General features: G+C 45.3%; 1 protein-coding gene and 1 long non-coding RNA gene across 2 annotated transcripts; one reads left to right on the forward strand and one right to left on the reverse strand.

The window, feature by feature from the left end:
• Positions 1-3,529: 3,529 nt before the first annotated feature.
• Positions 3,530-42,064, reverse strand: LOC144264331 (uncharacterized). Its single transcript, XR_013346038.1, has 4 exons — positions 41,741-42,064; positions 41,273-41,463; positions 31,823-31,939; positions 3,530-4,119 (listed from the first exon to the last, which is right to left on the reverse strand). It is a non-coding gene; the product is annotated as an uncharacterized LOC144264331 (long non-coding RNA).
• A 117-nt stretch (positions 42,065-42,181) lies between these two features.
• RNF24 (ring finger protein 24) lies at positions 42,182-117,183 on the forward strand. The gene is made up of 6 exons (XM_077816021.1): positions 42,182-42,272; positions 86,118-86,267; positions 95,694-95,736; positions 99,559-99,600; positions 107,244-107,323; positions 110,416-117,183. The coding sequence occupies exons 2-6, from the start codon at positions 86,125-86,127 to the stop codon at positions 110,552-110,554; spliced, it is 447 nt and encodes a 148-aa protein (XP_077672147.1). The 5' UTR covers positions 42,182-42,272; positions 86,118-86,124; the 3' UTR covers positions 110,555-117,183.
• Positions 117,184-136,878: the final 19,695 nt, after the last annotated feature.

Below are 136,878 nucleotides of genomic sequence, written 5' to 3' on the forward strand. Positions count from 1 at the left end.
TCAATGCTCAGCCCTGCCACAGACTTCCTGGGTGACCTTGGGCAAGTCACTTAATCTACTCTGTGCCTCAGTTCCCCAGTTGTCCAATGGAGACTGTGCTTCCCCCGACTCAGAGCTGTTGTGAAGGTGCTTGAAGACAGTGATGACAAAGGCTCTATAAGTACCTAGATAGATTCATGTTACTGGAGTAACTGATCGGTCTTGCATGGAAGCTTTGCAACCAATTCTATTTATGGAACACAAGAAGGAGTGGAATCCAGTTCACGCTGGGTTACTGGGAGTAAAAGGCAAGAAGAAATTATTTTTCGCACTAAAGTCAGCAGCTCTGACCCTGAACACAGCCAAGTGACAGTTCAAATATTGTTATTACTTAGTCTCTTTTCACAGTAGAGCTTCACTTAAAAAGTAACTTGTAACATATTTTGTATTCAGCATTTTAAAAACTGAGGGGAGGAAAGTCAGTGATTAGGCTGGATATAGAACCCAGGAGTCCTGGCCCATCCCAGGCCCCTGCTTAGCCATTTTACAGAACAGGCCGGCAAATTGCAATGAAAATGTTACAGGCGTTTTGGAAGTTAGAGAGGCACCAACTCAAAAAAAAAAAAAAAAATCACAATGGCCTGCACTATATTTACCTGCTACTGTTTCAAACAACACTGAAGATGACAATGGCCCTGAGCCAAAGCACATTTAAGTCAATCGAACCTTCCTGTTAATATTAGTGAGCAGTGGAGCTATTCCTTGTAACTGAAAGGGATTAGAGAGAGACACATTTGTTTTTAGTGTATTTATTGTGTGTGCATGTTGTGCTTGTTAGGGGCTTATTCCTTCACCCGCTCACTTCCCTGGTCCTTCTCGCATGAACAGAGAGCAACAATACACAAAGTCCAAAGGTGCAAACAATTTGATGTTTATTGGGGTGAACTTCCAGCAAGCATGATTCCAGTTTCCTTCCTCAGTGTCCCCCTTCCCAGCTCTGACACCACAGAGCCTTACACCTGTGTCCCTGTTCCCATTCCTGCCCTTGGCCAAACATGATTCCAATTTCCCAACCCCCATTCCCTGTTCCCATTCCCCCCCCTTACTTCCTGATTGACTGCAGACTATATAATAAAACTTGAGTTCTGCTTAGCTATACCTTAACCAATCATTTTCCTGAAATTTAACTAACCAATCCCAACATATTGTAACATGATTATTTAACCAATTATATCCCACCACCTTAATTAGTTTACACCCAGCAAAATTAATTACACAGCAGACAGAAACAATCACAGAACCAGACAGAGACCATGCAAATAAATAATAGCAAAGTGGGAACTATAATGACAAAACAATACAGAAGTGAGGATTTCACAACTACATCTATAAAGACATCCGATGAATGTAGCTCACAAAAGTTTATGCTCAAATAAATTTGTTAGTCTCAAAGGTGCCACAAGTCCTCCTTTTCTTTTTGCGGACACAGACTAACACGGCTGCTACTCTGAAAAAATACATAAGGGTTTCCCAGCTGTGTCTATTGATAAGTGAGTTCTTACCAAACAGAAAACTATCAAACTAAACTTCCTTTTACATCTTCTAGGCACTTCCCTTTCTCTGGAGGCGATAGGCATTATCAGAACAGGACTATATTCCTAACAGCCCAATAGCACCTTATTTCAATGAGACTAGTTTGGAATGTGAGGATGTGACCATTCGCTTTCCAGCTTATGGCTGCCTCTGCTGCTTAGCCAAAGATCTTAGCCTAAGGGTACGTCTACACTACAAAATTACTCCGATTTTATAGAAGTCGATTTTTGGGAACAGATTGTATAAAGTCAAGTGCATGCGTCCACACTAAGCACATTAATTCAGCGATGTGCGTCCACAGTACCGTGGCAAGCGTCGACATTCTGAGTGGTGCACTGCGGGTAGCTATCCCACAGTTCCTGCAGTCCCCGCTGCCCATTGGAATTCTGGGCTGAGTTCCCAATGCCTGATGGGGCCAAAAATTTGTCACGGGTGGTTATGGGTAAATGTCGTCAGTCAACCCTCCCTCCGTGAAAGCAACGGCAGACAATCATTTCGCGCCTTTTTCCCTGGATTGCCCAAGCAGATGCCATAGCATGGCAAGCATGGAGCCCGTTCAGCTCACTGCAGCAGTTATGACCATTGTAAACACCTCGCGCGTTATGGTGCAGTTTTTGCAGAACCCAAACCTGAAAAACCAGGCAAGGAGGCAACGACAGCGCAGTGACGAGAGTGATGAGGACATGGACACAGATTTCTCTAAAACCACGGTCCCTGGCAATTTGGAGATCATGGTGTTAATGGGGCAGGCTCATGCCGTGGAATGCCGATTCTGGGCCTGGGAAACAAGCACAGACTGGTGGGACCGCATACTGTTGTAGGTTTGGGATGATTCCCAGTGTCTCCGAAACTTTTGCATGCATAAGGGCACTTTCATGGAACTTTGTGACTTGCTTTCCCCTGTCCTGAAGCGCAAGAAATACCAGGATGAGAGCAGCCCTCACAGTTGAGAAGCGAATGGCAATAGACCTGTGGAAGCTTGCAATGCCAGACAGCTACTGGTCAGTCAGTAATCAATTTGGAGTGGGCAAGTCTACTGTGGGGGTTGCTGTGATGCAAGTAGCCAATGCAATCATTGAGCTGCTGCTATCAAAAGTAGTGACTCTGGGAAATGCGCAGGTCATACTAGATGGCTTTGCTGCAATGGGATTCCCTAACTGTGGTGCGGCTATAGACAGAATGCATATCCCTATCTTGGGACTGGACCACCAGGGCAGCCAGTAAATAAACTTCAAGGGGTACTTTTCAATGGTGCTGCAAGCACTGGTGGATCATAAGGGACGTTTCACCGGCATCAATGTGGGATGGCCGGGAAAGGTTCATGACGCTCGCGTCTTCAGGAACTCTGGTCTGTTTAAACGGCTGCAGGAAGGGATTTACTTCCCAGACCAGAAAATAACTGTTGGGGATGTTGAAATGCCTATAGTTATCCTTGGGGACCCAGCCTACCCCTTAATGCCCTGGCTCATGAAGCCGTACACAGGCACCCTTGATGGTAGAAAGGAGCCGTTCAACTATAGGCTGAGCAAGTGCAGAATGGTGGTAGAATGTGCATTTGGACGTTTAAAGGGTCGCTGGTGCAGTTTACTGACTCGTTCAGACCGCAGCAAAACCAATATTCCCATTGTTATTGCTGCTTGCTTGTGCTCCACAATCTCTGTGAGAGTAAGGGGGAGACGTTTATGGCGGGGTGGGAGGTTGAGGCAAATCGCCTGGCTGCTGAATACATGCAGCCAGACAGCAGTGCGACTAGAAGAGCACAGCAGGAAGTGCTGCACATTAGAGAAGCTCTGAAAACCAGTTTCATGACTGGCCAGGGTACCATGTGACACTTCTGTTTGTTTCTCCTTGATGAAAACCCACCCCCTTGGTTGACGCTAATTCCCTGTAAGCCACCCATCCTCCCCACTTCGATCACAGCTTGCTTGCGAAGGAAATAAAGTCACTATCATTTAAAAAACATGTATTCTTTATTAATTGATTATAAAAATAGGGAGATAACTCACAAGATAGCCCAGGTGGGATGTGGGAGGAGAGTAGGAAGGAAGGAAAAGGCCATTTCAAAACTTGTTGAATGACAGCCTTCTGTTGCTTGGGTTATCCACTGGGGTGGAGTGGTTGGGTGCCTGGAGCCTCCCCTCTTCCCCCACGTTCTTGGGCGTCTGGGTGAGGAGGCTATGGAACTTGGGGAGGAGAGAGGGCGGTTAAACAGGGGCTGCAGCGGCAGTGTGTGATCCTGCTGCCGTTCCTGAACCTCTACCAGATGCCGGAGCATGTCCGTTTGATCCCGCAGTAGCCTCAGCGTTGCCTCATGCCTCCTCTGATCTTCCTGACGCCAACTCTTATCTCAAACGTCCCTCCTGTCCTCATGTTCATCGGCCGCTTTCCTGTACTGTGCTACTGTGTCCCTCCACACATTCTGCTGAGCTCTGTCAGTGCCGGACGACTGCATGAGCTCAGAGAACATTTCATTGAGCGTGCGTTTTTTTCGCCGGCTTATCTGTGATAGCTTTTGGGACAGAAGAGGGAGGCTTGAAATATTTGCAGCTGTGGGAGGAAAAAAAAGGAGTGAAGTATTTTAAAAGATACATTTTACAGAACAATGGTTATACTCTTTCACAGTGAACAACACTATTCACATTACATAGCACATGTGATTTTGGTACAAGGTCACATTTTGCATCTTATATTGAGTACCTGCGGCTTTGTTGTTACAGATCACACACACAGTGCTGGGCAACAGAATTCGGCTTGCAGGCTGCCATGGTAAGCCATAGTCTTTCAGCTTCGCCAGCAACCTTCATAACAGCAGCGCTCTCCTTTCCCAAACCAAGCAAAGCTCGTTGAGTTGGCCATTAAGTACTGCGGTTTTCGTGTTAACATGCAGCAGCAGAAACCAAACTAACCCCCTCTCCCACATTCAATTCTCTGGGATGATTTGATTTAACGCTACTAAATTCGACATAAACTCATAATGTAGACCAGGCCTAAGAACAGGGCCTCAGACTGTCACTGTAAGAGAAGGCCCGTAAACAGGCAGACTGTGATTTTGATTCTTTCTTTTATACCTCTATAACTAGCTAAGTGATAAGAATACACCTAAATTCTTAAAGTATAGGCCTTCGCAGACAGGCCTGAATATCTATATCCTAACAGTGCTTAGTCACTTTCACCTGTGTAATCAATTTCCCTTGTTTGTGTGGGAGATCTTCCATAGGAAGGAGAGAGAAATATCTTTACAAAAAGGGAAGTGTGATTGTAAAACCACAAAACTGGCCGGGTGCCTTCCGTAGATGTCAACTCATTGGGGCAGGGAGTGTCGTTTTGGTCTGTGTTTGTACAGCCGATAGCAAACAGAGCCCTGGGACATGACTCCTAGGTGCTGCTGTAATACACATCATAAATAAATAACAACAAGCATAGGGGCAGAGGGAGGGGGTGAAACTCTTCAACTCTGCCTTCTTTTTTCTTTTTTTAATTGAGTAGGTTTCAGGTTGCTGGATTCCTTTTAACAATATTTTAAATGGAATTATGAGGGCAGGGTCGCATTTTCAGTGCTGGTGCCGTAAACAGACACAACCCTGCTATAATTAGCCCGAGCTCTGAGAGCACGCAGCTCACATGACCTCCAAACAAGGCTCTGCCCCAAACCCACATGGCCTTCCTGATCTCCAGGCAGAACTGAACAGTTCCTGCTGCTACAGAGTTCCCTTGCCAAGGCAGTAGCCACTTAATAACCTTGTAAGATGCCTGAGAAGGAAACATGATGTCCTAGAAGCATGACTGTCCTGTCAAAACACAAGCTTGGGGCATAAAATGGATGGATAGGCTGCAGCTGGGTTTGGAAGGTAAAAAATCAGGAGCCAAGTGGGACCAAGTAAAGTCAGCTCACTTCTATGTGTAATAAGCCTCCAGCGGCTGTATGAGGCTTTCAGCTGTGTTCTTATCAGCTAAGCAGCAGAAGATCTGGTCAATTCTTGGTTGGGAGCCCTCCAAGGAGAATCCAGCAGGGAGTGGAACTGGTAATTCAGTAGTCACTGGTCTTTCCTCTGAGTCAGTGCTCCAGCTTTGGGAGAGCTCTGATAGTAGAATACCAGGGGTCAGATGTTCCTCTCTGATACACTTGGTGCACCCCTTTTGATATTCATGGGATTGCGTCTGTATAACTCAAAGGACAATAGGGGCTTGCATTGCCAAAGCAAGGTACAAACATTGTCTGACCCTGATACCACTGCTGGGGAGATCAGTATCATCATCTTGGTGTTACAGATGGGGAAACCAAGATAGGTTCAGTGAATTGTCCAAGGCCACACAGCCTATTGGCAGCAGAGGCAGGACTAGGTCCTAGGAACTCCTGGCTCCAACCCCTGTGCTCATTCTGAGTCTTCTTAGACCATACAGGGTGTTGTGTTTTACGGGTGTACTATATAACCAAAGTCCTGACCAACTGTTTGCTCATTAAAAATCAGATGGAATTTTTCATAGCAGGATGTGGGCTTCGGCCCTGGATTCCTGGCCAGAACTGAACCCCTCTACAGTTCTGTTATGTGCAGATCTGGGGTTTTAATTTGGGCCCCATCGCTAGGTGAGTCCTTGCCATTCTGGGATTTGGAATGTCCCCAGTCTGACGAGTGGCGTTCAGCCAGCCTGGCCTATTACAGTTCCTCCATTGATATCAACTGTTCTACTGTCTCTCCAGGTGCGGTGGCCTGATATCCTCCTTTGGCTGATCGCTTCCCAGTGAGCCAGCATAACACTGACAAACCCCGGTCACCAGCGGGCAGAATCGAACCGGGGACCTCTGGAAATTACTGCATGAGCTAAAAGCCAACTGGCTGGTAGGTCAGGCTGTAGAGCAGACTCATTTAATCTCTCTCTCTAATGGTCTCGGTGCCACTAGATGGGAAAGAACACCACATCCAGGAGGTGTGTGGGTTACACCAGCATAGATTGCGCCTGCCCCACTGGAGAGGAGATTCACACTGAGCCCAGGGAAAACTTGCTCCCCCAAATTGCATGTGCTTATAGAAGAGCGAGGTGAGAGGTGATGAGCAGGACAGTGAGTAGAGGGGAATCCAACCCAGCCTGATGTGAGAGGGCTGTTGTGCAGCCACCCAGTTAGTCCAGCCTAGGGACATATTTAGCTAAATGCCTCATTGACACGCTTAGCATCACACTTAAGTCCATGCCTCTTCAGAGATACCCATTCTATACCTCTACCTCGCCCCAGGCTCGCCCTGGGCACAGGCAAGTAAGCCATCAGGTGTCAGGGGGTTGAGACTTTTTTTAGTGCCCAGTGCAGAGGGGTATTTTATCTTACTAGGGCCAGCAAGCAAACTCCATTCACTCTTGGGTTAGACCGCAACAACCTTGCATGCTTGCAAGATCAGAGCAAATTGTGTAGCCTGATACAGAACTGTCCCAAGACAGTGGCTTTGTGGCTTCACCTATTGTGACCTTGCTGTTACATTCCCAGAGATTTTCCCTAAAGTTACGTAACGGTGCAACCGCTTTTGAAAGAGAGAATCATATGATAGAAACTGAAGATGGACAAGAGCTACGAGATCATCTAGTCAACCGCCACAGGGATCAATGCAGAATTTTCTGCTACAATAGTTATGTTCTATTAAACCCTCCATCAGCTATTCTCACTGTGTGTGCTTCAGATGCTCTCTGGAGTTTTACCCAGTCTAGTTTTAAAGAGACACTAGCTGGTTAAATTAGGTCCTAGGATGAAGTTTTATAAAAAGGTTTAAATAAAATAACAATGAGACATTATCTTTCTAGAGCACCTTCCATTTAAGGATCCAATCCCATAGAATTTACATGAACACATTCTGATTTCACAACACTCCTGTAAGGCAGGTAAATATCACCTCTATCTTACAAATTGGTGGGGGAAACAAGCACAGAGCCGCTAAGTGATTTGACCAAAATAAGACACCAAGTCAGTGGTGGAGCTCGATTAAAAACACAGCTGTCTTTGCTCCCTCCCAGGCTAGTGTTTTGACCATAAAAATAATGGAAATTTTGCCCCAAAATTTTTGTTTAAAAAAAATTTCTCTGAAAGCAGAGTTTTGTTTGGATAGAAATATTGCCTTGCTGTGTTTGCAACCCAAGCAGTGGAACATTGTGCAAGGGGCAGAAAATGAAATGGGCTGAACAAAAGTGAAACTGTCTATTCAATTTTATTGTTCTGGTTGATGGAAATGAAAAAGCATCCAAACAAATAGCAGCAATGGTAGAAAGTCAAATAGATTTTTAAAATTATTTCACTGGTCATAAATCTTCGGTGATATTAATATTTTAGAAAGGAAGTTCAAGTCTGGAGTAATAGGATTGAGGCTCTGTGGGAGTTTTGCCTGAGATAGGACTGAAGGATTTAGACCATGATTTTTAGTGTTGTTTTAAATAACCCAAGCGATGGAGCTCGAATGATCTCCTTTGGGAAATGACTGCACAGTCTAATCATTCTTACGGTTAGGCTGAATACCAGGAATTTTTTCTTAAGCTGTACTGCGATTAACTTCACTCCATTACTGCAAGTAATATCCAAATCAACATATTGGCAGCTCCACTAGAGATAAGGCTGAAAGTCACTTACTGTTTAAAAGACGGATTCTGAGTGCTTTAAAAGCCACATGCTGACTCAGGTGGTCTTGAAATTTGCTACGCTCACGGGGGTGCAGGGTAGGGACAGTGGTCCAAATTTGGAGTCCTAATATCAAAGCAGCTTTGTCCTCTGATTCACAAAGGTTTCCATGTGGACTCTGGGCTGGCTTTCTGCTACGCACTCTGGTTTAATGGTTGTCCTGGATAATTCTAGTTACAACTCCTGACCCCTCATGCAGCTGAGTATCTTCCAATCGTATCCAAACCATTCGAACTGCATTTGAACTATAGGCACAGTGAGGCAGTTAGTGTCTATATAGAGAGCAGAATGAGGGACAGTTTGGAAGAACTCCGAATTTACAACATTCCATTCTCTGTAGGGTTGATTATATCCAGATGGTCCATATTGCAACCTATGTTTAGAAGTGAACTAATATCTTAGGGCTAAGAGTGAATTCCTCTAATCCCCAGATGCCTTGCTCAAGCAGTCAGTAGTTTCAGAATGGTTCTTTATACATCTTGAGATTTCTTATTTTTGCATAAGAACAGCCACACTGGGACAGACCAATGGTCTGTCTACCCCACTATCCTGTCTTCTGACAGTGGCCAATGCCAGGTGCTTCAGAGGGAATGAACAGAACAGGGCAATTATCAAGTGAGCCATCCCCTCTCGTTCACTCCCAATTTTTGGCAATCAGGGGTATAGGGACACCCAGAGCATGGGGTTTTATCCCTAACCATCTTAGTTAATAGCCATTGATGGACCTATCCTCCATGAACTTATCTAATTCTTTTTTGAACGCCATTATAGTTTTGGCCTTCGTAACATCCCCTGGCAAGGAGTTCTACAGGTTGACAATGCGTTGTGTGAAGAAACACTTCCTTTCGTTTGTTTTAAACCTGCTGCCTATTAATTTCATTGGGTGACTTCTGGTTCTTGTGTTATGTGAAGGGGTAAATCACACGTCCTTATTCACTTTCTCCACACCCCTCATGATTTTATAGACCTCAAACACATCCCCCCCTTAGTCGTCTCTTTTCCAAGTTGAGCAGTCCCAGTCTTTTTACTCTCTCCTCACATGGAAACGGTTCCAGACGCCTCATCATTGTTGTTTCCGTTCTCTCTACCTTTTCCAATTCCAAGAAAAAACAACTGAGATGGGGTGACCAGAGCTGCACGCAGTGTTCAGGGTGTGGGCGTACCATGGATTTTACCATGGGCGTACCATGGATTTATATAGTGGCCATTATGATATTTATGGCCTTATTACCTATCCCTTTCCTAACAGTTCCTAAAATTCTGTTAGATTTTTGATGGTTGCTGCACATTGAGTGGATGTTTTCAGGGAACTATCCACAGAAACTCCAAGATCTCTTTCTTGAATGCTGGGAGCTAAAGATCACATCATTTTAAATGTATAGTTGGGATTGTTTTCCAATGTGCATTACTTTGTATTTATTGATATTGAATTTCATCTGCCATTTTGTTGCCCGGTCACCCAGTTTTGTGAGATCCCTTTGTAAACCAGGACCGGCTCTAGGCACCAGCAAAGCAAGCACGTGCTCAGGGCGGCACAATTCCAGGGGCAGCATTCCGGCCACCATTTTTTTTTTTTTTTTTTTGCTTGGGCAGTTGCGCTGTCAGAGCTTGGGGCAGCAAAAAACCTACAGCTGGCCCTGTCTGTAACTCTCTGCAGTTTGCTTTGGATTTCACTATCCTGAGTAATTTTGTACCATCTGTAAATTTTGCCACCTCCCTGTTTACCCCTTTTTCCAAATCATTTATGAATATGTTGAACAGCTCAGAGATCCTATTATTGTACCACTGTTATGTAAATATCCTACCATTCCATCCTCTCTTGTGCTTACTTCACTGTTGTTGTTTATATTCTAGTAGCATTTAGGAATTCCAGTTGGAGATTGGGGTCCTGGTGTGCTAGGTGCTGTACAGGCAACGAGACACGCCCCATCTCAGACAGTTGACGATCTAAGTTTCAGACAGAATGCAACAGGCAGAAGAAATGCAGATGGGGCAGGTTGGAAGGACGAGGTTACAATACAATGAATGGAGGTTCGCAGAAACGAGCAGAATTCCTTAGCCTAACTAATGCTAGAAAGAAGTTTTTTGGAGGCATCGCAGCAGGGGCAGAATGATCAGACGATCCAACCGTTTTTACTCTTGTTGTATTACTGACGCGGCACTCCTTGTGCATTAATATTAGGTACATTTTGAAAGCCTGCCAGGAGACAATGGCTGTTTTATTGGGTTGTGTCTTTTTCTTTTAAAATGTTAACGGGAGGAGAGCGCTCCAAAAAGTTGCCAGCCAGGGAGTGAAATCTTCAGAAGTGTAGCATAGACAGCAACAGCTATCCCCTGTTAATGTGCTTCACGTGAGCTCCAGTTACTGAGCACAATACAGGGGTAAGTAGGTTGGATGTAATGTCCTGTGCTATACAGGAAGTCAGAATAAATGACCTAATGGTTCCCTTTGTTCTGAAACTCTGTTAATCTAACCATGGGAAGGGAATGCCTTCTCTATGCTCCTTCAGTCTTCAGCCTCTCTGCTGTGGTTACCATTAAAGGTTGTTCTATGTGCAATGAGTTTGGCAATTCTCAGTGGACAAGTATCTATGCGACAAGAAAACACCTCCCACACTTGGTATGTTTTTTGTCTGTGTCAGCAAAGAGGACAAATGGGCCGCAGAGAATGAATTACCTTTTGCCCCTTACAGCTAGCTAGTTCTCTCCAGGACAGGGCTGGAATATATTGGCAGGGCAGTCTGGTGAAGCCTGGGCTGCTGCTGCCAATTCTGTGTCTGTTCTGGGGGTCAAGAAAAGACTTTGTTCTTCCAGACTGCCACTCTGACACCTTCATGAAGGCCAAAACAGCTTTTAAAGAACCAGGCGCTGGCTTGCACTGCCGCTCCCCACCTGGAACTGTGATGTGGTGTAAGGAAGGCTCTGTATCTGGATTGACTACAGAATCAGACTCCAAAACATTTCATCTTCTGCTACCAGTCTGTGGCTAGAATAACTGAGATAAATCTAATTGCAGCATTCTGTGCACATTAGTCACTGGCCCCTGGAGCCAACTTGCACATTGTCTAGGACAGCGGCCTTCAGATACGGAACTTCCACATCTTCCATCTTGATTTGAGTGCTTTCAAGGATGTTGGTGGGTGGTTGTTTTGTTTTTGTCCCCCCCACCCCCATTTGTTACATACTTTAACAAAACTGTAGCAGCCCCTTGCTTAGATCCCTCAAGCATGGTGTGCAGCTGTTGGGGGGAAGAAGGGGGACTGAGGAATCCACACAACCGCTGGATCATTGTCATAAGTTCTGGGCTCTGTCCCATGTCTTCCTCAGCCTTCCTGTGGGATCTTGGACCAATCACTGAGGCCCCTCAGTCACTGGCCTGATGCTTAGAAGTGCTGAGCTGATTTTGAGGAGAGTTTCCAGAATCTGGACAGTTTGCAGGGTCAGGGACCCCAGCATGTCAGTAACATAAACCCTTCCCACAAACGGTGGGACCAGGGATGACAAGCTCAGCTCTTAATGAACCCAGGCTCCTAGAGGAAAACACCTATAGACCAGCCAATGACACCTTCTCGGGAGGATTCCATGTAGGGAGACCATACAGCCCGTTTTGGCCAGGACAGTCCCCTTTTTAAAGCCCTGTCCTAACTTTTTTGGCAAAACTGAGCATTTGTCCTGTTTGCTTTTGCCAACTTGATCAGCGACACCAGCCCCAGCTGTGTGGTGGAGGCAGGGCTTGGGCCAGCCCTGCAAGGAAGGGGGCCTCAGGCTAGCCCCACGCGGTGTCCCATTTTCCCTTGGGGAAATATGGTCACCCTAATTCCACGGCATAACCAGCCAGGGGGACCTGTGGCATTGCTCAATGCTGTGCCCTCTCGTCCGTAGCGGAACACATTCGGGGGAAGCTTGCATAGCAGAGCTCTTGTAGCTATAGGCAGGAGGCAGGAGGAGACGCAGGGAGAGAAAACTGGCAGAGAAAAGAAAGCATCCTGCTTTCAAGGCTTATTTGTAACACCCGCAGTCCCAGCATGCTTCACTCCCCTAAAAGGAACCAAACCCTGAGCTCCTGGGTGAGATTTCATTCAGACCGTACTCAGATGGAGCTCACTGACTTCACTTCCTGGGGACGGAGCAGGTGAGATCTGTGGATGTGGCACCAGGCGCTTAAGGGAATAATCGTGAGTCACCTTGCAGCAGCTGATATCTGGGCTGTAACTGAATGGACAGCTACAACAACGCTGCAAACTGCCTGTCTGAGTCAGTGGCGGGAGGGAGAGAACAGGTCTCTGAGCCATAACACTGATCAGCTCTGGGACTGTGAGGGGAAACAAATGTAAGTTCAAGTGTTGGTTTGTTGCTATTCCCCACCCACCCGATCATGCCCTTCCTGACAGGCTGTGGCAGTGCTATGAAACTTGCTGCAGCCCGTGGACTACTCTGCATGGTCTAAAGCCATTGATTTACCCGCAGGTGATGTGCCATCTGTACTTCAGTACGCTCATCACTTACGGCAAGTGCTTCATCTAGCCATCACCCTCTGCCTGATCCTTCCCCTGCTCCACACAGGGCACCCCATCCACACCCAGCACAGCACTGATGAAGTGGGCTGTAGCTCACGAAAGCTTATGCTCAAATAAATTGGTTAGTCTCTAAGGTGCCACAAGTCCTCCTGTTCTTTTTGCGGATACAGACTAACACGGCGGCTACTCTGAAACCAGTGTTACTCTGGGAGGTTTCCCTCCATCATATGGAGCCTGTGCACCACCAGAGTCCGATCAGGGCCAAGTGAAAAGAGTACCAGGATGAGGCACAGTAAAGAATCAATTGTCTGCCCTTCCTATGTCCATCTCTTTCTCTCATGTACAGAGCAGCGGAACTGGTGCTCTAACTCTATCCAGGGCTTATATTCTCATACAGTATTTCCCGGAGCCCCCACCCACACCCTGCATTTGGGACGCCAGGCTTCAGCTGCAGGGCACCAGGGCTTGGGGCTTCAGCCCTGCAAGTTTGAAAATATTTACTGGAGCTCCACTCTGGCCAGCTCCAGCTGAATTTAAGCCCTGACTCTATCCTTCCGCCCGAAGAGCAAGCCTTTATCCCTGGAGCTATAACAATCACTCTAGGGAGCTGGGACTAGTATCAGGTCTGTTATCCTCTCGGTGGCCCTCCCCTTAGAAGACAGCCTCATTCACATGAGAGCACATGGCTCCAGCTTGCACCAACTTATTTTGACTCTAGTTAATTTTTGTCCCTACACTCTTCTTTTTCCTAGCGCTCTGTTCTCTGTCCTCTCTTGCGCTCCACTCTGCCCACTCCAGAGGGAGCATGTTCCGGCTGACAGGACTGGATTCCAGAGACTTTCGGTTTTACTTTTTTTTTTTCCCCTGCTGGCTCATGCAGTAGTGCAGCAAAGTAGAAAATAAAGTATGTCATGATAGAAGAGATGCACTGTCCTGCCTGATTCCGCTGTTGGTATCAGAGGGTGGGAAGGGAAAGCTTTAATAACTATCTTTCCGGGGGTGGAAGAGCAATCACTAATATTTGGTGTGCAGAAGTGACAAGCTGATAACTGTTTGATAGTGGGTATGTTCGTAATGGGATTCCATCATTTGGGGACAGTACAAGGAGTATACAATCCAGATGAGACAGCAGTATGTGCTGGACCTAGGCATAGAAAGAGAAATGACAGGAAGGACCAAGGTCCAGTGTTGCCCATCCCTGCTAAATTACAGAAAGTTGATTCTGTGTAATGTGCCTGTTTGATCTGACCAGGCAATCCCTGCTCTGAAAGAAGACAGAAAACACCCAAAAGTTCCTGCCAATAGCACTTAGAGGAAAATTCCTTCCCGTGGCCAGATCTGGCAATCAGGTCCACCCTGCAGGTGAGTGCAGTCCTACAACAAGCAAGTCTCACTGAACTCAGTGGAACCGGGGTTTGCTCAGCGCTTTGCAAGATCAGGTGCCAGGGGAGCAACAACCCCTGTGGCCAAGTGTCTGACTCCACTTATTCGCTGAGTTTTTTTCCCCATTGAATCCTGTTTAAACTCTTCAATTCTCTGTGAGCTTGTACCATGGCTAACAGCACACTGCCTGCAATTGGAAAGGAAGAATTTGCTACATTTTTATTATCCACCCATAAACAATACCTGTTCCACTTGTTAAGCTAGATGTGACACAATACAAAATCACCCTGAAATTCCTTCGCCCTGTATGCAGGGTATGATGCATAGATTCCGCATTTCTGCAACTATTTATAAAATGTTCGCAGTCCACCATGGCTGTAGGTGCGCACACAACATCTGGTTTAAAAAACAGCCCATGTTTTGACTCTTCCAAGGAGCTAGAATAGCTGAGGACTTTCCCCTAAAATAAATAAGCAAATGCTGGAGAATAGGGCTTGGTATGAGGCCCACATCCTAAAAACACACTCAGACAGTTTAGACCAGCAAAGGAGGCAAATTCCACAAGGGAGAGCTGTTCCTTGAGCCAGCAGCTCCCAGATGTTTAATTACAGAGACTGTGACAGATACAGCAATTTACTGCCATATTCTTAAGATACCTTATTGAATTAAGCTTAAGTATCTTTGGTGTCCATTGTATTAAATGACTGGTTTATGTATTATTGCAGGCCAGGAGCGTATGGAACCTCTCCAGGGGGAGATGAGAGACGTAGGGGTTCCCTGGACTATACTGAACAACGTGCCAGACAAGAATGGACTTTTGGAACAAAAAGTCTTAAGTAGTTTTCCTGGGTAAGGTCTAGGGGAAGGTGAATAAAAATTCCCCACCTCCAGTTATGCAAAAACCCAGCCTTTTCAAACAAGGCCCTGAGGAGTGGGCCTTTGTCTGCTGATCCCCTGTTACATGGGCCCAAGATCAAAGGCCCAAGCAGTACAAAGGAAAGTCTAAACTGTTTATGGTGGTTCTGGTTCTGAATCTGAGACAGTTCTGAACTTTTAACCATGGGGAAAACCCAGTTGTGGACTGGTCTGATGACAGTTTGAAGGACTGACACCTACCAGAGCCTGAGGTTGGAGGTGGGGTGCACTCCGGTCAGCTTTTTAGAAAGTGTGGGAGTTCTTTGACTGTTTTTAGTATATTTTCTCTGTACTGCTTTCCCCTTAAGAATAAATGTGCGTGCTTAGAAAAAGCTGTGTGGTAATGGATAACGCTAGGATGGGTAAGGTAGGGTAGCAACTAGGCTGAAGCCAGAGTGGGTAGGTGGCAGTGCGGCAAGGCTCCAAGAAGAGTGCCATTCAGTAATCCAGGCCTGAGGTGACAATGCTATGAATAAGTAGTGTGATACAGTCTGGGTCAAGGAAAAAGTACTCTTGGCCATCCAGGACAACAGGGATTCGGGAATAGTTGGAGACACAGGAGCACAGACACAAATGGAAAACTTCTTGGACAAAGGCTGGGGAACTCAACAACAGGGACGAGGATACCCTCAAGATTCCCACCAACAGCTGCTCCTCCAGCCTCATCAAACCACTAGCAACATCTCTGTTGGGTCTGGACTGAGCCTCAGCCAGCAAACTATCACCTAAATCCTAATCTCAGCCAAGCCCTGGGAAAGCACCAGCTGGGTGTGACGAAAGCACAACCGGGCTGTGTGTCACCTGCACAGTAATAATGCTGCAGCTCTGATCTCACCATGAGCCATTGTCCCACTCCGCCCCCTGAGCCCTATCAAAGAGGGAAGAGTGGAACCATCAAGGGACTCTGCCTACCCCAGCGAGGGACATCAGGAAGGTTAGCAAAGCCGCACAGGAACCGGTATCAGAGGCTACTCTGGACAGTTCTGGAGGATCAAGATCAGAACACTCTCCCCTCCAAATCCAGGCCGCAAAGCCAGCAGAGAAACGTAAGGACTCCAGAGCTGCCTTTAATATCCTTCTAAAAAGGCAAGATTAGGGACAGAGCAAGGACTGGTGAGAGCCAGTGACACGGCTTCCTGAGAGCAAGGATGATGCACGAGCACTTCGTTGGACTTTGGAGACCTAGGTTCAAGCTTCTGCCCTCCCATGGGCTTCCTGTGTGACAGCGGGCAAGTCACTTACTCTCTGTGCCTCAGTTTCCCATCACTTCAGTGGGGATAACCGCACTGCTCGACCTCACAGCAGTGTTGTAAGGTAAATACACTAAAGATTGTGAGGTGCTCAGATAGTCTGGTAATAGGGGCCATGTACGTACCGTAGACAGTAAGGGTCTAATGACTGCTCATTTGAGGGAATAAATTACTATACTTTCTCATATAGAAATGTCCATCTCAGCCTTTCCTGTCACTAGCCACGAGGGGCATACATCCAACTTGCAGGTGGTGAGCACAAAGCGCCCCATCCTCTGTGACTGAAACTAGTTTGAACGCCGCCAGAGATGTTGCAGCTCCCTTCACTACAGCAGTCAGCCCTGTCTGGATCCATCAGACCCATCTGCAGAGACAGCAGAAGATTCCTCATGGCACGTGGGATGGGAGAGGATTCACCAGGATGCTGACAACTCAGGGCAGCTCCACTGGAGAGGACTTTGCAGACACAGTGGTGGAGAAGGAAGATTTTTCCCCCTACACCAGTGCAGCAAGACAGGGTTTTTCAAATTCTGTGCCACAGCTGACCAGAGTCAGTGCATGATTCCCACCAGCCATGTGCTAATCTCCACCCCACATCACTCATTGTACATGCAGTATGTTCTGTAAAGTGTACAGCTGTTGCCTGTTCCCTTTTTAGCCTGGGATCATCCCACTTGTAACTCAGTAATTGGGGGTCACAGCGTGTTAAAGGGTCCCAGAATGACTTTCAAGGATGCCCAACGCTGTCATGTTCGGAATGGTTCCGAATCCAAACCTGGATTAGGATCAGAATTTCACAATTGATCTTATTTTTTTCCCCCAGTATTGCTCACAGTGTCATAAATGCTTCCCACACAAAACAGCTCCATCTTTAAAATGTGTCGGATCTGAACTTTGGAACGTCCAAAACCCAGATCAGAACTGAGGAGCATGGCCCTGTCTCTAGGCACAAGACGGCAAGTTACTGTGAAGTGAACAAGGCATGTGAGGACTGTGTGGCACAATAGTCCATGAAGGAAGTATCCATCAGAGATATCAGTACAATGCGGTTTTTATCTCCCTTCTCACGTTGACATGTTTGCCCACTTCTAAAGTTTGGGAGAGTGTTGGATTATCAGCTTGTGAGCACCAGTCTGTCCGCCCACCCCAGCCTCAGCACGGGTCACAGAAGAGCAGAAAGGGAACTGGAAACAGGCAGGGAGCCTGGTGATGGAACATGAGCAGGGCCACACCAGGCTGTTTGGGGAGGCTCAGCCTCCCCTGGCCTATGATACCCGTCACCCATGGTCTCCTCTAAAAGACCCCTCCCATAGCAGGCTGCATGGAAATAAATTTATCTACCTCAGACACAAAGGGCTCAGTTAACCCTGCCAGGATTTGAACCTGAAGGCGTCTAAGCAACCTAAAACTGACACTTAAACCACTAAGTTAGCCACTTTATCAAGCAAGCACATTCACCCACCGCAAGTATGAAAGTAATTGTCTCCTCTTCTTTTAAATGCCTCCCCACATATCCAATGCGGCCATTCAGTTTTTAAACTGAAGTTTGTTGCTGTGCATTTACAATCCTACTGATCAGGGAGATCCCTAAAAGAAATCGTTAACAGGTTTTTGCAGAGGAAGATTGTTTTGGAGCGGGGGAGTATCTCATGGAGCAGAGAAAGGTGATGGGAATACATACAGTGGAGGCAGACGGGGGAAAGAACAATGAAGGAATTCATATTTTAGAAATCCTAGAAGCTCGTATTACTCATAAGCCTTCCTTGCTGCTCCATTTATCAACCAAGATAAACACAAGCGCCACAAAGCTTCACTGTTGAACCAGAGAGAGGATGTATCTGACAAGCAATTCCCAAACAGCCAGGCACTCCCAAGGATATCACATAACATCCCCCTTACGTCATCCAAGGAGCAGAGCCAGACCAACTGGATTACATTACTTCTCTTGCCTGCTGTACATGGCAACAGCCAGTAGAGATGTGGCAGGGCCCATTTCACCCACTGTCCTTTCAACTGGAGCCCTGCTCAAAACTCCACTCACTTTATAAAGTGCACACGGGACTATCACTGTGTTGAGCTTTTGCAGCACGTATCTCAAAGCGCTTTGCAAGCAGGAATGGGAGCTCACAGAAGTGAGATGGAACAAGCCAGTGAGCTCACCCAGTCTCTCTCCCCGCTAATGAAGAATTGTTCCCTTTCTTGATACTCAGTTTACACTTCCCCATTATTACTGATTTGTAGTAGCACCTAGGAGCCCCAGTCATGACCAGAACCCCATTGTGCTAGGTGCTGCACAAACACACCACACACAAAAAACAGTCCCTGCCTTAAATGCATTATATTAGTCCCAGTAGTCTGTGTCATCCCAGTTCCGCTCCCTCCTTGGAATGACCATCACCATTTTACAGAATAGGGAACTGAGGATCACTGAGTAACCAAAGGTCACAGAAGTCCGTAGCAGAAGTGGGAACAAACCTGTCTCCTCATCCTTTGCCTTAGCACCAAGTCTGACCAGCCCCTTCCTGATTTCTGTATGTATACCCAGTATCTGACACTCAATGGGTTAATTTCTGGCCCCACCCCACTCCCCCGGAACATCATGCAATTCTGCTTGACTTCAGTTGGATGCACATATCTGTGAACAAAACTGGATCTTAACTAAAACAATAATAGTTCTCACATTATCTTGCACTTACAGAGACCTTTTTATTGCAAAAGACTCCTGCGCTCTCTACAAGCTTCACAGATGGGAATCACTGGGCAGGAATGCAGCGTCTGTTTAATATCATGCAACACTTCACTGTAGTGTGCGACAGGCAGTGGGAAGGAAACTGTGTATACAGCTGAACCTGTAAGCAGTATTTCAGGAGCAGTAGGCAAGAAACAATTGCCCACAATAGGCTTTGGCCAGGACATTTTGGTCAATGATACTATTCCCAGGGAATCTTTAGTAACACATAGTCAGGGCCTTGGTCGTCCATCTCATCCAAAATAGAATCCCCAATTTACCAAGCCTCTGCAAAGGTATCGAGGTCACTGGCCGCTCTGAGGGAGAGAGTCAGTATGGTTATTTCCTGCAGCACTCTGAGTCTTCCATCCGATCCAAGTACTGACCAGACAGGAGACTGTTTAGCTCCTGAGGTGCCTTGTCCCTACCTAGGAGAGGCTGTCTCTGTAGGAGCAGCAGAAAGGATTAACCCCCTCGGACCAGCTACATCCTGGATATTTTCCCTGAACCTGCCAGTAATGGTTAGGGGTTGTGTGATGTGGACCCATGTCCCCAGTGGACATCTTGAGATTGCTAGGTCATTTTACAGAAGAGGCCCCCTAAACAGCTCTCAGATGGTAACACCGTCCAGTCACTGCCAAGTGAGTGTAGTTTTAAAGGGACCAGCCAGAACTAACAGGTGCTGGGGTCACCTGATAACAGATCTATGCCCTGCAAACAGACACCACTATCGTATACACCATATAAACTTTCAGGATCTGAAAGCTGAATTCTGGACCTGGGCATTTGTGTACACACATATGCCCCTGAACCAGCTAATCCCCCTACAGATCCTGTTCCATTTGCAGCCCTCTCTTTATGGATTTTGATTTCTATCCATTTTGCTCAAGTTGAGCTATCTACCCAGACCACATCCACTCTAGGCGCAGACTTTTCCATAGGACTTTGGGGCCCCTGAAGTCCTGTAGCTATAACATCCACTTGCAAAACTGCAAGTTGATTATAGCGATGTACTTAAAGGCTCACGCCTGAGAGGTGAAGTCAGCAGTAGCTGAGGATAATCAGAAGCTTGCTGGATTGGTCCCTTCCTCCGACATGATCTGCAAAAGGAGACAGATACAGGATGAATCTATTACAAAGGCAAATATTTTTGCGGGGCGAGGGGCGAAGGAGGATTGCATCAAGCTGTGAACTCCTTGCTGACACCTGGAACAAAGACGTATCTGTTGTGCCCCATGGCCTTGGTCTCAGGGATTTAAAACGCATGTGTTTATGTTTTGGTTTCCTTGAGTTAGGCTGAGTACACAGAGTGGTGGTTTCTTTCCGAGCTGTGACTGGAGCAGAGTTAGCCCTTTGTTAAACATCACCCCATCCTTCCATGCAAGCATCTTAAACACTCATTAAACCCCAACACCCCGACACTATTTACAGAAGGGGAAACGGAGGCACAGAGCAGGTAAGTGACCTGCCACAAGGTAAATCACTGGCAGAGCCAATCATAGAACCCAGGAGTCATGACTCACACTCTTCTGCTCTGGCCACCAGCCAGGGTTCCCTCCTTCATCCCTTTGCGGTTAACCCCTTCCGTCCACAATTGGACAGCTTCTGTGTTGGAGGCAGAAGCAGAACGTTCTGGGGCTGCTCTCCCCACACTCCTGCGTTTGGAGAGACAAGTGTGTATGTGGCTTAAATGAAAACAGACCCAAGGACAGGGAGTCATTTCCTCAGGAGGAGGGTTTAAAAAAAAAACTAAGAGCAGGCACGGGAACCACAGCTGTGGGACTGTCGTCCAGAGCATGCAGTCCTGGAAACAGTTCGGGCTGGACTAATTAGGCCAAGAGTTAAAAACTAGGAAAGGCCAAAGGAGGCTCCTGAGTCCATATTTCAACATGTAAATAAGTGACCTGATTTGCAAAAAGCACTGAGCTCCTAGCAACCCCTGCCACCATGAGCCTTTGCAAGCAATTTCAATACTGGTTAGCAGGAGGAGTGTCTGTCCTCCAGCATTTCACATGCCATCACGTTCTATCACTTCTAAGCACGACGAGGCAATACAACGTGAAAAACGTGGCACATGGTGACCCCGAGCTACCATCTTAGGCATTAGAGAGGGGTGAGAGGGTCCATCTCCCTGCTAGGGATGGCTTCAAACAGGAGACTGAGCCACAAAGCTGCCCTGCTCCCAGCATGAACCATGCCAAGCTCCCCACAAGATGGCAGTGACATGATCAGAAGCCACAATGATGGGCGCAGCACAAGACCCTTGCTAGATGGATAAATAACAAAGGAGCTCGAGAATTGCCAGCAGATGGAGGGAAGTGATTGTTCCCCTCTATTTGGCACTGGTGAGGCCACACCTGGAATACTGGGTCCAGTTTTGGTCCCCTCACTACAGAAAGGATGTGGACAAATTCAAGAGAGTCCAGTGGAGAGCAACGAAAATGATTAGGGGGCTGGGGCACATGACTTACGAGGAGAGGCTGAGGGAACTGGGGTTATTTAGTCTGCAGAAGAGAAGAGTGAGGGGGGATTTGATAGCAGCCTTCAATTACCTGAACGGGGGTTCCAAAGAGGATGGAGCTAGGCTGTTCTCAGTGGTAGCAGATGAAAGAACAAGAAGCAATGGTCTCAAGTTGCAGTGGGGGAGGTTTAGGTTGGATATTAGGAAACACTATTTCACTAGGATGGTGGTGAAGCACTGGAATGGATTACCTAGGGAGGTGAGGGAATCTCCATCCTGAGAGGTTTTTAAGGCCCGGCTTGACAAAGCCCTGGCTGGGATGATTTAGTTGGGGATTGGTCCTGCTTTGAGCAGGGGGTTGGACTAGATGACCTCCTGAGGTCTCTTCCAACCCTAATATTCTATGAATGGGCATGGATTTGAACAGCCCTAGATAAACAGTGGGAGGAGAGGAACAAAATGGAAAATAACTGACTCCTAAACACAAGGCTCCCAAAATACTGGCCAGATTGTTTACACACACACACTATCAGTTTTTTTAAATAATCAATTAGTCAAATGGTCTGGTGGAGACAAGACAGGTGAGGTAATATCTTTTATTGGACCAACTTTAGTTGGTGAGAGAGACAAGCTTTCAAGCTACACAGATCTCTTCTTCAGGTCTGGGAAACTAACAAAGTGTCATTGTTAAATACAAAATTCCTTCTGCACTATTCTTGAATTCTCATGTTTGAGCAAAAAATATAGTTGTTACTCTATGCTACTGTCATTTTAGATGCAGTTGGGATAAAAAATAACTAGCTGAAAGAGGCAGATCTTCCTGTTACAATTTCACCTTTAAAGTGGTACTGACAGGGAATGCAATGAGTAATGCTAAATGAGCTGGGTGGTAATAATAATTAAATAACTACACTGACTTATTTTGTTTAGGAGAATCCATCCTCAGCTGTCACAGGGTCCCCGCAGGCTTTCTCCCTCTTGAGCCTGCACCCTGTGTTTAGGCTGGTGTAATAAAGACTCTTCCACACCTTCTTTTGCTGGATCACCCAAGTGTCTTTATTTACAGTGTTCGTGCAGTTCCCAGATTCCCCAACAGCTAGTGGCCCACAGACCCTCCCCAGGGTCTCCTGGCTTTTGCGGCTTCCTTCTTTGGTAAGGAGACAGCGATACCACCCTCCTATCTCCTCCCAGGCTAGCCTCCCCACTGAAGTTTGCCCAGGGCTTTTATAGCCATCTCATGCCTCAGCCCAGCTGTCCGCACTTAGCTTAGCATGTTCCTCTGAGCCAGCCCTCATTAGGGCTTGCAGCTGGGCTCCCTGCTCCTGGACAGAGAGCAGGATGCAGCCAGCATTTTGGCAGGGCCTTAAAGGGGTTTACTCCTGCCTGCAACATCAACATATAGGATTTGAAGACTATCCACCTTCAAGATCACCATCATTTTTCTATAGTTTCAGAGTTATCTGCCAATGATAGTGTTTCAGTCACATCATGTATATCACATATCCACAGGATATCACCTGTAGCAAAAAACAAAAACAAAAAAAAAAACCACTCCATCACCCAGAAACAACCATAAATAAGTTTGTGATAAGAACCAGCAGATTACAAAAAGAGGTAACTGATGACAAAATTGCCAGATTTGTTTATGCAACAAACTCTCCTTTCCATATGATTGAGAACCCACACTTCATTAACATGGTTCAGTCATTAAGACCAGGATACAGTCCACCCAACAGCAGATGTGACAGGCAAACTGCTGCATAAAGTGTATGAAAGAGAAATTGAGCAGTGTGCAAAAGGTCTAGAGGGTGAAATTGTTAACTTGAGTCTTCATGGGTGGAACAATGTCCACAATGATCCTGTTGTATGTGCTTGTGTGACAACAGAAGAATGTCTTCCTTACAGAAACAATTGATACATCAGGAAATGCACACACAGCAGAATACTTATAGGTAGCAGCAGTAAAAGCTATAACAAACTGAAAAAAAATTCAAATGTCTAGTACACAGTTTGGTCACACACAATGCTGCAAATGTATCCAAGATGAGAAGAAATTATTTAGAAGAGAGTCCCAAGCTAATAACATATGGCTGCAGTGCTCATTTGATGCACCTCCTAGCCAAAGACTTCAGTGTTCCAGAAATAAAGGCTAATACTATTGAAATTGCAAAATACTGTCATAACAACCACTTGGCAGCAGCTGCTCTGAAAAAAGTGGGAGGAACCAAGCTAACTCTCCCACAAGACCTGCGATGGAACTCAGTAGTGGACTGTTTTGAGCATGAAATCAAGAACTGGCCTAATCTGATGACAGTTTTGTGAACAAAATCATGAAAGAATAGATGGTACTGTCACAGCCAAAGTTCTCAGCGTTGGGCTTAAGAGAAATGTTGAACACATGCTGAGTACCCTGAAGCCTATTTCTGTAGCCTTGAACAAAATGCAGGGAAATACCTGTTTTATTGCTGACGCTGTTGAAATTTGGAAGGAACTGAGTGAGATCTTAAAAAGAGAAATATGCAATGACAGAGTTAAATTACAAGCATTAAAAAAACAAATGGGACAAGCACTGTCTCCAGCTCATTTTCTTGCAAATATTCTCAATACTCGGTACCAGGGTCAAACCTTAACTGCTGAAGAAGAGGAGTTGGCTGTGACATGGACATCCAGCAATCATCCCTCCATAATGCCAACTACAATAAACTTCAGAGCTACGGGTGAACCATTCAAGAAATATATGTTTGCTGATAATGTTTTAAAGAAAGTCACACCAGTGAACTGGAGGAAGTCACTAAGCACTTGGATTCAGAGACTGTTGACGTGATAATCTCACTTTTAACAGCAGTAGCTTCTTCTGCCAGTGTAGAGAGAATATTTTCTTTCTTTGGACTAATTCGTTCCAAATTGAGAAATCGTTTGGGACCTGAAAAAGCAGGAAAGCTCATTTTTCTTTTCCAGATTATGAACAAACAGGAAAATGAAGGTGAAGACGACTGAGTTAGCTGCAGAAGCCAAAATTTTAAGTTTCTCATGTTGACCTGGAGGATATAGTTGATTTAATTTTTTTAAAAAAAATATTTCATTTAACTATTTTAGTTAAAAACAATTTTAACAAAAACAAACCTGATTTTAAAAAACTTGAATGTTTAACGAAATTCAAAAATTCATATGCTTGTTTTGTTTAAAATATTATATGTTTGCTGTTGAAGAAAAAAAATCCAGAATACATAACGTTGTTTTAGTTAAATAAAACAATTTAAAAGTCTGTCCAGTGATGTTCTCGTCCTAATACAGCATGGCAAGAAAATCCTCCAAATATTAATGATTAACTTGTTGAATTGGAGATAGTTCACCTCCCAATGACTTCATAAATATCTGCTTCAATTACCTTTGGTAAATGAAATAATCAAACAAGCATTCGTTTTCTGATATAGCTGCAAAACTAATCTGAAAAGTTTTCGAAATAAATCTCTTTAAAAATGTAGAATATGTACCTTCTAAAAATGAAACCTATATCTATCTGAGTTGTGAAGAATATGAATTAAGGTTATAACAACCAACAAGAATGCACTTTTATGTAGAAACCCATGATTAAATCGAGTCTTCCTGACAAGTGATTTAAATCAATTTGATTTAAATCAAATCCACCCTAGGAGCTTGCTTCTGCTGATGAGGTTGGGGGTTGTTTGAAGGCCAGAAGAGGAGGTTCAGGAAAGATTTCTTTCAGGATGGGGTCCCCATCAAGTATGGATTGTAGTTGTTTGATGAGACCCCATATGGGTTCCAGTGTGGGGTGGTAGGTGGTACAGTCAGAAGTAGCTGGTTTGGTAACACTTTGTTGGTTGTTTTACATGTTCTTTTTAAAATCCGCTTGTTATTTTGGTGTCATTGTGTCAAAGTAAAAAACTAAAGGCCTGTTTGTGCAGTCCTTATTATCCAAGCAAATGCATTCACTGCCCCTATGAGGTGTATGGTATGAGGTGCCTACAACAAACATTGGCACCCTAGTGCCTGCCTGCACCTATCTCACCTGGCGCTGTGATCTGGTTAGATCTTCCTTGCTAAGCCAGGACATGCCTACTCCATATCAGGACAGAAGTTCTCCAAGGAGCAGAGAGAAACTGCTGCAGCAAGTGTTGGGGATGCAGTCAGTAGTGCTCTTCCAGAGCAATAACTAAGCATTTTACCACCTGGGGTGAGCAAGCACATTTGCACCTCCTAAAGGTGACATGTGGGGCAGGGGACATGTGGGGTCATGTGCCCCCCCCAGATTTCTGCTTTCCGTTTAGCACAATGGTTTTCAAACTGTAGGGTATGTCTTCCTAGGGGAACGCACCCCACAGTTTGAAAACCACTGCCTCCTACCTGGAGCCGGCAGATCAGAAGCTGATGGGAGATGCTTGGGCCCCTGGGTTTCCACACTTTGGGAATCGGGGCACTGGCTGGCTGCCCGGCAGCCCTCCCTGCCCTGCTTCCCAAGCCAGGCCACTTCTGCACGGCTGAGTGCTCCCCAGGCAGGGGGGGCGACACAGCTCCAAGGTGCGCCCCTGACACACTCTTGGCTCTGTCCCGAAGGAGCCCGGCGCTGGCCAACGCAACCGCTGGAGCCGGCCCCGGCCCACAGAACCCAGCTGTCATGAGCTGCTCCCTATGATGCTCCCTGCAGTACTCATCCCCCTTGGGCCCCTGCCTCTCAGCTGCCCAGTCACACCCTGCTCGCCACCCAGGGACCTCCCATTGCAGCTGAGTCACTCTCCCCACATGCCTTATGTGCAGAGCGGAACTGTCCCTTGCTCCCATTGGCTTCCCTGTCCCCGGCCAGGGCTGCCAGGCTCACGGTCATACAGCCCAAGGTTGGCTGCGGTGCCCAGCCCAGCCACTGGGAGCAGGCGGCTGCTGCTAGAAGGGCGAACTTGCTCCCACCTGCACTGGAACCCGAGGCCATGAGAACGGAGCCACCCCTAGGGTTACCATATTTCAAGTTCCAAATAGAGGACACTGCTGCGAGGAGGGTACAGTTAGGGGGCTGCTGAAGGGGTGTCTCTCTACTGGGAGGGGGTATTGGAGGGCATTGGAGTGGATATTTGGGGGTTGCTGGAAGGGTGGGTGTGTACTGGGAGGGATATTGTGGGGCACTGGAGAAGGTATTGAGGGGTCCTGCAGGGGATATCTGTGGCTGGGATACCCACAGGAGGTGGGGGGCAGCGTGGCTGGCGCAGGCCTGGGACACACTGCCAGCCCATCAATCAGCGCCTCCCTGTGGGCCTCTCCCTCTCCCCAGGGTGGGGAGCTGGTGGCACTCAGTGCCCTGCCCGCCTGCTGCCGCCATCGCAGTCCTACTGGCGCAGGGAGAGCCTGCTCTGGTCAGGATCACCGGGCCCATGATCCTGTGGGGAGGGGGATGCTGAGCACCCTGGGCTCCAGCTGACACTGGTGGGCCTGAATCTGGGTTGTCAATAAAAGGTCACCTTTTGCCAACAGGTACCACAGCAGTAGCTGAGATGCTGCAGTTTCCTCCTTCTACAGTGAACCCTGTGATGGGGTCTATCAGGCTTTCTCTGGAGACACCAGCACCCAGACACTCCCTGCCCAAGGAAAGTCCACTCGGATTGGGCAACCAACGAGACAGTCCTCCAGAGGCCTATATGTGCCAGGAGCAAATATTTACCAATCAGGAACCACCAGGCCCATTAAGAAGGCTTGCCTGTTTTTGCTCAGGGGCAGAGGTGGGTGAGATTGGGATGGGAAGGAGCCCTTGAGTGCTGACCCAGGCCAAGGCCTGGCCTTAAGTGCCCAAACTACGCGCGTGTTTAAAAGTGCAGACAGCTGACTCCAGAGTTGCTATTTTTGTTTAGAGACTGATGCCAAGCTTATGGCGCAGGCTACCCAGCCTCAAGCAGGTGGCCAAAGGCTGCAGACTAAGGGGGCAGGGGAAACCGGACACTGTACTGCTTGTGTCCCTGAAGGGGCACTGCAGAGCAGCCCTGCCTGCTGCATCCCCGTCTCATCACTAGACCTCCCTTGGAAGAACTGAGCCTTGAACTAGTGGTGCATATCAGCTCCAGTCTCCGCACCCCCCACCCCAACTTCAAACAGCAGGGCTGATCAAAGCTCCCAGGGTGAGAGCCTTGCAGCCTTTACCAAGACACCAACAAACAGACCTGTCTTAGGTCCTTACACAGCCTAGCAACGCCATTCACACACAGGGAACAAAATCAAACAAACCACCAACAGAGGGACCAAATGAACCACTCCCCAAATCCTGCTACCTCCATGCACAGAGTCCACAGCAATTCCCTCTGAAGCTCTCCTGTTAGCTGACTCTGTTCAGAGCTCTCCAGTGCACCAAGCAAGTGACTTTTTATACTAAAAAGATCAGTGTGAGGAGGATCACAGCAATAATATGAGCCCTCAGGGTGCACAAAAAAAGTTAGAACCACCAAGTGATTTTGTAAAGATGTGGCTTTTTAGTGGGCTTTATCTCAGGAACCCCTTACTCAAATGACCCCAAATTTGGACCACTATCCTTACTCTACACCTCTAATGGCGCGCAGCAAATTTCAGGGCCCTGTGAATCACCAGGTGGGTTTTAGAGCACTTAGAATAAGCATCTTTTAAACAGTAAGTGACTCTCGACCTGCATTCTAGCAGAGCTGCAGCTCTGCTCTAATGTATTATCCTGATGTTTCCTCCCCTTTGAAAACTTTGCATCACCACTTGTGTCCTCCGAACCAATGGCAGCTTCAGGAATCCATGTGGGCCTGGGATGCCCCTGCTCTCTTGAAGTGGACACACCTCCTTTTTTTCGGCATGGAATTGTAAAAACTGGACTCGGAGAACACTGAAAGGTCAAAGAGTCCTGTGGCACCTTATAGACTTAGTCTATAAGGTGCCACAGGACTCTGTGCCACTCTTACAGATCCAGACGAACACGGCTACCCCTTCGATACCTGAAAGGGCCGGGGCATTTCCTGCGCTCCGCACTTACGGTGCTAAGGAACTTGCCTGGGAGAAACTGGTGAGTCTGGGCTGCCCCATTTGCTTTCTTGGCTCCTGTGCATGAACATTTTAAATGCAGTGCATTGAAGACAATGCGATTCAGTGCAACTTGGTGCTACAGCTGTCTCTACTTACTACCCCAGGATTAACCATTTATTAATAAAGGGTCAAACCTTCGCTTCTGTTAAAATGAATAAAAAAGAAATGCAGGACAAAGGCAGCATGCGCAACCTCTGGCAGCCCCCAAAAGCTGCCACCATTCGGTGATATCACAGCTGGGCTTAACCTAAAGCTGCCTGAGCAACTTACTGGGCCTACAAATATGCCCCAGGTTTGCAGATGTTCCCAGATGTGGGAAAGCTTTGGGTACTGCAAGAGAAGAAGAGCTTTAATTCAAATTCGTGGACAATAGCTAAGTGTGAGCATTCCTACTCCTTGTACCATTCCCACTGATAGGACCTAGCTCCAAGCTTCATCAATGAACATTTAGGATTGGCCAATATGTAAAGCTCAATATAAACAGTTCACAGTGGGCATTTAGCAAAGATTAGGGAGATAATCCACCCAAATCAGTTTTGTCAATGGGTATTAGTGTTACAAGTCATCCTCACAAGTCTTTACACTCTGTTTGTTCAGCGTAAGCACATCTCAGGCGTGTTTTGGCAAGTCCCTCTCTTGTCTGAGCTGGGATTCCCACAGCACTAAAAAGATTTCATTAGATAAAACCACCCAGCATAACTCATGTAGCCTGAGGTTAGAAGCCGCTATCCCCTTCAAACATGCTGGCAGTCTTCTGATTAATCCTATTTCTGCTGTGTCAGCACTATCTTGACATAATCCTTCATTGGTAGGGGAAATTAGATTATTGTAGGGCTGTCGATTAATCACAGTTAACTCTCGCAATTAAAAACATTAATTGCGATTAATCACAGTTTTAATCAAACTGTTCAGCAATAGAATACCAATTGAAATTTATTCAATATTTTGGATGTTATTCTACATTTTCACATATTTTGTATTCTGTGTTGTAACTGAAATCAAAGTGTATATTGTTTTTATTACAAATATTTGCACTGTAAAAACGATAAACAAAAGAAATAGTATTTTTCAATTCACCTCATACAAGCACTGTCGTGCAATCTCTTTGTCGTGAAAGTGCAATTTGCAAATGTACTTTTTTTTGTTACATAACTGCACTCAAATACAAAACAATGTAAAACTTCAGAGCCTACAAATCCACTCAGTCCCACTTCTTGTTCAGTCAATCGCTAAGACAAACAAGTTTGTTTACATTTACAGGAGATAATGCTGCCCTCTTCTTATTTACATCACCAGAAAGTGAGAACAGGCATTTGCATGGCACTTTTGTAGCCAGCATTGCAAGGTATTTAACGTGCCAGATATGCTATACATTCATATGCCCCTTCATACTTGGGCATCATTCCAGAAGACATGCTTCCATGCTGATGACACTCGTTAAAAAAATAATGCGTTAACTATATTTGTGACTGAACTCCTTGGGAGAGAACTGAATGTCTCCTGCTCAGTTTTACCCGCATTCTGCCACATATTTCATGTTATAGCAGTCTCATATGATGACCCAGCACATGTTGTTCATTTTAAGAACACTTTCACTGCAGATTTCACAAAATGCAAAGAAGGTACCAGTGTGAGATTTCTAAAGATAGCTACAACACTCACCCCAAGGTTTAAGAATCTGAACTGCCTTCCAAAATCTGACAGGGATGAGGTGTGGAGCATGCTTTCAGAAGTCTTAAAAGAGCAACACTCCGATGTGGAAACTACAGAACCCAAACGACCAAAAAAGAAAATCAACCTTCTGCTGGTGGCATCTGACTCAGATAATGAAAATGAACATACATCGGTCCGCACTGCTTTGGATTGTTATCGAGCAGAACCCGTCACCAGTATGGACGCATGTCCCCTGGAATGGTGGTTGAAGCATGAAGGGGACATGTGAATCTTTAGCACATCTGGCATGTAAATATCTTGTGACGCTGGCTACAACAGTGCCATGAGAATGCCTGTTCTCACTTTCAAGTGACACTGGAAACAAGAAGTGGGCAGCAGTATCTCTTGCAAATGTAAACAAACTTATTTGTCTGAGCAATTGGCTGAACAAGAAGTAGGACTGAGTGGACTTGCAGGCTCTAAAATTTTACATTGTTTTATTTTTGAATGCTTTTTGTTTTTACATAATTCTACATTTGTAAGTTCAACTTTCATGATAAAGAGATTGCACTACAGTACTTGTATTAGGTGAACTGAAAAATACAATTTGGTGGGGTTTCAGTGCAAATACTTGTAATCAAAAATAAATATAAAGTAAGCACTGTACACTTTATATTCTGTGTTGTAACTGAAATTAATATATTTGAAAATGTAGAAAACATCCAAAATACATAAATAAATGGTATTCTATTATTGTTTAATAGTGCAATTAATCAGCTTGGAAAAGAGGAGACTAACGGGGGATCTGACAGAGGTATATAAAATCATGAGTGGTGTAGAGAAAGTGAATAAGGAAAAGTTATTTACTTGTTCCCATAATATAAGAACTAGGGGCCACTTAATGAAATTAATGGGCAGCAGGTTTAAAACAAATAAAAGGAAGTTCTTCTTCACACAGCGCACAGTCAACCTGTGGAACTCCTTGCCTGAGGAGGTTGTGAAGGCTAGGACTATAATAGGGTTTAAAAGAGAACTGGATAAATTCATGGAGGTTAAGTCTATTAATGGCTATTAGCCAGGACGAGTAAGGAACAGTGTCCCTAGACTCTGTTTGTCAGAGGGTGAGATGGATGGCAGGAGAGAGATCACTTGATCATTACCTGTTCTCTCCCTCTGGGGCACCTGGTATTGGCCACTATCAGTAGACAGGATACTGGGCTGGATGGACCTTTGGTCTGACCCAGTATGGCCATTCTTATGATTAATTTTAACAACCAATTAACAGCCCTAGATTATTGTTTATTTTATCATAGTGCTTAGAGAGTGTGATTTCAGGCTTTGGACACACACAAAGCAACAGCTGCTGCCCCAAAGAGTTTACAAACAAGGTCACTGGAAACAGAACCCAGGACGCCTGGATCCCAGTCTAAGGAGCTACCCACTGACCCATGCTGCTATTTAAAGGATAGGAGAGTAGATGACCAATTATCTCTTTTCTGAGCCTTAGCTATGTTTAAACAAAGGCCCATAGGTCACACTGACCCCTAGACAGCTGACTGCAGTCAAGATGAATTTGGCCCCTTCTTTTTATTTGCTTTTTCCCCCTCCCCAAGCAGCATCAGCAGTCATAACCAACTATATGACGATCTTTACCTATGAACCAGCTGCCAGTGATACCTTAACACATCAGTGTAGCCTGGTCCTTTCACCATCCGCCGACCATCACATGACAGGACAGAAATCCAGATCCCATGAGTTCAACACCAAATGCTATGAAAAACCAACACAAAAGGAGGCGTTACCAGGCATAAAGTTCCCTCGGTGTTCAGCTCCAGGAGTCATTATTTCCAATTGTCGGTCACCTACACTAACAAACAGAGAGAGAGAACACAAGCCTTTGGAAGGAATGGGAACACACAGGCTGGGGCTACACTTAAAAAGTTGTACCAGCATAGCTACATCAGAAAGGAGTGTTATTTTCTAGGATCAAAATTAAATTAATGGCAATTCCTTGTATAAGACTATATGCTACAGGAACTGGGACAGAGCCTTGGGCTTTGTCTATACTACAGAGTTTTGTCGACAAAAGGCAGCTTTCATCAGCAAAACAGTGGAGGTGTACACACTACACTGCTCCTTCCACTGGCAAAACTCTCCTGCTTTGCCAACGAAATAAAACCACCTCAACGAGAGGTGTAGAGCTATTTGCGGCAAAGTTTCGACAAAGTGTCAGTTTAGATATCGCGCTTGGTTAGGTCACCGTAAATGGCCTATCTGTAAATTTCAATGATTATTAATGGAAATATTTGTTTGTCACTTTGTGTGTGTACAGTAAAATTGACAGTTACAGACACTTATCGATAAAATTCTAATTCTTCTAAGCCTATGTAGTGCCAACAAGCATGTATTTGCCTTACCAGCTATTTTTAACAGCTTCCCTATATATAAAGTGTTTTCCTTCTGTACTATGTTTACTCCTGATTTTCCTACATTTGCTGTTCTAATTTACCCAGGGATGTTGTATGTTAAATACAGTGAAGAACCTTCTCTTTTGAATCTTCTTTACCTTGTGACTACTGCTTTCTAGTCATAACAACCAACAACAAGCAAAGATTGATCTGCCCTCCTAAGGAACTACTTTGTTACATGGGGTCTAAATTGGCTGTTACCACTCAAGAAAGAGATCTTGGAGTCATTGTGGATAGTTCTCTGAAAACACTCAATGTGAAGTGGCAGTCAAAAAATCTAACAGAATGTTGGGAATCATTAAGGAAGGGATAGATAAGAAGACAGAAAATAGCATATTGCCTCTACATAAATCCATGGTACGCTCACATCTTGAATACTGCATGCAGTTGTGATCACCCCATCTCAAAAAAGATATATTAGAATTTGAAAAGGTTCAGAAAAGGGCATCAAAAATGATTAGGGGTATGGATCAGCTTCCGTACAAGGAGAGATTAATAACAGGGGTGGCAGGTTTGTAGAAATTTGGGTGGTGTCCAGAACCCGCACCCCCAAACTCTGCCCCCCACCTGCCTAAGGCAGCTCTGGAGCCCTTACATTTCTCTGTTGGCTTTGAGGCCTGATTTGGAAGGGAGAGCGTTCTGATCTTTTTTCAGAGTAGCAGCCGTGTTAGTTTGTATCTGCAAAAAGAAAAGGCATACTTGTGGCACCTTAGAGACCAATACATTTGTTTGTCTCTAAGGTGCTACAAGTACTCCTTTTGAAAAATTGACATGTCCTCAAAGTATAATCAAGCCAATGGGAATCTGTTCTGATGAGGTAATGCTTGTTATCTGATGTTTCACTGATTGAGTGTGTTGTCACTTTATTTACAGTTGGAGACTTGTAGGGGTGGAGTCTGTGGAAGGTCAGAGAACTTTCTCTCCCCTGATGGAGCTCGATGAAGCTCTTGTTAAAATCAGTTTGTTAAAAATCACTCTCATGGGACTTTCAATTATTGTTTCAAACAATTAGGCAGTGAGGGTGGGATCAACGGTTTGTTTTTGAAGACAAAGGGGAAAGTACTGACCGGATCTTTAAGTTGTCAGGTGTGCAATTATGCTCCTAATTTGCAGATGCAATTACCATGGCCGCTTGCCCGAAGTCTTAACAGGATTTCCTGTAGCACCTAACACTGTAGTATTTAAGCAATCAGATGATTTTCAGGTATGCAAATCAGGCATGCAATTGTACATAGGTTTTTGCAATCACCTGGGCTGCAGACCTTTTGAAAACAAGATCTGTTGGTTTTGAAAAAGACGGCAAATAGCTCGTTTTCTGGCTTTGAAAAAGACAATGAATAGCTTGTTTTCACAAGGAGACTAGCTTGCTCTTTGAGGACAGATGACCTCCAACAATTTCTAGGAGGGTGGCAGGAAGAAAATGCTGTGCTGCCATCATCATTAGCAAAGGCAGGGTATTGGGTTCAGGCAAAAGGATACGCGTGGCAGGGAAACCAGCTGAAACAGAGTTTAATATGTTCATTATACTGTTAAAGAGGCTTTTTAAAATTCATCTATAAAAGAACATCTTAGCTAGAAGATATAGGGCCCCATTCATTTCCAGCATGGAATTCAGCCTGCAAACTCCAGGTGACAATGTCTCCTCCCCTCGGAAATGAGATCTCAGCAGCCCTTGCCACCACTTGCAACCTCTCTTTTGCTGGAAGATCCAGAGCTAGCTGGAGCCAGGACATCCAGGAGATGTACAGATTCTTCAGTGCTGATGCTGCTTATGATGAAGCCCTGGTGGATAAAGTTCCTCTTCCCTGGTGAATTTCACCTAAGATTCACCTTCCCTAATTCCTGCATGCAGAAACCAGATTAACCCCTGTGTATCCAAGCTCAACGGTTCTATGATCACTGTGGTGAAGTCGTCTGAAGAGCAAGTTTGAAGGAATTCATCCAGTTACAGTAAAATACATAAGATGCAAAGCAAGCCCAGGACCTGCTAACATTAGTGAGCTGTGGACTGTCTTGACATTCACTCCATGCCTGTCTGCTCTAGTACAACATCCGGCTAAAGCAAGATCTGTGTGACTATTTGTCACCAGGAAAGAACATCTCCATCTCTGGGAAGAAAGAAGTGCTTGGAATGTTGTCATGTCCTGAGCTGGGTTTGGTGAGAAAAGGCTGAGCAATTTATAAATAACAACTCAGTGTTTCCCAAACCTGGGATACCATTTGTTCAGGGAAAGCCCCTGGCGGGCCGGGCCAGTTTGTTTACCTGCTGCGTCCGCATGTTCGGCCGATCGCAGCTCCCACTGGCCATGGTTCGCCGCTCCAGGCCAATGGGGTCTGCAGAAAGTGGCAGCCGATTTGTCCCTCAGCCCACGCCGCTTCCCGCAGCCTCCATTGGCCTACAGTGGCGAACTGCGGACAGTGGGAGCCGCAATCGGCCAAACCTGTGGACGTGGCAGGTAAACAAACTGGCCCAGCTCAGCAGGGGCTTTTCCTGAACAAGTAGCATCCCAAGTTTGGGAAACACTGCAATAACTCATTTGGGGAGCAGTCACTAGCTCTGTATGAGTTCAGTCCTGCCAAGCCTCTTTGAAGGAGAATCTGCGTATTATAACCAAAGTAATGCTGTCGCAACATTCATCCATGTACATCAAAACACTGTAACAACCATCCTTGAATTAAGTTTCACAACATCCCTGGGAGCTAGGGAAGTATCATTACGCTTGATTTACAGATAAAGGAAACTGAGGTACCCAGAGGGAAATGACTTCCCAAGATCACCAAGTCAGTGTGTGGCAAAGCTAGGAACGGATACCAATCTTCTGCTTTAGCCCAAACATTTTTCAGCAGAGCCTGATTTCATTAACCTTTGCACTCTTCCATCTTAGCATCGCTATTTGGGGTTTAACTGGCCTTTCTGGAGAACTTCCCTGAATCAATCACTGTTTGAGCTGGGCAGATCTATTAGAAAACATCCAGCCTGGATTTAAACATTGCTAGTGATTGAAAAGTTGGTTAACGTACTACAGTGGGACTCAGGAGACAGGTTCAAATCCCGGCTCTGCCACAGACTCCCTATGTGTCCTTGGGCACTTTAGTCAATCTCCGTGCCTCACCTCCAGACCTCTTAGATGGGGAGATTCCCCTACTTCACCAGCTGTTTTGTGGATATGTTCATGAGGTATCAGATGTTACAATGAAGAGCCTGCAAAGAGCATGGTGTTTTCCCTTTGCAACTGCTCCAGGCTGCTGGAAGCCATAATTAGTGTGGAGTAGGTGCTCCAGATGAGTGGCTTAATCCTTACAAAGTTGTTCCTTTGTAGTGGGATTGGCTTCTGTGCTACATACAGACTCCGTCACATCTCAGGGAGGGTGCATGCTTACAGCACACAAAGACAACACCTAACTATGGGCATCTTAAATATTCTGAAGGGATGCTCTAATGCCCTTCCTGGAAGAAAATTAATGAGCAGCAGATTCCCACTTAGAAGGCCACGGATTGCACAGATGTCTATGGCTAAAGATCAGCAGAATTAAAATAAAATAAACCTGAATCTCTCTACCAACAGTGCTAGACTGGGAATAGCTGAACATAAAATTTAAACATGCATGTACGGTCAACCTAAGGCCCTCTCCCCACAACTACCTCAAGCAGAATTTTGTAATCAGTTTGTGAAACTCTCCTCTGGGCCAGTAAAAAACACGGTTTAGAGTGGTGTCCACACTGTAACCGCTCTGTCTGTATCTGTGGCTAGACAACATTTGGGTATCTGTCTCCCCATGCTACAACAGTGCATTTTTGGAAAATATGGGCAGTCATCCCATACTGGCTCAGCAGAGCATACACAAAGAGTGGCATTAGAACATGTGGGACAACGTCCTACTGCACAGACAGCAGGGAGGAAGGAGGACTGGCCACACTGGTTACAGTGGCATGACTGGGAGGGCCAGCTGCACTGCATAAAAAACCCAGTGTGCTGAACTGGTTCCAGGGAGACAGCCAGGTATAACGTTGGCTTCTGGGAAGAAACAAGACACTGTTTGCAGCCACAGTTACTGAGGCCCAGATCCTCAAAGGTGTTTAGGCTCCTAAATCAATGGAAGCTAGAAGCCCAAATATCTTTGAGGGTCTGGGCTAAGTGCACAAAAACTATGCTTAGGGCCCGCTAGTTGACCAATCTCGTTAATAGTCTCAAGGGCTCTTCTATCACTGTTTTATATAACTTTGTGATCCTATTGAAATCTGGCTTCAAATGTATCTTTCCATCTAAGCAACTTTTTCCTTTTTCGGGAGGCGGGGGTAGGGGAAGGGTGTAGCACAGAAGTACCTACTATTGGCAAAAATGGAGTCAGCTTCATTCACATCCTGGTACTTTTGGTGCATACACCCTAGCATCGTGACATCATGCTGATGCACTGCTCTGAAAACCTCCTTACACTCCTATTTCCCCACTCCCTCTAAGAACGTTGTGATGCAATAGAACCTTAGTTGTCTTCAAAGACGGGGATGATGATCTGTTACTTAATGTTATTTAAGGAGTGTGTTATTAAAGGCACATAATGCTAAGAGCATGCACATTTCCCTGTTGTTCTTACTATGATGCATAGGGTTACCATCCATACATGTTCCAATGGGTTTATTCCATTTTTTTCAGAGAGGATGGACCCACAAGTACTAGGTGCGGGATGGGTCAGGGTCCCAAAAACCCTGTTGGGTCCCATGTAGTGCTGTTGTAGCCATGTTGGCCCCAGGATATTAGAGAGACAAGGTGAGTGAGATAATATCTTTTATTGGACCAACTTCTGTTTTGAGACAGACAAGCTTTCGAGCTTACACAGAGTTCTTCCTCACATGTGGGAAACATACTCAGAGTGTCACAGCTAAATACAAGGTGGTGCAAATTATTCAGCGTATGTAGTTAACACATATTTCAAGTTTCAGAGTAGCAGCCCTGTTAGTCTGTATCCGCAAAAAGAAAAGGAGGACTTGTGGTACCTCAGAGACTAACAAATTTATTTGAGCGTAAGCTTTCGTGAGCTACAGCTCACTTCATCGGAATGCATCCAATGAAGTGAGCTGTAGCTCAAGAAAGCTTATGCTCAAATAAATTTGTTAGCCTCTAAGGTACCACAAGTCCTCCTTTTCTTTTTACATATTTCAAGGCCATTCAAGGTGAAGTGGCCCACTAACAACCCTCCAGTCATGGGGGGAAGAGGGGAGAGAGGAAGGAAGGAAGGGGGAAAAAGGCTGCTTGGGAAGGGGTTGTTAGTGGGTTATAGATTGTTGTAAGAAGGTGATACAGTATTCTTGTCTTTTTATTGTTTTTCTGTGTGAGTTCATTTGCAAGTGCAGTGACTGTCTGGTTTCACCCACATAGCTGTTAGTGGGGCATTTACTGGGCTGGATGAGGTACACCATTTGTTTTGATAGGCATAGGCTGACCAGATAGCAAGTGTGAAAAACTGGAACACTTTTTTTCCCTCGGGATGGGGTCAGCGTATCGTTGTGCATATAAGACAAAACCCCTAATATCAGGATGTCTGATTACCCTCAGTAGGCATCAAGTATCAGAGGGGTAGCCGTGTTAGTCTGTATCCACAAAAACAACGAGGAGTCCGGCGGCACTTAAATCTGTTAGTCTTTAATTTGGGCATAAGCTTTAGTGGGTAAAAAAACACTTCTTCAGATGCCTAAGTAGGCATGTGTAGGACCCCTTGAAAGGTGGGTTGTGGTAGGTGTTGATCACTCTAGCAGCGGAGAGATATCTGCAGGTTTTGCATCTGCTGTTCTGGCAGGGTCTGTTGCCACTTTGGGTTGGTATGTCTTGGGGCTAGTCTACACTGGCAACGTGCAGCGCTTTAACGTGGCTTGTCTGGTCGCTGCAGAGCCACCTCCACGAGGTCCGCGGCTCCCAGCACTGGGGCACTGTCTACACTGGCACTTTACAGTGCTGAAACTTGCAGTGCTCAGGGGGCTGTTTTTTCACACCCCTGGGCGAGAAAGTTGCAGTGCTGTAAATTGCCAGGGTAGACAAGCCCTATGTCTGTGGAGAGCTCACCTGTGGGTGAACCCTTTTCACAAAATGACCACCCTGTATCTGACCTCTCAGGCCTCATTCTCAAAGGAAAACGGCACAGCACCACAACGTCCTCAAAAGACAAGCCTGGGAGTTTAAAATGGTAACTTTTATAGATATTAAAAATCATGGACTGAATAGAGACACTGGATTTACAGCTTATTACAAAAACTATAACCCACTAACAACCTTCCCATCACCGCCAGCACCTCGACAAGCTGCCTTTTTTTCCCTTCCCTTTCTTTCTGCCCTATGACTGGAGAGGGTATTAATAAGGCACTTCACCTTGAATGGTCCCTTGAAATATGTGAAAAGAAAAGGAGGACTTATGGCACCTTAGAGACTAACCAATTTATTTGAGCATGAGCTTTCGTGAGCTACAGCTCACTTCATCGGATGCATACCGTGGATACGGTATGCATTCGATGACATGAGCTGTAGCTCACGAAAGCTCATGTTCAAATAAATTGGTTAGTCTCTAAGGTGCCACAAGTACTCCTTTTCTTTTTGCGAATACAGACTAACACGGCTGTTACTCTGAAACTTGAAATATGTGTTAACTCATTATGCTAAACGGTCTGTTCCACTGTGACACTCTGGGTACATGTACACTGCAATTAAAAACCCACGGCTGGCCCGTACCAGCTGAGTCAGGCTCAGCAGGACTCAGGCTAAGAGGCTGTTTAATTATGGTGTATACATTGGAGCCCACGCTGGGGCCCAAGCTCTAGGACCCTGCATAGAATCATAGAATATCAGAGTTGGAAGGGACCTCAGGAGGTCATCTAGTCCAACCCCCTGCTCAAAGCAAGACTAATCCCCAACTAAATCATCCCAGCCAGGGCTTTGTCAAGCCTGACCTTAAAAAATTCTAAGGAAGGAGATTCCACCACCTCCCTAGGTAATGCATTCCAGTGTTTCACCACCCTCCTAGTGAAAAAGTTTTTCCTAATATCCAACCTAAACCTCCCCCATTGCAACTTGAGACCATTACTCCTTGTTCTGTCATCTGCTACCACTGAGAACGGTCTAGATCCATCCTCTTTGGAACCCCCTTTCAGGTAGTTGAAAGCACCTATCAAATCCCCACTCATTTTTCTCTTCCGCAGACTAAACAATCCCAGTTCCCTCAGCCTCTCCTCATAAGTCATGTGTTCCAGTCCCCTAATCATTTTTGTTGCCCTCCGCTGGACTCTCTCCAATTTTTCCACATCCTTCTTGTAGTGTGGGGCCCAAAACTGGACACAGTACTCCAGATGAGGCCTCACCAGTGTTGAATAGAGGGGAACGATCACGTCCCTCAATCTGCTGGCAATGCCCCTACTTATACAGCCCAAAATGCCACTGGCGTTCTTAGCAACAAGGGCACACTGTTGACTCATATCCAGCTTCTCGTCCACTGTAACCCCTAGGTCCTTTTCTGCAGAACTGCTGCCTAGCCATTCTGTCCCTAGTCTGTAGCGGTGCATGGGATTCTTCCGTCCTAAGTGCAGGACTCTGCACTTATCCTTGTTGAACCTCATCAGATTGCTTTTGGCCCAATCCTCTAATTCGTCTAGGTCCCTCTGTATCCTATCCCTACTCTCCAGGGTATCTACCTCTCCTCCCAGTTTAGTGTCATCTGGAAACTTGCTGAGGGTGCAGTCCACACCATCCTCCAGATCATTTATGAAGATATTGAACAAAACCGGTCCCAGGACCGACCTTTGGGGCACTCCACTTGATACCGGCTGCCAACTAGACATGGAGCCATTGATCACTACCCCTTGAGCCCGACAATCTAGCCAGCTTTCTGTCCACCGTATAGTCCATTCATCCAGCCCATACGTCTTTAACTTGCTAGCAAGAATACTGTGGGAAACCTTGTCAAAAGCTTTGCTAAAGTCAAGGAACAACACGTCCACCGCTTTCCCTTCATTCACAGAGCCAGTTATCTTGTCATAGAAGGCAATTAGATTAGTCATGCATGACTTGCCCTTGGTGAATCCATGCTGCAAGGTGGGAGAGTCCCAGAGCTTGGGAAGCAGCTTGGCGTCTACTCTGCAATTAAAAAGTCCTTTAGCCTGAGCCCTGGAAGTTCAAGACAACTGGTGCAGGCCAGCCATAGGCCTACCCTCCGAGTACATTTCCCAGACTGGAAGAATAACTCTGTGTAAGTTCAGAAGCTCGTCTCTCTCATTAACAGAAGTTGGTCTAATAAAACATATTACGTCACCCACCTTGTCTCTCTTTTGGGTCTCAGGAAATGCAACCATATTGTCCAGCAGGACATTTTATTTCACTTTATTGAGCATCTGGCTGTGTTCTATGAGCTTTACAATGCCACAAAATAAAAACAGGACCAATTCTACATAACACAGCCCCAGTCCAGCGTAAGTAAAATACAGGTTTCAGAGTGGTAGCCGTGTTAGTCTGTATCAGCAAAAAGAATGAGTACTTGTGGCACCTTAGAGACTAACAAATTTATTTGAGCATAAGCTTTCGTGGGCTAAAACCCACTTCAGTTATCCCATAGCCAAGCCCTGAAGAAAAGCCTTAGAGGATAAATAGATCAGCTTTACCAAAAACTTGGCACCACGGACAATGCACCTGTGTGATACTAGGATGGGATGCCCCACTCTTGGTCATAACCAAGGATCACATGTTAATGGGGATATCATCTAGGAGGCATTACACCATTCAGTCTTCTTTGTCACTTCTCCCCAAGCTCTTGATCACATAACATTCTATGGCAAGTGCAGCAATTGCTTACCTAGAGAAGCAAGATTAGGAAAATATTAATTGTATTTTGTACTTTGCTTTTTTTAATGCAGTTTAGCTGCTGGACATGTGACTAAGGAACCAGCACCACCCGACTCGTTAGCTCTCTACCCGCCATTAGGAAACCTCTATACTGGGACACCCAGAAAAACAGTTCCCCCCCAGTCATGAGGTGGCTTAAAAAACAAATCATGAGTTTGGGGTTCCTTTTATCTGCCTTCTGGCTTTTCTGCACATTTCTCTGAAGCCACAAAGGGCTAGGAACTCACTTTTTGAAGACAAACGAAAAGCCAAGATTCTCACATAATCACAGGACTCCCGGACCTGAGGCTTTCAGAAAAACGCCAACCATCCCGAGCCGCGGCACAAGAGGTCGCAACGCCGGGCAACCCAAGCCAGCGACGCCCGCGGGCTCCGGGGCGCGGGGCGGGGACACGGCAGCCAGGCCCCATGGGCCCAGCCCGGGGCACGCTGCGCGCCTGGGCACCCCCAGCCTGGGAAGGAGGCGTGACCAGGGCCTTGCCGAGCGCGGGCGACGGGCGGGAGGCGGCAAGCCGCAGGGGCCGCCACGAGAGCGGGCGGCAGCCGAGACAGACTCGCCCCCCCTCGGCCCCGCCCCGGCGCCGCTGGGCGCAGGCGCAGAGCGGGAGGCTCCCCGCGCGAGGCAGAAGGGGAGTGGGCGGGGCCCTCCAGATCCGGGTCCCTGGCGCTCCGGCAGAGCCGGGCTGTGTGTCTGTCTGTCAGCGGGAGCGAGGCGGCTGCGGCATCGACGGACTCCCTCCGCCAGGGCGGCATCTCTGGGTGAGTGAGGGGCGGGGCTCCCCCCCGGTGTAAGCTGCAGGGAGGGGGGAGAGCTGCCCCCCAACCGCCCCCCCCCGGGTGCAAGCTGCGGGGAGGGGGGAGAGCTGCCCCCCAACCGCCCCCCCCCGGGTGCAAGCTGCAGGGAGGGGGGAGAGCTGCCCCCCAACCGCCCCCCCCCCCGGTGTAAGCTGCAGGGAGGGGGGAGAGCTGCCCCCCAACCGCCCCCCCCCGGGTGCAAGCTGCAGGGAGGGGGGAGAGCTGCCCCCCAACCGCCCCCCCCCCGGTGTAAGCTGCAGGGAGGGGGGAGAGCTGCCCCCCAACCGCCCCCCCCCCGGGTGCAAGCTGCAGGGAGGGGGGAGAGCTGCCCCCCAACCGCCCCCCCCCCGGGTGCAAGCTGCAGGGAGGGGGGAGAGCTGCCCCCCAACCGCCCCCCCCCCCGGGTGCAAGCTGCAGGGAGGGGGGAGAGCTGCCCCCCAACCGCCCCCCCCCCGGGTGCAAGCTGCAGGGAGGGGGGAGAGCTGCCCCCCAACCGCCCCCCCCCGGGTGCAAGCTGCAGGGAGGGGGGAGAGCTGCCCCCCAACCGCCCCCCCCCGGGTGCAAGCTGCAGGGAGGGGGGAGAGCTGCCCCCCAACCGCCCCCCCCCGGGTGCAAGCTGCAGGGAGGGGGGAGAGCTGCCCCCCAACCGCCCCCCCCCGGGTGCAAGCTGCAGGGAGGGGGGAGAGCTGCCCCCCAACCGCCCCCCCCCGGGTGCAAGCTGCAGGGAGGGGGGAGAGCTGCCCCCCAACCGCCCCCCCCCCCGGGTGCAAGCTGCAGGGAGGGGGGAGAGCTGCCCCCCAACCGCTCCCCCCCGGGTGCAAGCTGCAGGGAGGGGGGAGAGCTGCCCCCCAACCGCCCCCCCCCCGGGTGCAAGCTGCAGGGAGGGGGGAGAGCTGCCCCCCAACCGCCCCCCCCCCGGGTGCAAGCTGCAGGGAGGGGGGAGAGCTGCCCCCCAACCGCCCCCCCCCCCGGGTGCAAGCTGCAGGGAGGGGGGAGAGCTGCCCCCCAACCGCCCCCCCCCCGGGTGCAAGCTGCAGGGAGGGGGGAGAGCTGCCCCCCAACCGCCCCCCCCCCCGGGTGCAAGCTGCAGGGAGGGGGGAGAGCTGCCCCCCAACCGCCCCCCCCCCCGGGTGCAAGCTGCAGGGAGGGGGGAGAGCTGCCCCCCAACCGCCCCCCCCCCCGGGTGCAAGCTGCAGGGAGGGGGGAGAGCTGCCCCCCAACCGCCCCCCCCCCCGGGTGCAAGCTGCAGGGAGGGGGGAGAGCTGCCCCCCAACCGCCCCCCCCCCGGGTGCAAGCTGCAGGGAGGGGGGAGAGCTGCCCCCCAACCGCCCCCCCCCCGGGTGCAAGCTGCAGGGAGGGGGGAGAGCTGCCCCCCAACCGCCCCCCCCCCGGGTGCAAGCTGCAGGGAGGGGGGAGAGCTGCCCCCCAACCGCCCCCCCCCCGGGTGCAAGCTGCAGGGAGGGGGGAGAGCTGCCCCCCAACCGCCCCCCCCCCGGGTGCAAGCTGCAGGGAGGGGGGAGAGCTGCCCCCCAACCGCCCCCCCCCCCGGGTGCAAGCTGCAGGGAGGGGGGAGAGCTGCCCCCCAACCGCCCCCCCCCCCGGGTGCAAGCTGCAGGGAGGGGGGAGAGCTGCCCCCCAACCGCCCCCCCCCCCGGGTGCAAGCTGCAGGGAGGGGGGAGAGCTGCCCCCCAACCGCCCCCCCCCCCGGGTGCAAGCTGCAGGGAGGGGGGAGAGCTGCCCCCCAACCGCCCCCCCCCCCCGGGTGCAAGCTGCAGGGAGGGGGGAGAGCTGCCCCCCAACCGCCCCCCCCCCCCGGGTGCAAGCTGCAGGGAGGGGGGAGAGCTGCCCCCCAACCGCCCCCCCCCCGGGTGCAAGCTGCAGGGAGGGGGGAGAGCTGCCCCCCAACCGCCCCCCCCCCCGGGTGCAAGCTGCAGGGAGGGGGGAGAGCTGCCCCCCAACCGCCCCCCCCCCCGGGTGCAAGCTGCAGGGAGGGGGGAGAGCTGCCCCCCAACCGCCCCCCCCCCGGGTGCAAGCTGCAGGGAGGGGGGAGAGCTGCCCCCCAACCGCCCCCCCCCCGGGTGCAAGCTGCAGGGAGGGGGGAGAGCTGCCCCCCAACCGCCCCCCCCCCGGGTGCAAGCTGCAGGGAGGGGGGAGAGCTGCCCCCCAACCGCCCCCCCCCCCGGGTGCAAGCTGCAGGGAGGGGGGAGAGCTGCCCCCCAACCGCCCCCCCCCCGGGTGCAAGCTGCAGGGAGGGGGGAGAGCTGCCCCCCAACCGCCCCCCCCCCGGGTGCAAGCTGCAGGGAGGGGGGAGAGCTGCCCCCCAACCGCCCCCCCCCCCGGGTGCAAGCTGCAGGGAGGGGGGAGAGCTGCCCCCCAACCGCCCCCCCCCCCGGGTGCAAGCTGCAGGGAGGGGGGAGAGCTGCCCCCCAACCGCCTCCCCCCCGGGTGCAAGCTGCAGGGAGGGGGGAGAGCTGCCCCCCAACCGCCCCCCCCCGGGTGCAAGCTGCAGGGAGGGGGGAGAGCTGCCCCCCAACCGCCCCCCCCCCGGGTGCAAGCTGCAGGGAGGGGGGAGAGCTGCCCCCCAACCGCCCCCCCCCCGGGTGCAAGCTGCAGGGAGGGGGGAGAGCTGCCCCCCAACCGCCCCCCCCCCGGGTGCAAGCTGCAGGGAGGGGGGAGAGCTGCCCCCCAACCGCCCCCCCCCGGGTGCAAGCTGCAGGGAGGGGGGAGAGCTGCCCCCCAACCGCCCCCCCCCCCGGGTGCAAGCTGCAGGGAGGGGGGAGAGCTGCCCCCCAACCGCCCCCCCCCCCGGTGCAAGCTGCAGGGAGGGGGGAGAGCTGCCCCCCAACCGCCCCCCCCCCGGTGCAAGCTGCAGGGAGGGGGGAGAGCTGCCCCCCAACCGCCCCCCCCCCCCGGGTGCAAGCTGCAGGGAGGGGGGAGAGCTGCCCCCCAACCGCCCCCCCCCCCCGGGTGCAAGCTGCAGGGAGGGGGGAGAGCTGCCCCCAACCCCCCCCCCCCGGGTGCAAGCTGCGGGGAGGGGGGAGAGCTGCCCCCCAACCCCCCCCCCGGGTGCAAGCTGCGGGGAGGGGGGAGAGCTGCGCCCAAACTCCCCCTCCCCTCCCGGGGTGTACGCTGCAGGTTGGCGATGGGGAAGAGCTTCTTGTTCCCCCCGCCCCAGGGTCTCACTGAAGGACGGGGGCACTACAGGGAGGAGCTGCCCCCTCTCTTCCTGGGGCTTCTGGCAGCTGGGAGGGGCTCTGACCTGCTCTGGGGGAGGAGACCTGAACTCCTTGGAGGGCAGAGGGAGGTGAGCAGTGGTTACCTCCAGATACCTGCTCAGGGAGGGGAGCCTCAGCCCCTCCACCTGACTGAAGTGGGGCAAGGAGTGGTGCGAGGAGGATAACTTGGCCTGACAGTGAGAGGGGATGGAAGGGGAGCATCTTTCTGTGCAGTGGAGCCCCGGGGGCCATCACGCGCTCCCCATCCTGCAGAGCGGTTGGCATCAGCCATGCCCCGTGGGGAGACATGCAGGCCCCCAAATCCCCGACCCAAGTTCTCAATTTGGTCTGGTCATATCTGGCTGACATCCTGGGCTGTGCCAAGGTTGCCAGCAAGTGCAAAAGAGACACCCCTCTCAGGGTTGTGTCAGAGGTGGGTGCAATCTGCCCAGGATGGCACAATCGAGTGTGTCCTCTCTGTTGCTCTGTGCTGCTGAGCTGTCTGGTGGAGACGTAGGGCAGAGAGGTTGCTGCTAATGTATTGTTGTAGCACATCCTATGGCTTTTTAGGGGCTGAGACATACATTTGTGATTCTGATAAAAGCATCATCTTCATATTTAAATTGTACCATGAGATGGACTTTCCGGCCGTGCAAGCACATACAGAGATAGTCTAAGCATCCGAGAGGCTGCTGTTTTTGGGGTGGTGGGTAGATTACACAGCGGAGAATGCTGAAGAGAAAATGCACCCTCTGCTTCTTGGCTTGCATCATATGTCTTTGTTTTAGGGTTCATGGGCAATGCATGGGTTAGGGAATCTGTGAGTTGATGGGAGGAAGTCTTAAAGCATAAAGACTTGCTATGGAAAAGATGTATTAGGTCGTTTAGTCTGTTCCCCCAGCCAGTGTGGAATTGTTCCCAGAGGTGTATTTGCTGGTGCAATGCTCATGATGCAGGGCTCCGTTAATATCTGTAATGTGTAAGTCAATCCAAGTAGCTCTCCTCGAACCTTCCACGCACACCATGTGCAAATAGCTAGGTGGTGCCAAATCCTCCACATCTGTGTATGTGTGTTGGATTTCCCCCCCACACACACCCCCCTTGACAGGAGGTTTTGATTACATATTGCTCTGGCATGCTCCCCGTCTTTGATGTGGAGTTTTCTGTCATGTATAACGTGTTCAATATCACGTAACCCAGCTCAGTGGCTCCTCTCACAGGGCTGCTAGAAAATAATGAGATGCATTCCTCATTCTCATTTTTACAAAGGAATAATGTCTGGGCTCTTGAGCTGAAATTTTGTTTCACTGGCTTTTCTTTGTTTTTGTTACTGCTCTGCAGGGCTGTTTCAACTAGGAAGGGCTCCTATTCACAGTCTGCAACTGACTTTAAGCCAAATAGAGAGAAGAGCTGTATGATTCTGTTCTTTTATTTAATCATTTCTCTTTTGTACCTATTTTTTGTCTGTGGGGTGCACACTAGCTGGAGTGTTTCCTTTCCTTAGCTGCATAGTTCACATTTCATTTTTGTTATTTATTTGTTTGTGCTGTGTGTGGAGTAGCAATCAGCTAATTTAGATTAGGTATGTTGGAGAACTATGTCATGAGTATATACTATATCAAATAGACATATAGCAGTCTAATGTTAGCTGGTAAACTAAATGGCAACTGAAGCATGGTTCTTATATTAATTGCTGAGAGCCCTCTTCTGTTTTACCATGTTTCTTTATTCAAATACAGAAGTTAGTGATGGAAAAGATCTATTACAACAGATAAAGTCCATCCCTTTCCAAATGCAGGCTATATATACCTCTTGCTACCAGAAGCTCATTAAGGCCCTAATTCATAGGAGCACTTAAGTTCGTGTTTGATTTTAAAGTGGACTACTCACATGCTTAAAGTTAAGCATATCTGCAGAGCACTTATGTTGAGAGGAAGAAGAAAAAAAGGATGTGTGAAAGTGAATAAAATATAGATCCCCTACCCAGAGTCCTCCCTAATTTAAAGGGCAGTTCTAGTATGAAAAAGGATTTGCAGTGCAAACAGGGAACAGATCTATTGACTACACCAAGGTGCCATTTTTACAAGATCACTATCTGCTTTATTGGGGTTGGGGACAGAAATGGAAGAATTTATTCTTATGAGTAGTGGTAGAGCCAAAAGAGCTCTGTGAGAGAGCTGCATTTACTTCTGGATCATGCTTCATCAACAGAATTGTTAAATTGCAGTTACAAGACCAAATTCTACTCTTTGGTACACCTATGCAACACCTTTGAAAATAGCTGGTTGGTACAAGTGTAACTGAAAGCAGAATTTGGCCTGCAGAATTTTATCATCATGATAATGCAGAAATAGGAAAGAACCCAGCGTGACTTGTAGATTGTGGGTTGAGTCTAGTGCCTGCAAACAGGAAAAAACTGTCTTTTTTTTTTTTTTTACTTATAAACTGGACAAATTTGATATGAAATCAACCTCACAATATTAGGCTGCTGAGTCACTTTTCAGAGTGAAGCCATGCTTAAAATCTCATGTCCTGTTTTGTTTTGAGTAATACATACTGTATAGAACCATATCACCAAGGTGGAACCTGTTCCTAGGCACACACATTTGATGTATTAATTTTGGCAGTACCTGTGTGCTTTATCATGTCAAAATTATTGAACTGAAATAATTACTTATCTTAAACAATAGTCCACCCTGTTATTGCTTAGTAAGGGAAATACAATATACCAGAATAATTCCAGGTGTAACTTCTAAGTGTGTGGAGTTACACCATAGATAAGTTTGGCCCATTTAGTTCAAACAGTGAAATGGCTTGTCTCGATAAACTACACTGATGAATAAAACAAAATTTGCCCATATTCTTCCTGTTTGAGTTATGAGACAGCAAAAATGGAATGGAATGTTTCAGACTTTATTCTTGATCCCAACCTGGGTAACCTACAATGTTTATTAATAAACTAAGCAACTACAATCTTCTTGGTATGTGTTTATATCAGATGTAAATAAAACTACCTTAAACTAGTTACATAATAAAATTAACACAGGTGAAACAGATTATTTATTCAGTTACTGTATTCATAAAGCACTTCCTCTGGTTACTATATTTGGAGTGCTAGGCAATCTATAGCAAAACCTTAAAGAAAATCTTGGCCCAGAGCCCAGAAAAACTAGCTAGTTTTTCCCTCAAATAATACAGAAAAAAAGAAAATAGTCTCAAAAGGAAGAACTCCTTGGGGGTGGGCAGAGATGCCAACCCACCCTAATTTTCTGTAATGCTCCTGATTTTTACATGTAATTACTAATTCAGGTTTAAGCCTACAAATTTTGCAAGCATGCGCATACTTGATGAGTCACACACACATGCACGCCTGACAAACACAGCAAATAGTTCCGCAGCTGTAGGGGGTGTTCTTCACCACCCTTATGGCACATGCACAGACTGCAGTGAGCGTCTGATAGGAAACAAGCTATGGAGATTTTGAGTGGGCCAAGATGTTGCTTGTTTCCCTGCCCAAGCCACGGGCTGTGCTCTAACTGTGACCCTGCTGGACTATGTTGATGTGCTCTGGTACCTAGTGTGTGCCAGTAAGGTCCGCTTGGGCAGTTAGTGCACGACATGCAGCTTTGTGGCTTGAATGGTGAATCCAGTGCCCCAAACTCCATTCAGAATCATTGCAGCTTGCCTCCTGTCAGACCCTCACTGTGCAGTCTGCAGGGGAGGAGGGGCAGGGTGGGGCAGCAGGAAGAGAGAGGGAATGGGACAGAGGAAGCTCAACCTGATAAGGAGGCCCAGAACTGACCTAGGTAATTAAGGGCCCTATGCAGAATAGAAGGGCAGTTTTCCTAGGGCTGATCCTCCCCTTCACCCTGTTTAGGGGTGGGGGTTGGGCACAACAAGGGGGGGCATGCCTTCTCCTTGGTCATAGATAGTTGGGAGAGGTCCAGGTTTCTCTGTGGGGGGAGAAGTCCCAGTTATTTTAACATGCATGGAAATGCATCTAAAATGCACCACAAGCGTTCAAAGGCATTCCCCTAAACCCTCCCATCTTTATGTGGCTTTGTACCTTTGGCCCTTGCCGCTGGTCCAAGCAATCTCCATAATTCCTCCCTAGCTCCCCCCCTCCCACCCGCAGAAATACCCCTGAAAGTCTCAGAGCAAAGCCATGGTAGCTCTGGGAGGGGTGGAAAGAATCCAAAATGTATTGGCCAATGTGGGAAAACCTTGTACCAGATGCCAGAGACAGCCAGGAGAGGCAGTGTGGTCTAGTTGTTCAGGCCTGGGACTGGCAGCCAGGGGAACAGGTTTCTAGCCAAGACTCCCACTGGTGCATCTCTCTATGTGTATAGTACATGCATTAGCCAAGGGAGACTCCAGTAGATCTCCTCAAGGCGAGAAGGAGGGGGAAGTTAGACAGGCTGCCGCAGGCTAGATTCAGTTGTGCATTCCAGACTGAAAGCAACTAAAACCCAGGCATCTTTGAGTGGCTGCTGACATCAGCAAGGGCAAATCCATCACCAGAAGATTGTCCGCTAGTACCGCTACATTGATCAGAGCTGCCTCCATGACATGAGACTGTTTGATTCCAGGGCAGATTTGAAGAGGCCCTGGGGGGTTTTCACCTTCCTCTGCAGCATGGGGCCTGGGTCACTTGCTGGAGGATTCTCTGCACCTTGAAGTCTTTAAACCATGATTTGAGGACTTCAATAGCTCAGACAAAGGTGAGAGGTTTATTGCAGGAATGGGGGGTGAGATTCTGTGGCCTGAATTGTGCAGGAGGTCAGACTAGATGATCATAATGGTCCCTTCTGACCTTAATGTTTACGATTCTAGACTGAGCTCTGTATCATCTGATCCAAGTGTTATTGGGGCTTCCCAGCCAACACTTCCTCGATAACCTCTCCTGAAAAGGGTAGATGAGAGACTAGACAAGAGACTGGGATAATAACATAAAGTGAAGGCTTTTTTATGCCTATGGACCACACCTTTGCACATTAAAACACAGGACCCTTTCCATCTTTATGCTTCTCTTTAGTCATCTACAAAGCCAGCACTTCTCCACTGGCCTTAAGCTCAAGCTCACCGTTAGAAACTGAACCAGGGGTGTTTGTTCCCCCCTGCTCGGACATTGTAGCAGCAGTGAGGGCCCATCCTTTGCTGATCTAGCCAATGAAAGTCATAGCAAGCATGATGTCTGTCCTCTTGGCAGATGCACCAAGGATGGAACTGGGAACCTGCAGACTTGAAAGCCTGAGCTGCATCAGTTTGAGCCAAAGCTCTGTACCCGGGGGCTGTAAAAACTTATCCACTGGAACATTGCAGAAGGGGAGCCTGTAACACCCACCCACCCACCAGTATGTTACACAAGCAGCAACTGACTTTGTCATAGGCTACAGGTATATCAGGCTGCTGCCATCCAAGTGTCATTCCAAATGCATAACTCTTCTGCTCTTGCAGTGGTAGAGATCAACAAAGCTATTTTACCGTTCACAGAACATCAGTAGAATCAGTGATTCTAAATAGAACACAAGGTGGTCTTACTGGTCAACCTCTACTGCTGCTCCAGCTTTTCCCCTAGCCGTTCACTCTCTCCTCTGTGCAGTCAGTAAACCAAGGCCAGCCCTAGGGTAATGCAAAGGCAGAGGAAGCTTCTTCCTGGAGATGATAATCACTATGCAAAGCCTTTGATCTCAAGGTCTGAATTTATATGGGAAGCATTCATACCCCAGTGGAATGCAGCAGCTGTTTAAAGGTGACCCATACAGCAAAAAAAAATTGTGACCCATTTTAATTCTTTATGATGTGTACATAAAGTAGGCCTGAACATTTTTGCTTTGGTTTAGTTCTTAAAACTTTCACCCCAAATATTAGGGTTTCCTAACTTTCTGTTATGGCAGAACATCTATGGCTCATAGCTGGATCTTGTAATATGTTCTGAAGCTGGCTAGGCTTTGGCTTAGCTATTGCGGGAGATAGAACTGATATCAAAGTTGAGCATTGTTGACTCAAGACATTTTATCTACAGTTTTGCAACTTTTCTTCTAGGCCTTGTTAGCTGCATTGTCCCAGAAGACACTTGGCTCAGAGGCTTGTAGTTGGAGAGGCTATTTCAGATATACAAAAGCCTTGACCTGCTCACAGCCTTGTAAATGACAGGTTTCAGAACAACAGCCGTGTTAGTCTGTATTCATAAAAAGAAAAGGAGTACTTGTGGCACATTAGAGACTAACCAATTTATTTGAGCATAAGCTTTCGTGAGCTACAGCTCACTTCATCGGATGCATACTGTGGAAATAAGGCTCAGGGTCTTGAATTGGAAATGAACTGTGAGCCAATGGAGTGTATAGAGTACAGGGGTGATGTGATTCCTCTAGCTAGGGAGCTGGACTATCGTGTTTTGCACAAGCTGGAGCCTCTTGGTTGCTTCTACCTTAACCATAATAACCACTCTCCTGGAGGTGACCCATTCTAAAAGGTACATATTTGCTGCAAAACTTAGGAAGTTAAACCTCTGAGCTAGTGGAACTTATTGGCCATTCATCTGGAGGGGACAGATGAACTATCAAACCAGCAATTGACTACGATAGCCTCTTTCACTGGCGCTGATCAGTTAATTGAACTAACTTATTTATTCCTGAAAAGAGAGAACGAGATTTTTTTCCAAGCAGCAAAGATAGTCTGTTCTACAAAATCTGGTGGGCCCAGCAAACTACAAGGGCCTGTTAGTTCTCTTAGTCATCATTTTATAATATTTATAATATGGTGGTGTCTAGAGATCTTGATCAGGATTAGCAGTCTTTTATGCAAACAAATAACAAACACGGTCCCTGCTCTGAACAGTTGACTAGGAAGTGGCATGTAAAGGGAGGGGAACACTATCAAATATACAATTTTTGTGTACACATAGAGTTTTTTTCATCATCATGATGTAAAAGTACCAACCATGCGGAGCAGCTTGTCCTCAAGCTGCTATTAATTGGCTGATTTCTTGTAGGCATCATGGCAGAGGTGCGTCTTGAGGAGAGGTTATTGGCCTTAGAGTACAATTCAGTGTGGGTGCTCAGTGCATAAGGGTCAGTGTGGAAGAAGGCATAAGGTATGTTTGTGTGAGAAGCTGCCCAATGGGTGGAACAGAGGAGGCAGGTTGTAATGTGATAAATCAAGCTCAGATAAATAGGGAAAGCAGAGTTATGAAGTTAGAGAAGCTTGAGCTTGATTTGTTGCTATAGGGAGAGCCAGAGTATGAATACAAAGAGAAGGTGGTGAGGCAAAGGTGGTGATCTTTGTAGCTGCTTTTTTGTATGGCAGTGCTAGGGGACCAGAAGGGGGAGTCAGCAGTCATTAGGACCAACGAGGGCCTGGATGAGAGTATTGACTGTTAGGACAAACAGAAGAGGTTAGATCTTTAAACAGGATGTGAAGAAAGACATGGCATGACTTAAGTTACAGCCTGGATGTATGAGGTAAGGGTGGGAGGAATTCAAGATGGATGACCCACAATGAAGCTCAGCTATGGAGGGTGGTGGTGTGTTGGCAGTGACAGGAAGCGGCATTAGTGAAGAAGGTTTGGGGGGAAATCATGAGCTCAGTTTGGCTATGTTAAGTGTAAGCTGGTGGAGACTTCTCGGAGGAGAACCGTTGGATAGACAGGCTGAGATGAGGAGCGAATTGAGAGAGACGGCTTGAGAGCCCAGAGGATAGGTGTGATTCAGCAATATATAGTACTTGTGGCACCTTAGAGACTAACCAAGTTATTTGAGCATAAGCTTTCGTGAGCTACAGCTCACTTCATCGGATGCATACTGTGGAAGTCCACAGTATGCATCCGATGAAGTGAGCTGTAGCTCACGAAAGCTTATGCTCAAATAAATTGGTTAGTCTCTAAGGTGCCACAAGTACTCCTTTTCTTTTTGCGAATACAGACTAACGCGGCTGTTACTCTGAAACCTAGCAATATATAGGTGACAGTTTAAACCTCTGTGAGCAATGAAGTCACCCGTCTACAGGGATTAAAGAGAGGAGAGGATCAAGACTGGAGCCCTGTGGGACTGTCACACAGAGAGATGGGTGTGTGTTGAAGACTCCCACCCTACTGAAAGATTTTGAAGTGATCCGAGAGGTAGGAAGAGAACCCAGGAAAGATGGTATCTCAAGCCAAGAAAGGACATGATTTTTAGCAGTGTCCTATCAACAGTGCCAGGAGCAGCAGAGAAGTCAAGGCAAATGAAGGACAGGCCCTAGGATCTAGAGAGGAAATGATCATTAGAAACCTTGGGGAGAGCAGTTTGTGTGGACTGGAGAGGGTTAGGAGGGACTGGATGGAATCTAAAATGGAGGAGAGGATCTCAAGGCAATGGCATGTTCACTGAGGTGGAGGTGGGGCAAAGTTAGAGAAGCAGCTGAGTTAAGACCACAGCAGGCTTGTATTTTGAGTGAAATAGGCCAGAAAAGGTTGAAAGGTGAAGGAGGAGAGAAAGGGTATGGCTGAGAGTGGGAACGCAGTAGGTTGATTAGTTAGGAGAGAATGGAGTGGAAGACAGCATTCTGACAGAAGGAGAGGATACATTTTGGCAGGGAAAAGCAGAAGAGAGTGAGAGGGAAGGGAAGGGAGGTCGTGGTGGCAGCTTTTCCTCTAGAGAAGAATAGTCCATGGCCTGAGTTATAGTCCATGGCCTGAGGGAGACCTGAGTTCAATTCCCTGCTCTGCCACAGACTTCCTGTGTAACTTTGAGCAAGTTTGTTTAGCCTCTCTGTGCCTTAGTTCCCTATCTCATAGGAGTGTTGTGAGCAAAAAAGCCGTTAAATATTGTGTGGGGCTCAGATACTTCAGTATATGGGAACTATATAAGATGATCTGACAATTTTTTTCTTTGAAAAACAAGCAAGATTTTGCAAAGAGTGAGTTAAATATAGCAAACCCCTAATAGAGTTTGAGGTATAGGAGTCAATGAGGATGGAGAAATAAAGCTGTTTGATAAGAGTCTACAGCAGTACTGAAGGAGGGAGAGAAGAGAGTTGCAGTGGAGGAAGACTGCATGATCGTGAGACTCTCCAGAGATGTTTTTGGGCATGGGAAGAGGAGGAAGCAGATGTGGGAGTAAACCAGGTTTAGGCGTCCAGTTGTTATAATATATCCCTCTTTAGTAGGTTTTTAAGGGCACTGTCAAGCTATCAGGTGTTTCTAGGTCCAAATTTAGATTTTGTGGGTTTGTTTTACAGAATTCATAAAATTAAAAAAAAATCTTAGTATTGAAACATTTCATCTGGACGGGTTGTGACCTTTAACAGTGTCTTAGTTCATGAGAACCTGTGCATGAAACTGTCTTGTCTACTTTAGTTATCCACCCTGGCCAAAGTGATAAGAAGGTGGAAAGTACAAAGATATTTATATTTTTGTTTGCGTAATCTAGAGTATTAGCCATCCAGGAATCAATTTTCCAATATGGCTTTTAACTCTACAATGATTTGAGGAAAAGCTTTATAGTAAAAAAGAATCTGAAAGTATTGTGTCAGAAGAATACTAGGAATGTTCTGATATTAAATCTGGTATTTAAATTAGAATTTTACCAGAATTTTAAAAATGTCTTTTATCCACCGGCCCCTACTTTCCTGTGTTTAAACACATAGCCTGACCACCTTTTTATTTTTAAAATTAAAAGGCTCTTTTTAAACCATCTTTACGTTTGAGATATGCAAAGAACACATTGAAAGCAAGAACACTGTGGACATACAGATTAATGTACTAGAGAAATATAATCACCAGAAAGGATTACTTTAAACTGTATTATATATTTAGGGATTCAGTATATTAAAATGAATCAAAGAAAAAAATGCATCTCTCTTCAAAGTAGCTAGCTCATTATTGCATTTCTCTTTATACTCAAGAGGAAAAGACCATTATTTTTAAGAACACTGTTGTTATAGAGACAGGTTTCAGAGTAACAGCCGTGTTAGTCTGTATTCGCAAAAAGAAAAGGAGTACTTGTGGCACCTTAGAGACTAACCAATTTATTTGAGCATGAGCTTTCATGAGCTACAGCTCACTTCATCGGATGCATACCGTGGAAACTGCAGCAGACTTTATATACACACAGAGAATATGAAACAATACCTCCTCCCACCCCACTGTCCTGCTGGTAATAGCTTATCTAAAGTGATCATCAAGTTGGGCCATTTCCAGCACAAATCCAGGTTTTCTCACCCTCCACCCCCCCACACACAAATTCACTCTCCTGCTGGTAATAGCACATTGTAGGGAGAGTGGTCACTTTGGATGAGCTATTACCAGCAGGATAGTGAGTTTGTGTGTGTGGTTTTTGGGAGGGGGGTGAGGGGGTGAGAGAACCTGGATTTGTGCAGGAAATGGCCCAACTTGATTATCATGCACATTGTGTAGAGAGTTGTCACTTTGGATGGGCTATTACCAGCAGGAGAGTGAATTTGTGTGTGGGGGGGTGGAGGGTGAGAAAACCTGGATTTGTGCTGGAAATGGCCCAACTTGATGATCACTTTAGATAAGCTATTACCAGCAGGACAGTGGGGTGGGAGGAGGTATTGTTTCATATTCTCTGTGTGTATATGAAGTCTGCTGCAGTTTCCACGGTATGCATCCGATGAAGTGAGCTGTAGCTCACGAAAGCTCATGCTCAAATAAATTGGTTAGTCTCTAAGGTGCCACAAGTACTCCATTTCTTATTGTTATAGAGAATCTGTCATTGGAACAATAACTCTTATCTGATGGGACTAATGCATTCTTGCCCTCTGATCGATCATTAACATTGTTTTTATGAGTGCCTCTCGGTTGATGATTAAAAAACAGTGGTGCTGTTTTAAAAACCCATCTCTCATTTTGTTTGTCGGCTGTGACTGGCATAGCAGATGTGTGTGTCAGTTACAACTCCTGCGCTTCCTCAGGGCTGTCTGAGCTGTATTAATTTAAAACACCACAGCTATCACCCCAGCAGTGCCAGTGAGTCGTGGGGTTAGTGGAGCTCTTTGTTTGACAACTGCTGCTGTATTGTGTGTGTGTGTTTTTGTTTTTAATTTCTTTACAGATGTCCATCTCCGTTCAGATGTCCAGTTTTCTGTAAGTTGTGCTCTGATACTAGTAGTTAAATACAGGTAGCGCCTGCTCTGTAGTGGTTTAAATATCCAGCATTACTATGGTAATAGCAGGAAAGGCTTAGGTATTGGAGGTGCACTGTTTTTTCTGTTCTCTCACATTAGGGTTCATGTACCTGAACTCCTATAAATCGGTGCTTTTAAGATGAACAGACTCCTAGTAAAAAGAAAAGGAGTACTTGTGGCACCTTAGAGACTAACAAATTTATTTGAGCATAAGCTTTCGTGAGCTATGGAAGCTTATGCTCAAATAAATTTGTTAGTCTCTAAGGTGCCACAAGTACTCCTTTTCTTTTTGTGAATACAGACTAACACGGCTGCTCCTCTGAAACCAGACTCCTAGTAGATGATTTAAATGCAAAGTTCTCGCCATTAGAGAAAAGTCATGAGAAAAGGTGATTGGCATGAAATATGTCTGCTCAATATGAGCTAGTCTGGTTTATGAAGGAAACTTTTGTGCTAACATGAAAATTTGAAATATTGGGAGTGGAAGTATTTAAACTGGTGATTTGATAACGATAAGTTAAAATACAAGAAGGGACGGTTGTGACTGCAGACTAATGTACAGTATTGTGATTGCAAATGGACATTTGTAATTTATGTTGCTTCATAGAGAGGGTATATGCATGTGCAGTAGCTGCCATTGCACTGGCAGTCTTAATTCAAAGCAATGTAAAGTCCATGTGGTCAAATGTTGCAGTGCTAATATTTATCAAGTGATGACAGCGCTGATCAAGTGTAAGAGCAGTGAGGTCATTGTTACAAAATGAGCATGGGCTTACATCAAACTATAATGTGAGTTCTGTTTTTAGCTTATTGTTTATACATTTGGCCTCTTTTACATGCTTACACAAAGAATGTTGCATGCTGAGTGTGATATTGTGACGTTGCTGAAAAGCAGAAAGGGAGTGACTGCTTTTTCAGCTGAATGTTTGCATGAATGGAGATTACTCATAGCATTCACTGTAGTAGGAAAAGAGCCTGAGAACAGAGATGTGGCTTCCCTTTTCGTGCTGTTTAATTTCTTTCTCAGTCATTCTTTACGGCTTGTCTACATGCAGAAATTGACTGGCATATCTCTAACCAAATAAATATTCTGCTATAGCTGTGCCAATCAGTTTCCCCACATAGACCAGGATTAGATACAATTCAGAACTTCAGTGGAGGTGTCAGTGGATTTTATTTTTTAAGAGATTTATATTGGCAAAAGCTTACTTTTTACTCTATCTAAATTTTGGGTCAGATTTGACTTGATTCCCTTCAAATAAATTGTCTGTTATATCATCTGTCCATTGTTTAATGCACTTTCTATTTTGATTTCTTTTCATTGTCTGAGAGTGTTTTTTATGACACAGGAACTAAATTCGCAGTAGGATCTTGCTAATGAAGGATTGAATAAATATGACTATTTAAAAATCAAAGGTATTGTATCACACTGTAGTCTGTTTTGAGAAATGTAGTTGGTTTCTAATGACAGATAATACTTCACAGTACTTCCATAGATATCCTATAGTATATTTTTACAAGTAATTAAATCTTAGAAGTGCAAGTCTTGACTACAGAACTCTGCCGTTAAACCTTGGCTGTGAAATGGGGTGAGACTGCCAGGATTTTTGAGAGAATTATCAGGCTTGCTGATAAGAGAGGGAGGTTCTGCTGTAACTGTTTTGAACTTTTCAGTGTCCAGTGACCAGAGCAAAATAAATTTGTTTTTATGGAGCCGATGTATCAATTGTTACTTTCCTCCTCCAACAACTGAGACTGTAAGACAGTGCATAGAGAACATCTCTGTGACACATTTTCTTCCACAAAATGTCATGATGTCATTCATAGCTCTGGTCTAGACTGCACAGTTAGATTGACGTAAGGCAGTTTACATCGACCTGACTCTCTAAGTGTCTACACTAAAATGTAACTCCCACCGATGCAACTCACCCTCTACACCGACTTAATAACTCCACCTCCACGAGAGGTGTAGCGCTTAGGTCGATGTGGTTAGGTTAACGTAGTGTCAGTGTAGACACTGAATTGCTTACGTTGACTGTTGCTGCCTTTTAGAAGCCACCGCACAGTGCCCCACACTGATAGTTAAGCAAGCACTCCTGGTGAGGACGCACACCACGGACACAGGAGCATAGTGTGGACATGCAAATGCGATTTAATTACTGCAGTGGCTGTATGTCAGCATAACTTAGGTCAGCGTAATTGTATAGTGTAGACTTGCCCATAGGTTTCTCATGGTGCTTCATACATGGCAGGAATTCATCTTGGACGTGAACTCAGATGTTTCAACTACCTTGTGTAATAGTCAGACTGACTAAAATAGCAGTTGGGTTGAATTTGTTCTTGCATGCCATATATTATGGGGCAGGGTAGTTCTCAGTCCTGACTCTGCTTACTTACGGGGGAAAGAGTAGTTGTTCTTTAATGGGAAGCCAGATGAGGGTTCCTCATCTGTGACTTTCTGTGTGGTAGCAGTCTCTGCAGGATGTGGATTGTGCTTTGCTTTCCTTTACATCAGGTTCAGAACTCCTTTAATTTGCTAGTAAGAGAATAATTCTAATCCTTTTCAATGAGATCAATGGATTAGCAGCTTATAAAATTGCAGGGATTATCTTTTTTTTTTTTTTTTTTTTTAAGCAGCACACCACCATTTGTGTACCCAAAGTAGTATAGGTTTAAGAAGGAATCTATTTGCTGTTAGTAAGATTTTTTTTTTAATTTAAATATTGAATTTATTTGTAGGGTTTTTTAATAAATCCAAGAACTTGAATTGATACCTGGTTTTTTCCTTTTATTTAAAAGACGAAAAAAGAATGCAGTTGGTGCATACTCAGTGTTGTTCATTTCTCAGGCCTTGTCTACGCTGCCACTTTCTTGCTCAGGGATGTGAAAAAACACCCCCTGAGCGCCGCAAGTTTCAGTGCTGTAAAGTGGCAGTGTAGACAGTGCACCCGTGCTTGGAGCCGCGGGGGTAGCTACCCCCCCCCTTGGGGACGGGTTTTTTACAGTGCTGGGAGAACTCTCTCCCGGCACTGGTGCCGTGACTACACAGCCATGTTAAAGGCTGCCGCAGCCGCGCTTTAACAATGCTAGTGAAGACAATACCATAAGATATTTAGGGTACCTTTCTGCAGCTCCTACACAGGGGGAATTGCAACTGACCCTGGAGTTTTGCCCGAATGAGGTATGCAGGATCATACACAAAGAGGATTTATTTTTGAAGCCACTTGATTATGTAACCTTCATTTGTTTGTTTAGAATGAGTTTTAACTTGTAGGAAAAGGACTTCAGAATCAGTCCCCTTGCCTCCTGTGGGTGACTGGCAGACCCTAGTTGGACCAGAAAGGAAGGGCTGTTTTTCTAGCCCTCCTGTATCTGATGTGAAGGGAAGAAAGATCAAATTAAGTACTTACATTCTAAAAATGTAAAAAAAAAAAAAAAAAACACCCTTAATTCTAATAATAAAAAAAAGACCCTATTGCAAAAATGCTGTTCCTTGGAGTCCAGGAAAAGTAGGTTTTAGTTGGACAGATCTGAAGGTAAGGATTAAGTTACACCCTACTGACCCTCCCTCTCCCCCTTCAAAGTACTGCTTAAAATCTTCCTTTGTGTGTGGCTTGTTTAAAATAATTTTCTCCCCAGCTTGTTTTATTTCTGTATTTGCTTGACCTAGGTAGGCTAGGTGATCCTCATTGTCCAATTGCCGAGCTTCAAGCCGGAAAACCCTGGCTGCCCCCCAGTATGCTTTCAAAGACATGCTTTTTTAATGTATACAAAGGAAGGCTCATGATTTCCACTACACTAATGAGGCCATGGTAGTCTCATTGAAATGTGCCAATAGCTGCCATGGTGGTATTTGAGCAGCCTTGTTCTGTGAATTCAAATGTGATTTAACATGGCAGCCCCCATGGAGCTGAGGAAAACTGGCTTCTCTTACAGAATTTCAATAATGCTGCTCTTCTGCACTTAAAAAAAATTATCATTCCACCAACACAGTTTAGCCTGTGGAGCCCCGGTGTAGGTTTAATTCCAGTCTTTTGTTTTTAAAATTTAAGCTTACGTTTTGCTGAGTTTTTCCTAAAGACAGAGGTGGTACAAAGTGTATAGAAAGTAGGGAGGGTGGAATTGAGGAAAGAAACAGTCTGCTCAATTTCTTTTCTCCTGCTGAGAGGCTTGCATAGTGGTAGCAAGAGGGACTTGGGAATGCTGACAGGTTGAGATTATGGTTTGATAAATGGACCAGTTTAAAGTATCTTTAGCCTGTATTAAAAGCTTGTATTACTACTCAACTGCATCATATGCTCTCTTGACCTTTTAAAGAGATACTTGGCATAGCCTGGATGCTCGTTGCTAAGTTGTGTGGCTGGTGCCTATATCTTTTGCCTTCCAGTAGAAGACTCTAATTACATGAAGTTATAAAGTTCTGGTATAAGACCTCTTGACCACTGCAGTGCTCTCTCTTGTGCTGGTGGCTTAATTTTCCTAGGCACTCCCAATATCTTTGCAGCAATCTTACAATAAATCTCAATAAATAGTGTATCCTAGGCCCAAAAAACCACTGTAAAGTGAAGTTAAGGTTGCAGTAACATAAAGGTAAAAATCCTTGTATTAACGTAGTGGGTGAGTTTTAGAATTGAAAACTGGAAAATTCAGAGTTAAGGTTTAAGCCGATAAAAAACCTAAACAAGGAAACAGAGGAATTGGGAACTCGGGTAGGCAACCCAGCAGGGAGTTATTCCTGTGCACCCCCTACCAACCTGCTATACACGTGCATCTATTGCATAAAAAAATCCAACTTCATTGCAGTTGCCTTTGACTTTCTATTCTCTAGCTAGTATCTGGCTGCAGAAGTGGGGAAGAGGTATCCTCCCCCGCAACAGAACCAAACACCATTTTTTAAACATCTTAATTGCAAACAGCTGGTCTGATTAACTTTGAAATTTTTCCTTTTTTCATCGACATACAGTTGAGTTACACACTTTGAGGTCTGCTTCTGCAAGGAAAAAGGCTAGAAACTTAACTTAAAAAAAAAAAAAAAAATCCTGCAGCCACCGTAGGTCTCTAGCAGTCAGTGTAAGCCTCTCTGATCCAATGTGCCCTTCTGATGTTTGAAATGCTAATAGTTTATTGATTAAAAACTAGAGAAGAGACAAAACTTAGTGAACTGAAATCATCTAGTCAAAAAGTAATATAAATGGCCAAAGAACTTAGATTTGCTGAACTGAGATGAATACTCCTATTTTAAGGGTGTCATAATTTAATAACCTCTTATCCAATTACGTGGATGAAAAATTCTACCTCTAGCCCAGACTTAAACTACTAATTCTGAGGCCACTACAGTTTGGCTTGTGAATTTCTTAAGGGGGCAGACAGTATCAGCCTGGCTTATAATCAAAATTGAATTTTACCCCTAATAATGAGAGCACAACAGTAAATTACTGTAATTTTTTTTTCCTGTTTCAAATTTATCCTGTAAAATGACATGATCAGGTTTTGGGTTTGTTTTGTTTTATTTTATAAACTGTGCAGGCTCGTACCACTGAGTATACAGTAGGGTGGGAGGAACTGTAGGAGGGAAAATCATGTTGTTTTATGGCTGTCACTGTTTACTCAAACAACACTACACCCTGTGCAAGGCCCCAGGAATGCTGCTGCGTTCACTGGCCAAATTTGCAGTGTTGCAGAGGGAGTCACAGTATTCAGTTCTCTTCATTTCCCCTGCTGCAGTTCCCAGCATGGGATAGTGGAATCTCAGTATCCCTGACTCTTTACAATTCCATGGAATTTCTTTAACCACCTCAGAACAGTTGAAAAATTCCGCTTGCCGATAGTAAAGCATACACAGTATTGAAAAATCACAAGATGCGGCCCAAGATATTGCGTGAACTTGCATTAGGACTTTTTTTTTTCTTCCCACCAAACTGCTGAGAATTCTGAAAACCTTTCCTCCTCCTCCACAGAAAATAGCTGTTACTTTAAAATGTGGGGAAAGAGAAACCATCTATTTAGCACATTTTGAGGTTAACATCTTCTGTTGACATCAGGAAGGATGTAAAACAAACAGTAAAAACGCATTGGCACAAATTCCTATCGGAGTAGGGTGAGGAATGCCTTTTTTTTTTTAAGGTTCTTAAATAATGTTTCAGAGTAGCAGCCGTGTTAGTCTGTATCTGCAAAAAGAAAAGGAGTACTTGTGGCACCTTAGAGACTAACAAATTTATTTGAGAATAAGCTTTCGTGAGCTACAGCTTTCTTCATGATGAAGTGAGCTGTAGCTCACGAAAGCTTATGCTCAGATAAATATGTTAGTCTCTAAGGTGCCACAAGTACTCCTTTTTCTTTTTAAATAATGTTGATATCTTAAAATCTTTTAACGAAACACAAAACAAAAACAAAAAATCCCACTGAGCTCCAAAATGTACCCTTGCCTTGCAAGAGTGGAGGGAGCTATTGGCACATCTGTTAAAACAAATAGGAGACTCACCGGCTTTGTTAGTGCTTCTCTACCACAGGACACCAGCTTTTCAGTCATCTGCATGCTGCTCTATTGTGTGTGTGTGTGTGAGAGAGACAAAATTTAGTGCAGGTGAAAGGTGCTACTTTGGGCATCCCTGGAGACTGAAGTCTTGTGTTCACAGAACAAGGAATGAGGGTAACAGCAGTACAAGATTTGCTCCTGGGGCATTCTGCACCAAATAATTAAAAATTCTGTGCCAAAAAATAAAAGTTCTGTGCACAATATTTTAAAATTCTGCAAATTTTATTTATCAAAATAACACTAGATAATCACACCAGTTTCAATTATTTTGGTAATTTATTTCAAAAAACCTGTCAGCAAGTATGTCTGTAACAATACACACGCCCACAGAAAATTCCCCCAGGAGTAGAGAGTTAAAGAAACCCCTATGACAACCCAGTTCCTGTTTCTCTGCTCCCTGCCCAGCCAGGGGGCCAGACACCCAGAACCCCTCCCCCCCAGAGCCCAGCCATGGTGCCCCTGCCAGCCAATACACCCTTCCCTCCCCCAGAGCCCAGGGATCCAGAGGGAGAAACAGCCTGATGCTGGGTCCCAGGCTTGCATGGAGTTTCCTACGCACCGCCGTCTCCTTCCCTCAGGGCATGCTGGGAACTGCAGCTGCCAGGAACCCTCTTGCTCCCTCCCCTGGCAGTGTTTTCTGTGTGTGAGCTGGACCCTGTTGGGTCCAGCATCCCCTAGTGGCGGCCAGCAGCACTGCACCCCATTTCTGTGGGGGAAAGGAAATTCTGAATGCACTGCATTAATTTCTGCAAAATTCTGCAGTGTGCAGTGGTGCAGAATTCCCCCAGGAGTAAAGATTCTTCCCTTCTATTCCCATGCTACTTTGCTGTTCCACAACTAGTCCTTGGAGCCACCTGGTCCCTTTTCAAACTACTCCCTAAAAACTTTTGAGATAATATAGCAACCTTATTTAGTTCCTTCTCTGTATCCCCATACTGAACTCAGCTAGTCTTTATTTCATTTACCTTTTGGTTCTTGGTGACCGACAGCATTCCTGCAACTAACACAAGATGCCTACCTTAAACATATGCTGTGCAGACTATTAATCTCTTGGTATTTTATTTCTGACTATACTCCGTTAGAGAAATGATGAGATGTCTGTGTATTAACATAAAAGATATGAGCTGGCCTGTTCACGTTCTCCTTAGCAGCACTCCTTGTTTTAGTACAGTGGTTCTCAAACTTTTTGTATTGGTGATCCCTTTCACACAGCAAGCCTCTGAGTGTGACTCCTACACCCTGGGGGCTGGGGCTGTCAGTCCCACACCTGGGGGGGCAAAGCAGGGCTGGGGCTGTTAGCCATGTGCGGGGTTGACAGGTCCAGCCCCACAGCTGACCCGGGGGCTGTGACAGCTCATGACTCCCACATAACCACCTTGTGATCCCCAGTTTGAGAACCCCTGTCATAGTATAACAATTCATGAATTGGCAAAGAAAGTAGTTTTCAGGATTTTGGGGGGATCAGAGTTTTGGAGGGACCCTGTACCTAATGACTTCCTTCTCTGAGCCTCTGCCCTTATTCAGTCATCATTGTAAATCCATGGATCACCAGTGCACTTGCCATGTAGCTAAGGCTAAGAATTAGCCACGGGTATTTTTAGTAAAAGTCATGGACAGGTCACAGGCAGTAAACAAAAATTCACAGCCCTGTGACCTGTCAATGACTTTTACTATAAATACCCATGATGACTAAATCTCTGCGCCTGGGGCCCCGCTGCTCTGTGGGGCCCCTGCTCCAGCAGTGAGGGCTGACTGCCCCCAGCAGCCCATTGCTTCAAGGCCCCCGGGGACTACTCTCCCAATGGCCTTTGGGGCTGTCCCTGGGGCTGCTGCTCTGGCTGCCCCTGGGGCCACTGCTGATATTGGCACATCTCCAAGCAGCGGCCAGTGTGGCTGGCCTGGCGACAGCTGCACCAGCCACCGCAGCTGTGGAAGTCATGGAGGTCGCAGAAAGTCATGGAATCCGTGACTTCTGCAACCTCTATGACAGAATCGCAGCCTTACCTATAGCTAACTGTATCTGGCCTCATAGTATCCATGAATTTACTGCTCAGTGGTACAAGGGTTTCCTGTTTGTATTCCACAGTGGACTCTAGTAATCATGTACAGGGAAGACACGGGAGGTCAAGAATGGGCACAGCAAGCTAGAGGCCAGTGGGAAAGAGGAAGAAGTTAACTGAATTGAGCAATAACGGTGGAGTGCTGTTTTTATCTTTATTGTGAAATGCCAGCCTGGAACGTTGACTGCTATGAAGCAGAAAGAGGATGTTATTGTGTTTCTACATCCACATCTCATGGAGCAGCTTCATTCCTGGCTTTCAGTGTCTTTATTTAAAAGGAACATATGGATTTGTGTTGAAAGGAGAGCCATTTGGCGCCACTGTGAAGAATTGCACATGGATCTGGAGTTTTAATTGTGTTTGTGTGTCAAGGATTCTTCCCTTTCAAATTCAGGGGGAAATATTAGTGGAGAGTTGCTTGGAGTGTGATCTAGTACTTAAAGCAGAGGATGAGAGCTTGTAGTCCAGTGTTCTACTCCTGACTCTGTCACCTTGGATAATTCACTTAATCTTTGTGTGTGTCACTTTACACCTCTCCTCCTCCACTTGGCCTGAGGGAGTCAACACAGTAGTGTGTAAACCCAAATCCCCAATATCTGAGTACATACCAGACAGGGATAGTGAGACCTGACAGGGATAGTGAGACCAAGATTAGTCTCATCACATCATTTCTTCTCCAGCTGCACACATCATTTGGCTAGAAGTACTAACATGACAGGATCCTAGTCATTTTCACTCTGCTGCTGTTGCTGGGCAATGGGAAACAGAATAGACATGATCCTCTGTTGCTTGGGGGTGATAGGGAAATAGAGAAACTACCTTGTTAGCTTTCCAACCTCACCTGTACCCTGAGTTCCTACAACAATCTCAGAGGATCTTGCCTGTGTTTATTTCTGCACAGCACAGGTCTCCCATGACCAATAGGACCAGCAGAGAGAAACTGACCTTTGAGCATGTCATTTTAGCACTTTTGCTCCTCCTGTCTGGTCTGTGTGCTGGACAAGTAGCAGCACAGGACATGGGGGACATGCAAATAGGATGCCACCAATTGTGCACCAAATTTGAAATCCTAAAGATTATCAGATAGTCCCCTCTCACGAAGGGAAACTAAGTACATGATAGGTTTCAGAGTAACAGCCGTGTTAGTCTGTATTCGCAAAAAGAAAAGGAGTACTTGTGGCACCTTAGAGACTAACCAATTTATTTGAGCATAAGCTTTCGTGAGCTACAGCTCACTTCATCGGATGCATACTGTGGAAAGTGTAGAAGATCTTTTATACACATAAAGCATGAAAAAATACCTCCTCCCACCCCACTCTCCTGCTGGTAATAGCTTATCCAAAGTGATCACTCTCCTTACAATGTGCATGATAATCAAGTTGGGCCATTTCCAGCACAAATCCAGGTTTTCTCACCCTCCGCCCCCCCACACACAAACTTTTGTGCTGGAAATGGCCCAACTTGATTATCATGCACATTGTAAGGAGAGTGATCACTTTGGATAAGGTATTACCAGCAGGAGAGTGGGGTGGGAGGAGGTATTTTTTCATGGTCTCTGTGTATATAATGTGTTCTGCAGTTTCCACAGTATGCATCCAATGAAGTGAGCTGTAGCTCACGAAAGCTTATGCTCAGATAAATTGGTTAGTCTCTAAGGTGCCACAAGTACTCCTTTTCTTTTTAAGTACATGATAGTATTTTATAAAAAATAAGGAAGTGTGGGTACGAAAGAAGCGACAACATTATGCAAGGTTCCTGTTCGCCTATGCGAGATGGGCGATAGTGACCCTTTAAAACTGGACAATCTAAAACTAGAGTCATTGTTCCACCATCATAGCGTTAATACTAGCCTACGCTGTATATGGATTTGAAAAAACGCTGCATGCTTTCCCACCACCCTGGCGAGAAATGAAAGTCAGTGCTGAGGGACATGACATTTTGATCTCCTATAGAGGTGTTGTGGCAGGAAACAGTGAAACAAAAGGCCAAAGGAAAAAATTCTTCAAGTACTATTTCATAGCTAGGAGGGGAGAAGCAAATACACGGGTAGGACAATTTTGTGGGCACAAGCAGTTAATGGATGTAATTTAGGTTTCTGCGATTCAGTACACTGGATATGGATCTTATGACTATCTCCAAATGTGTGTTGCTGGCTGCTCTGCAAGCTTTCTGTAGTTATGCCACACACGTACTTTTCTGGGTTGGACTTCCATTGAAACCACTGGCAAGAGGATGGACAAAATGACCTAATGAATCACTTCCATTTCTCATTTCTGCTTCAGTCCAATCCGAGCACATCATGAACGAAAACTGTTCTACTTTGTTTTGAACTTCATTTCCTCACTATTTTAGGCTGGTTAGAAGGTTCTTTTGATTTTTCTGTAAAATGTTAAATCAGCCCTGAGCAGACTGTGGCCTGCCTTCCCAACAAGCACTGGATGAAGGAATTTGAACTAATGAAAACTAGAGATGATCTATTTTCTGCATTTATTTCCATGCCACTCTTAGCACAAATTCATTCACATATAAGGGTACATTTAAGCAGTTCCTCAAATTTGATGATTATCTTCTAACTTAAATAACAGGAGTTAACAGCTCTTGCCCTGTATTATAGGCAGAGCTGATAGGGCCACATAGAGTTAAGGTTGCCTGATGCTTTCCATTATAAGACTCTATTTTGAACTGCTTATGACTTTTTGCCAAACTTTAGCCATTCAGTCTGAAATTTTCCATATGATCATGTAATCAAAGACCATATCATGCGTATACACATGGGGACTGAATTAAGGCCACACAGGAACCTTAATTCTGCCATTTCCTATTGAGTGCTTGACTTTGCGACCTTAATTTTCTTTTAACTTATTTTTGGATGTGATATTAGATAGTATTGAAGTAGCTACAAACCACTCTTTCTCTAGTGCTTATAGCTTTCTGCAAAAAAATCACCTATTCCAGTGGTTCTCAACCAGGGGTCCGTGGCCCCCAGGAGGTCTGCGAGCTGGCTTCAGGGGTCTGCGGGGCCTCGAGCCCTGGCAACTCAACAGGGATGAAACTGGGAGGAGAGCCACAGGGCTGAAGCCGGGTGCCCCGAGCTCTGGTGCCCCCTGTGGGGCTGAAGCCAAGAGCAGAGCTGCGGGGCTGAAGCTGAGAGCGGAGCCGTGGGGAGCCCTGAGCCCATCGGTGCCTGGAACCCCAAGCTGCCATCCCTCCCTCCTCTCTCCCCCATCACACACACACACCCAGTGGCTAAAGCCAGGAGCCCTGAGGCCCCACAGCTGGGCCCTGAAGTTTTGTAGTATGTTGTGGGGGGCCTCAGAAAGAAAAAGGCTGCAAGTTTTTTCATTTCAAAGGTAAATTATTTTTTTTTTTAGTTGAGTAAAATTCCACTTGGCCATTAGGAGTTAGCAGGATGTGGAAATTTTTTTCCACTTTGCAAAAGATTTTGGGGGGGAGGGGCTCATTTCCTACTCTTAGGTAACTTACATTGCTGTACTGTAAAATGTTCAGGTTTGTCATAGACTTAGTCTTCACTGAGGACAAACGCCTTTGATGTGTTGGAACAAAGTGTGCTTTCATGTTTACTCTGTTCTTTTAAATAAGTTTGTATTTTTGTAGTGTCTTCTATCCAAATATTTGTGCTTTGAAAACATGAATTAAACTTTGCAACTTTCTTAGGGAGTAGGCAAGGGATATACGACCATTCTAGGGTGGCATGTGGGAAGTCCTTTAGAGCACACAGCAGCCCTGCTTAATGGCTAGGCGAGAAATTGAAGAATGTCATAAGCAATTGAAAGTGGAAGGGGATTTTATGTAGGTTTGGAATTTGACCAGGACACGGGGGATGCTTGTTTCCATTTCACCATTGCAGCTGCTCCATCATGCTTCCTTTCTAACATCCATATTCTTGCCAAAAGATCCATAGGATCTTTAGTGACCACTGGTGGTCATTAGACTTTGGTTTTATGACTCATCTGAAACATGGGACATCCATCAGCATAGCAACCTCATGGCGTAGGCTTTATATACTAGTGACTGAGGGCGGAGTGCTACCTCCTGAATCACCATTTCAACACCAGATCAGCGTCTTAACATCCAGTTGTGTACGCGCTGGGCCAAATGCCAACTTGGCATAAGTAGGTGCAACTTGCATGGAAATTACTCATATCCCTTATCTTAACTTGGTCCTATGCCCTTACCTGTTTCCTTATATTATACTTCCTCTGTGTACTGCAGTGCACTTTGTGTGTGTATAAGACCAGGAGCAGTTCTGAGTCGCCACAATGCCAAGAAATAATAGGGTTACAGATGGAGTTTCAGCTTTTTGTGAGAACAAACACACACTAGTTAAGTAACTTTAATTAATTATACCATGTTTCTCAAACTCATTGAACTTTAGGTTGCTTAGCAAAAATATTAGTAGTAGCTCCATGAGCCTTATAAATTTAATTTTATTAATTAAAATTTCAGATTATATTGCTGACCAAGTTGTGAATGAATTAATATAACTTAGGAAGTTAAAGCTTATCAAGACATAATAAATCACAGTAAAGCAGTACACTTATTCTAATCTCTCCTGTTTCTGGAGAGGTAACTTTGGTACCATTATGGCATGATGACTCTTTATTATAATTCATTTGCATTACAGTAGCACCTAGAAGCCAGGGCATCATTTTGGCAGACACCGTACAAACATATAACGGAGAGTTGCCTGCCCCAAATCTGTGTGGATAAAACAAACACGTGGAGGGAAATATAGGTCTTTATCAGTTTGCCAATCAAAAATTGTGTCACTAAAGCAGTATTCCATATTCATGAATTTACAAATGTTTAACATTGTCTCGGATAAGTTTGTACCATCTTATGGTGTTTTTAACACTATAAATTCTATAATATATTGGTACTATATAAAATATAACAACACTCAAGTATTTTATTAAGATTATTAATATTCTTGTTTCGGCCATTGTCACACATTTTATTCTGAACTTCCTTGTTTCTGTGAATCCCATTAAAGTATCGGATTTATGTATAATTCATGTCATCAGAAAGACAGAGCTGGTAACTACAAGAGATGCAAACCTGATTCCAGATAGCTAGTTGGTACTGAAATAGCATGACCTGGACATGTGCTCTTAGCCAATCATAGTTCATGTTACTGCTTTGCACAAATTCCCATGCATATCAGACTGGCTGGGGATAAATAATAGCCAAAGAAAGAAAGTTATTTTCATGGACAATATTGTAATTAAGGGAATTTGCATAACAGTATGCACTAGCTACTAATATTGTCTTGCTCTTGAATGACGTGATATCCAGATGCTTGCAAAATCTGTCACTTTTTGTAACCTGTGTGGTTTTCTATATATTCATTATTATTGTAGATTGCTTTTAATAAAACATATTCTTGAAAGGAGCTAGTCTCAAATTCATTTGGGAGGGAACAGGATAGGGTTTTAGCATTGAGTAATGAGAGCATGTTGGTGCAGTACATTACGTTAGTTTAACATCTTGGCTGGACTCTGAGCAGATATTAGATACATCCCAGACAGCCAGTTAATCAGGATCTCATAGCAAATGTGTATGTGTATATGTATATATTGTGGAAACATCATGTTGTCCTTTTTCTTTAGGCTGTGTTTCCAGAGCCTATTATAAAACTACAGAATATGAAAATGGAAACAAGTGTCATGGTTTTTTCTCCACTCCTTTTCCCTTTGCTCTAGTGTTTAGTTTTTTTGTTTTTTTTAATTACTTAGACATTATTCGCAACTGGAACAGATCCTGCTAACTTTCCCCTACTTCTTTAAATGAAACACAGAGTGCATTCTTGGCCCTTGGTTTAGCATTTGCTGGCAAAGAGCCTTTTCCCCAAAGAAGTATGTAGCAATTGCAGAGTAATGTTTTATTATAGCTTTTGTGATTGAAGACTCTCACCTTAACTTTTCACACAAGTAACCTCCCCTTTGCGTGTGCTCATAATTTGCTCCAAAATGTTCCCCTTAGGTTGAAGTGGCCCAGGCTTGGCTTTACTACAGAGGAGAAGTTAGAGAAAATTCCATTGAGCTGTTTTGGTGGGTGAGGTGGTCAGCTTTAAAAATAGTTTTTAGGGGGTTTTTTTGCTGCTGTTTTCTACTGTGCCCAAAAGATCACGTGGAATTCAGTTTAGATGTGTGCACCTGGTGAGGATTTTGATTATTGTATGTATATATCAAATGAATAAAATAATCATATCTCATGGCTGAATGCATACCTCTGGGTATTTGAATAAGGCTTTGTCTATATTCAAAGTTGCCACCGGTTTAAATTTGAGTTAACAACTGTTTTTCGTTAAATCGGTACGAAAGCCTGTGAGGGCTTATAGACTTTAAGGTCAGAAGGGGCCATCATGACCATCTAGTCCAGGGAAGGGCAAACTGTGGGCCGGATCCGGCCTGTCAGGGCTTTCAATCCAGCCTGCGGGATTGCCAGCCCTGTGGCGCAGCGGGGCTAAGGCAGGCTTCCTGCCTGCCCTGGCCTCGCACCGCTCCCAGATATGGCCAGCACCACGTCCCTGCAGTCCCTGGGTGGGTGGGCAGAGAGCTCTGTGCTCTGCTCTCGTCTGCAGGCATTGCCCCCCGCAGTTCCCATTGGCCGGGAACAGGGAACAGCGGCCAATGGGAGCTTCGGGGGTGGTACCCGCAGGTGAGGGCAGCATGCAGCGGAGCACCTACTCCACCCCACCCCCAGGAGCCACTGCCGGACATGCTGTCCACTTCCAGATGCGGTGTGGGGCCACGACAGGCAGGGAGCCTGCCTTAGCCCCGCTGCGCGCCTCTGCCACCCCAGAGCCACTTGAGGTAAGCGGCACTGGGCTGGAGCCGCACCCCAAACCCGTACTGCACCCCACACCCCAACCCCCTGCCTTGAGCCCACTGCCACACCCCTCCTGCACATCAGCCCCCTGCCCTGAGCCCCTTTCTGCACCCCAGCTGCTTGCCCTGAGCCCCTTCCTGCACACCTCACCCCATCCCACATCCCAGCCCCTTGCCCCAGCCCTACATTCATGGCCCTGCGTACAATTTCCCCACCCGCATGTAGCCCTCGGGCCAAAAATTTTGCCCACCCCTGATCTAGTCTGACCTCCTGCACATCACAGGCCACAGAACCTCACCGACCCGCTTCTATGATCAGCCCACAACCTCTGGCTGAGATATGGAAAGTCCTCAAATCTTGATTTAAAGACTTAAAGTTACAGGGAATCCACCATTTACTCTAGTTCAAACCAGCAAGTGACCTGTTCCCCATGCTGCAGAGGAAGGTGAAAAACCCCCAGGGTCTCTGAATTCATTTTAAACCTGACTTACAGGGTTTTGCTCCTCTGTAGCTTAAACTAGCTTCAAATCATACCTCTAGTTAAATTGATGCAACTTTGAATACAGACAAGACCGAAGTCTTTTACTAAGCTTCAGTGGAGGGGGAGGGAACTAAGTTATAAATAGTTTGTTCTAATGATCTCTTGTTGATGGTTTGGGGAATCTAAGTACAGCTTATAGAAAAGGAGTACTAGTGGCACCTTAGAGACTAAGTACAGCTATGAATTCTGTTTGTTATTGGGGAGAGGCTATGCATATATGTATCAGACTGCAGGCTCCATTTTGAATATGGAGCTTGCCTGCCTTCTCTGTCTTTCTACCTCCATGTTCCAGTGAAATTCCAAGGTGATACAATGGAGGATCTTTAAACCTTGATGGTCCTCTATTCACATGGAAGCCATAGGGGAGACAAAGTTGGTTACTATCCAGGGCAAACCAGTTTCTCAAGTCTGAACCTCCCCAGGGAGGTAACTTAACAACAGATCACCTACCTGGTGGAGGACTCTGATCACCCGATGAGGTGGATCTTACCAGACATTTTAGCAGCAGAGAGAAGAGTGATAAACTCTGCATCCGATGAAGTGAGCTGTAGCTCACGAAAGCTTATGCTCAAATAAATTGGTTAGTCTCTAAGGTGCCACAAGTACTCCTAGACTTTGCAAAGCTTCCAAAGCCCTGTGTGTTACCTGCTTCTACTATCACACCTTCCTAAAGGGATAAACTGTAAGTCATATTGCTCACAATGTTGGAGTTCTGGGAAAGAGTGGGCTTTAGCCACTGAGGAGTTGAGGGGGAGCTGGCACTAGTCCCAGGTGGGGATATGGATCTCAGCTCTCAGGAAGGGGTTCTAGGAGGATCTGCACCCCAAGAGTGTGCCTAGAGACCCAAAGCCGGAGGCAGTGCCTGGGCTTTCCGCAGACTCAGGAAGTTTGAGTGCATGAGCCCAGCATGTGGGCCCAAATTAGCAGCCTGTGGCGTGACCCTCAGGGGAACCCTTACAAGGGGCTGTGACATCCCTTCTGACCTTAAAATCTATGAATCAGTGAAAACATTTCTGAGCATGCTTCCTGGGAATGTGTTAAATTGTATCAGTCTATTGAAGCCACACCCATTTCATTAGATTGTTGGGGTGCTAGGAAAAATGCAGATTCTCTGACCAACCTAACCAGGAGACATGGAGGGACAATGTGAACAAGGAGATGGTGAATGTTGCACACATGCACTTATAAATCCTCTCCCAAATCTCTGTCTTAACACCGAGAACAGAATAAGATCACTTGGGAATGATGGAGAGGGACAGTTGCATTCCAGTTTACCACAAATGCTAAGCTTCTGTTTAAAAATATTCTATTTCTGTCTTTTCCCATTGCTAAGATAGAACTGTCACATTACAAACTGATGCACTGCTACCCTTTTAACCCACTTATGCTGAGAACTGTCTCCATCCACTGACAGTGAAGGCATGAGCTCTCTCCTCACCCAACCCATTCACTAAAGTCCAGTATGATCCAGAGAGCTTACATGAGCTATTTGTGTAATGGCATTAAGTCAAGCAGTTTCTTTCCTGTTTAATAAATATAAACCAAGTGAACAACATACAGTTGGAATTCATGTGTTAAAATTAGGAAATGAAAATGTTGAGTTCTCATACTAGTGTTACCTTGATGGCATTACACATAGTGACCAAATTCATGGCTCATGTGATTTCATTGACTATAGTGGCATTATTGTAGATATGAACTTGGCCATTTTGTATATTTAGGTCCATCTTTAATAGTCCAGTTTGCAATCAAAAGTATATGTGAGCAAAGCTGGCAAATGCATGTTCCTGTGTGTCCTGTAGCTGTGAGTCCTGTAACTTCATTTCCTGACTCCTGGGCTTTTTACATTTTTAACCTTAATCTTCCATTAACTCATACTTTAATATAATTGCTTTTGTAAGTGACAAAGAAATAGGCTTATGTCCCAGAGCTAAACCTTGGCATGTCTGAGTCATTGAATTGTGTAATAAAAGAGGAGAGAAGAAGTTAGTTCTGAACTAGAGGCTTTCTGTTTTAGTGCATTAATCCCCTGGTTTTAATTCAAATTATCTCAGCTGAAATGTGTGAACTGGCAATTTACATGGAGGATTTTAATTCCCTATTCAGTGTGGATCTAGTGTTTAAAATGTTCCAGGGTAAAGGGCCATGCATGCAAATCTGATGGCAGGATCAGGGCCACAAACTGTAAGCTGTTCCTTATAATGTGTTAGTACAGAGCCAAGCACAATGGGACCCTGATCTTTATTAGGGCCTCTGGAAGCTACTAGTACTAGGGCTTCTTCTAATTGTTTTTTAAAGAAACAAACATTTTCCAGTCCTGGGCACTTCCTGGACACTATGGTGCTAATAAGCGATGGTCACATAAACACCACCCTGTGCCGGAAACCTACTGACCGCTATTCCTACCTACATGCCTCCAACTTTCACCCAGACCACACCACACGATCCATTGTCTACAGCCAAGCTCTACGATACAACCGCATTTGCCCCAACCCCTCAGACAGAGACAAACACCTACAAGATCTCTATCAAGCATTCTTACAACTACAATACCCACCTGCTGAAGTGAAGAAACAGATTGACAGAGCCAGAAGAGTACCCAGAAGTCACCTACTACAGGACAGGACCAACAAAGAAAATAACAGAACGCCACTAGCCATCACCTTCAACCCCCAACTAAAACCTCTCCAGCACATCATCAAGGATCTACAACCTATCCTGAAGGACGACCCATCACTCTCACAGATCTTGGGAGACAGGCCAGTCCTCACTTACCCGACAGCCCCCCAACCTGAAGCAAATACTCACCAGCAACCACACAACAGAACCACTAACCCAGGAACCTATCCTTGCAACAAAGCCCGTTGCCAACTGTGTCCACATATCTATTCAGAGGACACCACCATAGGGCCTAATCACATCAGCCACACTATCAGAGGCTCGTTCACCTGCACATCCACCAATGTGATATATGCCATCATGTGCCAGCAATGCCCCTCTGCCATGTACATTGGTCAGACTGGACAGTCTCTGCGTAAAAGAATAAATGGACACAAATCAGACGTCAAGAATTATAACATTCAAAAACCAGTCGGAGAACACTTCAATCTCTCTGGACACTCAATTAGAGACCTAACAGTAACAATTCTTCAACAAAAAAACTTCAAAAACAGACTGCAACGAAAGACTGCTGAATTGGAATTAATTTGCAAACTGGATACAATTAACTTAGGCTTGAATAGAGACTGGGAGTGGTTGGGTCATTACACAAAGTAAAACTATTTCCCCATGTTTATTTCCTTCCTCCCCCTCCCCCCCTCCCACTGTTCCTCAGACGTTCTTGTCAACTGCTGGAAATGGCCCACCTTGATTATCACTACAAAAGGTTTTCTCCCCCCCCCCCCCCCACCCGCTCTCCTGCTGGTATTAGCTCATCTTAAGTGATCACTCTCCTTACAGTGTGTATGGTAACACCCATTGTTTCATGTTCTCTGCGTATATAAATCTCCCCACTGTATTTTCCACTGCATGCACCTGATGAAGTGAGCTGTAGCTCACAAAAACTTATGCTCAAATAAATTGGTTAGTCTCTAAGGTGCCACAAGTACTCCTTTTCTATTTTCCAGTCCGTATGTCACCTTTTTGCTACCCTCTGATGTCCCGTCCTCATCCTGTAAGAGTTTGTTTTCTGTCCATATTCTTCTAGTTAAGCTATTTTATTTGTAACATTTCTTATGGACCTACTAGAACTTTCCTCCAAGCAATCTCTTGGGACTTTTGATGGGAGTATACTGTACTTTTCCTCTTTCAGGGTCTGTTACGATTCAAGATATTCAGTCTCTTTTCTCCTATAGCAAAGTGCTTATTTTTAATCTCCCTTCAACTTGCTTATTCCTTTCGTGTCTGGGATTGTTGACATCTCTGTCCCACTCACACATACACGTTCACACACACACACACACACACACACACACACACACTGGTCTACGCTAGAAGATTGTTATCTTAACAAAAATCCACACCCCTGAGCAGTGTAGGTAAGCCCACCATAGCCCTGGTGTAGACAGAATTCTTCGACCTAGCGACCACCTCTCGAGGAGGACTACCTATGCCGACGAAAGCACCCCTCCTATCAGCACAGGTAGTATTACACTGAAGCGCTCCATCAGTACAGCAATGCCACGGTAGCATTTCAAATGTAGATAAGCCCCCGGGCACACAACCGTCTAATCCCCCCCTCCCAGAAACTTCACACGCTGCAAGGTCACAGGGTTCTGCTGGAGGCAGTGGCAATTAGAGCCGTACGGAAATTCAGCTTTGAACAGAATTCCATCCCAAATTCTCACGCTGGCCAGTTGATTTTTCAAATCTGTCTGAAGCTGAGTTTTTAGTTGCCTTCCCCATACCCACACACACATGCTCAAATACCAGTGGCATAGTTGCCCTGGCTGTTTTTCATTGAGTTCAGTTGGTGCCCTACCATGATCTGGGGGAGCAGATTCTACCCCATTCTGGTTTCTTACCCATGGGCACTGGTGCAAAATCTCCTTTTCTCCTTGAGTATAATTCCTGTACTATCCTCTCAGTGCCATTTTCCCTCCCTAATGAGAGACATCCCCAACCCCTTCTGTATTTCACTGTTGCTCCCACCTCAACTCCTTTCCTCAAAACCTATTTCTTGTACACATGCAAGGTTGTCACTTGCTCTGGCATACAAGGAGCAACAAACGATGCAAGATCATCTAGAGCATGTTGAATGCATGCTATGCTATCTCAAATCCTTCTTCATTACACTTGCTTTTTCCTAGGCCCTGATCTTCTGCCCTTATTATGGATAAGAGGGTACATCAAGGCACTCTTACCCCTTCCTACCACATTTATTTGATTACCCTAGAATAGAAAACCTTTTTGACAAATCTCTGCTTATTTTACAGTTTATCTCTGGGTGACTGACCACCTTCTCCATTGGCTTCCCATCGAAATATGAATAGTGAAGGATCTGATGTGTCTGGAAGGAAGGTGCCTGGGGTAGGGAAAGGAGTTCTTTACATTAAGCAAAGCACTTCCAAATAGGGACAGAAGCAAAAAAACACTTCATCAAAATTTAAAAAAAAAACAAAAAGAAAATCTTCTTTCTTTTTGGCTGCTGCTTCATAGATCTGTGAAGTAGACTAAAATACAAGTTAAAAGAAGAGCCCAACTTCTAAAAATCTGTCAGTTTATACAAAGTCCCTTAAAGCTATTTGTTTCCCAAATCTCATGCAGAATATTTTCAGTCTAACCTTTAATGGTTTTTACTTGACACTTTTATTTCCCATGTCTTTATGTTAAGTTATGGAATAGAAGAAAAAAATTAACTTGCCAGGTTGACCCCAATGTGGCAAGAGTTAAATGTATTGTATTGCTGAAAGAATTTTATGCTGTGAAAAGTGCTGGACTGACAGTCCTAGAGTTTGAAGTCCTTTCTTTACTTATAGATAGGCTTGGCAGAATTCCAGTTTTGTTTTGTGTAAATTCACCAGTTATATCAGGTTTTTTAAAACCTTTTTTCTGGTTTTTATTTATTTATTTGTTTACTTATTTTTAAATAAATGTTTGGTGTCACAGTGGTGCCGCAGGAGACTCCCTTTGCAGCAGGTGACACCAGATCCCTGCAGACACAAGGTGCAGGGGAGTCTTTGCTTGCAGACTATTACCAATAGATTTTTTTTTTCGTCGATTCATTGTGTCCGGTGAAACCAATGTTTACTGGCAACTAATGATTTATTTCGAATCCTGTGAAGCCTGTTCATAGAACATGCACAGCATGGTCAGCACCCAGGCAAGTTTACTTCCACTTCCATCAGTATGCCTCAAGGCAGTTCATTGATTTAAGTGGAACTGATGACTTGAGTAAAGGCTATATAAGGCCTATTATCTGATTGAATTTCATTTGGTTTAATTAGGATAGTTTTAGGGCGGGTTTAATCGTCAGCTTAGACCCACTTACACTTTTTTCAGGTATTGGTTGGTTAGGGTTACCTCATGTAAGGAAGGAATGACTGGGTGGATCAAAAGGAAAAGGAGTACTTGTGGCACCTTAGAGACTAACAAATTTATTAGAGCATAAGCCTTCGTGGGCTACAGCCCACTTCATCGGATGCATAGAATGGAACACATAGTAAGAAGATATATATACACGTACAGAGAAGGTGGAAGTTGCCATACAAACTGTAAGAGGAAGGAAAGTGATGTCTGTCTGGATCAGATATTTAAGACTGCCCATCTTTTTTTCTTTAGTGGTTAATAAACTGCCTTTTCACTTCCTGCTCTGAAGAATGTTGCTTTAACTGAGTTTTTATAGTTAATCTGATACCAAAGGTCATAAATATAAAAGACCATGGCATATATACTGGATAACATAATGTCTGAACACAACAAAATTCGAAGCACTAGTTGGAGGATGAAGAATTGCTCCCAATGCTTTTGTTTCAGAATGTGAGGTAAAATGCAGCCAAGTCACTGGATAAAAGTAAGAAGTGATGTGTAGCATATGATGGGTGAAGGAAGTAATACTTATAAATGGTGTTCAATAGAAAAACGAAGTAGAAAGATGTGGCAAGATCAGCCTATGGAAAGCTTTTGGTTTACATAACCGTTTGTTTAACCCTGCTGCTTTTGCAATACTGTTTAAAGTGTACCTGTAATAAAACAGGAGGAGATACATCCTTCCCAAACTCCTTTCTTCAGGAGGAGGGGGAAGCTGCCTTACCCGCTTTGTTGTGATAGCTTTTCACGCTGAAAACTAGCAATTAGCATTAAGAGCCTGCTTAATTTGACAAAAGGAGGAAAACTGTAACACTATCCTTATCTAGTTGTGTTAAGGTGTTGTACGGAGTTCCAAACAATCTGTGTGTGGCTGTTTTGTTTGTCCTTGTTATACCACAAGGGGAGGGTCAGGTTGGCACGTTGATTTTGACTTTAACTAGACATTTCCTTTCTTTTGCCTTCGATCCCATATACACTATAGCTATCTTGGGGATCCAGTTACAACACACACCCTAAAATGGTTACAACATGGTTCCCCCTTGCAATGTAAACGTGACCAAATTGTGTTTTAACAGAATCCTTGATCCATAGTACAGCCTTTGACTAAACAAGGCTGCAGTAGCCCAGTTAAGGGACACATGAAAAAACCCCAAACTCCTACTGCAAGACCAAACTGTATTAACTCTGTCTGGACAAGGAAAATAAGTTTGGGTTTGGGTTTTTTTTCTTAAATCAACGTAGTTGTCACAAGATAGCTAATCCCATTTGAAACACAAGGCCTCAGACAATTGTGTTATAAGCAGTACCCGAGAAGTGGCTTTAAGGGTGTATACAAGCTTCTAGACTCAGAAGTTATTGGAGCATTTCTGCTTTGGCTCAGAGGCTCTTTTGGTACATATTCTGGTCTTTAAGGATTTTAATCAAGCTTAGAAGTTGCAAGAAATTACTATGAAAACTCTTAACTGCTATCTTATGGAACTGAAGCCAGTGAGAGAGAACACAGCAGTATTACAGCATGAAAGGTAATTTTAAAGTTACAGAGACACCTTTGTTACTCAGTGCGGTATTAGTGAAAATAAACCAGAGCCAAGTTGGAAGGTGATGCAAATCCCAAATATGACTGATGCTAGCACATGTTGGAAGAACTGTTATGCAGGTTTGAGTAAAAAATCAATATAAATGATCTCGTTCCACAGCTCTTACAGGGGTGAGGGCAAGCAACATAAACGAAGGGTAGCGTTCTGTGCGCTAATTCTTTTGGTGGGTTTTTCATTTCCCATGAAAACTAAGCTTATACGTTGTATAATACATGCACAGCCATCTACCTTATTACTGTTTATAGAGGAGCATAAGAGTACACAGTGCTTTCAGAACAGGTAAGAAGGCCCTAGTTCCTTGCTCTGAAAGTGGGTAGTATAAATCCTGTAAATGCCATGCAGGTAACAGTGGCTCACATGCAAGGAGGAATGAAAGAAACCACAACGAGATCAGCAGAGGATGGTTTAACGGAAGAAGTGGGTTTGAAAAAGGAAAGGGCATATTCATAGATTCATTCAGCGATTCTAGGGCCAGATGGGACCATTGTGATCATCCAGTCTAACCTCCTGCATAACACGGGCCAGAGAATTGCCCCAAAACAATTCCTAGAGCAGAGCTTATGGAATAAATCCAATCTTTATTTAAAAATTGCCAGCAATGGAGAATCCACCATGACTCTTGGTAAATTGTTCCAATGGTTAATTACTCTCACTGTTAAAAATTTACACCTTATTTCCAGTATGAATAGCTTCAACTTCGTGCCATTGGATCAGGTTATACCTTTCTCTGCTAGATTGAAGAAGCCATTATTAAATATTTGTTCAGCAGGAAGATACTTAGGCTATGTCTATGCTACAGACCTTACAGTGGCACAGCTATCCCGCTGCACCACTGTACTGTCTCTTGTGTTGCTGCTCTATGCCAACGAGCAGTGGTAGCCGTGTCGGCGGGAGAGCATCTCCCACCAACATAGTGCTGTCCACCCTGCTGAAATGTGTGTCGGTGGGGGGGGGTTCACACCGCTGATTGACAAAAATTTTACTGACAAAAGTGCTAGTTAGACAAAGTCTTAGACTGTAATCAAGTTAATCGTAACCTTCTCTTTAACTTAAATAGATTGAGTCCTTGAGTTTATCACTATAAGGCAAGTTTTGTAATCCATTAATCATTCTTGTGGTTCTTCTCTGAACCCTCTTCAATGTATCAACATCCTTCTTGAATAGTGGGCACCAGAACTGGACACCATATTCCAGCAATGATCACACCAGTGGCAGATACAGAGATAAACTAACCTCTCTTCCTACTTGAGATTCCCGTTTATGCATTCCAGGATTGCATTAGCCCTTTTGGCCACAGCATTATACTGGGAGCTCATGTTCATCTGATTATCCACCTCCACATCCAAATCTTTTTCAGAGTCACTGCTTCCCAGGATAGTCCCTCATCCTGTAAGTGTGGCCTATGTTGTTTTTTTCTAGATGTATACGTTTACATGTAGCTGTATTAAAACGCATATTGTTTTCTTATGCCTAGTTTACCAAGTATTTCAGATCACTCTCTAAATCAGTGACCTGTCGTCTTCATTATTTACCACTCCCCCAATTTTTGTCATCTGCAAACTTTATCAGTAATGATTGTGGTTTTTTTCCAGATGCTAAATAGCGTAGGGCCAAGACCCAATCACTGCAGGACCCCACTAGAAACAGATCCACTCAGTGACAATTCTCAGTTTATAGTTACATTGAGACCTATCAGCCAATTTTTAATCCATTTTGTGTGGCGTGTTAATTTAAATCATTCAAGTTCTTTAATCAGAATGTCATGTGGTACCAAGTCAAATCCCTTAAAGAAGTCTGACTATATTACGTCAATATGCAAAGGGAGGAAGCTATTCCAAGCCGAGGGGAATTGACTTCCGCCACACCCCAGAAAATGGCTCCGGAGGTTTTAGACTGTGCTGAGGGTGGTGGCAGGATCATTACAATGCACACTTCCTTGGGCTGCCCCTTTTTCCTTCAGTAAACTCTGCTGTCTGCCTGTTCGACATCAGTCGCATCACAGCACATCTCTGGGGCTTAGGTCAGGTCTACACTAGCAGCTCTTTGCTAGTATAGCTCTACTGATTTACCGTATCAGCAAAGCTCTTCGAGTGTGGAAGCAGCTTATACCAGCAAACCTGAGCTGCAGCTTATCTAGCTTATTCCAGGAGGGCCCTATTCAGGTTCTCTTCAAATTCAGTGTGTCGTGTGATAGTACATAAAGTCACTAATGGTGTAGGCCTGGGGTGCTCAAGTGACTGACTCACCTCCTGTCCCTTCCAGCCATCTTAGGTAGGTCAGCTTGTCCTCTCTGATGATCCCTAGGCTGAGACTGAGTTGAGCTATGGGCAAGGACTTCTTCCTACAGGTTTCCAGTGTGTGGAAGTCCCATCCTACTAAATGTCCACTAGACCCTTCTGGTTTGTGTTTTATTAATATTCTCTATCTTACAAGGTACTCCTATTGAGGCCAGGTCATTTGACCATCACCACCTCTTTCCTTTTCAACACTTGTATTTTTGGGATTCCCTTCCTGCTGCCAGGAGTGCCAGGAACCAGTCTTCTTCCGTCATTGTTTTAAATCGTACAGTGTCCCAGATTCATACAATGAGCACTTAGTTAATCTCAATTTATATCCTATTCTGGTACAGAATTCCAGTAATACTGGACAGTTCTTGATTAGAAGAGAGCCACTCTATTTGAATTTTTATGTGAATGCTTGTATCTGAAGTAGAGCTGGGTGACTTCTGTTTCTCTGTGCCTCAGTTCCCCATCTGTCAAATCGGGATAATAGTTCTTCCCTGCCTAACAAAGGTGGTGATAAGCACCTATACTGCAAATGACGAGGACCGAATAAGTGCATTAGAAAGATAAGAGCTCCAAAGTTCTGTTCCCCTGCTTTGAAAATCAGGGTGGAATATTTATTTAACACATATCTATTTGCACAGATGCAACTTTGGATGTGGAAATAAAACACAAATGCAAGTGCAAGTAACTCTTGGATTTATATGTCGCATCAATGGTGCACAAACAGTAGCACTTACGAGTGCACACACAAATGTTTGAACGTGCACAAATAGGACTGAATGGAGCCTCCTTTTGAAAACTCATTTGCCTTTGTACTTCAGTTTCTTCATCTGTAAAGTAGTCCTTGCTTACAGACAGCCCCCGCAACCTGAAGCAAATACTCACCAGCAACCACACAACAAAAACACTAACCCAGGAAGCTATCCTTGCAACAAAGCCCATTGCCAACTCTGGCCACATATCGATTCAAGGGGCAGCATCATAGGACCTAATCAAATCAGCCACACCATCAGAGGCTGATTCACCTGCACATCTACCAATGTGATATATGCCATCATGTGCAAGCAATGCCCCTCTGCCATGTACATTGGCCAAACCGGACAGTCTCTATGTAAAAGAATAAATGGAAACAAATCAGACATCAAGAATTATAACATTCAAAAACCAGTCAGAGAACACTTCAACCACCTTGGTCACTTGATTACAGACCTAAAAGTTGCGATCCTCCAACAAGAAAAATTCAAAAACAGACTCCAACGAGAAACTGCAAAATTGGAATTAATTTGCAAACTGGACACCATTAATTTAGACTTGAATAAAGACTGGGAGTGGATGGTTCATTACACAAAGTAAAAACTATTTCCCCCTGTTAATTTTCCCCCTACTGTTACTCATCTTCTTGTCAGCTGCTGGAAATGGGCCATCCTGATTATCACTACAAAACTTTTCTTCTCCTTCTGATAATAGCCCACCTTAATTGATTAGTCTCATTATAGTTGGTCTGGCAACACCCATTTTTTCATGTTCTCTGTGTGTATATATATCTTCCTACTATATTTTCCACTGCATGCATCTGATGAAGGGGTTTTAGCCCATGAAAGCTTATGCCCAAACACATTTTAGTCTCTAAGGTACCACAAGTACTCCTCGTTCTTTTTTTCATAAAATAGGGATAATTTTTCATTAAGCTTCACGCTAACAGCGGGTAATTCAGCCTTGCAAACTGCACGCTCACTCGCTTTGGGCAAATCATGTGAACAGGTAAACATCTTCTTTTTAATTCTTAAGTAGAGTTGGGCAGGTAAATTTTTTGCCTGATCTGATGTATGTTCATTTGGGTTTTGGAAGGCTGGGATAAATTAATATTTGCATGATCTTTTTGCAAGAGGGCTGTTTACAAGCTATAGTAAGTTACAATAATAAATATGCACTTGTTTCCAAGGATTTCAAAGCCTTTTCCAAACATTGCTGTATAAACTCTAATTAGTAGCACTGTAACTTAAATGACTGTGTACAGACATTAATTAATCTATTTTACCTGATTATAAGGTATTTTATTCATTTTATATCTAGATTTACCTGCATTCAGTATACTGTCTGTTATGCTTACTGTAAAATATTGGCATCCCATATAATGAAACATGAAGCTGAAATCATGGGAGAGATCATATGTTAAGCAGCTGCTTACAATAATGAGTTTATACAATGTAATTTGGTCCCTCTGTTGGGACTTGATTTTGGTCTCATGCTTGAATCTTGGTAAATTGACAGCTGAGCTGACTGCCGCCTTCTCCTTCCATACTCCTCCTGTGTTGCCCTATCCAAATCAGCTTCACCTATTCAAAGATGATTTGGCACTTTAGTAAGCCCCCCGAATGATCAGGGAGAATCAATGAAGGTTTAGACAGAGGCGTACACCCTACAACCTGTCTTTGAGCCAATCTGCCTCACATGGGTAGACATTAGCTGACCCGTGTGAAAGTTGTAAAATCCAGTTTTATGGCACTTGTAATTTTCCTAAAAAGAAAAGGAGGACTTGTAGCACCTTAGAGACTAACCAATTTATTTGAGCATAAGCTTTCGTGAGCTACAGCTCACTTCATCGGATGCTCAGGAAAGCTTATGCTCAAATAAATTGGTTAGTCTCTAAGGTGCCAGAAGTCCTCCTTTTCTTTTTGTGAATACAGACTAACACGGCTGCTACGCTGAAACCTGTAATTTTCCTGTGGCTGTGCCATATGTTAGTGGAAATCTCCTTGCATTCTTCTCTGCCCCCATGCAGGCTTACACTAACTGCAGCATAGGAAACCACACCTAAAATAAAAGGGAAACGCCATATTCAAGTAGGAATGCTAGCTTTGCTTGAGCCAAGACAAGGATCAGCTCAGTGTTGATTTGAACAGGTTTGGATAGCAGTCAATTATTTGCATGTTTGACGTTTTCAGAGGGGAATTTCCACTAGATGAGGAATTGGTCTCAACAATTGTTAAAAAAATAAAATCCTCTTAATTCAAAGCCCTTCAGCCCTTTAAACATTCCTTTCTTGGTTGTTCAGGTTTCAGGTATTGATGGTCACTGGCCACAATAACATATACTATGTAAATGTACATCTGTGGTAACTCTTTGTGGCATTTTTTTTAAAGCACTTGCATGTGTTTATCGGAAGGGAAATAACTGGATAAGATCACATAAGGAGGAGAAAAAGTTCTGTCTATGGTTTATTGTCCATCTGCTCTGCAATAATGCTGGACTGGTCTTGGGATTGCTAAACCAGGACCTTAGCTCACGAAGAAGAAACTTGTGGGAGCGTGAACTAGCCAACATAGCATTTCTCTTCCTTTCCCCTCTCTTATGTCACAGGGAACAATCAAATGTTGTTGGTACTGCTGGAATGCTTCCTCAGGGGCATGGGAGACATACCTGCCAGGAAATGGGATGGTCGTCTTTATTTCTCTCCTTCTAAAATGTTCAAGCTGTCATTCATCACTTTAAAAATTAACACGATTTTGATTCTTGGTCTCTTCTGACTGCACCTAAAAGCCTTCTGTTTTATTTCTGTTTCCTCACAGCCCATCCATGAGCTCAGATTTCCAGCATTACAGTTTCAGGATGCCGAACATTGGGTTTCAGAACCTGCCTCTCAATATATACATTGTGGTTTTTGGCACTGCCATATTCGTCTTCATCCTTAGTTTACTCTTCTGTTGCTACTTGATCAGGTAAATAAACTACCATTACTATTTTCTGAAGCCAACTGAAATCTATTTGGTCCCAGTCATGTGATGTGCCAAACATTTCCCGTGGTTCATTCAGGCATGGAGAGTACTATTAAGCACCTTGCTGGATGCACTCTACCTTTTCTAGGATTGAACCTTTTAAGTAGTGTTCAAAGAAAACAAAACACTGTTTTTTCCCCCACCTAAATGGTAAAATTTTCCATAGGCGCAGCAAGACGTTAGATTTAATGAATCCATTGTTGATTTACTTTACAGGTATTACTTGAATAGATTTGGATAGTGCTGTCTTCCCATCTGGTACTGCAAACAGTGTTGTCTGGCCTTTACCACTGGATATCATCTATGAAATTATTTTAATTCTCCATTTTTAAGTAGAATAATTTGCTCAGTGGCTTAGTATTAGACCCACACATTCATATATATTAAATCCATCCAGAGCACATATAGTAAGTACCTAATTGGATCCAGGCACATTTCTAGAGTTGAGTCTAAAGGAAAACAATTATAATGTACTGCTTTTAAAGTGGATTTTTTTGTAATTTAAACGTGCATGAAAAGCATGATTTCTTGGCATCAGTGTTTTCTGCTTGCTGCTTATAATATTTTGATGCATCTCTCCCTTTAATTAATAACTCATGTACTGTGTGCTTAAGAAATGTTTGATACCTGCCCCATTTGCTTTTGTACACAAATTGCTCATTCAACAGCTCAGTTTAGAGATTAATGATGCAGAGTTGACTTGTTAATCTGAACAGTGATGAATGCGGTCCGTAAAGGTCATTCTGGTTTTGGGAAGTTTGAATATTTAATTGTGAGGCAAAACTATTTCTCCCAGATGGAATGGGAGAATGGAAACATAGCCAAATAAATAAATACTAACCTACAATAGAGGGGAGAGAAAAAAGTCTATTCTGAAAAGTCAGCACGCTGCAGTCTGCATGATTCAAGGCTGTGTCTGCCTCTCCTCAGTGGTCAGGAACAAAGGATCTCTTTGTGAAGATTTCAGTTTATTGGCAGCAGTTGCACTTCACCCCACGCACATCTTAGATACCTTGCAAAATTCCTACTGAAAACCTACATACACACAGCTGTTCTGCATATTATCTTTCTCGTTAACGTCTCGTTAACGTTTTACATTTATGCACACACTCCTCCTCTTTGGAGCCTGTCTCTTGCCCAGCGTCAGACAGCAGGCTGCCCTTTACGCTTTCTCCCAAGCTGGTATTGAAAATGGTCGTTTCACTAATGTAGACGAGATCAGCAGGATTCTACACCCATTGCTGGATGCCTTGTTCCAACAGGAGTGAAGCACTTTCTGCTACTGTGAACACTGGACCCATTGACCCTGTTTACACTGGCTGGATAGCTGCTGGCATGGGGGCAATGGGGCTGCTGTGTTTAATACCTAAAAGTCAAAACCAGCAGTTTCAGTAGCGTAGATATCCCTGAGATCATAAAAGCAGAGTACAAGCACTCAGTAATGTTCACATATTTGCAGCTCTATAACTGTTGCCCGAAGCAAAGCAAAGCCGGCTAAAACTTTTGGATGACTCAAAGATGGACAGAGTGATAAATAATAGTGAGGACGGGTCAGTCATACAGAGTAATCCTGATTGAATGGGCCCAGTTTACCAAGCCAACAAATTTTAATACATCCAAATGCAAAGTTATACATCTAGGAACGAGGAATGCAGGCCCCGTCTACAGAATGGAGGACTGTATCCTGGAAAGTAGTGACTCTGAAAAGGATCTAGGGGGGGTCATGGTTGACAAGCAACTCAACATGAGCTCCCAGTGCTATGTTGTGGCAAAAAGGCTAATGCAGTCCCTGGATGTATAAACAGGGGAATGGGAGTAGGGAGGTGACTATACTTTGGTAGACGGCACTGGTTAGACCAGTGCTGGAATACTGCATCTGGTTTTGGTGTTTGTACTTTTAAAAAAAAAATCTAGACAAATTGGAGAGGGTGCAGAAAACAGTGACGAAAGAGATTTTGAGAGCTGGAGAACATGCCTTACAGTGAGAGACTTAGTGTTCAATCTGTTTAGCTTATCAAAATGAAGATTGAGACGTGACTTGATTACAGTGTGTAAGGACCTTCACAGGGAGGAAATACTAGGTACCAAAGGGCTCTTTAATCTGGCAGAGAAAGGCCTAACAAGAGCCAATGGCTGCAAACTGAAGCTAGACAAAAGTTGTGCCTAACTTCTAATTTGCATTTAACAGAGAGGGTGATGAATCATTGGAATAAATTACCAAGGGAAGTGGTGCATTCTCCATCTCTTGATGTCTTCAAATCAAGACTGGAGGCCTTTCTGGAAGAGATGGTTCAGCCACACACAAGTTACTGGGCTCAGTACAGCAATAACCAAATGAAACAGACAGGCTGATCTATTGGTCCCTTCTGGCCTTAAACTCCATGAATCTGTAAAAAGCCTCCCTCTCTTTTATAGTCATAATCAGCAATTCCATTTGTTGTTTGCAGGATAAGCATGAACCTGAGAAACCTTTTGTATGGGAACAACTTACATTAGTCAGGGCCTCGTATATGATTTGATTTGCAGCCATGTAAATTGCCACATAATTGTCCTCCTTTGAATTTACTGCATAATTGTGCTCCAGAACTTCAGCTTGAATTTCTGAAATAAAATTAGATCTCCACCTGTCATGTTTGTAAAGATAGCCTTCAAAATACGAGCTGACTATAGAGACATCTGCCTGAATCTGCAGTCTCTGAAGCAGTAGCTCCAGAGAGAAGTGTGCACTGTCCCTTCATACCAGTAGAGTTTTGACTCTGAGGTGTAATTCTTTACATGTCAGCATTAGTAACTGTTCCATTGCTGACCAGCTTAGTAGAAATAGGCAAATGTACTCGGATGTCTTTATTGGATGCAGTGGCAGTAGGATTGGATGCAATGAGGGAATTAGTTGCTGTCATGATTTGCATGGATAGAGAATGAGGAATTCAAACTCTCCCTGTTCCATACAAACACCTTAAAAAATTAGCCCCATCTGCCCCTGCTCCAAAAGGGGTAAGAAAAGATGCATCTTTTTCACAGTTCCAAAAGCTTGAACTACCTCTTGTTTTTCAAAAATAAACTCTCCTCCCGCACCTTTTTTGTGTGCCAAAATCCCCAGTAATACGCTACCTACCTGCCTAAACCTTCTGCTTTCCCCTGGCAACTTCTGCAATGAAGTTACGATTTTAATACAAAACTGCATTTGGAGTAGGATAAAATAAATATGAATAAACAGTAACAGATGCAGTATTGACTAGACCACACCATGATACTGACTGGACCAGATCATTTAGGTCTTGCATGATGCACGAGGGCTTGATTTTAATGCAGTCTGTGAAGCCAAAACAGGGTTTTGTTCAGGTGCTAATGCAAAGTATCCCGTTATCTAACTTTTTACTTGTAGCAATGCTGGTCGCTGAAAAAAGTGCTTTTTGCAACTAACAGATGGAGCTTGTGACATGAAGTTATTTGGTACATGTTTCCCATATTCCATTCCTTACTGCACCATCGTGCTGCTTCCAAGCATTTGGTTTTGGGAGTTGCAAATAAAGCCGATAAAAGAGTACCCCCTAGGTAACTTGATGCACTAATGTGTCAGACTGAAGGTACTGGAAAACAAACGTTGGTAAGACCTGATTCCTGGTGTATTTACAGCTAGGCCAATGGCTGCCTGGATTAAAAAAACGGTACTGCTGTTTGGAGAAACTGCCAAGTGAGCTGCTTTTTACAAAAGTGGTAGTGTAGACCTGCCCTAAAGTCCATCTAACTTACGTCGCGCAGGGGTGTGAAAAAGACATCGCCCTGAGTGATGCAAATGACAGCAACCTAAGCCCTGTCCAAACCAGTGCTGTGTCAGCGGGAGTCACTCTCCCTCTGACATCACTTCCATCTCTCACGGAGGTAGAGTAATTATGCCAACGGAGAGCGCTCTCCTGTTAGTATAGAGTGTCTTCACTAGACACACTACAGCGGTGCAGCTGCGCCGATGTAGCGCTTTTAGTGTAGACCTGCCCATAGTTTCAGGAGTCAACTGTATTCCTACCTTCTGAAGCTCCATAATACACTCCATGGGAGCCAAGAGTTTTCCCCTCCACGATCAGATTGGCTTTAAACAGAAGTATATTGGGTTATATATGAAATCTGTCCTGAAAAAGAGGGCAAGAAGGTTTGCAAGAAGGGCTGAAATAAAATTAAATGTTCTTCTACTCTTAAAAGGCATGCAGATGTGGAACATTTAATTCCACTCTTTTAAAGTAATGCTGCCTATCATGTTGCTGTTTGGGTGTATTCTGCCTTAAGACTATAGACTATAACAGGGTTCAAAAAAGAACTAGATAAATTCATGGAGGATGGGTCCATCAATGGCTATTAGTCAGGATGGGCAGGAATGTTGTTCCTAGCCTCCGTTTGCCAGAAGCTGGGAATGGGCAACTTGATGATTACCTGTTCTGTTAATTTCCTCTGGGGCACCTGGCACTGGCCACTGTCGGCAGACAGGATACTGGGCTAGATGGACCTTGGTCTGACCCAGTCTGGCCGTTCTTATGTTCAGCCTTTTAACAAGGAAAAGAAATTTTGCAAAGACAGTTGCTGATTTTTTTTATCTGCTTTAACTTTGGGGAAATTAATTAATGTGACACCAAATGTATTGCATTCAGTCCATAAAACCCAAACTCGGAGGGTTACTAACACCAGTGTGTTCCTTTAAATATTTTAAAGGGGTGTTTATGCTAATTTAAAGTAAATGCTAGTTTTGTCCATAATCAAACTTTCGGACAGTTTATAGTGTGTTCATGTTTATGGTTGCCACCTTTAGCTGAAATATTTCGAACTATGTAAGGAAGCGTGGGGCACTTCTTTCCCAAAGAGGCTGTTTGTTCACTTTTGCCCTTCCGATGTTAAACATGCTCAGATTAAACAAGTCATTCCTTGTCAGCTGTGGAAAGCTAAAGATGCAGTATCTCTTTGTTAAAAGCAGATCTCTTTTACCACGGAGAGAATTACCACACAAATGTACTGCTGTTGCGCTGAGTTTGGGCTCCTTCTCTTCTTTTCGTTATTGCCAATTGAAATAAGGATTTGTCTTCTCATATAAACCTATTTTCAGCCCATGGAAATTATACAGTCATCTTGAATATAATGGGAACTTTTTATTGCATGGGTTTGGTTTTTTTTTGCTTGTTCTTACTTGTGGATTTCTCCCCAAGCCCATTGGGACAGTGTCAGATGTCAAGGAGGCGTTGTATTTGGTTTGTGTCTCTATGGTGAATTGCATTTTTTGACTGAGTGTCACAAATTGTTTCGAATAGCTCTCTCGGAAGTCTAGTAGGCCAATTCTTTAATGAATTCCACTTTGAATATAATATCGCCTCTGGCGTATCACTGTTGCCTATGCACAGAATACTGACATGATGTTGTCACTGAATATACAATACTAAGAAAGCTGGGTACTGTACTCACTAGGAAGGAGAAAACATTGGTCTTTTCAAGCTGAGAATCCTCTCAGTTCAGGATTTGAAGGAACAAAGGGAGGAGCAAATAAATGTAACCAACAGAAGCTAATAGCAGCTCCAGCCAAAGAGTGATCTTTTTCATAAAGAAGCAATAGAGAAGGGACATTCCACTGTACTTCCATTGTGGGCTGTAACTAGGAGATCCATTGAGACAGTACAGCCAGAGATACAGCATCTTTAAACGCTACTCCGGTGCAAAATGTAAGACTTTTATGAGGTTTTTTCTTCTAGACTGTGCTGCCTGGTTTACAGATTTCTATCTTTGAACTCGGAGAGGTTAAGTGTACTAATAATGGAGGTAAATCTATAAAATGTTATTTCCTCTGAATTTTGTTAAGTTAGTAGTTTACTCACTTCATTACTGAAGCATAGTCTAATAGTACTTGAAATTGAAAGAAACAAAATTATCCAAAGCGATGCAATATTCCCTTTTTAAAGAGAGAATCCACTGGGTGTGGGGCATAAACATCGGAAGGGGATTCTAAATTCTAGCTGAAATGAGTGATTAATTTTGGAGATTAATATGTCTTCACTATCTTGCCGCACTAATTGTGGAGAGCATGTTTTTAAAATACTGCATATTTTCTTCTCTAAAGATACCATCTGCCAGAACTCACTCTGGGTACCAGCTTTCTGGCATGGGACTGGTGAAAAAACTCCTCAGGCTCTGAAAGGTTCCTTGGCTTCTAAGGGCTTTGGTACTGGGTTGTGTTAGGCTTTTTATTTGGGAGGGTGCGGGTTGGACCCTCTCAGTTTTAGTGCCTTGGTGTGACATTGGTGCCTCCTATCCAACAATTTAGTGCTGGAACGTGCTCAGTGCATTAGCACCAGAGACTTTCCATCATTTCTTATGTGATGCTGTAGCGTGTGCAGTTGAAGAGGCTCAGCACCTGCATGAGAGCTTTGGTCTCTACTTGTCCAATGTCTCGGTGCTCACAACATAGGTTGACCTGGGAGAAGGCAGCCTCCACTGCATAAGCAGTGTTTCCATGAGGCATTTGCAAGGCAGCTGTGGGGTCCTCTTTCCCCACTGTCACAGAGCATTCTTGCTTGCATTTGGTCTCCAGAAAGGAATCTTGGTTTTGGTCTCTCTGGACTCCAGAACTTGTTTCCCAGAAAGGGGAGGCCACGGTCTCCTGTCCCCAAAGTTTTTTTTTTTTTTTTTTTTTTGCTTCCTTGGGGATCCCCCTTGAGCTGGCCACTTTTACCCTGACTCTTATTATTGGCATATCCTACAGTCTGTCTGTGATACCTCTCAATGATAACAGAGATTTCTTAATCCCAGTGCACCTGGTTGGCATTTGCCTTCTAGTTGCTGCCTGTTGCAAGTTTTATTCTGACTATTGGGCCATCCGTTGAGTGCGAATTCTAGTGGATGGTATCTTTAGAGAAGAGAAAATGGTGGCCCTAGAATTCAGCTTCTCTGTTGGCAGCTTCTGATAGATTCTCTCCTGCTACTTATTCATCACAGTTTCAAAATTATCTCGATTGGGATGAGGTGGAGATGATTGCCTCTTGATTTTTTTTTTTTTTTTTTTTTTTTGTGACTGGTTTATGTCTCAGGAAACTTTGCTTCTTGTACTCTCCAAACTGATAGGAACATGTCAAGGGTAGCGCTTTAAGCTCAGGGACTGGTGCGTGTCAGCCTGATTCATGGTGTTAAGTGCAGCCCTTAGGGACCAAAAAACCCCTGAGAGCCTGGGGAGTTCCATCAGAGGAATGCTAGGGAGCTGAAACCCAGGAATGAGCATCCCACTGGAATGTTTTCAGAGAAGCAGAATTGCAGGTCAGTAAATTACATGTCTTCAAGCAGTGTTGGAGACTGCAGTGAATGACGGTTCAGAAAAATTACTTACATCTGTCTGGCCTTTATGCTTGCACATTCAGACCATGTTCTAAAAGTCCTTGCCCAATTCTTTAACATCCATAACTTTCCTCTTCAGTTTTATGAATGATTTACCAAATGTCAAGCTTAAAACGAGAAGCTATTTTTGATTTTATAAGCACAATTGACATTTGTAAAGGGTTTTGTATCTTCAAATGAGCTGTATAAATGACGCTGCTGTTATTAAGGCTGGCAAATATATTTTTAATAAATCTTAAATTAAAAATCATCAATGTAATCCAGCCTAGAGTAGCTGTTAATACCTAGTTCTGTCTTTGAATGTACGTGTTTATAATGGAAACCATGGCAGAGCATCAACCATACCAGCACAGCTGTAATACTAACAGACTAGGAAATGTGCTGCTTTTTCCTCTCAGCCCCATACCCCAGTGTAGGCGTTTTAGGCTAGGCCTGCCATTGGAGGTTTCCAAAAACAGATGTATAGCTTGTGAAACAAGATTAACATTAAAAACATATAAGTTATGTGGATTGTAACTTTTCGTAACCATGTTGGTACACTAAGCATTTTCTGTTGATTCTAAATTAAGGCTCTGATGTGTTTAATGTATTTTTTGTTTCACTCATTTTTGTCCCTAGCAAATGGGATGGGACACTTCCATCTGTGACTTAACCGTTCATTCATTTTCATAAATAAATACTTCATCTCTTGTCCCCATTTGGAGTTCCTTGCTATTCAGGAGCTTTTTAATGTGGATTCATCCACTTAGTCTCCACCTCTTGATTCATGCCCAAAAATGAAACTATACAGAAAACAAAAATTGTACTTGGCTAGCAATGTGAAAGCCTTAAGAACTACTCAGGATACCCTACACTTATGCCTCTCACTGCATAGAATCATAGAATATCAGGGTTGGAAGGGACCTCAGGAGGTCAACTAGTCCAACCCCCTGCTCAAAAGCAGGACCCATCCCCAATTAAATCATCCCAGCCATAAAATCTTTAGTATGGACCTCATTCTGATCTCACTTAAAATTGATTTTACTCCAGTGTAACTCCATGAATTCCAGATGAGTAACTCATCATATACACCAGCGTAAGTGAAAATGGAGTCATGGCCTATAATGAGCTCATATGATTATGGCTCCACAGTTAAATATAACACAAGTTGATCAGTTGTTAGGTAACCACAATCATTTGGTCTTCTGCTGAATTAAGTACATGAAAATAAATTCCCAGGTTAAAGTTTCAATTTCCTGTAATTTTTAACCGTGATTATCTCTTTGGCTATTAAATTGCCTCATGTCCCTTAACTGCACTGAAAGCTGCAAAATCTCACACCAGGTTTAAATCATTCTCATATTTATTTTCCTCTTAAAAAGGGATATTTATCTTTTGCTTTTTAACCAGTGCAATGACTTACCTTGAATGTTTCTCTATAAGACATTGGATATCAGAAAACTTCTTTGAAACAATATTACATGTCAAAAGCATAGCGAACAATTGGCATTTGAGATTAATTTAACGACTCAGTACAATGAGTAGGGCTCGAATGGTAAATATTTAAAAGGGGCAATTCTCTTTTCATTCTATCCACTCCCCACATTTAAAGTATGAACAGAGGTGCCTTTCTCCCCTACATTCCCCAGGCACTGAGCCCTGAGTATTCTGCACTTTCCCATCACCAGAAAAAGATGCAGTGTCCATTCAACCCAGCATATGAATCTTAGTGAAGAAGTGATTGGGGGGAAGAGAAATGGACATGTATGTTAGTTGTTCGTCCTATCAGTAACTTATACAGGTTAAGAGTTTGGTGAGCGTCATTTAACAACTCAGATAATGCTTTTGCAACAAATTACATAGTTCAAAAAAGACAAATCGTAGAAGGTTCTCAGCAATTGAATGGAGATAGATATAACTGGAGCGATATAAGGGGAATGAGAGTTGGTTTTTTTTTCTTTCTTATCTGGTTTCATGCTAATCCTGATATTTTGGCCTATTTTGTTCATATTTTCCTTTCTCGATTTCTAGGCTCAGACATCAGGCACACAAAGAGCTTTATGCCTACAAACAGGTGAGATGTTAAATAGGAAACTATTTTTTCTCCCTCTCGTCTTACAGATAAATCTGAGCAAGAACTGTTAATTTCTTGTGATGGTCACCATTTTAGGTTTCCACTGAGCTGTTCCAGAGTTTGAGGTCTTGCCATTTTAGGCCTACCTCTGCAAGTACTTACATATGTGCTTAACTTTACTCACATAAGTAGTTCCATTGAAGTCAATGGGAATATCCACATGTTTAAAGTCACACACATCCATGTGTTTTGCAGAATCAGGGCCTTACTCTATATCCGTGCATGTTGTCAGTTCTCTACAACGATCTAGGATTTGTATTCTTAATGTTACTCCCTATATACCGGATGCTTCCTCAAAGTGATGGAGAAAGGATGGAGTCGACTAAGCAGAAAAGAGAAAATCAGGGATTTATAAGAATGTAACTTCCAAAAAATGTATTTATAAGTGGAGCAGCCATGTGGCAGGAAATTGACTGGTATATCATAGCTCAAACCCAATAGTGAGCTCTGGGTCAAACTGTGTGAGGCTAGATAACAAAAGGGAAAAATACAAGACTTTCAGCCTCCTTCACACAAGGAGAGTTCAGTTCCTTCACAAAACATCCAAGGCTTTCACAGATGGCAATTAATGTAATCAATTAAAATCCTGTATTTGACTGGATTTTCCTGGTTGAAGGGAGGGGGAGTTGCCAATTGAGGCACTGACTTTCTGTGCCTGGAGCTTGCACTGTCTGGAGCGGGCAGAAAAACCTGAGTGTACTTTCCCTCATGGTGGGATCTGTTCCTGTTCTGATTGAAGTCAAATGGGACTTTTGCCATGGCCTTGAATGGCAATAGATGTGCCCCAGCAACATGACTCTCAGTTCTTGCCATGTTTACAATAAGTAGTAATATACCTTTCCTACAGCAATAAAAGAAAAATGCTGTCCCAGTGGATCTAAATTCAGTTCCCATGAACTGTATCTTGCTGGGTTAGATTACACTAATCCTGAGGGCATTAAAGCCGTGTACTGAATTTGGAATAGTGGGATTTCTCTGTAGGGAATGTTTCCAAGTATTTTTGGCAGATCAAACAACTTCTTCCACTCACTCCCATAGACACACATCAGTGTCTGCTTCAAAATAAACATTGCTAATAAATTAGTGGCAGGATAAATTTAAACGCCCTGCTTTCTTTAGTGTTCTAGCTATGTTGGTCCCAGGATATGACATACATAGGGTGGGTGAGGTAATATTTTTTTATTGGACCAGTTTCTGTTGGTGAAAGAGAAAAGCTTCACAGAGCTCTTGTTCAGGTCTGGAAAAAGTAACCAGAGTGTTGCAGCTAACTGTGAGGTGGGACAGATTGTTAAGCACATGGAAAGAGACCCCTTAAAATGAAGTGGGCAATCAGCACCTCTGCAGTCATGGGACAAAGGAAGGTTAGGAGGGCCTCCTCTGAGGAAGAACTTCTGGAAAAATTAACACTCACCAATGATATACCTGAGGCCAAGTCTACTGCGTCACTCAGGGGTATGAAAAATCCACACCCCTGAGCGACATATTTATACCGACTGTAATCCCCTGAGCGGATGGCACTAGATTGGCGGGAGAGCTCTCTTCCATCAGCTTAGAGTGTCTTTACCAGAAGCGCTACAGCAGTGTAGCTATGCTGATGCCAGCTTGTAGTGTAGACCTGCCTGAAGATACTTTCATCCTTTGGACAGATGACCTAAACTACCTCATAGGTTTCCACCATCTGTTCACCAAACTCTCTAGAACACTTCCACACCAGCCTCCCGTTCCTCGATGCTGCAATCAGCTTAAGCAAGGGAACCCTACAGACAGCTATCTACAAGAAACCCAGAGGTCACGACACTTACCTCCACAGATCCAATAACGACCCAGGACACACCAGGAAATCTGTTATCTACAGACAGGCACTCAGATAGCACAGAATCTGCTCCAAGGAGAAAGTCCAGGATATGCACCTTAATCAAACAAGGACTGAGAAGTAAATTGCATCACGGAACAGGCCACCCAAATACTGCAAGACAACCTGCTCCAGTAGGGTGGGAGGAAGGGGACACACTGCCCACACACCCCTAGTTGTCACCTACTACTCCCACCCTGGAACCCATATGGGATATCATCAAACAGTTACAACCTATACTTGACGGCGACCACATTCTGAAATAAATCTTTCCTGAACCTCCTCTTCTGGCCTTCAAACAACGGCCCAGCCTTGCCAAGCTCATCCTCAGAAGCAAGCTTCCCACACCCCAGGACACACCCAACTCAAAGTGGCACCAGACCTTGCCAGAACAACAGATGCAAAACCTGCAGACACATCTGTGCTGCTACGATGATCAGTATCCCTCACAACACACCTTTTCAAGATCCATGGGTCCTACACATGCCTATCACAACCTATGCAGTACCTCACCCAGCGCATCAAATGCATCAACAGCAACTGTGTGGGAGAGACCAGACAATCACTATGCTATTCAATGAACTCAGACAAAAATAATAAAAGACAAAAACTCCTTATCACCAATGAGCAAACACTCTTGACAAAGCAATCATTCCATATCTGACCTCTCAGTCCTGGTCCTCAAAGGAAACCTGAAAGTCTTTCAAAAGACGAGCCTGGGAACTTAAATTCATAATTGTGCTAGACACTGAAAATCATCTCAGAGACACTGATTTTATGGCTCAATGCAACAATTTGTAACCTAATATCCCTCCTTTGTCTTACAACTGCAGAGGTGTTAATTGCCTCTTTCATTTTAAGTGTTTTTTTGCAACATGTGTTGGCCCCTCATGTATAACAATCTGTCCCAGCCTCTATTTAGTCGTGACACTCTGGTTACCTTCTCCAGACCCAATCTCTTCCAACAATAGAAGCTGGTCCTCACCCACCTTGTGGCTCAGGGTTCTTTAGTTTTGGTAATTTATCTTTCAATTCTGTAGTCTGAGCAAGCATTCTGACACTAATAACATTACAAATTTACAATGCTTTGATTACAGTCCTACTCCCTGCTAGTTAGCCAAAGGGGACACAGAACTCTGAACAAAAACAAGGGAAAAAGGATGAATTGGTAAGAGGAGGAAATATCTGAATAATGAAGTTCATCAAACAAATATGGGAACATGGCATACTTGATTTCAGAAGGAGGTTCTCTAGATTTCATCCCCTTTTTTGGATTAGCAGTTGTAATCTGCACAATAGCTGCCTTCCCTCTCAAATGTGTTCTTGGCGAGCATTTTGAAAACTGTTTTTACTAGTTTAATATTCATGTCTGGTTTATTTAGGCTGTCGAGTTTCTGGTGGGTTTTTTTGTTTTTAAACTTCTAAAAATATTAGCTATAATTTGCCTACACATGTATATCAGTGTTCAAAAATATCTACGTTCATGAACTATCTGTAAATCTATATAAAATGCCCTCCTTCAAAGCTCCAGGTTCCTGGGGAAGCACAGGAGAAACTTAGAGTAGTGGAGTAAAAGACCCACAGCAGGCCTGGGTCAGCTGACTTGGGCTCCCATTGCAGAGCTAAAAATTGCTTTGTTGATGTTCAGGCTCAGGGGACCCTCCCTCCTCACTGGTTGTTAGGGATATTCAATCCATATAGCTAAAGTGGGGGAAATACTGCACAGAAATTTTCACTTTTAAATTACTTCCGTTAAAGATTAAATACAAAGGAAATTATTTACATCAGCTTTATTTATTTAAAAGGAAATCTCTGAAGACCCAATTGATGTAATTGGCACCAGACAATTGAAGTACAGCGATCAGAAATGGTAGAAGTCCCGGTCCTAATGCTGTCTCTCTGTCTTGCAGGTTATTCTAAAGGAAAAAGTAAAAGAGCTTAATCTGCATGAGGTAAGCAAGTATTGTTGGGCTGCAATGAGTTACGCCTACAGAGCAAGGCCTCTTTCTGCAGTTCAGGAGTCAGCTGTTTGTCACGTTCCTTTTCTGGAATGATTATACAACTCGTGTAGAGTTCACACATTCCGGCTTCTATTCACTAGTGCAGACTTGTGGTTGAGGGAGATGGGCAGAGTAAATAAAGAATAACCAAAAATCTACAGCTAAGAGGGAACAAATGAAAAGAAAAGTCCGCCATGTTACAATTTATGGTGTAAATAGGTCAGGAGCAAATAGAACAATTGATTGTTCTCGATCAGTGTTGTTACAGGTGCTCATTTCTGCATTTATATCAGATTAGAGAGACACCATGGGTGAGGTAATGTCTTGTACGCCTCTGTGGAAGCTTGAAAGCTTGTCTTTTTCACCAGTGGAAGTTGGTACAGTAAAAGATATGACCTCACCCACCTTGTCTCTCTATTGTCCTGGGACCAACACAGCAAACAACAGTGGTTTACACCTGGTTGGTACTTAAGTTCCAGAATACCAATCATGTGCCCCCAAATGATTATTTAGGCACCTGTGCAGAACTCAATGTCCCAACTTAAGCCCCCCAGGACTAAAAAATGGGTTTTTATGCTAATATTTTAATTGGAGGAGGGAGGGACAGAGTTTGCATCTAAGATCAATTTGTCTGGAAGGCTTTGTCCACAAAACTTGATGCCATGAAATTATGATATGAGTGGGGGGTTGGCATCTATGACTGAATGGCTTGTTGGCTGTTTTTTGGAAAGAATGAAGCAAGGCAAGAGGTGAGATAGAAGCCGGCAAGGAGGAAGATAGAAATGGCTGAGAGAAATGAGTGGTGGAGATCTTACTAATGAGGGAAAACATTCTGGATTTAGTGAAGGCCCCAGCACAAGGGGGACTGTACACCCAACCTCTCTGATTGCAGCATAGCCAGTGTTTTACTGTAGACTTGTAAGTGGGAAAGGAGTTGAATACCAGGTTGTCTAAGAACAGAAAGGTTGTTTACAGTAGTGAGGAGCTGTTGCCACATCCTTGTTACTTAGTAACCCAGTTTGGATTTTTAATGTGGTTTCAATGTTACAGGAAGGTGATCAGAACAGACTAATGACTAAACTGTCAGCTCTTGTCCCGCTTAAACTTAAACACATTCGTTTCCATTCCGTTTCTGGGTGGCCAAAGTGCATCTCCCTAACGCAGCCATGGCGTAGTACTCAACGCTGTAGCCAAAATGTTTGTGTGACTCTCTGCAGAAGACAGGTTTCTGAAAGGACAGCCCCCACAGCACACCGTCTCTCTGCTTCTGTTGACTCCAGTTGTTGCCATGAATTAATAGGGATAGAGGCAGCAAAAGAGACCAGAACAAAGCAGAAATAATGGAGGGTTGAGTAACTGCAATGGACAGACACCCGTGGCCTGAGGCAGCATACTGTGTTGGTCAGACAGAGGGTCTGCAGCAGTCATGGGGCACTGGGAGCACAATATGTATGTTATGTAACGCACATCCCCAGTCCCCGAACTAGCTAAATGTAAACAGATGCCATTGTCATGGTGTGTCCTAGAATTTTTTAGAAGTCTAATTTGTTAATGAAACAACTGGAAGCCTGACTCTGAAATACTTCTGTATCACATGATTTGCTGTTGCTGGATCAGGAATGCTCCTACACTGAGGTTTGGGCAGGATGTTGGGTTGGTTTGGGGTGACTCGGGGGTGGGGGTGAAGCATTTGGGGACAGAAATAATGTATGTAAGATGATAGAAAACTGTAGATAAAAGAGAGAGTCAAATGTGGGTCCCTCAATGCATCCGATGAAGTGAGCTGTAGCTCACGAAAGCTTATGCTCAAATAAATTTGTTAGTCTCTAAGGTGCCACAAGTACTCCTTTTCTTTTTGCGGATACAGACTAACACAGCTGCTACTCTGAAACCTGTCAAATATAACAGTATAAAGGTGATTTCTGGCTCAGTCTGGCCAAGACTTGGTAATGGGTCAGACAGGTACGTTTCTGGTTGCTACCTGAGTTGGGCTGAGTAAACTCCGTGGGACTTCATTCCAATTTAAAAACACCCAGCCACCTTTGCTTCTGTCCATTATGATTGCAGAGATCTCCTTCACAGTATGAGCCGTAACAATGCTGCCTTCCTGAGTCTGCAGATAAACGATACCTTGAGAGGTAGAAAGGGCACCCATTCACACCAGCAAGATGTCTACTTTGGTACATTCAGAATTATGCCGCTGCTGATTACTTTAGCAAAAACACTGCGCCCTTAGACTCATAGGACTGGAAGGGACCTCGAGAGGTCATCTGATCCAATCCCTTGCACATAGGGCAGGACTAAGTATTATCTAGACCGTCCCTGACAGGTGTTCGTCTAACTTGCTCCTAAAAATCTCCAATGATGGAGATTTCACAACCTCCCTAGGCAACTTACTCCAGCGTTTAACTTCCAGGATTGTGGTGGAGCGTGCACCAATTAGCACCACTTCTCCCAACCCTCACCACCCTGCCCCCTTCACCAGATGCCTAGATGTACGTGTACATTGTTATGGGTTGAAATTGTATTTGGCACTGGTGTGACTGCTGCTGGAATACTGTGTCCTGTTCTGGTGTACGCAATTGAAGAAGGATGTTGATAGATTGGAGAGGGCTCAAAGAAGAACCATGAGAATGATTAATGGATTGGAAACCATGCTTTGTAGTGAAAAACTCAAGGAGCTCAATCTGTTTATTTCAACAAAGAGAAGCTTAAGGGGCAACTTGATCACAATTGGAAAGTAGGAACATGGGGAACAAAAATTTGATAACAAAGGGTAGGGAAGGAATATCCCACAGGACTACTGAAATTTGCTGGACGGTCTCAAAAATATTCCCCATCAGAAACACCATTTTCTCATCTACCTCTGATAATTAGACTTGCAGTAATACGTGTGTGCCTGCTTCATCCAGCAGCCAGAGTTAGGCAGGCCTTTCGCCTGGTTTTAAGGCAGGCGGTCCCCTTTTTCTGTGGTCACACCGATGCAGGCGGAGCAGTGTGCTCTTCAAAATGGCGTCCTCCATGCGGTGTGACCTTGCACATACCATATGTGCAAGGTCTCACAAATGGGATCACACCTGGGCCCACACCATTCCCAGAAGTACTGGCATGTCCAGTATTCTGGGGATGCAGCAGTGGCTATCTTAACCAGCGTACACTCTTCACAGCATCTGCCCTGCCACTGTGAAGCGTTCACGGTGTGCGGTGGGAATGTTTATTTACCGAAGGAGCTGAGATACACCTGAGACTGCACCTGGAATGATATTAATACTCAGTCCACCTGTGGTGCCTCTCGTTCACGGTACTTAAGGCCCTGGTGCAGCGTTCACTTCCAGGCACCTCTTTACCAGGAAGATGTAGGCGAGCTGGAGAGACTTCAAAGAAGAGCAGCAGAAATAATTATGGGGCTTCAGCAACTTGGCTTAGGAAGGAAGATGAACAGACTCCAGTTCACCTTTGGGGCACCAGTTGCTGCTCGTGACAGCTAGCAGACACTCAGGAGGGAAAGGAACCCGTAAAGCTCTTTGAGTCCGCACATCTGCTCTATTTTCTGTAGTGCCACTTGACAGGCTCTTAACATGGAGCAAACTGTGTGTTCACGGTACTGGAGAAAAGAAGTCTGGATAGCACTCTGGGGCCCAATCCTGAGGGCTCGACTCGGGCAAAGCTCCACTGAAGTCTGTGAGAGTTTGCCTGAGCTGCAGGATTGATCTGATCTGTAAAGAGAACTTGAGACTGATGACTGGATATACTCAGTTGATCTTACTCCCTTGGAAAAGGCTTGAGCAGTCAAGTACTCCTTGTGTTCCTGCAGCTCTGGCCCTTAGAGCGTGCTGCCCTGGGACAGATGGTCTCTTTGCTCAGCCTTTTGGGAGCTTCCAGTTTCATGAGAAGAACAGCATCAAAATACAGCACAGCACATTAAAGAGCCCTGCACTACTGCCAGCACAAGTATCGATGATGCAGCCCCAGTGAAAGGATCGTTTCAGTGAAGAGTCAGAGGTGAAAGGAGTTGGAAGCATCAAAAATGGGTGAGAGGGAACCTGCGATTCAGAGGAAGGAATCAAAATGTATTCCTCATACAAGCACTTCCGATAACAAGCCACCTTTAACGAGCTTCAATCAGCTCTCATTTTACTTGTATTTCAGGATATTTAACATTCTGTTCCTTCGTATTTAGGGCTTGGAAAGCCAGGAGGTGATCATTATAGATACTACTTCTGTACTATTTCACATATACAAAGCCCTGGGCAGATTTTCACTAGCCTTCATAACACTCTGTGAGGGAGATGAGTATTATCCCTATTCTGCAGATGGGGGAACTCAGGCAGAGCGGTTAAGTGAGTTGCCCAAGGTGACCGAGGTGGCTGAGTCAGGATTAGAGTTTAGGAGTTACTGGCTCCCAGGTTTATGCCACTAGATCATGTGCCTCTTAAGTTTGTAGTCTCTCTATTTTATCTTTTACAAGACACTTCTGCATTAGCCTCACAGAAGGCAAGTAACTCAGAAGGACCCCACCCACACTGGGCCACCTGCTGTGTTTGCTGAACTGGATTAGCATGACTGGTCAGCCATCTTGGGTGGATGGGATCAGACTGCATCTATACCAAACTTAGAAACTCTCTCCTAGCCTATACCCCTACTCCTAACCAGGACCTCATTCCTAGTTTTTCATACGGTGAAGATTTAGCCTAAAATACTGTTTCTAAACGTGGGCTTAACACTAGCTAGCCAACCCCTGTTTTAAAACTGAGCTGGCCTGAAGTGGTTTTAAATCTGGTTTCTAACTAGCTCAACCCAGTGTAGAAGAGAATAACGCTCTCATAGGCAAAGTATGGATGTTTGACGTCAACCATGGTGGCAGTCTCCCTGTAGACCACTGCTGAGGAAGAGGAACACACAGAATAAATGTTAGAAAGGAAATCAGACTGGGCTTTCCCAGTGGAAAGGAGTCAAAGTGGATCTAAAAGAAGGGTAGTTGCAGAGTAGTGGAGTGGTGAAAGCCCTAGTCTTTTCCCTGCTGTAGATCTAATGGAAATGAGGTTGGGGGAAGTCCAACTTGGGAGCCATCTGCACTGTAGGAGCTTTCATGTTGAGAAACCCAATTATAGCGTAGCAATCCCAGGACTTACATTGTACAGTTGAACCTCAGAGTTACGAACTGACTAGTCAAACACACATCTCATTTGGAACCGGAAGTACATAATCAGGCTGCAGCAGAGACCCTCCCCTCCCCAAAGGCAAATACAGTACAGTGCTGTGTTAAACGTAAACTGCTAAAAAAATAAAGAGAGAGCAGAATTTTTTTCTGCGTAGTAAAGTTTCAAAGCTGTATTAAGTCAATGTTCAGTTGTAAACTTTCGAAAGAACCACCATGATGTTTTGTTCACAGTTACAAACAACCACCATTCCCGAGTTGTTTGTAACTCTGAGATTCTACTGTAATTTGACTGAGTTGTATTTTCACCTCCTCCCAAACCAATACAGTCCAAGGTTGTAGCATGGTCTGGGACGACCGTTGAAACCCGGGTCAGCCTGTCCGTACTATATGACTAAACTATGTATTATACTAAGCCCCTCCCACCCAAAAAAGAGTAGTTTCCACAGTGCAGATGGGAACGTGATTCTTAACAAAGAGCTATCCACACCATGGAAAGCACCCACACAGTAGTCTTGAAATAAGAGAGGCTGAAGAGTTGGAATAGCAGGAGTCCTTACGGGCCAGGATTAAGGTGATTTGGAAGGATTCTCTGGGTATCTTGTACAGCACAAACCCTGGCTAGGTCAGGTATAAGGCAGGCTATTTGACCTGTAAATTCAGCTACAAATATCTCCCCACCTAATAATTTTTTTTTACCAGCAATCCAGTGGGTTAGTGGTACATAGGTTCTGGAGTTAGGGGTGCAGAGGGCGCTGCAGCTCCCCCTGGCTTGAAGTGATTTCCATTATATACAGGGATTACAGTTTGGTTCACTGGCTCTTAGCACCCCCACTGTACAAATTGTCCAGCACTCCTGTAGTGAGTGAAGGACATCATGAATTTTATAAATAGGATATTACTGCCAGACAACATGTCATTTACAGGGTTTCCATACTGAGTAGGAAAGAAGTCTCTGTTTCTTGTGTGCATAAGCTTTAGTTGTTCACTTCGGAAAGTCAAATGGATCATTAACAATCTCCTGAGTGCTTCTGCTTTGCTGGCATCATTTCCATAGATCACTGAGTATCTTGGTGCCTTTCTGCAAGTGCATATTTACTATGCTTACTGATTATCTCTCTTGAAATATCCCAGTGGTCAACAGTGGAAAGTTGGCTGGATCTAGGAGCCTATTGCCAGAGAGGTGTGGCTGCTATTGACAGTTAAGCCAAGAGTGTCAATGAAGAGCTAGTGACAGTTGTGTGGGAGTGAGTTTTACATGCTAAGAGAACTTTTTTTTAAACCAAGAGCATGTCACAAGGTGGGGGAGAGGGCGGTCGGGTAGTCTATGTAGACTGACCATCTGTCTGATCATCTTCAGCGATAAAAGGCGATAAGTTGTGTTGGGGTGATTAGAGCCCAGTCATTTGTATTAAATGCAGAGAATGTTAAACTCTTTGATTTGGATTAATGTGTCAGATTAACGAACTGAGGCCCTTGGTTACTTATCACTTAAACTCTCCCAACCCTGACACATGTGACTATACCAAACTCCGATTGGGCTGTGCATGGTTACTCAGCATAAGCCTCACAGGACAGGTTCTGCACAGCACAGACCACTTGCCGTTCCCTTATACTCTCTCTGGGTTTGCCCATACTAGAGGAAAAACATTGAGAAGAAGCTTAGCCCTTCAGAAAGGCAGTGATGTCAGAGTTGTGTCCAAATGTCAAGACTTCAGGTTCACTGTGGCCATGTCTACACAACAAAATTATGTCGACCTAATTTATGTTGGCAGACAGCCACTGCAGGTATTAAATCACTTGTGCATGTACACCCGTGGCTCCTTGTGTGGGTGCTGCACGTCCTCCCCAGAAGCGCTTGTATCGATCGTCTTGTCAGTGTGGGATGGCTCCTGAAGGCCCTTAGCAGTCAACATAAGCTACGCAGTGTCTATACTGACACTGCATTAACCAAATTACATGTAGCGTGACTCTATGCCGCTCGGGGAGGTAGTGTTACTAAATCGGCATAGAGAGGAGGCACTTATGTCAGCGGGAGCCAAATTTAAGTGAAGATACTTCCAAACGTAGATGGATGCAAGGCAGCTTATGTCGACCTCACTATGTAGTGTAAACCAGGCCTGTAACTCTGGCCTCTGGATGTTTTCCCCCTACAATATTTTTGTTAGGATCACAAGTGAATAACGTAACCCATTTTCGCTGAAGTGTGTTCTGTCCCAAGGCAGAGTCGTAGTGAGACCATTTGACAAATCTGCATCCCTGACGAAACAAGATGAAACAGAGTTCTTTAAAATACTCCAGTGTTAGTCAAGAGAGCAGTTTGGTGGAGAGGTTCCTTGGGGAATGTTTCCATTGACTTAGCCTTACCTACAGAGTATGTATTCAGAAAGTTTTCCATCAACTGATTCCATTGTCTCTCTGCTTTCTCACCTTTCAGATCTGTGCCGTTTGTTTGGAGGAATTCAAGCCCAAAGATGAGTTGGGAATCTGTCCATGTAAACATGCCTTCCACAGAAAGTAAGTGCCGAGCTACCAGTCGGTACAAAAGACCAAAGTTATGTTTACAAAAGCCTTGCAAGTCTCTTGGAAACACTGGCAGCACTAAGTAATTGATGGCCTCTGAATTACAAAGGCTTATATTGTGAGCATCTGCCTGTGCTGTGTTCTAAAGGATTAACAAATGCTACTCCTCTTTAATAAGGCCTCGTTTACTGTATTAAGTTGAGCCATGTTTACTAAAGCTTTGGAAATCTAGTCACAGTTGCCTTGAAAGTTGGTGGGAAAAGTTGTCTGTGCACGAGCCTTGCCTTTAATGGAGAGACTTGTCTTGTCACACATTCACTTGCGTTGGAAGTCTAGGGTTCCAGGAGGTGTATGCGGCGCTGTACCACATCTTGCACAGTGAAACCTGCCCAGGGTGGGCCTTCATTCTAAAAGCACAGCTCGCTGCAACGCAGAATGCTCAAAACAAAGCAGGACACGCAGCATGGGACTGGCTTGCCTGGTGGGGACAGGCGAGCCTTCCCGGAGAGTTTGGAAGGGAGCAAAGGTACTTGGCAAAGGGTATACAAGGCATCTCAAAGCGTATGTGGACCATGAAGTGTGGAGTGGGTGATGGAAATCCAGATAAGATCGGGTGAGGAGTAGCAAGGGATGTATGAGGAGCTGGAGGTGAGAATAGAGGCGTGCAGAGGCTGATGAATTAATAGCTGGAACTGGATGTGTAAAGAGAGAGGGAAGGAGGTGAAGGGACTTGAGTGGCAGAGGAGATGTGATCAGAATGGCCTGAAAGGAAGATAATCTTGCCAGTAACCTTTCTGACAGGCTGGAGTGGAGAGAGTAGAACGCAGGGTGGAGGAAGCTTACAGTGATTGGGGTGGCAACGAATGAAGACCTCCACCGAGGTCGTAGCAGTAAGGCTAGCAATGAAGTAAATACTTGTCCTGAAATGCAGTTATCCTGTTAATTTGTAGGCTATGTATTGTTCTTGTATAGCGTACGATGTGGGAGAGGGAGGGGCCATGGCTGGCCTCTAAATCCCACTGCAGTCACCTTTCCCTCTATCCCTGGCTGGAGAGAGGCCAACAGCACTCTAGAGCTATTGGGCTGGAACGTTCCAGTTTAGTTCTGAACTTCACACCCTGCAACAGGATTTTAGTTGAGCTAACACACAGTAAAAGCTCATCCACTCTCCCCCTCCCTCCGCTTCCCCCAGCTTGCTGTCCACCAAGTGATTCTAATTGTTGGCTATGTAAAGGAACTGTTAGACTATGTCTACGCTGCACTTCCGTTGGTAAAACTTTTGTCGGTCAGGGGTGTGAAGAAACCACACCCCACCAACGAAAGTTTTACCAACGAAAAGCGCCGGTGTGGACAGCACTTTGTCGGCAGGAGACACTCTCACACCGACAAAGCTACCTCCCCTTGTTGGGGTGGTTTTATTTTGTAGGCAGCAGAGCTCTTTCCTGCAGACAGAGCAACTATACTGCGTACTTTACCACGTACCTTACAGCTGTAAGGTGCATAGTGTAGACACAGCCTCAGATTTGCTCTAAAGCAGTGCTGTGTGTTCCCATGGTATGAATGCATAATTTCCCCCTCCCCCAAAGCATGCAACCTAAACAGAGAGTGGAAAAATGCTTTCCCCGCCATGCAAAGGTGGTTTTTCAGTGACCCAGATCTGGACGTGGAAGTAGGTTTTGTGACTTTACTCCCTCAAAAATCTGCAGATCCATAAATCATTCTAGCTGTAATGGCCCTCTGTGCATGTCTGTGTTTTTCTGCATTGCACCTGTTCATGCCTTTAGATCATAGTGTTCCACGACAGATATTCCACACGCTCTGTACAGAGATGCAGCACGCTCTACTAGAAAGAGCTGCATGAGCTTCTGGAGCTAGATCAGTAATAGACTATCTCTCTTGTGCACAAGGCATCCCAAAAAGCCTTTTGAAAGAAAAAAGCCAGACACTGGTAGCTTAGGACCCAATCCTGCAAAGTGCTGAGCACCTCCCGTGCTTCAGTGGGAGTTGAGGTTGCTTTGCACCCTGCAGGAGCAGAGCTTTGTGACTTAGCAATAGCTCAAATGCAGCCTTTGGGTACTAGAGCCTGTTCCCCAGGGGAAAGAGAATACTGGTGAAGAAGCTGGAGTTAACCCCTCCTCCCTTTGGAAAATGTCACTGGTTCTTTACCTTCCCCCTGTTGACCTGCCAAAGATGGTCAGAATTGACATCCGGCACGTAGTACTTCCCATGCTGCAGTTTTGGTGTGAACCCAAGTCCTGGGACCGGGCTCAAATCTGCCAGATATTTTGCTCTGAGGTGGGATTGCTACCAGCAGGGTTGTGCTAACACAGCAACACTCTGGGCCTAATTCTCCAAGCGTGCTGCGTGCAAAGCAGCCTCTGAAGAGCTCGTCTCTGTGTTGGGGGGTCGGCAGAAGGCCAGAGCTTGAGTTGAGGATGCCAGCTGTGACCGTTTCGGGGCTTCTGTAAGGATGGGGGTTTGCTTGGATGGTGCTTGCTCTTTAAAAAGAAAGCAGCATTGCAGCAGTGAGCATCACCGCAGAAGTCCATAATGGCATTCATCCCAGTTCAGCAGAATCAGGCATGTTTAAGTGCAGTTTTTTTATTTGCATAAGGGGGTGGAGGTGCGAATTTTAAAATTCTTTGGGTGAGATTATCTCTGACAAGTTCCAGTATCGAGCTGGCACAGCGATTTTCCAGCTATAAAAATGTCTGTTCACTGTATAAAACTGACTTTCTACACGTGAATGCAAAGAGGGACTTTAAGATGAACTAAAACTCTGGAGGTAGAAATGCGCCTAATAGGATGAAAATGGCAGGTGAGTGTGGAAGCCAGGAGTCTGGGGCTTGATTCCAGCTTTGTCGCTGACTCTCTACGTGAACTTGGGTAAGTCATTTCACTTCGCTCTGTTTCCACAGCTTTCACATGGAGATAATGATTTCTGCCTCCAAAAGGCTGAGAGAATTAATGTTTGGCAAGTGAGAGGAGGCGCTCAAATGAGGGGGGCCAGAGAAATGTACAAAGTGTTCAGTGGTGGTAATCGGGTTCAGTGTGAATTAACTCTGTCCTCTTTTCTTCATTCCCAGGTGCCTCATTAAGTGGTTGGAGGTGCGAAAAGTGTGTCCACTCTGCAACATGCCTGTCCTACAGCTGGCACAACTCCATAATAAGCAGGACCATGGGCCTCCCCAGGGACCACTGCCTGGGGCAGAGAACATTGTATAGCTTCTCCTAAGCAAAGGACACTTCCATCACAAAAAAATCACAAGGATGAAAACGATGGACTTATGCAGAGAATCGCAGATCTCTGAATCTGTTCCTTACAGCCTTGGTGCATCTACCAGGATTCCCTTTGTCTCATGAAGAGCTCCCACGATGCACTTTAGGGGATGGGGCCAGATGCTTGGACTTCAGAACAACCAAAGCAATATGCCACCAGCGCAACAAGAAGACAAAAGGCAACAACAAGCCTATGTGTTTGGGTTTTTGAGAGCACTTTATGACGGACCCTGTCGCCGATATTACATGTGTAGGCCTGGTACCTGTTTCTGGCTAGTTGACTATATGGTGTGCTGAGTAGGAGGGATAATGTTACGAGCACAATAAGAGAACTTACAAGGGCAAGTCTTTCAAGACCCTGGCCCCTGGGTACCTTGAATGGCAGATCCTATGCAGCCAGTGGACATCTTCTCATCTCAAAAAAACAAAACCAACCTTCACACCCCCTTTAAAAACTGTCTCCATAAGGCCAAACCCAGCCAGTGATTACCTCACGCTGAATTGCTAGTGGCTGGAGAAATGAGCAAGGGTTTTACATTGTTCCTTTAAGGAGAATTTCCTGAAGTTGTGGGATTACTCGGAAATTTAAATTTTGACAATATCCTGTTAGCAGGGACAGCACTAGACCAGTCTGCCTCCAAGACAGTGGACGCGCATAAGCACTCTGGGCTGAAGTAGTTCCAGGGGAAGGTTTGCAGGTACTGTCCAGTAAGGGAACTGGGTCACTCTAATGTGCACGTATGGCCTGATTGTGTCGGAGATGCTGAGTGCCCACGGCTCTCCAGTCTTCATCTCTGAGAATCAACCTTTACGTGACCCCAGAGGAGCAGTGAGGTTGGATCTGATCTTGAGAACATCCATTGCCCCCGAGTGTTCTGAAAAGTGACGGGATGATTTCCTACCAAGCGCTGGCATTAAAGCTGGCTTTGGACACAGGCACTTACTGCAAACTGCACAGCAGCCATACACGTGTCCTTATTTTCCTCTGCAATAAAAAAGCCCATTTGAAAAATCTAAGTGCAAGGCCCAACGGTTACATGCTTTTCTTCCCGTCTTGTGTAGTTGGTGAAGCATGATTGCAGTACACCGCCTCACTCTCCCACACACCCTCCTGTCTGCACAATCACAATCTCAAAGGGCTGATTTAACCTTGGCGCAGACAGGCCCAAGTCCACTAAATTCAGCAGAGCTCTGCTGCCTCTTACTTCAGAGCCAATGATAAACCTTGACTATCTTGTTTCTTTCTCTTGGCTCTGAACTAGAGAGAGGTACCATGTCGTTCTGCTGGGTGCAGAGGTATTCAAGTCGCCCTTTTGAGTTCTGTGGCCCACTTGAAATGGATGTGTGTCGGGATAAGCGGCAGGGCGTAAGGTCTGTTTGTGTATGTACGTTTCTTGGGGTTGAGGAGTACCCTTGGTGTTTGGCCGAAGTATATTGAAGCAGGGTAGGTTTCCGATTTCTAGCTTCGCTTTCTGAGTGATTCAAAAGTGCTGACACTACTGAGATTCCTGAATTAGACCAATAATAAACCGTACAGGTGCGACTGGATCAGAGGGAAGTTAAATGTACGTAGCTAGCCATTGTCTAAAATGCCGTAAATGTGCATATTGCTTACTGCCTTGGCTTGCCAGCCCTTTCTCCTCCTAGGTACACACCTGCATGTTTAGCATCTGTTGAGTGCCGTCCCATGAGAGCCTCACAGCTACTCCCATTCAAGGCGGATCCTCTGGTTCTTTAACAACGTTCCAGGAGCCTGATATCCCCTGTTTGCTGTCACATCCAATCCAGTTTACATCTCATGTACTACCAGGAATCCTTTTGTCTTCTAAACATTGCTTTATAAGGGCCAAATCCTGCTGCCATTGATCTCAATGGAAAAACTCTCCTGAACCTCTGTGGCATCAGGATAGGGGACATCCGAGGGGGAAGATTCACTTACTCGTGAGTGCCCTCTGCCCTGACTTTGACTATTGCAGCCTGCATGTTGTTTGCAGACTGTATTGTGACGGGATGGGAGGGGAAGGCACGTGTATTTGTTTATAAACGTTAACCTGTGGCTAGTTCACTCTGCTTATTTGCCTGCTCGCAGGTATTTGCATGAGCTGTGAATGACTGAACAGTTTTGCAGAGGAGCTTTGCAACAACCAGTGGGAAGAAGGATGGGTTGTGAACATCTACCATTAACCACTTTGTCCATCGTGAACTTCAAATTCCCCATTTAACCAGAATAGAAAAGGTCCAAATGCCGTTATTTCCCTTTTGTCGATCAGCACCAAGCTGGTAGTCATCGGCAGTATTGATTAAAGAAACGTTAGGTGCCTTTGATCTTTGCACCCTTTACAGAGCTACGGTACAGTACCACACCACCAGCAGCTCTTGCAGATGAAACCAACAATCCTACCATGCCTCAGCCTGTCGATTTTCTGTCTCTGGTCCAGCCAAGCAGGGCACGCTGGCTTATCGATGGATGTCCGCAAAGAGGGTTGATGACTTGTCTCTCTAATGTAGCCTAATATATGCATTTCCAATGTGCCTACACAATAATTTAGGTCAGACTTGAACAAAAAACCTCCTGCTGCCACTGAAGTCAATGGGGAATTTTTGCCACGGGCTTCACTAGGAGCAGGATTTGATCCATATAGTCTGTCCTGTGATACGTGCACCCTTCCTGACCCCCCCACCACTACCACTGAGCCTTTCTGTGTACTTTTATTTTTTTGCCACAGCCATTTTTTAAGTCATTCAGAAGAATCTGTGTTCTGAACGTTTTATATATGAGACTCTTACCTAAGCAATTAGGTATCTTAGATTGTATTCTGAATGGAACAAAGATCTGGATTTGAACTATGAATATAAAGTGACAGGGCTGGCTTAGTGTCTTCCCTGCTGTCTCCTGGCTGTGCTGATAATGTTTGCATTTTATTTCTGTGATGAATAACACAGGCTACAGTGCTGTATCTCATTCATAGATTCATAGATACTAAGGTCAGAAGGGACCATTATGATCATGTAATCCGACCTCCTGCACAACGCAGTCCACAGAATCTCACCCACCCACTCCTGTGAAAAACCTCTCACCTATGTCTGAGCTATTGAAGTCTTTAAACCATGATTTGAGGACTTCAAGGAGCAGAGAATCCTCCAGCAAGTGACCTGTACCCCATGCTACAGAGGAAGGCGAAAAACCTCCAGGGCCTCTTCCAATCTGCCCTGGAGGAAAATTCCTTCCCGACCCCAAATATGGTGATCAGCTAAACCCTGAGCATATGGGCAAGATTCACCAGCCAGATACCCAGGAAAGATATCATTGAGGATAAAACTGTGTGATCCCTGCATTCTTGTGACCTGGAAAAAGAGCCAGCCTGGCTGAACTGCTTCCTAGGTGCCCTGCAGGAGAAAATCCGTGAATTTCTTCCCTGAACGTCGAGGCCGCTGAGGATGCTCGCTAAGAAAGTAGTGGCTTTTGGTCTCCACAGTAAATAAAAGTGACCCATAGGCTGGTCTCTGGCAGCATACAACTCCTGGAGTCCGTGTCCCTCCATTCCTGCGGCTGGATTAGAATTTAGTATGAATTCAACTCCTGACTTTCCAGGTTCTCAGTGCTCAGAGCTTCTCCAGAAATCATGGAGTTCTGTGCAAGGACAGTTTGCAGGATCAGCACTAAGGATTTTTTCTGATGGCTCAGTTGGTGAGTTGGTAATAGGATAGTGCAAAAAGCTTCAGGTCTGGGTAGTAATCTAGCCTAGGTCTGCAGTGTCTGAAAGTCACGGCCACATGATGGCGGTTGAGTGATCTGCGAGTTGGCAGTCTTATTCCCTTTGTTAGCATCTGGTCTCTCCATTCCCAGACACTTTATCTCATTTCTCATTCCTTGTTGGGAATCAGAGTAGCAAGGCTGAGAAATGGGCCATGGACGCTTCTTCCTTCTTGTTCCTAGGGGTGACTCTTCAAAGCAGGGACAGAGGCAAGGGAGATGACTGCATGATGCTGTTTGCAGGACCGCTGTCTGTTCTGGGCATAGATCTTCATTCTTGAGAGTTTCAATCTATAATTAGTTTATTTAGTTTCACTAAATTCTCTGAAACAAAACTTAACTTTTCTGGTTCTCTGGATCATATCAAGTTACAAGCAAACTTGAAGCCATGCTCTGATTGGTCCCCAAATCCTATAGGGGTTGGTAACCATACAGATATATAGAATAATGTCAGCACAGCAACTGTAAAACTGGGAGAGGGGAAGGTTAAAAGCCTCTTGCAGAAGCTGGTCTGAATTGGTGCCACTTGAAATGTCCTCTCAAATGGCCAGAGGAATTCCCTGCACTTGCCTGGTGTGCTACGTCCTTCAGTGTTTGGTTGAACGAGTACCTACAGCATGGCTGATTTATTCCTTTTGGCTTTACCAGAATATTCAGCTCCCAATCACATCCACGCAGTCAATGAACCAGTGGAGTGAGATGTATTTTATTTTAAAGGGCTGTTACAGTGAGACTCCACCTTTCTCCTGTTGCTGTCCATTTTAGAGCCATCTCAACCGTACTCAGGTTCACCTTGCTGAGGGATGTTATGAAGGTAGTTTGCCAGTTCCACTCTAGTCTCTGTAACCGGTACACCACCACCTTGTGTATAGTATCTGTCTGGTATCTCTAGAGCAATTGACTACCTCAAGAGAGCCATTTAATGTCTTAAATGTCAGCGGTATATGTCACAAATGTATGGGGGGGAGGGGTGATATCCACATCCCGGAGCATATGAATGTGTTGTCCTCTCTCCATTTCCCAGCACTAGATTCTGCCAAATAGCACTCAGGCTCTTGAGCAGATTTGTGGTGTGTTTCACATTAACTGGTGGCCAAAAGTGGCACAGATCCCTGCAAACTCAGCACTTCCTTGAGACAGTGATCCGGGCTTGTGGGGGGAATTAGGCTAAAATATTCACAGGAACCACATACCTGTCTGGTAAGATTCCCTTTCCCAATCTCGTTAGTCAAAAATATTTGTTTGACAGGCCACCTACCCACAACTCCCATTCACTTCAATGGGATTTGTGTGTGATAGGGTCTGATCTTGAGAGGTGTCAGAGCCTATTCAGCCAGTGGATGAAAGTAGAAGCCCTCATGGCAAATGCAATTGTATCTCCCTTGATTGATTGGTCCCTTCGTATATAGACCTTCTAACGGTATTCTCTCCTCTAGTATGTACCCATAACTCCCACCAGTTAATGGGTGGTACATGTGTACATATCTGTGTGAGAATAGGCCACTAATTTTAGCAGGCTAGTTGCAGTCAGTTCATGGTTGGTTTCTTATAGCTGAACTAGGACAAGTTGCTTATGGATAATCCCTACTAGCTTGCTGTTTCTCTCCCAAGTGCATGATAGATGCAAATTTCCATTCCCAGGAGTTGAGTGGACAGGATCTCTGTGAATGGCCAGTCCTTGGTGCCAACTCCTTTTATGATACAAAACATACACTGTTCACTGTAAAAGCTAAACCTTGTGGCAGAGAAGGTATTTGGAAGTATAGATTCTACCATGTGCTTATGTCTTGTGTTTCTTTCAAAAGTTGACTGCCTTTATTGGAGAAAATTAAGCAACTTGTAGTCAACATTTGAAAACTCTCTTGTGTGTATTTCAAAGCAAAAGGCCCAAGTGTTAATTAGTTGCCATAAACCAGGTTGCACTGACCCATTGGTCCAGAGCATTTGTAGTGGTGATGGTGGATTCTGAAGCTTGATCAGATTTCATTGTCTTGATGAGGAAATGGAGCTGCAGGGCATAGCTCTGTGTCCTCCTGGATGTGTCTTCCTAAAACTCTTTACATGGTTGGTGAAAGCTCACTTTCCCCCTTGCTTGTTTTTGGTGACCCCAGTATTGAGCTGTTTGCCAGTGGATGGCTGACCTGTCTGATCTCTCACCCCAGTGAAAATCTGGAGTAACTCCTTGACCACCAGTGGATTTATACCAGTGTGAGATCAGAATCCAACTCCATGTCATGGGGATAACTATCTATTGATCAGCCTCTAGATGACTTTGGATGTAAATGGAAGGGGCAGGCTATTACCTGAACTCTTTCTTAGGAGTTTCTCTTTTTTGCTTCAGTATTTACAACCCTCCCTACTGAAGGGGTGCAAGAAAGGGGTCATTCAGTATTACATTGTACAGGCTTTTCTAATGGCAGAGTAGACTGTTCTTTCCAATCCTTTTAGAATGGGGCTAAAGTGTCCCATTACCAATTAGTCTGTGTAGTTTGATAGCATCAGTACCTGAACTGTCGCTAGCATTTGACCAGTCTTGTGATTAGGCCACCAAGGGTTTAGGTTGGGGGCGGGAGGGTGGTGTTTTCTCCTTCTCTGTAAATACTGTGTGACTCCTGAGATGTTTATGCCTCTGGGTTCATAGACTGTTTGTACACTAAGAGTTCTGCAGCAGAATGTTTTTTAAAACATTCGCTGTTTTTTGTAAGCTATATTTTTGTATATTTAATTGCTATTTTAAAATTCTAATGCATCTTTTTTGCTAATCACACTATTGTTAAGGAAAAGAGAATTTGCATGTGATTGGACTTGAAATGTAAATAAATGCGGATTTTGGAAATCGTGCTGTGTTGGAGTCACTTCCACCTGTCTCTGGTTTACGTAGGTCACCCCCAGGGTGACTCTGGCTTGAGTCCATTGCTTACAAATAGACGGTACCTACTGCTGGGGGCAGTCCAGGCCAGGACACCATGGTGAGATTGAGTCAGCAAAGACTTGCCCCCTCCTTGATTTTCCCCTATAGGTCCCAAAGCAAGTAAGCACCATTATCCCACTCTGATAGGTGAGGGGAAATGCAGAAAAGTGACTTGCCTGAGGACCCACGGTGAGTTGGGCAGCATGGAACCCAACACCCTGTCCCCTGTCATATGCTACCTCCCGGGTAAGATTAGAACTGATCATCTTAAGGTGGTGAAGACCCTGGATTCCCTGTCACCCCTTGTACTATAGGCCGAGCAGAATATTAAAGCCTTATGGCTGGATTGTCTGAGTTGCCGAGTGTGTCCATGGCTCCAGTTCACTGCAGTTTGGAACTCTTGTGTGCTCAGGGCCAATGGAAATCAAGCCCTAACTGACTTCTAGCCTGAGATTGGCCTGGGCATCCCACTACGTAAAGTGATCTACATAAACTATTTGTTCTGCTGCCTCCATACAAGACTGATCCAGGCTTATGCTTAGCATTAACAAGCTATATCTCCCCCTGCTGACTACACTTCTCCCTGTCCCCTCAATGTACTGTAGACGAAGCTGACACATTAGCTGAATGAGAACTCCCCCATGGCAAGCCAGCCAGACCAGCACTTCCCTGGCTTGTACGAAGTGTCCTATTATTCAGCAGAAACTTCCAGAGTTCAAATTGTTCGGCTTTCCTCTGTGCTAGCAACTACTCCCTGTCCAAAAAGGAAAAGGAGGACTTGTGGCACCTTAGAGACTAACCAATTTATTTGAGCATAAGCTTTCGTGAGCTACAGCTCACTTCATCGGATGCATAAAAGTGGAAAATGCAGTGAGGATGTTTTTATACACACAGACCATAAAAAAATGGGTGTTTATCACTTCGAAAGGTTTTCTGTACCCCCACCCCACTCTCCTGCTGGTAATAGCTTATCTAAAGTGATCACTCTCCTTACAATGTGTATGATAATCAAGGTGGGCCATTTCCAGCACAAATCCAGGGTTTAACAAGAACGTTTGAGGAACGGGGGCGGGGGTAGGAAAAAACAAGGGGAAATAGGTTACCTTGTAAAATGACTTAGCCATTCCCAGTCTCTATTCAAGCCTAAGTTAATTGTATCCAATTTGCAAATGAATTCCAATTCAGCAGTTTCTCGCTGGAGTCTGGTTTTGTAGTTTTTCTGTTGCAATATCGCAACTTTCATGTCTGTAATTGCGTGACCAGAGAGATTGAAGTGTTCTCCGACTGGTTTATGAATGTTATAATTCTTGACATCTGATCTGTGTCCATTTATTCTTTTACATAGAGACTGTCCAGTTTGGCCAATGTACATGGCAGAGGGGCATTGCTTGCACATGATGGCATATATCACATTGGTAGAAGTGCAGGTGAATGAGCCTCTGATAGTGTGGCTGATGTGATTAGGCCCTGTGATGGTGTGGCATCGGGCTTTGTTGCAAGGATAGGTACCTGGGTTAGTGGTTCTGTTATGTGGTATGTAGTTGCTGGTGAGTATTTGCTTCAGGTTGGGGGGCTGGCTGTAGGCAAGACTGGCCTGTCTCCCAAGATTTGTGAGAGTGTTGGGTCATCCTTCAGGATAGGTTGTAGATCCTTAATAATGCGTTGGAGGGGTTTTAGTTGGGGGCTGAAGGTGACGGCTAGTGGCGTTCTGTTATTTTCTTTGTTAGGCCTGTCCTGTAGTAGGTGACTTCTGGGTACTCTTCTGGCTCCATCAAACTGTTTCTTCACTTCAGCAGGTGGGTATTGTAGTTGTAAGAATGCTTGATAGAGATCTTGTAGGTGTTTGTCTCTGTCTAAGGGGTTGGAGCAAATGCGGTTGTATCGTAGAGCTTGGCTGTAGACGATGGACCGTGTGGTGTGGTCTGGGTGAAAGCTGGAGGCATGTAGGTAGGAATAGCGGTCAGTAGGTTTCCGGTATAGGGTGATGTTTATGTGAGCATCGCTTATGAGCACTGTAGTGTCCAGGAAGAGGATCTCTTGTGTGGACTGGACCAGGCTGAGGTTGATGGTGGGATGGAAATTGTTGAAATCATGGTGGAATTCCTCAAGGGCTTCTTTTCCATGGGTCCAGATGATGATGATGTCATCAATATAGCACAAGTAGAGTAGGGGTATTAGAACAACGCTTCCTCAGCTCTCGTCCCCTAAGTCAACCATAAAAATGTTGGCATACTGTGGGGTCATGCAGGTACCCATAGCAGTGCCACTGATTTGAAGGTGTACATTGTCCCCAAATGTGAAATAGTTATGGGTGAGGACAAAGTCACAAAGTTCAGCCACCAGGTTTGCCGTGACATTATCGGGGATAGTGTTCCTGACAGCTTGTAGTCCATCTTTGTGTGGAATGTTGGTGTAGAGGGCTTCTACATCCATAGTGGCCAGGATGGTGTTATCAGGAAGATCACCGATGGATTGTAGTTTCCTCAGGAAGTCAGTGGTGTCTCGAAGGTAGCTGGGAGTGCTGATAGCGTAGGGCCTGAGGAGGGAGTCTACATAGCCAGACAATCCTGCTGTCAGGGTGCCAATGCCTAAGATGATGGGGCGCCCAGGATTTCCAGGTTTATGGATCTTCGGTAGTAGATAGAATATGCCAGGTCGGGGTTCCAGGGGTGTGTCTGTGCGGATTTGATCTTGTGCTTTTTCAGGGAGTTTCTTGAGCAAATTCTGTAGTTTCTTTTGGTAACCCACAGTGGGATCAGAGGGTAATGGCTTGTAGAAAGTGGTGTTGGAGAGCTGCCGAGTAGCCTCTTGTTCATATTCTGACCTATTCATGATGACAACAGCACCTTCTTTGTCAGCCTTTTTGATTATGTCAGAGTTGTTTCTGAGGCTGTGGATGGCATTGTGTTCTGCACGGCTGAGGTTGTGGGGTAAGTGATGCTGCTTTTCCACAATTTCAGCCCGTGCACGTCAGCGGAAGCACTCTATGTAGAAGTCCAATCTGCTGTCTTGGCCTTCAGGAGGAGTCCACCTAGAATCCTTCTTTTTGTAGTGTTGGTAGGGAGGTCTCTGTGGATTAGTATGTTGTTCAGAGGAGTGTTGGAAATATTCCTTGAGTCGGAGACATCCAAAATAGGATTCTAGGTCACCACAGAACTGTATCGTGTTCGTGGGGGTGGAGGGGCAGAAGGAGAGGCCCTGAGATAGGACAGCTTCTCCTGCTGGGCTAAGGGTATAGTTGCATAGATTAACAATATTGCTGGGTGGGTTGAGAGAACCATTGCTGTGGCCCCTTGTGGCATAACATTCATAAACCAGTCGGAGAACACTTCAATCTCTCTGGTCACGCGATTACAGACATGAAAGTTGCGATATTACAACAGAAAAACTTCAAAACCAGACTCCAGCGAGAAACTGCTGAATTGGAATTAATTTGCAGATTGGATACAGTTAACTTAGCCACTCCCAGTCTCTTTCAAGCCTAAGTCATTATGCAAGGTAACCTATTTCCCCTTGTTTTTTCCTACCCCCCTCCCCCCGCCCCGTTCCTCAGATGTTCTTGTTAAATCCTAGATTTGTGCTGGAAATAGCCCACCTTGATTATCATACACATTGTAAGGAGAGTGATCACTTTAGATAAGCTATTACCAGCAGGAGAGTGCGTTGGGGGACAGAAAACCTTTCCAAGTGATAAACACCCATTTTTTTATGGTCTGTGTGTATAAAAACATCCTCACTGCATTTTCCACTTTTATGCATCCGATGAAGTGAGCTGTAGCTCATGAAAGCTTATGCTCAAATAAATTGGTTAGTCTCTAAGGTGCCACAAGTACTCCTTTTCCCTGTCCAAAGGAAAACAGTCACCATCAACCTGGGAGAGCCTGGTGTTGGCAATTCAACCTTGCATTGTCCAAATGCAATGTCCTGCCAAGCTAGATGGAGCTGAGCCAATCATTCACAACAAAGAATTCAGGTGAGGAATTCAAGGGTTACTGTGTATTCTTCCCCAGCTCCATTGGGGTGCCTTTTGGCTAGACTTCAGACTAGATCCCTGTCTGTACAGAAGAAGTTGCTTGGAAGGTCTTCCCAGATGAGTAAATAGCTACTTAAGACTGCGACTACTCTTTGGTCAACAGTTCTACAGCTTTCCCTGGGGGGTTTCTGATGCCAAATACAGAAACAGCAGCTGTGACATTCTCACCCTTGAAAGATTTGCCCTCTCTGGAGCAGAGACTTGCCTTCCCCAGGGTGGTGGTGGTTGTTTCCAGTTCAGGGGGTCCTTGGCTTTTCCATACCAGGGCTCTTCAATCTATCTGGGATTCTCCCTTCCCTTTAACCATATGGATAGGTCGGAGCAGATGTGATGCTCTGACACCTATTTGCAACCCCCTGGGGGCGGGGGTGTCACAATCCCCAGACTAAGAAGCCACATTCTTGTGTTCCAGGAGCTGGGATACTATGGCAATGGAATCGTCTGGAGTAGGCCGTGCCAAAACCATCAATGCCAGATCGTCTTCTGGGAGCAGAACGGAACGCTTCAGCTCAGCGAACCTTTCCCTGCCAGGGGAAGTGTCAGCTGCTGTAACAACGGGAACTCTGCTGCTGCCCTGGGCCAATCCCCATCTGGCCCAAAGGAGTCTGAATCGCCTCCCCAGCTCCATAGAGGGGGGCTGCTCCTGCAGGGGGAGCACAGGGACACAACCACACACTGCTGTTATTCTTCCAGGCCAGCTCTGAGCAATCCGCTCTGACTCTCCCCCACCCCCTCCGGGGCTGGTCGTGGGAAGCAGAGTTCTTGACTGATGGCTGCAGCAGCCTGTTCCTAAAACAGGAAAACCAGCCCTTCCCCCATCAGAAACGAGGCACTGCTGGTTCAGGGCAGGTTTCCTTACTGAGCTTCCCTGAGAAGTTCTGGTCTGCCAGGGACTTTCCATGGTGCTCTTGGCACTGAAGTAATTCAGGTCCCAGAGCTACATGCAGTTGCTGCCTAGTGAAGGGTTCGGCTCAGACGCCTTTTGTGTGTTGTCTGTTGCTTTCATGGGGAAGCAGCAGCTCCCTGGGCTCTCCCCACAGTGAGGTGCTGGAGAACGCAAGGGAAAAGAGGAAACTTTTTTTTTTCTTTTTTGAACCATCCTAGCAAAAGTAACCGAACTAGCCCACAGAGTATTCCACAAGGATGGCTCCAAAACTCTGCAGCAGGGACTTCGCTTGTTCTTCAATGCTACAGGCTTTTACAGCAATAGAGGAGGCTATTCATGATAAGGACAGTCACAACTGGAAGGGACCTGACCCCTCCTGTTTCAGGGCATTAGACAACCTCTAACTCTAGGGAGCCAGAGGCGATTCTCCTGGGGAGGCAGGTTTAGAGAAAAAGCATCTATTCGGTGCGAACTGCAGCAGCCCACAGCTCTGTGTGAACAAACACCTCACCCTGCTCTCTGCACTGGCTCCCCTTGGACCGCCCAGAGCATCTCCCCTGCCACTGCGTTGCCCCTGGAGAAGGGGGCAGGGGAGGGGGCTTGTGGCTTAGCACTTCCCAAGCCGTTTAGGGCTTTCTAGATCAAAGCCACCACCTTTAAATTCCAGTGGGAAAGCCCCAGGCGGCCAGTGTGATCTCCTCATGATGAGCGATGCTGCTTAACAAGCAGGCTGGCAAATTTTGCCCTAGCTGCTGTACGGCCACTATGGTTGGCGAGAGAGTGGCATGAGGAGAGGAGCTGCGGGCCCTCCCTGCCTTGTTAGCGCAGCTCTCCTCCGCTTTCACTCAGGGAGTTGTTACCCATGGGGTCTCCGGGAGTTGTCAATGGGGGGAAGAAGGACTTGCCATGCCTCTCTCGCAAGATGGTCTATGCACTGTGATCTAAACAAGATGGGACCTAGACATGTCCCATTCCCCTGCAGCAGAGAGTTCCACAGCTAAGGTTCCCTCATATGGTTTTGTTGCTGGACTCAGCCCAGCTTGCAAGGGCCTGGGGTACCTGTGCCAATTCTGGTACCTTCTTCCCTATCTCACACTGGCACCTGGCCTGTCATCTTACCCCTAGAAGTGGCCTGTCTAGGCACAGCAGTGCGGGAGGTGTGTGCTGTTGTTGCTTGGCCTGTACCTATTCTGTGGGCAGGCGCCTCCAGGCTCCAAGATGTGTGGGCTGATGCCTTTCACCAGCACTGAATTGCTTGATGGATCGGGAAGCCCAGCCAGCCACCTGAGGCTAGAGCAAAGAAACTATGTCAGGCTTTCCTAACCTTAGCAGCTACCCCATGCTACACTGAGCCAGGCTTGTGTGGCCTGCAGTGCCCTGTTGCTATGCATCTCACTTGGGCCCCTGAGAAGATGCGGGGGGAGCCTCCTTTGAAGGCAACTGGGGATCCCCACTTCAGAGCACAACTTTTTAAATCTCCTGCCAAAGTCACAACACACAGCTGCTGTCTGAGTCAGGAGGAGGAGGGGCTGAGCTCCCAGCAGGTAAGGACGGGGGATGGGAGCAGATGTTAGTCATATGAGATCCATGGCAGTTGGATTTTATGATTCTGGGCCATAAACCCCAGATTCATCGCTCATGCACCATATCGGTAAAGGTGCTTGGCACTGAGAGGGACTGGAACAAAAGTCCTCTTAGGCTGGGACAGTGCCACTCCCCACCTGCCGTGCTAGGTATGGAGGCCATGGGTGCTGCGCTATACTCCTTCGGAACTGGCTGCATCCCAGCATAACATACGCACCCTGGAGCCTTACTGGCATGAAAACTGGCCTCTACAGAGGAAATGAATAGAGCTGTGGTTCCATGTCTACATCTGGAGAAAGCTGAAAAGGCAGCCATGTGTGTTTTAAAGTAACTTCACTCCAAACCCAAATGAAAGTATTAGTTACTTATATCACAGTAGCACCTCTGGGTAATCTGAGCCCCATTGTGCAAGGTGCTGTACATTTTAAGCCACTAACTACCCCATTAATTACCTTTTACGTGGGCTGAATGTGAGCTGCTTGTTGCCTCTCCCCTCTGCTTCAGGGGAAGGCTGCACTGAAGTTTAAGAAAGCAGGAGCTAGAGCCAGCTGGGAGCTGCTGATGAGGCAGTGGTGGCTCCAGGCAACGACCTTTCTGTGCCTGGAAAGTGAGGCTTTTGTAGGCATTCTGAAATGTAGCTGTAAAAATGGCAGCCTGGGCTTCCCTTTCTCATGATGTCTGTGTAGCCAGCCTGCTTGACTGACAATCCAAAGCTGCATCCTCTAACTGCCTGCCCTGCAAACTCAGCCTGGGAGCTGAGAGTCAAGCTGGGTACTTCCCTTCTCATGTCTCACCACTAGTGCTAACATTTCTGCTGAAGAGCCAGATGACACCAAAGCAGTCCTTTATTGCTGCCTTCCTTGGTGGGACCAAGAGGAGTAAGAAAATCACTCTTGGTGTTAAAGTCAGTAGCCCTGTCTCTGAACGCGCACACAGCCTGAGTCTGCTCTAATTTACATTGGTTTTACCTGGGTGAAATTCCATTGATCCCCATGGTGTAACTTCTGATTTATGCAGATGTAAGTGAGAAGAGACTCCAGCCCATGGGGCAGATCTTTAGAGCAAGTCTGGGCCATTTTTACCTTGTCATGTAATTGCACTTTATGGAAACCCACAAGGGCACTTAATGATTCTTCAACAGCCAACACAAATGACTGCTGTGATTCCCTTGAACAGACACTCAACCAACCAGATCCCCTCCAGTTTTTACCCTGTGCTGCTTCCCCCTCCCTCCTCAGAGCACCACCACTGAAAATGAAACGGTAGATTCATGAGAGACGCGCCCACCTCAGAACTCAAGGTCCAATCCCCACCTGAATTGTGGTCCTGCGGTGCCTGAACCCACAGCGTTCTCTGGGTTAGGTTCCAGCCTTTCCCAGCCTGAGCCTGCTCAGCACGCCACACAAGGGATCAGACCAAACAATTAGCTGTTGTCAGCCCTGGGCTGTTACCTCTCTGACAGTCATCAGAAATCTTATCACATTGGCTTTGCTGCTCCACTCACACGCAACCTGGGGAGGGGGGGGCGGCGGGGGGGGGGAATTCTGCTAGCTGAGGTGATACATTTAAGGCTAAGAACCTGATCCTATGTCCATTACAGGCAATGGGGAAATTCCCCAGGAACTGGGCTCAAGCCCTGAGTGCCACCGCTCTCTTCCCCAGCTCCAGCCCATAAGACTTTTGTGTTGCTGGCTGCGCGTGCAACCGGAGCCAGAAGCTGAGCCAAGGGGCAGCAGCAGGTGTTTCAGCTGCACCCCATGACAACTGAAGCACAACTAACTAGCGGGGAACCAAAGCCTCACGCGCTAGCGTAAGACAAAGTGGATTTATTTCCCCCTTTTTTTAATAAGCAATAATCACCTGTCAACACTGCATTGCTGGCAATAAATAGCCAGGTGGCAAGGCACACTCGCTGCCTACTATCCATGGGCCCAGCCCAGGCTCAATCCAGCATGCTGTGGGGCCACGGAGCATTTCTCTGCCCCATGTAATGCTGGAGTAGGCCCCTCCCCAGCTCACCCCATATGCCTGGGTGGGTGCCATCTTTACAGTGTCTTTCTGACTCAGGATGGCTGACTCGGGCAGAGGAAGGTGAAGGATGTTTGCTGTGTGCTGGTTCCTATGCCTCTGTAACCCGCTGCATCAGCCCCCTGCAGCCGGCCTGCAAAGGTTTCATTGCTCTTCTAGGGGCCTCAGCACCTCACAGGCCCTGAGTTCCATTTTTCTCCTTGCCCGATTTACAGCTCTGCTCCTACATGCCCCGCTGCTCTCCCCATACCGCTGTCTCTCTGCGCCCCCCTCAGCCCAGTCCCTGACCCTGTGCTTCTGCTTTCCCCTCACCCCTGTCCTCCCCTCAGCTAACCCCTCATGTCCTCGCAGTTGTGACCGAAAATGTACCTGCTCAGCAGAGCCCACCCCCTGCCTGGCTGATGGGCACCAGGCCCATGACCCAGGTTTTAAAGGTATCAAGGCATTTCTCTGCTTGGCGTTACAAGGGCGACATGATTTAGGAGCCTGCCTCAGTTTCTAACATGACCCAGCCCCCAATGAGACTCAGGTTCCTAATTGAGCGCCCAGTGATGGAGGACAAGCATTTCCCTGGGGTGGAGTGGAGAGAGGTTGGGGGGGCTGAGAATGGGGGAGTTTGGGAGCCCAGGGGGTGGGGGGGAGTGGCAGCCATTTTGCAGGAGAGGGCAAAGAGCTGTGAAGAGGCTTAGCTAGAAGCTGGGCAGGTCCCAAGGGAGGCTGAACAGGGAAAAGAGACCTTGGGGAGGGATGGAGAAGGGGATGATTAGCAGGCAGAGCCAGAAGGGGGACTGATAACAGCTTCTGCTCCAGGAGCTCTGGCCAGGGGTCATAGCAGCCAGCTAGCTGGAGACAGTTATTGCTGGCCTCAGCCCTTTAACCCCCAACAGTGGACTCACTGCCCCCTCCCACTGAGCCAGGAGATGTTTTTTTCCTTTAGTAACAAGAGGGGAGCTAGATCCTGTGCTCCCTGATCTGTCCTGTCCCTGGCCTCATGGCATCTGGTCACCCTCCAGTCAATTCAAAGGTGGGCCAGTGCTACAGCCATTCCTCTAACCAACACTGCCAGCTGCCCTCCCAGGAATCAGTTAATTGAAACCAGGATCCTTGGTTTGGTTTAGCTGAACCTGAAACTCCTCCAAGAAGGTTTTGCCCATCTAACCCATCCCCCGTCCTCTTCACAGTCTCGCCTCTGTAACTTAGTGGGGGTAGGAATCTGAGCTGTGACGCCATGGAACGTCCTACTACTGATCCAGCCTCCACCCCTGCCTCAGGACCTTGATTCTTTTCTCTTCTCCAGCAGCTTGAGCCCCCGTTGAGATCACACTGATTAGTTATCAGGGTGGCAATGCTGGTGTGGAGGGTGCAGTCTGCTGCTGTTCCCCATCCGGCAGCTCGAGTGCCCTGTCTCACGCACATCCCTTCCACCCAGCAGTTTCTGTATGCCCACCTTGGGGCTCGTCCGCTACTAGCAGTCTGAGCTGCAGGGCCTGTTTCTGACATTCACTGAGCCCAGCCTCATGGGCACCACTGCTCCCTGCGCCAGGCTGGAACTGAGGCTAGGCCAAGTTTTCAGAAAAGAGTTGATTTTAGTGTTCATCACCCCCCAGGGGGAACAGAGGCAGGTGAGAGGGGGGTAGGGAAGATCTGCAATGGAAGATGTGGTATAATGACCCACCACCATTGACGTTCAACCTTCGTTTGCTGCCCTAAGCACAATGAGTTAGGGGGCATCAGATCAGTTCCTGTCAGAATAGGGGTCTGTCATTAAAGCTATTACAATTGTCATTGGTAAGCAACAGCAAAGGGACAAATTGTCCCAGGGATAGGGGGGATGCGGAGAAGAGGCTACGTGGGTGAGAGTGTGAGGCAAAGCTTCCCAGCTGCTGCCTGAGTTATACCAGTGCCCTAGGTAGAGGGCTTCAGCCTGCAGAGCTGTCAGTCCAGCACTATGCGCCATCTCTGAATATGCACATGCAGCTGCCAGTTCACAGTAAGGAGGACTGAGGAAGCCAGAGCACAAAGCTGCAAGCCCAGCAGAAGTGGCAACTCAATGATCAGCTCCCCCCGCACAAACAGGAGCAGGGAAAAGCTAGGGCTTGGTCAGAGCACGAAGAAGATAAGAGGCCATTTACAAAATGTGGAGCCTGCTTTGGATTTTGGGATATAGGAGTTTGGTTTAAACTCATCCCAGCCAGTAGCAGGGCCCATCTCCTCTATATCTGTACTTCACCCCAGCAGGAGGAGGCCCAAGGGCCCAGTTCTATTGTCAAAAGCGAATGTACTTGAGCACCAAGGCTGTTAGTTTTCAGAGCAGCAGTCGTGTTAGTCTGTATCCGCAAAAAGAAGAGGAGGACATGTGGCACCTTAGAGACTAACCACAAATCCTCCTTTTCTTTTTAAGGCTGTTAGTGTTCAGCTGTTCCCAGCAAGATGTTCTAGCATGGTGCTACCCTGCCCCTAGTGTCTGTGGCATCTGAGTCACGTAACAGCAGAGCTGAACAGGCAGAGGCATCCGTTGGCAGGGGACTGCACGGGAACTGCACTATCAAATGTCACACATTTATAACCTCCAAAGTCAAAGAAAAGTTCAGCCAAGACCACTGTCGTCGTCCCCGCCGCCCCGGACTCAGCCCCAGCTCAAGGGCAAGCCTTTTGGTAACCCTGACTCATTTCAAGGAGAGGGCTGTCACTCCGCTGCCCAGGAGTATTTCCTGCTCACGCCACTTCCCAGCACCTGCCTAAACTCCTCCGGAAATTTCATTTGGATACAAGAAAAGTCTTCGATTTTGTCTAACCTGTTCTGTCGTGTTTCTATGCTCTGCTGATCATTTGCTGTGTTCCACCACAGAGGTGGCTAGATTTCATTATCGTAATTAGAATTAAATCATCAGTAGAAAATGACAATCTTCCTGCAACTCCAAATAGCCCTCAGTTATTACAGGCAGCTACAAGGGATTTTGGGAAGTGGGGTTGAAAAGGAGATGACACCAAAAATATTTTTTTCCCCAAATACATGTAAATTTAGATGAACAAGTGTTTGGCTGCTATCAGTACTTTGCATAGCTATAGCCCCTCTGCTCCAGGGGCCTGAGCACTGTGCCCCTCCCCCACCACACACACACACACACGGGGTCATTATCCCCATTTTACAGATGAGGAAACAGTGACACTTGGGGGAGCACAGCAGCTCCCTGGCAAGGCTGGGAATATAACCCAGCACTCACAATTCAGACCTGAGTTTTTTACCGCACATGGTAAAAAACCTTCCTCTGCATATGGTACCCACACCCAGCCTCTCCGCTGACCATTGCACATACAGAGAGGAAACCATGGTAGCTAGTGGCAGGAACGAAGGGCACAATTGGGACTCCTGGGTGGTCAGTACTGACTGACTCCCACAGGGCCTTGAGCACAGGTTTTCCAAAATGGCTCCCCAATTTCAGATGCTTCCGCCTTGGTCTGTGTTTGTATAGCACCTAGCAAATATATTAAGAACAAATAATGGTATTGGTCCATTATTAGATGGAAATGGTAGAATTATCAATAGTAATACAAAAAAGGAAGAAGTGTTCAATACATATTTCTCTTCTGTATCTGGGGGAAAGAACAGATGATAGTCTCATCAAATGGTGATGATAATACTTTCCATTCCCCCAGCTCTGGAGGATGTTAACCAGAAGCTACTAAAAGTAGGTAATTTTAAAAATCAGCAGGTTCAGAGAACTTGCACCCAAAAGTTAATGTTGCTTTTCAGTAAGGCTATGTCTACACTACCGCGGTAAGTCGACCTACGCTATGCAACTCTAGCTACGTGAATAACATAGCTCTAGTTGACATACCTTAGGCTCTACATTGCGGGAGGGTCGACTTACCTTACTCTTCTTGTCGGGGGTAGAGTACAGGGGTCTACTGGAGAGCGATCTGCTGTCGATGTGGCGGGTCTTCACTAGACCCGCTAAATCAACCGCCGGTGGATTGATCTCAGAGTGTCAATCCCCACTGTAGTGTAGACCTGCCCCAAGTCTTGGAGCACTGGGGAAGTTCCAGAAGACTGGGAGAAAGCTAGCGTTGTACCAATCTTTACAAACGGGTAAACGGGACAGTAATTATAATTATATTATAGGCCTGTCAGCCTGACATCAATCCTGGGCAATATAGTGGAGTAGTTGATACAAGACTCAGTTAATAAAGAATTAAAGGAGGGTAATGTAATTAATGAAAATCAACATGGGTTTATGGAAAAAAAAAAACAGATCCTGTCAAACTAGATTAATATCTTTTTTCAGGATTACGAATTTGGTTGACAAAGGTAAACCGGTGATGTAATATATAGCAGAACCCCATCTATCTGATCTAATTGGGACTGGTACCAGATCGGATAGTCAAAAATTCTGATTACCCAGATAATGGGAAAGTGTGAGGCTGCAGTGCCATCTAGCAGTCACAGGAGCGACTGCCTTCTTCTGGACATTTGTGTGCTGGTTATTCAGTTAATAAAGAGAGCCAAATAATTAGGGCCCTAACAAATTCACGGCCATGAAAAACATGTCACGGACTGTGAAATCTGGTCTTCCCCCCATGAAATCTGGTCTTTTGTATGCTTTTACCCTATACTATCAGATTTCATGGGGGAGACCAGTGTTTCTCAAATGGGGTTCCTGACCCAAAAGGTAGCTGTAGGGGCGGTCACAGTATTTCCACACTTACTTCTGCGCTGCCTTCCGAGCTGGGCGGCCGGAGAGCGGCGGCTGTGACTGAGGGCCCAGCTCTGCAGGCAGCAGCGCAGAAGTAAGGGTGGCAACACCAGACCCTGCCATCCTTTCTTCTGCGCTGCTGCTGGCGATAGGTCTGCCTTCAGAGCTGGGCTCCTGGCCAGCAGCCGCCGCTCTCCAGCTGCCCAGCTCTGAAGGCAGCGCTGCCGCCAGCAGCAGCCAGAAGGGTAGCATTACCTCAACCCCCACTACAATAACCTTGCGACTCCCCCCCCCCACAACTCCTTTTTGGGTCAGGACCCCTCCAATTACAACACCATTAAATTTCATATTTAAATAGCTGAAATCATGATTTTTAAAATCCTATGACCATGAAATTGTCCAAAATGGACTGTGAATTTGGTAGGGCCCTACAGATAATGGAGGGTAAGATAAACAGAGTTCTACTGAACTTAGATTTCTGAAAAGTGGTTGACTTGGTACTGCACAGCAGTTGATTAAAAAACTAGAATGATATAAAATTAACATGGCACACATTAAATGGATATAAAGCTAGCTAACTGATAGGTCTCCAAATATAATTGTAAACAGGGAATAGGCATCAAGCAAGTTGTTTCCAATGGGGTCCTGAAGGGACCGGTTCTTGGCCCTACACTTTTTAACATTTTTTAATCAATAACCTGGGTTTGTCTAACCTGTTCTTAAAAACCTCCAAACACCTGTCAGGAATGGTCTAGTGTTACGTAGTCCTTCCTTGAGTGCAAATGATGGGACTAGATGACCTACTGAGGGTCTCCCAGTTCTAAACTTCTATGATTCTATGAAAATCATCACTGACAAACTGTGCAGATGATGCAAAAATTGGGTAAGTGGTTAAAAAAAGGACGGTCACTGATTTGGATTGGTTGGTAAGCTGGTCACAAGCAAAAAATGTGTGTTTTAAAATAGGTAAATGTAAAGATATACATCTAGGAATTGTAGGGTGTACATACAGAACTGGGGACTTCCACCTGGAAAGCAGTGACTGAAAGATTTGGAGGTTGTAGTGGATAATCAGCTGAATATGAACTTGTAGTGTGACGCTGTGGTCAAAACAGCTAATGTGATCCTGGGATGCATAAACAGGGGACTCTTGAGCAGGAGTAGAATGGTTATTTTACCTCTGTATTTGGCATCACTGCTGGAATAATGTGTCCAGTTCTGGAACTCACAATTTAAGAAGGATGCTGATATACTGGAGAGGGTTCAGAGAAGAGCCACAAGAATGATTAGCGGATCAGAAAATATACCTTATAGCGACAGACTCCAGGAGCTCAATCTATTTATCTTAACAAAGAGAAGATTAAGGGGTGACTTCATTGTGTAAGTATCTACATGAGGAACAAATAATTAATAATGGGCTCTTCAGGGTAGTAAAATTATTACACAATCCAATGGCTAGAAGCTGAAACTGTACAAATTTGGATTGGATTCAGTGTAAATTTTTTTGACAGTGAGGACAATAAACTGTTGGAACAATTTGCCAAGGGTCATGGTCGTTTCCATCACTGACAATTTTTAAATCAACATTAGGTGTTTTTCTAGAAGATCTGCTCTAGGAATTATTGTGGGGAAGTTCTTTGGCTTGTGTTATAGAGAATGTCTAGATGGCCACAACGGTCCCTTCTGGCCATGGAACTCTACAGTCATGCTCCACCTGGGATGCTCAACACCCAGGCAGGTATCTTGAAGACCACAGGGCCAATACACCAACTGAGCTGGGTCAAGGCATCAAGTAATACTTTGGCTGGTCTTGAGCACCAGCAATTCCCCTTGAAGGCAATGGGAGCAGCAGGACTTCAGCACTTGTAAGATCAAAGTAATAGTTTTGATAGAATTTTTGATACATATCCCTTATCTTAAATGAAGAATGGCAAACATTAAATTTATCATAATACAGTTTTCTCTCTCTCGCTGCAGATCTGTCTGCCCTCAGGCTAGGTGCAGCAGAGTTCAGCAGTGCAATCTTCAGCAAAACCACTCTGGCTGGAACTCCCTCTATTGATTAGGCCCATTTAAGCCCTGGCCTTACTGTAAGATAACCAAGAAAGATGACCATGTTAGAACCTGACCATTTCCCCCCCAGTAACAAACACTATGTTAAAATAGCTCTCAGGATGACTACAGCTCAGTGGCTCCCACTATACTTAAGCTACACTTGGAGTGGAATAGCATACAAACCATAAGAACTATTCCGATAGCATCCATCCTGGTAAGATCTGGACTTGGTTACTATAGCATAGTCCTTAGTCCAGAACTACAAGGAGATAGTTTGTGTGGAGATACTGGACAGCACAGGTTACATTAGCCAAGAAGCTAAAGAAAACGACACGGTTTGTGTCCAGCAGACTCCAGAAAGGCTCCTCTTTATATTCATTACAACCAAATCCTGTCTCTTCTCTATCATCATGCTAGTTCCGTATCTCCAATAACTATATTGTGACTGATAGTATCTGCAAAATAATTATTTTCCAAATAAGATTACCACAATGGATAATGTGCGTTTGAGAGAACTGAATTGTACATTTAAGCACAAAGCTCTTCTTGACCTATGTTCATTAGTTACAGATATAAGAACTCTTCCATCAGGACCTCTGCTTCCCACTCCCTGAGATTAAGGGCAACCCAGAAGGGTTGCTTAAAAATCTGACATGCTTCAAGCAGTGAGCATCAAAAAAGGAAAATAATTTAGAGTCAAACCATGTCTCTAAATCAACCATTTGTACTGTGTCTCTGGCTGGTTTTCTCATTTATGGCTGAACAATTGAGCCAAGAATAGAAATGCACAGCCATACTCTGAGTTTAGATACACCAGTGTAAATCCAGGGAAGTCTGGACACACTCTGGGTTTATAGTGGGGTAATCAAGCGCGCAGGTGAATCTAGTAGTTACTGGTTTACCTGGAATTAGTGGCATTTTTGCAGATGAACCGTGAGAACAACCACATTGTTCCTAAGACAAAATGTCGATCTGTGTAAGATCTGTTCAGGTTTTCAGCATTTTAAAACAGCTCTGGGCTCCGTATTCAAAGCCAAAACAGATAAAATTCAAAGACTGAATATTCACAATGGAAAAAATGAAAGGAAAAAAAGGGATTTGGTAACTCTACCAAACATTTTATATATACAAACCCAACACTACCATCTACAAGGCCTCTTAAATTAGCCACTCTCCTGAACAATCAGTGCCCATGGAAATTTTATATGCTATATACTAAAAACCAGCTGCAACATAAATTCAGTCCCTATTATTTGCATCAAACTCAAGGATAAAAGGTTTATTTTTATAGACTTAAAAGCAGCTGAGAATTATTTCACTTATTATGATAGTTTTCCGCCCCCTTAAGAATGCCATAAAATAATATTGATTATATTTGAAGCCAAAGGAGTTTAGTTTTACAAAATCATCTCACGGCTGCAAAGAAGCAGGGGCTTGAGGTTTAGGAATGATTAAGTTTTGACATCACACCTGATGAAAGTTATCAAATTAGTAGGCAGGAGAAAATACAAAAATAAGAATCAAGCAGTAAGACAAAGTCCTTAGGCACCCTAAAGAAACATACCATTCATTCCAAGCAGAATCTGTTTCAAAGATTGTGCTAAGATGCTCTGAGCTCTCAAAAGCTAAGAATCAGAAAAGGTCACTAACTAGGATGGCTGAGACCAACAAGAGATAAAAGGGAATATTTCCTGTCCGTACTGAGCCCAGTGCCCCAGGGTGGCAATGGTGGATACTGTGCTGCTTGGAGACCATGTCTTTCAGATAAGGGGAAAATGAAAGTCCTGACATTACAGATCATTCAGCACTCCCATGAAATAGTAGAGGGCATTAAACCTCATAACCTGGCCAACTACGAGCAGTTACAGTCTCGCTATCTAAATTACTTCTGCAGTTTCCATTTGATAGAACATTTTTCATTTCCCATCTTAAAGAGATGCTTTGGTTCCCCTCCAGAGGCTACAATACCCTTCATACATTTTAAGGATAAAATGGACTATTTATGCTCATCCAGTCTGATGCCTGCACAACATAGATCACAGAATTTCACCAAGTGATTCCTGCATCAAGCCCACATATCTTTTAGAAAGACACCCAATATTACCGGCCCCCAGGGTGCTGTGAGCCAGTTATTGTTTGCAAAATATTTTGATATCATTGAATAAAAGGCATTGAGTAAAAAGGCATTGAGTAAAAGTACTTAGGGATTTAAAATAAAGTACAGAGTTAGACCCAGATTCAGCAAAGCACATGCTTAAGTCCATCTCCATTCAACAAAACACCCTACTACATCAAGACCCACTAAATTCAATGGGGCTTAATCACAATGCTTAAGTTCTTTGCTGAATTGGTGCCTTAACCCTTTAAGCAAGCCAGTGCTTTAAATATTCCCCAAAACCAATTAACTACGAATTGCTGGTATTCTGGAATGCTGGAAGCAGAATTAGAGCAGCTGTGAAGCAATCAGTGCTTCTCCATGACAAAGACGAAAAGGCATTGTTTTCTCAAGAAACCGTGAAAGGGATATTGAATAGCACTAACCTTTGCATTTTATTTAAACTTAATATTTTAGGAGTCTATACTTATCTCAACACTTGGCGAGAAGGTACCTACTTTAAAACCTCCCACACCAAGACAGAAATAGATTGCACATTCTGTAACAACAAAAAACAGCTTCTTTCTATGCCTTGCCTTTTGTAGATGCAGCCGTCATTTGCCTTGAATATATTTTTAAAAGCAATGACTCAGACTGAGGAAGCTACTCTTTGGAATCTCTTCTCAATACAAGGAGCAGGTAAATATTGGATTCTTTTCCTCCAGGTATCCTGCTTTCAAATATAGCTAATTTCCAATGATGACCAACAAAATGTATATGTTTAGTTAGAAGGGCTTAATGACAGTCAACCCCATAAAAAGAAAAATCTTTGTCAAAATAGAGTTAAATGTGGAGAAAACTTTTCAGTAGGTCAGACCTGCCATCTCAACCTAGTACTCTAGATAATTATTCAGATTGGTTCATTTGTTGAGCAGGACGAGAGACTTTAAATAGGCAACACAAGAATGAGTCTCGAGTATATAAAAATAACTAATTTTTTCTTTGGATAAAATATTAAAAACAAACAGTTGTACAAAAAAAATACATAGGTGAGTTCCATGTTTAAGCAAAGACATCACAACCCACAACTTCAGCCTCTATTTAAAAAAAAAAAAACACAACCCACAAAAAAAAAGACATCTTACATATACATGTATGTGGAGTGAATGGGGGAAAAGCAGCCAAGAAAGGGGAAATTCCAGGACACTAGATGGCTTGCTTTTTTACTCCAGTTTCAGTTCCAAGGTTTGGCATGTGCACAGCTGCAACATGGAACATAACCTGGTTTTAGGCCAGATAGCTTACTGCAGAATTTATGTACATTTCTCTTCCCTCCATAGGTTGCATTTGTATACAAGACCATATGAAAGCACTGTCAGATAGCCCCTTTCATCATCCTTTAACTCATGACCATGCTCCAAGTAATTGCTATAGAAAGATAAGCCGCTTTCCTGTAACCAACATGTATGTACGTTAATCTCTGAGAGGTCCAGTGTAGGTCCTTTGTTCCTGCTACTAAAACACTAAGCGTATTAATTCACCTCTGCACAGGGATTCCAAATGAAGCCCTTTGCACCGTTTAAATCTCACATTAAGCAACGCACAGAGGGTCCACACGAGCTCACTGCATCTTATACCGCAAAATAAGGGGTTAGTGGTACAAAGGGTCTGAACAGGGGTAGACCTCAACCTAACAGATAAAGACAATAAGAATTTCAACTGGATTCTAGACCAAAGCTGAAGCAAGGACTGAAATTCCAGTTGAGGTTGTGTGACCAAGCAAGCTGCAGAAGTTGTCTAAATTCACTGAGCATCAAAAATTTGCTGTGCATTATACAGAACATGGCATAGAAAAAGCCCTTGCCCCAAGGAGCTTACAATCTAAGTTCTGCTATATCTGGAACTAGGTATGTTAGGAAGTCTGACTTATTTCTAAAACGATCCGGTATTATCATATTATTTTTAGTGGGATATCACGATAAAGCACAAATCCAAGATCCTAGGCATGAAATATTGTCTCCTCAAATGTGCACCTTCAAAAGTAGCTTAATTCAAATTTTGAACGCAGATCACTGCATGATCTAAGTTAGCAATATTACACTTAAAAAGCTAATGCAATTTTTCTAAGTAGTTACTTATTTTTCCACATATCTGGGAAGATTTCCTTCTTTGCAGAAGAGGTGACAAGGACTCTGGTCCACAGTGGAGAACTAGCAGCTGAATCTCTTGA

This window comes from Eretmochelys imbricata, chromosome 4 (assembly GCF_965152235.1).
Source record: "Eretmochelys imbricata isolate rEreImb1 chromosome 4, rEreImb1.hap1, whole genome shotgun sequence".
Classification (NCBI taxonomy): domain Eukaryota; kingdom Metazoa; phylum Chordata; order Testudines; family Cheloniidae; genus Eretmochelys; species Eretmochelys imbricata.

Coding starts and splice junctions, on each gene's coding strand:
- RNF24 (XM_077816021.1), top strand. CDS start 86,125: ATGAGCTCAGATTTCCAGCATTACAGTTTCAGGATGCCGAACATTGGG. Junction 95,737..99,558: donor AGCTTTATGCCTACAAACAG/GTGAGATGTTAA, acceptor TCTGTCTTGCAG/GTTATTCTAAAGGAAAAAGT. Junction 99,601..107,243: donor AAGAGCTTAATCTGCATGAG/GTAAGCAAGTAT, acceptor CTCACCTTTCAG/ATCTGTGCCGTTTGTTTGGA.